General features: G+C 37.1%; 9 protein-coding genes across 12 annotated transcripts; 4 read left to right on the forward strand and 5 right to left on the reverse strand.

Annotated features, from left to right (window-relative positions):
• Positions 1–21,618: 21,618 nt before the first annotated feature.
• Positions 21,619–40,359, reverse strand: ttc39c (tetratricopeptide repeat domain 39C). Of its 2 annotated transcripts, XM_058401569.1 has the most exons (14): positions 39,095–40,359; positions 37,821–37,869; positions 34,883–35,011; positions 34,568–34,682; positions 31,964–32,309; positions 31,556–31,724; positions 30,409–30,502; positions 30,208–30,315; positions 29,706–29,815; positions 29,470–29,593; positions 27,970–28,067; positions 27,594–27,698; positions 27,104–27,142; positions 21,619–25,700 (listed from the first exon to the last, which is right to left on the reverse strand). In XM_058401569.1, the coding sequence occupies exons 1-14, from the start codon at positions 39,241–39,243 to the stop codon at positions 25,611–25,613; spliced, it is 1,725 nt and encodes a 574-aa protein (XP_058257552.1). In that variant the 5' UTR covers positions 39,244–40,359; the 3' UTR covers positions 21,619–25,610. The 2 variants fall into 2 exon arrangements, with proteins under 2 accessions (XP_058257552.1, XP_058257553.1); XM_058401570.1 differs by lacking the exons at positions 34,568–34,682; positions 34,883–35,011; positions 37,821–37,869; positions 39,095–40,359 and adding an exon at positions 32,519–33,359.
• A 151-nt stretch (positions 40,360–40,510) lies between these two features.
• lama3 (laminin, alpha 3) lies at positions 40,511–62,037 on the reverse strand. 2 transcript variants are annotated; one of them, XM_058401567.1, is made up of 38 exons: positions 61,743–62,037; positions 60,897–61,010; positions 60,370–60,488; positions 60,138–60,218; positions 59,154–59,251; positions 59,000–59,044; positions 58,084–58,235; positions 57,862–57,972; positions 57,159–57,270; positions 56,770–56,931; positions 55,923–56,119; positions 55,716–55,832; positions 55,441–55,595; positions 55,222–55,363; positions 55,026–55,125; positions 54,344–54,460; positions 54,068–54,241; positions 53,562–53,713; positions 53,000–53,185; positions 52,391–52,539; positions 52,104–52,266; positions 51,867–51,994; positions 51,651–51,786; positions 51,115–51,219; positions 50,088–50,230; positions 46,018–46,132; positions 45,243–45,383; positions 44,946–45,082; positions 44,698–44,832; positions 44,272–44,425; positions 43,730–43,827; positions 43,467–43,647; positions 43,093–43,248; positions 42,820–42,985; positions 42,334–42,464; positions 42,027–42,120; positions 41,458–41,577; positions 40,511–41,163 (listed from the first exon to the last, which is right to left on the reverse strand). In XM_058401567.1, exons 1-38 carry the CDS (start codon positions 61,950–61,952, stop codon positions 41,021–41,023), a joined length of 5,139 nt encoding a protein of 1,712 aa, XP_058257550.1. In that variant the 5' UTR covers positions 61,953–62,037; the 3' UTR covers positions 40,511–41,020. The 2 variants fall into 2 exon arrangements, with proteins under 2 accessions (XP_058257550.1, XP_058257551.1); XM_058401568.1 differs by lacking the exons at positions 40,511–41,163; positions 41,458–41,577; positions 42,027–42,120; positions 42,334–42,464; positions 42,820–42,985 and having other exon boundaries at positions 43,041–43,243.
• Positions 62,038–63,719: 1,682 nt separating this feature from the next.
• Positions 63,720–67,455, reverse strand: cts12 (cathepsin 12). Its single transcript, XM_058401181.1, has 7 exons — positions 67,300–67,455; positions 66,962–67,084; positions 66,596–66,760; positions 66,202–66,423; positions 65,478–65,646; positions 64,505–64,610; positions 63,720–63,837 (listed from the first exon to the last, which is right to left on the reverse strand). The coding sequence occupies exons 1-7, from the start codon at positions 67,453–67,455 to the stop codon at positions 63,738–63,740; spliced, it is 1,041 nt and encodes a 346-aa protein (XP_058257164.1). The 3' UTR covers positions 63,720–63,737.
• Positions 67,456–69,871: 2,416 nt separating this feature from the next.
• On the forward strand, positions 69,872–77,694 carry ankrd29 (ankyrin repeat domain 29). The gene is made up of 10 exons (XM_058400397.1): positions 69,872–70,025; positions 70,935–71,045; positions 71,176–71,274; positions 71,770–71,868; positions 73,277–73,375; positions 73,875–73,973; positions 74,590–74,688; positions 75,218–75,313; positions 75,505–75,603; positions 76,914–77,694. The coding sequence occupies exons 1-10, from the start codon at positions 70,014–70,016 to the stop codon at positions 76,995–76,997; spliced, it is 897 nt and encodes a 298-aa protein (XP_058256380.1). The 5' UTR covers positions 69,872–70,013; the 3' UTR covers positions 76,998–77,694.
• A 1,068-nt stretch (positions 77,695–78,762) lies between these two features.
• Positions 78,763–87,631, forward strand: LOC131360487 (vacuolar protein sorting-associated protein 4B-like). Its single transcript, XM_058401008.1, has 11 exons — positions 78,763–79,011; positions 80,063–80,174; positions 80,677–80,821; positions 80,907–80,965; positions 81,137–81,256; positions 81,368–81,524; positions 81,700–81,846; positions 81,958–82,041; positions 84,170–84,389; positions 85,028–85,168; positions 86,197–87,631. Exons 1-11 carry the CDS (start codon positions 78,991–78,993, stop codon positions 86,296–86,298), a joined length of 1,308 nt encoding a protein of 435 aa, XP_058256991.1. The 5' UTR covers positions 78,763–78,990; the 3' UTR covers positions 86,299–87,631.
• A 547-nt stretch (positions 87,632–88,178) lies between these two features.
• plekhb2 (pleckstrin homology domain containing, family B (evectins) member 2) lies at positions 88,179–93,018 on the reverse strand. 2 transcript variants are annotated; one of them, XM_058401010.1, is made up of 8 exons: positions 92,925–93,018; positions 92,589–92,645; positions 92,252–92,404; positions 92,060–92,162; positions 91,810–91,849; positions 91,465–91,551; positions 91,158–91,203; positions 88,179–90,242 (listed from the first exon to the last, which is right to left on the reverse strand). In XM_058401010.1, exons 2-8 carry the CDS (start codon positions 92,623–92,625, stop codon positions 90,106–90,108), a joined length of 603 nt encoding a protein of 200 aa, XP_058256993.1. In that variant the 5' UTR covers positions 92,626–92,645; positions 92,925–93,018; the 3' UTR covers positions 88,179–90,105. The 2 variants fall into 2 exon arrangements, with proteins under 2 accessions (XP_058256993.1, XP_058256992.1); XM_058401009.1 differs by having other exon boundaries at positions 88,181–90,242; positions 91,116–91,203; positions 92,925–93,017.
• Positions 93,019–96,214: 3,196 nt separating this feature from the next.
• Positions 96,215–119,733, forward strand: si:dkey-121a11.3 (uncharacterized protein KIAA1614). Its single transcript, XM_058401655.1, has 10 exons — positions 96,215–96,642; positions 99,263–100,180; positions 102,679–102,742; positions 104,001–104,141; positions 107,932–109,124; positions 110,793–110,919; positions 112,368–112,584; positions 112,942–113,066; positions 116,038–116,210; positions 117,020–119,733. Exons 2-10 carry the CDS (start codon positions 99,298–99,300, stop codon positions 117,211–117,213), a joined length of 3,117 nt encoding a protein of 1,038 aa, XP_058257638.1. The 5' UTR covers positions 96,215–96,642; positions 99,263–99,297; the 3' UTR covers positions 117,214–119,733.
• A 3,223-nt stretch (positions 119,734–122,956) lies between these two features.
• stx6 (syntaxin 6) lies at positions 122,957–132,033 on the reverse strand. Its single transcript, XM_058401063.1, has 8 exons — positions 131,829–132,033; positions 130,063–130,232; positions 129,867–129,961; positions 129,690–129,752; positions 129,415–129,543; positions 128,982–129,088; positions 128,459–128,553; positions 122,957–127,084 (listed from the first exon to the last, which is right to left on the reverse strand). Exons 1-8 carry the CDS (start codon positions 131,861–131,863, stop codon positions 127,008–127,010), a joined length of 771 nt encoding a protein of 256 aa, XP_058257046.1. The 5' UTR covers positions 131,864–132,033; the 3' UTR covers positions 122,957–127,007.
• A 3,700-nt stretch (positions 132,034–135,733) lies between these two features.
• On the forward strand, positions 135,734–137,558 carry ier5 (immediate early response 5). The gene has a single exon (XM_058401046.1). It carries the CDS (start codon positions 136,113–136,115, stop codon positions 136,875–136,877), a length of 765 nt encoding a protein of 254 aa, XP_058257029.1. The 5' UTR covers positions 135,734–136,112; the 3' UTR covers positions 136,878–137,558.
• The last annotated feature ends 6,621 nt before the right edge of the window (positions 137,559–144,179 follow it).

Raw genomic sequence — 144,179 nt, forward strand, 5'->3', positions numbered from 1 at the left:
CAGTCCAGTGAAGTCAGTGTCACACCACCTGAAAGTGTTCCTGATGTCGAGCTGCTACAGGAAACACCAGTGGTTGAAGGTAAATTACAAAATACACAGTATTGTGTACAAAAACTCAAAACATTGAGTGAGCGGCTGTTCAGTGGATGGAAACTCCTTGTTGATAAGAAAGATCAGAAGAAAATGGCCTGTTTATTTTTTAGCTGACAGGAAGAATTTAGTAACTTCTATAATAATTCCACAACTGTGGTGAACAGAAAAGCATCTCAGCATGCACACAACATTGAACACTGAGGTGTATGGACTACAATGGCAGAAGAACACTTTGAGTTTCTCTCCTGTCAGCCAAAAAACGGAATCTGAGCCTATCATTTTAGAAGCAGTTATTTGAGACAGTTTTTCACTCATGTCTCCATCACTGGACAGCTGATAACTTTAACCAAATAGATTTAATCTTAAAACTATCATGAAGTCAGACATGAATCTTCCAATCCTAATTTTTTTTTAAACTCATAAGTTCCTGTTTACACAATTGCACTTTTTGACTATATAGTATACAGTTATAGAAGGAACATCCTGTTGTATTAGCAAAGTTCTGCATGGTTAAGTTTTTATCCTCTCCTCTCACTGCAGTTAAACATAGCCCAATGCGGCGACAAAAACCTTTGAGAAGATTATCAGCCACTTTAAAAAGACTTGTTATACAGAAAAAATGTTCAAAGAGTGATGGTGAATCCACTGACCAAGAGAAACATTCTACTGGACTGCCAACGACATCGTCTCGTCAGGATAATGCTCTGATGCCCTGTGAAGTCATGTCTTGTCCCATCGAAACGAAACAGGAGGCTTCCCTAGATAAAGGTACATTTCACAGACAGACAACATTGACTTCCAATTCCAATTCTAAATTATTTTTAAACTCATAAGTTCCTGTTTACACAATTGCACTTTTTGACTATATAGTATACAGTTATAGAAGGAACATTGTGTTGTATTAGCAAACCTCTGCATGGTTAAGGTTATATCCTCTCCTCTCACTGCAGTTAAATCTCGACAAATTCCCCCACCCAAACCTAAGAGAAATCCAGCAGCAGCTTTAAAAACTTCTGCTTACCTAAGGGAATATTCTGAGATTCATGGTGAAACCACTGACCAAGAGAAACACTCTGGACTGGCAAAGACATCATCTCTTCAGGATAGTGCTCTGATGTCCTGTGAGGTGACTGATGAATCCGTCACAATGCCACAGGAGGATTCACTAGATAAAGGTACATTTCACAGACACCTTAATTGAACATATAAGTGGCTGTAAATAGACAATAATAACGGTCAAAATTCCATCAGTTACCAATACTAACAAGTCTGCAGATAACATGTGTTCAAAGGTAAATTGCAAATGAAAGACAATTGTGCAAACAAAACCCCTAAAAAAGTCTATGTATCATCAACTTGAGAAATAACCCCTTTGACAAACCATTTTCCACTAGTGTACCACAACAGTCAATATTTCTTGCTGAATGTAATTCCTTTTCTTTACGTTTTTAGGAATTTAAAAGAATTATCAAATGGTTGAGATTCAAACAGTGGCTTTATATTGAACTCCTGCAAGATAACCTGCTAACACATTTAGTGATAAAACACTATTTTAGAACACATGACTAAAGACTATAGCCAGATTATAAGTATTTATCCTCTCTGGTTAATTATAACAATTTCACAACATCATACATTGTCACATTCACTAGCATCCCATCACTGAAGTGCTAAGTTGTGCCTCATATCTTCTGCATCATCTTTCCCCAGATAAAAATTTGCCATTCAACAAATTTCTAACCGAGTGCTATTTACTTCTGAGGCCATTAAGACTGAAACAAAAACAATGGTGCCTTGGTCTTTGTAGGATAAGTGGTACAGAAAACAGATGGATTTCATGATTTCATGAGCTTTCCTCCTTTGGAATTTTTAGGTACTAAATCACAGGGACCAAGACCAAGACAGGCTATCAGAATCAGCACAGCATCTTCAGAGGAAGAAGAGAACAACCTAAATGACTGTTGGACTTTATACCATCTTCCACATGGGGTGGCAGTGGGAACAGTGTCTACCACAGTCCTCTTGTAACCACAGTATCAAAAAGGGGCAAAAATCCATGCCATCGGACCTGGCTATGTTTTATTCACAGCATGTTAGACTAGGTAGCAAGGTATGGAATAAAATCACTGTCAAAAATAATCGTGCGTAATTCAGAAGATTTGTCTGTAATTCTGTGTTTTGTCCGAGTTGGATTCCAAATTCTACGGCCACGGCAGTTTGCAGATACGAGATTTTGTGTGTTTCTTACAGTACAATCTAAAATGTATGACTATGACTGTTTACAGACACAATGCTCGTTTTCACAACACCTTTGTTACACGGACGACATGCGAAATTAGACCCACAAATGTAGTGTGTTAAACCACTGTCAAAAATACATCATCAAGGCCACATGCACAGGAATTACTATCCGAGGGAAGATGAATTGATTCGGCGCATGCGCCCCGCCACCGTTTTAAACCACGGGCGCCAAAATGCCAGATCAGCAGCCAAGCGCTCACTCATCTATGGAAGCCCGTTCCCGCCACTGAATAAAAAATAAAAAAGGTCATTGTGACTTTTTATCTCACGATTCGGACTTTTTTTCTCAGAATTGTGAGTTGCACGGTTCACATCTAAGTTTGAAATAGGCATTTTGTGTTAGCCACCTTTTTGAAATGCCAGAATTTGATATAACCCCGTTCATGATATAACAATTTTCCTCTGCATGCCCCTTAACATGCAAATCAAGGGAGAGTTCTGTTGATGTACTGCCAAGCCCCAGTGAAGTACCGCTGTGGTCCAGTAAAAAATAATGATAAATCATTGTCTGATGATAGATATTACAGTATACCGTAAGTGAAAACGAGCGTTGTGTCTGTAAATGGTCATAGTCGTACATTTTAGAGTTGTACTGTAAGAAACACACAAAATCTCGTATCTGTAAACTGTCGTGGCCGTAAAATTTGGAATCCATCTCGGACAAAACACAGAATTACACACAAATCTTTTGAATTACGCACGATTATTTTTGACAGTGATTTTATTCCATAATTAAGATGGTGATCAGACCACCTCCTCGTCAACGTAAAAATGCTTAGCCCTGTGGCGTGGAAAAGTGTACCAAATGTGTTCTTTTTAATTAAATCAAATAAAAAATCTAAATTGCAATAAAAAGCCTTTTATGACTGTCTGTTACATACAAGTCGAATTTTGAAATGAACAATCTATAATTTAGAATATAATTATGAAACAAAACATAATTTTAGGTTGAAGCAGCCATAACATTAACAACCACTGACAGCTGAAGTGAATACCACTGATGATCTTGTTACAGTGGCACATGACAATGGGTTGGATATAATTAGGCAGCAACTAAATAGTCAGTTCTCAAAGTTGACGTGTTGGATCTTTGCGACTTTGACAAAGGTCAAATTGTGATTGATAGATCATTAGGTTAGAGCATCTCCAAAAATAGAAGGTCTTGTGGGCTGCTCCCATTAGTACCCACCAAAAAGGTTCAAGATAACCGGTGAACTGACAACAGAGTCATGTGTACCTATGGCTCTCTGATGCATGTTCGGAGGAGAGGCTAGCTCACAAATAAGAGTTACTGTAGCACAAACTGATGGAAAGGTTCAAGCTGGTTATAATAGAAAGGTGACTGATCGGTAAATATATATACCGATCAGTCACCAAGTAAAATTTCTTTTTCATAGTTTTTTTAATATAATTTATATATTTATTCTTATTAGAATAAGATTACTGCACAAATACTGTAATTGCCCATCACACACCAAAACATTAGTTAACTAAATACTGAAAAGTGTCAAGTTTTTGTTAAAGTGAATCTTTTTAAATTCTTGCTAGTCATTTGTTTAAAACTGATTCCCAGGACACAGGAATGTCCACCACACGAGTTACTCTGTATTTTTTTTTATTTATTTATTTATTTATTTATTTATTTATTTATTTATTTATTTATTTATTTATTTAACTTCCTTCAGTGCCTCCAGAACAAGAGGTTTTACATATTCACATTATCACAATAACATTAGCTGGCAAATAAGAAAAGGAAAATAGATTTTTTTTTTTTTCAGAGCACTACATGTTTTCAGACCTTTTTTGTTTTTGGTTTGTTCCCAAAGATTAACATAATTTAAAGTCATTTATAATATTTAATTAAAATTAAAAATCCTTCAGAAAAATACACTGTAAAAACAGATTTTTTCCTGACCTCAGAATTCACAGGTATAGGAAATATTAAGCTTAAATCTTTGCAAAACATGTTTAGCAGGATAAATTCTATGAGGTATTTTGTAAGACACTTCCTTAATTTTGTTATTAATTCAGAACATGTCTGGCAGCTCCCTTTCGAGGGAACTCGATGCTGCGTCATGGCTGAAGCTATGGGAACACTTCTATGTGGAAGTGGAAAATCTGTGTGAAATCACGCCAATTTATCGGCTCAGGTGAGTCATGTGACGAAGCGGAGCACACCACCAGGACCATAATAGGGCATCTACATCACATCACTCCAGCTTCTTTGTCTTCAGGAAGCGCTCTGTGCACTAGCGTAGCCAGGAATCACAATGTGGGTGGGCCAGGAAAAATTTGGGTGGGCCAACACAACTACACCTGCATGCAAACCACCATTTAATCAGAGCATAAGCCTGTATGTCATCGTAAGCAGTGTTAAGAACATAACAATAAGAACAGCATGAGCACGGTGGCCACACCATGAGTGCAGAGACGTTTCATTCTTCCTCGTAGCCGGAGGGCGCGCTCACACAGAAAGTACCAAAAAAACCTAATAGGGACAAAGGCAAGCAACTGGTTTGGTGGGCCAGACTGACAGGGCCCACCCAGGCCCCTCCCATAGCTACGCGAGTGGCTCTGTGTATGTTTGTGTTGATTGTTTGTCCTGTCTGTCTAGACTAGTGAAAAATAAGATACAGTATATACACTACTAGTCAAATGTTTGTCACACCTTCTAATTCCATGGTCTTTCCTGATGTTTATTTCTTTCTACATTGTAAAACAATGCTGAAGGCGGCCGAAATACACAATAATGTCCTTTGAACAGCTGATATTGAGATATATGTCTGCTACTGATGCTCTGTAAAGCCTTCATAACGGCTCTAATCTGAGGTGCTGTTAACTGGTGATTTCTGAGGCTGGTAACTCTAAATGAACTTCTCCTCTGCAGCAGAGGTAAATTTTGGTCTTGCTTTCCTGGGATGGTCTTCATGTGAGCCAGTTTCATCATGGTGCTTGATGGGTTTTGTAAATGCACTTGACAATACTGTTCTTGCAAGAACTATTCCAGAACACCTGACCTTCGTGTCTTAAAATAACAACTGACTGTAGTCATTACATATGGATTACTTAAGTCCATGTGTGTTATTTCATAGTTTTGAAATCTCCAGTATTGTTCTAGAATGTAGGAAATAAATCCCTAAACAAAAAACATTGAATTAAAAGGTGTGTCCAAACTTTTGACTGGTAGTGTATATATATATATATATATATATATATATATATATATATATATATATATATATATATATACAGTATATATATAAAAGATTAGGAAAGATGGCACGTTCAGGTAGTGTGTGCATCTGTGCACCACTACATTTCGGGAGTCGACTCACACTTTTTCTGCTTCGTTTGTTTGATAATGGAGCATGCAGCTGCGTGCTCTGGGAAACATTGCGTTTCTAGAATTTGAAAACATCAGGGGCTGAGCCCGAAACATCAGGGGGTAATTATGGAGAAAGGGTAAGCAAGAATAACACGTTTTGTAAGGGCATTTTATGTAATATTGTTTAATAATAAACACAAATTATCACAAACATTATGCAACTCTAGAAAATTTCTTTCAGTACAATCTTTTTTCTGACTCCTCCCATCATTTCAAAGTCTTGCTACTTTGCTATACCTTCTACCTTTGACAATAATATCCTCCCAAATATCGATAAATCCCTGATTAACCACAAATTAAATTTCCTTTTTGTTTTTTCAATAATTGGTTCAAAATTTAACTGACTCCTTTGTTTTTCATTTTTACAAATTACTACATCAGGATATGTTAATTTATGTTTAACTGGAATATTCTGTATTTCTGTGGAGGAGGAATCTTTAAAGGGAAACCATACATTTTTATCTAAATTCATTTTAAGGCCTGAAACACTAGTAAATTCCTCAATATATCAACAAACTGGATAAGTTTAAATTTAAGCTGTGATACCATTAAATTAATTTCTTTTTACATGCAATGCTAAAACCAGAGTGACTAATAGAAATAAAAAACGAGAGAGACGGCATCCTTGTTTAATGCCACAATGAATATCAAATCTCTGTGAGGTTCCATAAGCAAGTTTAATGGAACTATTACATCCACTATACAATATTTTGACTGTGTTTAAAAACATATCTCCAAAGCCAAACAATTTGTTACTTTGAAAATAAAACTATTGTTAAAACTGTTTATCATATCAAATGCTTTATAAAAATCAATAAATGAAATAAAACTACCATAATCAATATAGTGATTATAATCAATCATATCTAATACTAATCTTATATTATTCCTGACAGCTTGATTATTTTGTCTAAACCTCACTTTAGTCTTCTAGCAAAAATCATTGCAAACAATTTATTGTCATTATTGAGCAAACTAATAGGCCTCCAATTTTAAATAAATAGTTTGTCTTTATTAGGTTTGCGGATCAGTGTTATAACTCCTTGTTTTAATGAAACAGGCAATTCACAGTTTTGTATAGCTTCAACAAATACTAGTAATAAAAAAGAAGAAAATTCTTCAAAAAAAGTCTTATAAAATTCTCCTGTTAGCCGGTCATTGCCAGGAGATTTGCTATTTTTTAAGTTTTTAAGTTAATGCACTCTCTCAACTCCTCACTGTCTATTTCTTTATCACACATGTTCTGAAATTTTTGGTCTATTTTTTGGCATCATTCACTAACTTATTTAAAAAAGTATCAATGTTGGAAGCAGTTGATATGGAAGAGTACAAATGACTAAAAAACTGAGCTACATGTTTTGAAATAACTAAAGAATTATCTACAATTTTGTTGTTAATCATTAATTTCAAGATTGAGGCAGACACCGTAAAAATTCATTCATAAAAAATATTCATAAAAGACAGTTGCTCTTTTTTTAATAAATATTCCTTTATGATCTGTCATTATGCAAGGTTCTATCTGTACAGAGGCCACATTATTAGTTAGATCATTAGACACTAACCAATAGTCAATACTAGAATGAAGAGATGAGTCCTTATTACTCCACGTATATCCTTCTCTGTCTGGATTCTTACATTGCCACACATCAGTAAGGCCTAATCTTAAACATACATGTCCAGTTCACTAGAAAGGCCCAGTCTACTTTTAGGAGGCCATCTATCAATGGTTTCATTAAACACAGTACTGCAATCTCCTCCCCAGTTAACTTGGGCTGAAGGATAAAATAAAATGAAATGCTGAATCCTAGATAAAAAAGCATATCATTGTTAACTTTGTTGTGAGTGGCATAACAATTGATGAATACAAATTTTTCATTATCCTTCTCCATCATAAGTAATATCTATCTACCGCAATCATCTTTTTCATAATTTAGTGCTGGACCTGCAAATTTATCTTGTAAAATAGTGACCCCTGCTTAGCGATTGCTGCCAAATGACAACCAAATCTCTTTTCCCCCACTGATTTTTCCAAAACACAGAGTCTAAAGAGCATGCTTCTTGAACTAAACAAAAATCGACACATTTTGCAATACAAAAACAAAGCCTTTCCCTTTAGTATATCACGAAAACCTCTGGCATGGATAGAAAATAAAGACAGAGACAATGTTCGAATGATTACTGAACGAATCACAAGAGTAAGTAAATAGCCTAAGCTTTAACCCTGAACATAATGGAATTCACACAAATGATCACCAAGAATGTTTACAGTTGGAAACATTAAATAAAACTTAAAGTGCATCCAGTAATAGCCATTGGATTTAACTCAACTTTCATGATACCTCCTATTGCAAACTGCAACAGGACGACCATAAGTCTATGTAGTTCCATTGCCTTCTTCAGGACGAACCTCTTTTCTGTCAACGAAAGCCCTGCTCTGCTGAAGTATGCATTTTTTGCCTTCTTTCCTTGCTCTCTCCACAGTCGGCCAAAGACGATTCTGTGCTTCCTTAAGTCTTTCTTAGACCGCAGCCCCTTGGTGGTCAGATACTCGTTGTGGTTTGAGCTTTTCCAGATTAAATCTCTGGCAGTACGTGAAATGAATCTCATGATCACCAGTCTTGGTTTCACTCTTCAGCCGTCATCCAAGGTTTTGAGTCTGCCAAGACAGTGTGCCACATCCAAAGCGTCTGCTACTACCTGTTTGTCTGTGTCCAAAGCCACTGCTTTGCAAACTTCTATGACTCTCATTTTCATGTTTTCACTGGATTGCTCGGAGAGTCCATATAAACGCAGGCACCATCTGCGGGTGTAAAGGTCCTGATCATGAATTTTTTTGTTCAGTTCCTTGACCTTTTCTTCTAGGAGAGCATTCGCATTTTTTAGTATTTTTTTTTTCTTTCTGCAGAACCATTACATCATCATGCACTAAGGTAAGAGATTTGCCCAAAGCTTCAGTGTTGGAAGAATTCTCTTTAACCATTCTTTCAAGTTGGTCGGATCTCTCGTTAATCTTCTCAGAGAGAATTCGGATGATATTGTCCTACATGGCACTCAAAGAGAGTTCACTTTGTTTATCAGAGAAGACAAAGACTTTTTTGTCTTTTGGGAGGTTGTTTGCTTGGTGTGTTAGGCCAAGAATCACATGAGTGAGTATCGTTAAAGCTTCTCTTTTATAGTGTCAACCTCCATCACTGTACCAAGATCCTCAGCCATTTTTCTGAACTGTGCATTGGAACTGTTTATAATTTTTTACAATTTAATATTGTTTGTACTGCTCCAACATCTAATAAAATTCGGCAACATATCTATAGCCATCTTGGAGCCCCCATCATGAGTTACTGTTATTTTTTAATTTTGAAAAAATTTTTTTTTTTTATTTCAAGTCAAAACAGCTACAGACAAAACAGGCTTTAAGCAAAATATACAGTTACAAATACCATAGCCAAACACAATTATAAGTTTTATATATTGTATGGCAGTGGTTAAGTTTGAAATAGAAATAAAAATGAAATGTAAAAAATGCATGTACATAATTTTGTAAAAGGGTTTGCTTCTTATAAACAAGTTAGTACATTTTTTATCTAATAGAATAGAGGCTAAGTGTCGATGCAGGTCCAGCCCTGTCCAAAACCACAAAACACTAATTTGAGGAGGGAAACCACACAGATAATCAAAATAACACAAAGAATATTTAATACAATTCGATTAAAAAAATGAAATAAACACACAGCACATAAGACTTAAACACACAAGAATCAGTGGCTGGTCTGCCCCTTTAAGAAAACACATTAGTTACCAGTCACCTAAATATACAAATACACAAGGGCAACAAGACACAACATACTTTACCGAAAGTCCACTGCAGTTACCAAATGTCGGTGCTCAATCTCACGACCAAACTCAGAATACAGAGGGAATCAGATAAAATGTAGTGTACCAACTACTTAATTCTCATAACAAATCGACTTCAATAAAATAAGCATTTTCAATTTACCAGTTAGGGCAGCACAGTGGCTTAGTGGTTAGCACTGTTGCCTCACAGCAAGAAGGTCCTGGGTCTGAATCCCAGGTTTGAACAAGCGGGGACCTTTCTGTGTGGAGTTTGCATGTTCTTCCCTTGCTTGCATGGGGGTACACCGGTTTCCTCCCACAGTCCAAAAACAAGTACATTAGGTTGATTGGTAATTCTAAATTGCCCACAGGAGTGTGTGTCTATATGTGGCCCTGTGATGGACTGGTGACCTGTCCAGGGTGTACCTCTGTCTGTGTGCTGGGATAGACTCTAGCAGATCCCTGTCACCCTAATTAGGAATAAAGCCGGTATAGAAGATGAATAAATTTACTGGTCATTTACATATTCCATGTTAAAACAGTTTGAACTGATCTAATACCTTGTCCAATATACTCACAAATAAGTAATGAAATCTTGAAGAAACAGTATGTGTCCATATGATGGATAATACATGGTGGAATGAATAGACATAACGTATCAGGGCTTACCTGCCCTGGTTGAACAAGAGAAATTAGTCCAGACTTGTGTAAAGACATGGGATTGACTGATGTTCGAGAAACCGAAACCTAAAGAATGTACTGTCAGTAGTTCAAAGCTTGAGTAGCAATTGAATATATTAGAAATCTGCTAATAAATTACTAATAAATGTAAATACCAAAGCAAAATACTTTTTTTCTAACACCAAAGGAGAAAGAAACAAGTAAAACCAATAAAAGGGAATTTGAATAAATGTATGAAAAGTTCAGCTGCTTAAGATTTGGCAGTTGCCAACTAATAAATCTAGCCATGGGGGTCACAGTGCAGTGACATCTGTGTTGCGGTCCCAAGCCCAGATAAATAGAGAGGGTTACATCAGGAAGGGCATCCAGCGTAAAACATTGCCAAATTTAATTAAATTTAATCAATCGTCAGTACTCTGAATTTCATACCGGATCGGTCGAGGCCCGGGTTCCATCGGTGGTGTTGACCTACAGGGCGCCAGTGTAAATTGGGCTATTGTTGGTCAAAGGAGTAGAGGAGAGAGGAGAGAGAGAAGAGGAAAGGTAAGAGTGTAGGACTGAGATTAGTGACTGTAAAGTGGTAGATGGAGAGAGTGTAGCCAGACAGCATAGGATGGTGGTGTGTAGGATGACTTTGATGGTCTGTAAGAAGAAGAGGTCAAAGATAGAGATAGAGAAGAAAACCAAGTGGTGGAAGCTGAAAAAGGAGGAATGTTGTGAGGAATTTAGACACAAGTTGAGGCAGGCTCTGGGTGGTCAGGCAGTGCTGCCAGATGACTGGGAAACTACAGCAGAAGTGATCAGAGAGACAGGAAGAAAGGTGCTGGGTGTATCATCTGGAAGGAGGAAAGAAGATAAGGAGACTTGTTGGTGGAATGAGGAAGTTCAGGATAGTATTCAGAGGAAGAGGTTAGCCAAGAAGAAGTGGGACATGGACAGGACTGAAGAGGGAGGTTTCTAAGGCCAAGCAGAAGGCATATGACGAGTGGTACAATAGGTTAGACACTAGAGAAGTATAGAAGGACTTGTACAGTTTAGCTAGGCAGAGGGATCGAGATGGGAAGGATGTGCAGCAAGTTAGAGTTATTAAGGATAGAGATGGAAAGGTGCTCACAAGTAAGGAGAGTGTACAGAGGAGATGGAAGGAGTACTTTGAAGAGCTGATGAATGAGGAAAATGAGAGGGAAAAGAGTACAAGGGATGAACTCTGTGGAACAGAAAGTAGATACGATTAGAAACGATGAAGTCAGGAAGGCTTTGAAGAGGTTGAAAAGTGGAAAGGCAACTGGTCCTGATGACATCCCGGTGGAGGTCTGGAAGTGTCTAGGAGAGGCAGCAGTGGAATTTTTAACTAGTCTGTTTAACAGGGTTTTAGAGAGTGAGAAGATGCCTGAGGAATAGAGAAGAAGTGTATTAGTGCCGATCTTTAAGAATAAGGGTGACGTGCAGAGTTGCAGCAACTATAGGGGGATAAAGTTGATGATCCATACAATGAAGCTATGGGAAAGAGTAGTGGAGGCTAGGTTAAGGAAGGTAGTGGAAATTTGTGAGCATCAGTATGGCTTCATGCCCAGAAAGGGACTACACAGAGGTATTTCCTTGCCAGCACAGACAGTATTGGAAATTGCCCCTTGTGTTCCTTTTACCAGACTAAGGGGTCATCTTCGCTGTCGATGTTTCTTGTGAGCAGATATGAGCCTAGCTCCATGTCAACATCATTCTCTTGAGAGCATCAGATGGTGCTGCTGCTTAAGGTCTTTCTCCTCTTTTCTATGGGGGGCAGCAAAGGGTGGGCGCTGGGGGCAATTGTGGGGTAACTTTGCTGGAAAAAAAAAAGTCACATAAAAACCTTAATATTCTACACTCAGTAACAAAAGTAACATGTCAGCACTTAAAAACTAAGGTGGGTTAGCTAAATCAAATTTCAATTATTTGCAGCTGCGAACAATGTAGCCTAATGTAAATTTCTTACTCTGTGAGACAAAGTGTAATGTGAATCATGTAAAGATTTTACTTATACTTACCATAGCAATGCTAGTAATCTCATTCTTCAGTCTTTCCTTGACACTGACTTTGTTGTCCTCACTGATATAGTCCAGTTTAAACCGTGAATCCAATACTGTGGCTATGTCGAGCAGCTCCTGTGTGTGGATCACTATACTTTTATTTAAGGTAATGCAGGATTTTTTACTTAATTGATCATGTGTGATCTGTATCATCTTCCTGCACTGCCATCATTGTCTCAAAAAGATGGAGGACCAGCTTGACTGAGGAGATAGTAATATACTGTTCTCCTGAGAGAGCATCAGTGAAGTCTGCCAGTGGAGTGAACATCTTGTTGATCACTTCAAGGACTTCAGTACCCTGCCAGGTTGGTGTCAAATGACTAGCCTTCCGGTCAGAGGTGAGAACACGTCCAGTAACAGTTTACTGTTCAAGGCTAATCTGGACCATAGCTTTTAAGCTGGTGTTCAGGCAGGTTGAGCTCTTCCTGGGCAACAGCAAGCTCCCTCCTCTGCTTCCAACTATGGCTGAAGTAGGCCACAAGCTTTTTGCAAAGACCCATAGCACGGTCAATCTGTGAATCTTTCACTGCATTCTCTACAAATAAAAATATACAGTTATCAACTCTGCAGTAAATTAATTTAACATTCCATACAATAGATATTATTAATAATAATTTTTTTGTTTTACATTTTTTAATCTAAATTTTAAATAGTAAATAGATAAAAATGCACAGCTTAAAATGTAGAAACAATGTTCATTTAAACATCATAGTAAAATGGGCCCATTTATAACACTTTATAATAAGGTTCCATTATAGTTAATGTTAGTTAATGTATTTACTAACATGAACAAACAATGAAAAATACATTTATTATTATATATTCATATTAGTGAACATTAGTTAATGAATATACAGTTGTTCATTGTTAGTCCTTGTTAACCTACAGTGCATTAACTAACACAACTTTGGATTTTAATAATGCATTAATAATGTTGAAATTAACATGTTAGTAAATGCTGTACAAGTATTGTTCATTCTTTGTTCATCCACATTAACTGATTAACTAATGGAATCTTATTGTACACTGTGACCATTTTTTCTATATAGTAACATTGAAGCCTTGTTCAGGGAGGCTCCATATTTTTGCTCCACTGTCTGTAGTGATGCACACCATTTTTAAACTCCAGGAATTTAGACTCTCCTTTAGTCCCTGTGCCAGTTCCTCACCAGTGTGATCAGCAGGGAAGAACGCTGTCTGTAGACAGCAGCTTTTCAAGTTGAAGTCACTTGTTATGGAATGCACTGTCAAGCTTAAATACGGCTCCATAGTTCGGCTTGACCATAGGTCTGCTGTTGCCGTGAAGTTCTGTATATTTTGCAGTTCTTCCTCGACTGTCATTTGACCTGGCAGTGCAATGGATGAAAAATAGTTGCAAGAGGGCAAAGAGTAGTGTTTGTCAAAAGTCTTTATCATTGCCTTAAATCCTTCGTTTTCAACAGTGTTGATTGGAGCCATGTCTTTAGCTAAATGATAAGTGATGACGTTTGTTATCTCTTTGTGCCGTTGGGTATGGCGATGCTCCGTACAACGTCTGAGTTATAGAAGTTTGTGTGGTCTGGCGGCTGGTATTTTGAGGTGTAGCTCCCTTGTCTTTCATGGCTAACTCATACTGTATTTTGTGGTGATGTTTGAGGTGATTGTAGAGATTAGTGGTGTTACCTTGTGGTGCTGTGACGATGCCAATGCACTACTTACAAATTATGACACTTTGCACATCGTCTTCAGGTTTTAAACCTGAAACAATTCCACGGTGGAATGTACTCCTTTTTTCTGTACCAATACTGGTACATCCTCACTCTCACCGTCGCCACCAGGATTTTCCACACTGTGGTTCATTTTTATTTTCCTCTTTCCACTACAAATCCATCAAGTACTGACTGACTCCGATTGATTAGGTCTGCCTGCTTGTTACACATCACGTGAGTGACAGCGGAACGCAGCCAATGAGGGAGAGGAGAGAAGTGATCAAGATATATGATTGATTGGTGAAATAATAAAGAATAAAGCTTATTCTGAAAATTCTGCTAATAGTGTTTTTGTTATTGTGTGAGTGTGACCAGTAACATGTGAAAGCAGCATTATCTGAATGCAGGGAAATACACAGAAGTGAATCGCCGTCATTTAGAAATGAGATCACATATATGTATGGATCGAGATCGTGATTTTTTTACGATTAATTGTGCAGCCCTATTCTGTGTTATAGAAAAATATCAGTGAGAATCAAGGGGAAGGTGTACAAGACAGTGGTGAGACCAGCCATGCTTTATTGTTTAATAGGGGCCAATCACCAAGAGAATAATTTATAAAGTCAAAAATGTACACCATTAATGTTTTGTGTGTGAATACAATATAAATAATGTAAGACTCAAATTCCACTGTTAATTCAAACTTTTATTTTAAATTGCTGTACCTGAAAATGTAAAATAAATGCACAGGACGTTCTATCACCAGAGTTCTAACACTGACACCTTCTACCCATCACCAGAACACTATATAGCACCCTCACGCCACACAATCAATGGCTAGTATCAAGGTTGCTCTCTATGAGACTTCTCTTCCAGCCTGTTCCCCTGTTGGATTTATCTCCTGTGGGATCTCCTGTTTGCGTTTGGACTACAGTTCTTTAGTTCGTACGATTTTCAGTTTATCCTTTTTGTTCCTCCGTTTTTTCCCAGTTTCTGTGTACTTGAATAAACAACTTTGCACGTACCTGTTTCATCTCGGTCCTCGTCCTTGGTCAAGTATGACAACATCACGATTTTCGCAAAATTAATATGTAATATAATTTTATAATTTTTATAACAATTATATGAAAGTGTTAATTATTACTTTAATAATTGTCTCTCATGCATAAAAAAACACTTTTAGTTAATGAACAAATTAAAATATTTACATTCCTGGTGCTAATTTTTTGTGCATCACAAATACCTAAAATAGATCATTTTTATGCCTCCAACACTGTATTATAGCAGGGTAGGAAGTAACCATCTGTAATCCTTACTTCTGTAATCCAAAAGGATTGGAAAATTGATAACACAATAGATACACTGCTTATTTGGTACACAGGATGCAAGATTGGCACACAATCTCACACACATAAAATTTTTTTTTTAAAGAACATTGTCCTCCATCTATCCATTCAATCAAATCTATCCATTCATGGATACATTCCATGTATCCTAACTGTCCACCTCATCTGTCCTCTGATATGAAAACGACTGAGTTATGATCATATTTAGTCTAAAATTAAACTAGCATCCAGAGTCTGCTTGTCATACACTGCTGAGAGAAAATATGTGGTTTAAAGTCAACTCATTTTCATGGTACACAAAATGTTCATGAAAATATGATTATCCTGACCTGAGCTAATTTACTGAATCAACCAAGTCACATCTCCATTCTATCTTTTCATCCATGATGACATTAAAATCATCTGTTGATGCTTCATCGCTGACTGTCCCACAACTGCGATACCTGCTCATTACACCTTTCAGTGAGATGTACATGCGGTGTTCTTGGATGCGTGCATCGACACAGGCGGACTCTCTGTGTCCTGCTCAGTCCTGCTCCTCAGCGGTGATGACAGCGCGTGGTAAAAAAATCATAACAGACAAATGTAAAAAGTGGGGGGACACAAACGGGATTTTGAAAAGTGGGGGGGACATGTCCCCCTGTCCCCAGTGGAAATTACGCCCCTGAGACATACAGTAAGATACAGAATAAAAATATAATCTTCAAAATATTGACCATATTTAAATGATTCTGGGCATGACAAGAGATATCATTAAATCAGATTTTTCACATTGTCCTCAATATCTTGCCCAGATTATTGTTATATCACTCCAGTTGCATGAGATGAGTAATAAAGCATATGCATATACTGCCTAGACTGAAACACTATGAATAAATGAATATGGTTAAATATGTTCAGGTAGTTTTCCACTTTATTTACAAGTTTATTTCCACTAAAACATCAACCCCAACTATTAAAAGTTTTCTGAAGAATCATTCATGAGCTGCAAGAATTATGTATCTCTACGCTTTACACTGAAGGATAATCTCTCAGTACTGGTTGTGACCACTCATACAGCTACCTTGTTTTTTACTTTTATTTAAAGAATGGAATATATGCCTATATGCTATTACTTACTTTTTTCATTTTATGTCATATAAAATATTCTTTAAATATCCTTGACCTTTTTTTTGAGCAAGGTTTTCTTTTATTCACCATCATTTTCAGTTTGAATTATGGAGGATGAAATGTGATTTGCTCTTCTTCTTCTTCTTCTTCTTCTTCTTCTTCTTCTTCTTCTTCAAAACTGTCTATGATTGGCATTCCTGCCAGTTGTCCCTGAATTAAAATGTGTTCTTAATACCCTTACACATCATGGTCATCACATTTGTAATATCTACATGTATATTTGATTTCTTTCATAAACTAAGATCATATTAGCTACTGCATGTGGGCTTCCAAACCAAACCATCTTTCATTCCATAGGCTAAAGTTTTGAAAACAAGGTATTAAGCAGGTGCTTGATAAAACTATACAGAAAAAGTTTGACATTTCATGGCTATTATTAATTAATCAAATTTGCATTAAAGCCTTCTATCTGTTTTAAATTCCACATATAAATCCACCACATTCCCAGAGTTTTCTATATATTAAACATATTTTTGAAAGTACTTGAAAAATGTTTTTGGCCAATGTCAAAGATATCAAAAATCCAGCAATAGAAATTTTGGGCCATAGACGCAGTAGAGAAATCAGATTTTGGGGCTTTGCTTATTAAGTCCTCAGAGTTTCATGGGCTACTGATTCACATTAGAAAGAATTCAGCATTTTAACAGGAACTGGATATCTTGTCTGTGTTTTCTTCCTTAAACTGGACAAAATGTAAAACTCTAACAAATAAATTAAAAAAAACAAATGCATGTTATCCTGTTATTTTTTTCAACACCTGATTACTGTCATGAATTCAACCATTTAGCAACTAGGATGCAAGTGCAGTGCATGATTTATTACACACACACAGGGTGCAAAAACACACACAGGGTTGGTATGATCAGAAGGCAGGAATGCACAATAACATGAAATGCAAAAACATCCAACAAACAATCACAAAATAAGGAACAGTTATAAATAACATTATTTATTATTTAAATTTGAGATGACTTGTGCATTGTAACAAGGTACATCATTATCCTGGAGGTATTAAGTTATTCTAAAAATCGAAAGTTATATTTATTTAGTGCTTTTAACAATGAATATTGTCACATAGCAGCCTACAAAAAACTGGATATAGGTTTTGTGTGTAAAACAATAACAGTCAGTGCAATAATAACAGTATAATAATAATAATAATAATAATAATAATAATAATAATAATAATAATAATAATAATAATAAATATTAGTAGTAGACAGTTGTATGTATTTATTATTATTATTATTATTATTATTATTATTATCACCCTGTATCAGTTCAGTGAAGTCAGTGTCACACCACCTGAAAGTGTTCCTGATGTCGAGCTGCTACAGGAAACACCAGTGGTCGAAGGTAAATTACAAATTACACAGTATTGTGCACAAAAACTCAAAACATTAAATGAGCGGCTGTTCAGTGGATGGAAACTAATTGTTGATAAGAAAGGTCAGAGGATGATTTGTTTGAGCTGACAGGAAGAATTTAGTAACTCCTATAATAATTCCACAACTGTGGTGAACAGAAAAGCATCTCAGCATGCACACAACATTTAACATTGAGGTGTATGGTCTACATTGGCAGAAGACCACTTTGAGTTCCTCTCCTGTCAGCCAAAAAGGAATTTGAGACTATCGTTTAAGAGGCAGTTATTTGAGGCAGTTTTTCACTCAAGTCTTCTTCACTGGACAGCTGATAACTTTAACCAAATACACAATTGCTCTTTTTGACTATATAGTATACAGTTATAGAAGGAACATCCTGTTGTATTAGCAAACTTCTGCACAGTACAGCAAGGTAGCATTTACAGTTTAGAGTCAGACACTTTAATGCCATCTTGTTTATATCAGCCCTTAGCTATGAACAAGATGGCATTAAAGTGTCTGACTGCATTATTAAATTAAATACAATTAAATTGAGCCCCCAATAAATTTTTATAGATTATGGTAAACATGTACCTTTAAAATATCCATGAAAACCTCATCTGCAAAATGAATTATATACCCATGTGACACTGTCAGAGTGGTCAGGGATCAGCATGGGCTCCCATCCTCTGGCTCTCACAGAGGGAGAAAGCATGCACATTGCTGGGTTGAGGCCTAGGGATGTCTGCCTGCCACTTCCCTCTACTAAGATGAGCCAGTCATCTGGGTAATTGAAAGTACATGGATGCCCCATGGATGTACATGGATGCCAAAGCAGCCTCCATGCACTTTAAGTTGTCTTTATTTTGTCACATATACATTGCTGCACAGTGAAATTCTATATAAGGATATAATAAGGATAATATAATATATAATAAGGATTATTCCACAACCTCGACACCTCAGTGTGGAGCTCTGGGAAAAATGGAAGATGCCTGCATGGAGGTGGAAGGCAGCGTGAATATAGGCAGGGATTGTCAAGCTCAGTAACTCCTATAATAATTCCAATATAATAATACTGTGGTGAGCAGAAAAGCATCTCAGCATGTACAAAACATTGAATGCTGAGGTGCATGGGCTACAACAGCAGTAGACCACTTGGAGTTCCTCTCCCCTCAGCAAAATTAATCTGAGACTATCATTTTAGAGGCAGTTATTCACTCAGGTCTCCATCACTGGACAGTTGATAACTTTAACCAAATAGATTTAATGTAAATATATCATGAAGTCAAGAATGAATCTGTTTGACGCTGCATCATGCCTGACACTATTAGAACGCTTTTTTGTCAAAGTTGTGTCTGAAGCGCTGTGTGAAATCACTCCTATTTATCGGCTCAGGTAGGTCATGTGACAAGGCTGAGCACCCAAGCAGGACCATGAAAGGGCATCTACATAACATTGCTCCAGCTTCCTGTCTTCAGGAAGTGTATGTTTGTGTCAATTGTTTGTCCTGTCTGTCTGGACATGCGGGCACTGAAATATCTTATTTGGACAGGCATAAAGCGTGATATAGCACATTATTGCCAAACCTGTCACACGTCAGGTAGTAGGTCCCAATCAACCCCAATCAAGTCATCCCACCTGCACCCCTACAGCCCATTTTATTTCAGATTGAGCCCATTGAGCGTATAATGGATTGTGTTGGTCCCCTGCCCAAGACCCATTCTGGCAATTGTTATTTGCTGACCCTCATGAGTGCTGCTACTCGTTTCCCAGAGGCTATTCCAATGCATACTCTTAAATCTAAGACTGTCATCAAAATTCTCATAAAGTTTTGCACTAAGTTTGGTATGCATAAATGTTTACAAACAGATTGTGGCTCGAACTTCATGTCATGGCTGTTCTCTCAGGTAGTAAGAGAGTTGCAAATTAGCCATCAGGTCTCGAGTGCCTGAGTCACAAGGTGCCCTTGAACGTTTCCATCAGACATTTAAGAACATGCTGCGCTCATATTGTATTGAAACTGAAAAGGACTGGGATGAAGGTGTTCTCTTTCTGCTGTGTGGGAGTCTCTTGGATTTAGTCCTTCTGAGCTTGTGTTCAGTCATACCATACGAGGACCAGGAACAATGGTTGTCAACAGCATCAGGCCACCAAGAAAAGTCGAGGACCAGGAACAATGGTTGTCAACAGCATCAGGCCACCAAGAAAAGTCTATTTTGACACATGTTCATGCCCTTCATAAGCGTTTAAGGGTAGTGTGGTACCTTCTCGAAAGCCCTGATTACAAGATTCCTTGCTGATGTCCTATCTCACACAACATTAATTGAGCATGACATTGACGTAGGTGATCAGTCTCCTATTAGGCAGCACCCATATAGAGCAACCCCTGCTAATCGACCAATTATGAAGCAAGAAACAGAGTACTTACTTAAACATGGGCTAGCTATCCATTGTGTGAGCCCTTAGTGTTCACCTTGTAATTTAGTGTTGAAGGCTGATGCCTCATTTCGGTTTTGTACTGATTATTGAAAAGTGAATGCGTTCACTAAACCTGACTCTTTCCTTTTTCCTAGAATGAAGGATTGTGTAGATTGTGCTGGCATAGCCAAGTTTACTAGCAAGCTGGACCTGTTAAAAAGTTATTGCTAGGTACCCCTCACTCTATGGGCATCTGAGATTTCTGCGTTTGCTACCCCATACAACTTCCTCCAGTATACGGTCATGGCTTTTGGTCTCTGGAATGCCCCCTCCACATTTCAAAGACTCATAAATCGTGTATTGGGGGAGGTCCCAAATTGTGCTCCTTACCTTGATTATGTGGTGGTGTACTTTGATACGTGGGAACAGCACCTAAAACTACTGGAGCTTGTATCTTCACACCTCTCTGAGGTTTCCTTCATATTGAATTTGGAAAAGTGTGAGTTTGGTAAGGAGGTGATCTCTTATCTCTAGAAAATGGTTGGGCAGGGTATGGTGAAACCTTTGGATGCTACAGTCCAAGCCATTTGTGTATAGGTGATTATTATCACTGCTGCCTTTGTAAAAAATGTTATGCCTATGTTAAAAAATGTTAAAAATGTGTCTAATGTTATTTTAGCCTTTAATAAATTGTTATGCCAGAGTGTCTTATTTAAGTGGTCTCCAGAGTGCCAGTCTTTAAGGAAAAATGACTATATTTGTTTTCTCAGTTGTTGTTATGTGACAGAGACATAAGGGGATATTTATGTGTGTTTTTTTAAGTGTAAATACTAATGGAGAACATCATTAGGGAAATAACTTAGCCAAAGCCATAGATTGTTTCATGTTTAGCTCACATGTTTTTGACAATAGCTTTTGTTTCCTGTTTCGACAATATTAATTGTTAAAAGCACTAAATAAATATAACTTTTTTATAATTTTTATAATAACGTAATACTTCCAGCATAACGATGTACAAAGCACAAGTCATCTCAAACATGAATAACATAAAATGTTATTTTTTAACTATTCCTTATTTTGTGATTGTTTGTTGGATGTTTTTACATTCCATGTTATTGTGCATTCCTGCCTTTTGATCATACCAACCCTGTGTGTGTTTTTGCACCCTGTGTGTGTGTAATAAATCATGCACTGCACTTGCATCCTAGTTGCTAAATGGTTGAATTCATGACAGTAATCAGGTGTTGAAAAAAAATAACAGGATAACATGCATTTGTTCTTATTAATTTATTTGTAATAGTTTTACATTTTGTCCAGTTTAAGGAAGAAAACACAGACAAGATATCCAGTTCCTGTTAAAATGCTGAATTCCTTCTGATATGAATCATTAGCCCATGAAACTCTGAGGACTTTATGGCAAAGCCCCAAAATCTGATTCCTGTACTGTGTCTATGGCCCAAAATTTCTATTGCTGAATTTTTGATATCTCTGACATAGTCCCAAAATAGACAATTACAAGAACTTTCAGAAATATTTGAAATATATACAAAACTCTGGGAATATGGTGGAGTTTTATGTGGAATGTAAAAGACAAAAGGCCTTAACACGAATTTGATTAATTAATAATAGTTGTGGAATTTCAAACTTCTACTGTATAGTTTTATCAAGCACCTGCTTAATACCTTGTTTTTAAAATTTTAGCCTATGGAATGAAAGATGGCTTGGTTTGGAAGCCCACATGCAGTAGCTAATATGTTCTCAGTTTATGAAAGAAATCAGTACATGTATAGATATTACAAATGTGATGACCATGATGTGTAAGGGTATTAAGAACACATTTTAATCCAGGGACAACTGGCTGGAATGCCAGTCATACACACTTTACGGTCTCAGTGACATTACAGTACAGAATATTAGTTATGGTTATGCATATAGGATTAACATAGCAACACATTACCTGGGCACTTAACAGTAAAACACACAAATGATCAGTGCAAATGTGAGATTCTGACTTATTTTGCACATGATCAAAATATTTAAAATGTACAATTGCCGTAATGCCATATTTCAATGGCATTCAACAAAGTAATGTTGAAGAAGAAGAAAGAACAAATCACATTTCATCCTCCATACTTCAAACTGAAAATGATCGGGAATGAAATAACAACAAAATAAAGGTCAAGGATTATTAAAGAATATTTTATATGACATATGAAATGAAAAAAGTAAGTAATAGCATAGAGGCATATATTCCATCCTTTAAATAAAAGTAAAAAACAAGGTAGCTGTGTGAGTGGTCAAAACCAGTACTGAGAGATTATCCTTCAGTGTAAAGCATAGAGATAATTCTTGTAGCTCATGAATGATTCTTCAGAAAACTTGTAGTTGGGGTTGATATGTTTTAGTGGAAATAAACTTGTAAATAAAGTGGAAAACTACCTGAACATATTTAACCATATTAATATATTCATAGTGTTTCAGTCTAGGCAGAATATGCTTATGCTTTATTACTCATCTCATGCAACTGGAGTGATATAACAGGCTGATTATCTAATGCATCAAGAGTATGTCATCTAACATGAACATGACACATGAAACCGTGTCATCTATATGTACTGTACTAACAACTACTAAATGATTTTTAAAGGATCAGAAATATTAAAAAATAAAACTGTATAGATCTCTATGGTTCTCACATCTTTTGCAGCCAGGGAGTCTTTGCAGTTTAAAAAATAATATCATTGCAGAAATGAGGTATTGTATGAGTGAAGTCCTATTATTTCAATATTAGGGACATCAATCAATCAATTAATCAATTATAAAACCATTATTAATAGTTTTTTTTCTAGCTTGACTACCATAGTATTTATATTTGAGTTGAAATTATGTTTGTATGCCCTAGTTTAAAAATAGTGGGCTATAACTGAATAAAATCTTTGATAATAGTCTATGGATTTCTCCCACTTTACCCTCATGAAAAAATAGAAATAAAGTAACTGTACCCTTGGCTGTATGTCAAGAACCCCACTTTGAGAACTATATAGCAGGAAATTTGAGTAAGTGAAAATAATGTCTTATTGTTACCAATAGTAATGATATAACAATGAAAGCAAGCTAATACAAAAACTTTCACCAGGTGCTATGAACAAGCTTAAACATATAGAATCAACAGCAACGAAAACAGAAGGTAATCAGTATCATATTAGTTGTAATCTGGACAAGATATTGAGGACAATGTGAAAAGATGGCAGTCTGATTTAATGATATTTCTTGTCATGCACAGAATCATTTAAATATGGTCAATATTTTGAAGGTTATATTTTTATTATGTATCTTACTGTATGTCTCATGATTAAGACCAAGACAATTAATGTGATTGGTTAAATAACACTATCCATGTGGGATTCTTTCCCTGAATAATCACTTTTTTTCTCACAGTTGATTTTGGGATCATGGTCTTCTGCACTAACAGTGGCAAGCTGACTCAGTTCACACATTTCCAGTGTGTTAATGAGAACAATGATTTAGCAATGATTTAGTGGATAGGAATTCAGATTTTTGATCACCTCAAACTTGTCTTAGTGATGGGAGATTAGTAGGATTACAAATTTTAGACTACTGAACTGTGCATATCTCTGCAATGCAGACAACACATGCATCAAGTATCACTCAGCACATTTGATTACTGTAAAAAACACTGATTAGAGAAGTGTTGCCGAGTTAATCTTTAAAAGGTTTATGTATGTAAACTTAGCAGAAACGCTCTAAATGCATCAAATGCTGAACAGAGTAAAGTATTTCAACGGACTAAATGAAAGTTCAGTGATTCCAGTTTCATTTATGCACTCTGGGCTGATTAATGAAGTGACTATATGACTTGATGTGGAAAACAGAATTTTTAAAGATGATTAAGCAGAGAAGTATTATTCTTCATTTCAAGTTTGAAATCTGATCTGTTCAGTCTGTAGCACTAGCTAAAATGCTAACATGAAGTGCCATGTAAAAACATTGACTTGAAATTGTCTTATGTATATTCATAAACGAATCATTAAGAGTTAAGCATTAAAAAGTAACTGTTGCCTTTTAGCCATGTCAATCACTTATCTATACATGAGCAATCATAAGTCATTTTTGTAGCTGTAACTTTTCAATTTTTTCTTGTATACCCCTTAATATCCCTGAATGCAAAAATGTGATTTTAACTGTTTAACTGCTCATGGATGGCCAATTAATTTTGATACTATAAATTGGTCTTTGTTTCAAATTTGTTAACAAATGCTGAATCTACATTTTCCCATTTAGAACTTCTTATAAATTAATAAAACGTATTTGGGAAGTGTAAGGGCTGCTGGATTTAAATCTTTCACATCTGACATGAAGATTTTCAGAGGAAACAGGACCTGCTCAGCTACCCAGCTAAAAACTGTTGAGAAAATGCATATGGGTCTGTGATAGTGAGATCCCTCTTGACAAGTGTGAGCTTGTTTACTAGCAGTAAACTAGCTTCTAAGACCTTCATTCATATTCAAAATTCCCAGTAAAGATGAAGTGACGTTCATGAGCAATTCTAGTAGTTATCTGGGAATTAAAACAACACATTATCACACAGTGCTTATTTCTAATTACATTTTCAGATCATACACAGATAATTCTTGTAAAATGCAAAATGGGGGTAAATGCTATTTCTTTCAGGGGGATTATGTTTATTAGAGAAAAAAGTTCAACATGATAAAGGCCTTATTTAGAAAACTGCCTTCCTCTGACATTAAGGTGTGTGTAAATATAATAATAGTGTTAGGTAGTGTTAGGTAGGTAGTGTTAAACTTGTATTATTCTAATGACACACATTCTAAAATTAAAATCAAATCTAAACCCAGCCAAATTCAGAACATTTTTCTTATCCTTTCCAAGATATTCTGTCTAAAATTTAACATATATTCAAAGACAAAAAAAAGGACAAAACATTCAGAAATAGAAACAATCATCAGTGTAATGGGTCAGCTACCTTTAACTGAACTCTGAAATGTAGCAACATAATCTACTTAAAGCATAATCTATTACTTAAAAACAGGAACTCCACCTACATAAAAAATAAAAATAGAAATACTACTGGTGATCAACCTATGCAAATAAAAATAATTTAGCATCATTTTGGTTTTCAACAAACAAACAAACAAAAAAGAGAACAATTTTAATGGCTTGCATTTTAAAAGGTGCCAAACAGGACTGGTCCCTGTAAAATGCGCTTCCTGGGTTGGCTGGGGTCACAGAGGGACCACTTCCTTTACAGAGGCGAGGGCTGTGTGGATTCGCACATGCAGTCTGTTCTCAAAGTCATATCCTGTACAATTCTCCTGCAAAAATACACAAACTCACTACTTCAACTCTCTTTACAATGAACTGACAAACATCTATAGACACTCACAATCCACTTTATTAGGACAACTATGCTGTACACCTGTACAACCACATGCTCATGTAGTAGCTCATCTCAGTGAATCTTGTGGAAGCAGCAAAAATGCAAAAAATCATATAGATAGGTCAAGAGCTTCACTTACTGTTTACATCAAACATCAAAATCAGAAACTGCTGACAGAAACTGCTAACATCCTCAGAGGATGTTTTTTGTATTTTGCACCATTATGTATAAACTCTAGCGCCTGTTGTGTTTGTAATTCCCAGGAGATCTACAGTTTCTGAAATATTCAAACCAGTCTGTCTGGCACCAACCACCTTGCCACAGTTAAGGTTATACTGAGCTCATATTTTTGATGTTTTATCTGAAGCTCTTGACCTAGATCTGTATGACTTTTTCTATCAGACAATGATCGGATAACTGCATAAATGAGAAGGTGTACAGGTGTTCCTATTAAAGTGGATGGTGAGTGTACAAAAATAAGAAACAGTGCTTACATTAGCTGGCATGGCTTTTCAGGATATAACTGAAACTCATTTTACTATACCTTAAGTAGTGATATGTTAAAGTATCCTGTAATAACTAATAATAGTGTTTGGGACTTGCTGCCCCCCATGTATATTTTAAGCAGTAGTCATTCAGACAGTATAGATATTATATATATTATTTACTATTTAATTTTGTGAAATCCATGTGTCCAAGTCATTAAATCAAGTTTTTCTTCATTTTCTTGCTGTTGTCTTTTATTTTCTGTTGTGAGCTTTGTCAGCCAGATTGGATTTTGAGAACTGATTTGCCTGGGCGTTGGGACTTTAACACCATCCATGGGCTTTGACTATAATTTGATCTCATCTCCATCTTCAACCATGATCTCTCCACTGTGTCACTCTAGTGACAGTCGCAGACAGTGCATCTCATCTGCTCACAGTTCACTAAGGTTCTATTACAGAATTCTTTATTTAGTTTTTGCCTTGATTCATGTTTACTTCCTGCTTTTTAGGCTGCCTTGACCTTCGCTGTGTCCGAAAACACTCCCTCACTACATACTATAGACTGTTCTACATAGAGCAGTACATAGGACCACAAACTGAATTAAGGAAACAGTGACTAATGAAACACATCAGTGTGGTCTGTCATTGCATAAATAGTTAATACAATAAAAATTACAAACTGAAAACACAAAAATACAGACCTATGACCAGGGATGCTAATCCCTTGGAGTATGAAAATGTATTTACCAAAAACATCCTCATACTGAATCCCCTCTGGTTCCCCTATATCAAATATTGTTAGTGCATGCTAAAAAATAGTATGCTAAGCTCAAGGATACATTTTACTTACCTTTGCCTGAAGCAACAATGACCTTCCTTTACTCAAAGTCTATAAGCAAAAAGAAAAAAATAAATTATTTACTATAATTTACACATTGATACCAGCACATTTGTTATTTCATATTTGCGGCAGGGTTTAATGGAATATATAATTTTAACATTATATGGCATGAAATGTAATAATAGATTATCTATACAGATGCATAGTAGCAATGTTTTATAAATGTATCAAATAATAGACACTTTATTCAAATGAAATTATGAAAAGGATGAGAAATTAATTATATATACAAGGACTTTACAATAATCGCCAATGTAACTTACACCATGATGAATCGCTTGGCTTACTTTTCTCTTTATGGTTTCACTTTTATATACTTTTTATATTTTATACTATTTTATAATATATGTGCCCAGGATATAATGCTACATGCTTATTGAAACAAACATAAAGGGAAAGAATCATTTTTATGCTGGTTTTCTCATGTTTTTAGCCTTACCTCAGGCTTAGCCAGTAACACACATCCTAGCTCGTAGTAGGCATACGGCTGCACATAAGAGTTGCTCAGTCGGCCCAGCTCATCCCTGGCTGCCATCTGATATGACTGTACGGTTGACCAACAATATAAACACAAGTACTTTACTCAGACTATAAACAGCAGCCACACTTATACTGTTATACTGTTATCAACATATGTTCTGCATGATACTAAAGCTGTTCTAGTTCCAATCTTACACACATGATCAAACTAATCAAGCTTCTCTAAAGTACTATCTCAATACTGTTCCAAATTGTGTTAGATTAGGAGTTGTACATGAATGGCAATCTTACAATCATATGGCTTTAAAATGTACTTTAATAGGAGTGAAACAAACCTGAATAGCATCTTTTATGTTTCCGAGACATTTCTGTATAGCACCAAGAAGCAGGTGTTTTAAACCAAGGCAGGATGGGTCGTCCAGACCCTGCAGCACTGAGAGAACAAGGAAGATCAGAGGTTAGTACAAGACAAAAAAGCAGTGGCGGGCCATGCATTTCAGACCTAGGCCTTCACTGGTGTCCTTTCTGAATTAATTCACCTCTATACCATCATTATGACGCCACCATCGGCGTCGCTAGGCCATTTTCTACTCGGCCATCCTAAAATTCTGAGATTCTTCATAAACTGTACACAAATTTGTGATCGCCTCAGTCGCCTTTAAATTTCATATGAAAACGGCAGCAGACTTCGGCTCTTCCCCGTCTTTCAGCGTGTTCTTCAATCCACAGACCGTGGCGTCGCAGAGCGAGGATCAGAGGACAAGTGTGTGTGTGTGATCAGGAAGACTTGTATTTGGCTTGTTCAGTACTTAAATGTTATACACATCTATGCAATACAGTGGAATGCTGCAATACGTTTACCATCCTACCCTGTTAGTCAAACCTTTATTTTATTTATTTATTTATTTATTTTTTACTATTATACCCTCATTGGGGGCTGATCCCCCCTTAAATGAAAATTCTAGAATCGCCCCTGGACACCACAGCAATAGATACTAATCAACCGTTAAGTAAAGTAAAAAAGAAATTAGGCTAAAGTATTTCATACCTCACAAGAAATAGTCAATTTTATTATGGTTACTTTTCTCAAAAAAATACATTCTTGATGCCGTATGCAGCAAACTGCAATCTCCGGAGGACACAGCATCCAAAATGAGACACAGAGAATATGCAAACAATGTATATGGGTGGGTCGCTGCCTCTGACTACTCCAATTATCCAATCAAAGGACGGGAAATTGCTGATGTAATCGTATGCCTGCTAGATGGCCCCAGTGATGCCAACTCGAAATCTGATTGGTTAAGGTAACAATTTCATTGCCACTTATTTTAAGCTACGGGCGCCTGCACTATTGATTCTGAAGGCCTTACGGCCGGGCAACACATGATGTCAGCCCCTAGCTGAAATATGATTTGATAAATACTCTTATCATAAATATACACTATTGGAAGCAGCGCAACCAAGAGAAAAGCTATGAAATGTAGAGAATAGACTATTGGGAATAATTTAATACACATTCATGGAAAAATATATTAAATATATTAAAATGCAAGTCAGTGATTCAGATCACTCCTGTTTAGAGAAGGCCTTGCTGGCCCTGACAGTCCACCACTGCAAAAAAGCAAAGCCAGGCAGATCCAAAGCAACATGAGACACCTGCTGAATCCATCCTTCCTTAGTTATATCTACAGTATTTGTAGGCCTTGAAGTAGGTCTGTAAGTGCTGGACTACGCTTCAGTACTGTTTTTTGTCAAAAAGTACCCTCACCATTATGGTTCTTTTAGGGGCTCATTTAAGAGTTAAGGGACCAAAAAAGAAAAACACTTTATCTCACCTTGGCTCATGAGCTGCAGTTTGGAAGATGAGCAATTTGCAAGGGCCTTCCACAGGTAGAGCACCTCTACAACTCCCAGAATGCACAGCTCCTGTGTGGCACCCAGTTTCCTCAATCGCTCTGCCTGTAAAAATAAGAGAACAAGAGCTGTGAAGAGAGGTGTCAAGAGCATGAGGTCCACTTTCAGCATATGATAACTGTTTGCTAATGATGTTTATTAGCAGTAACAAGCTCACCCTCCTGAATGCAAACTGCTCGATCTGATTGTTCTTGCGCTTGAAGAGCTTAGGTACATCTCGGAAAACAGTGTTTGCCCCCTCCAAATCACCTGATGCACCCTGGCATACTTAGTGTGGGATAATAGTAAACACAAATGACCAAATTTTATTTATTTATTTATTTATAACTTCAAAAGAAAAGACTGTTACATATATATATTTATTCATAACTAAATTGGACAAGAATGGATTTGTTTTAAGAATGTTCCCCAACATAACATAATGATTTGTAATGTAATATATTAAAACAATACAAAACATATAAAAAACAATAATATGTATGATGCATCATTCTCTAATAAAAAACAAATAAATAAAACAAATCAATTTGAGAAGGTTGTAGAAAGTCTACTGCATTACACAACCCTGTCATTGATTATCTTCCTATAAGAACCTTCCCTTTTTAAGTCCCCCCTTATTCCTTACAAAAGCCGCCAGGGAAACAAATGATGAAACATACCTCCAGTAAGGTAAGCGTAGTAGCACTGTGACCACCTGGACTCATTTTTTAGTCTTTCAAAAGCCTTATAAGCATCTTCAAAGTTCATCTCAATCATACTGCACCACCCTGAGACATACACACAGTACACAATATATTTATAACACATTTTGACCAATCCTCAAAGTATGTATATATTGTATGGATATAGAAGAAACATACCGATCTCATAGAGACACACATGCTGGATCTCTCTTTGGTCTGAAGCAAACTCCAGGGCATCATGGAAAGATGCCAGTGCACCGTTTATTTGGCACTGAGAGAGAAAAAAGTCTACAACTTAATATTAAATCCAGCATCGATAAATTGTAACCAAATGACTAATATTAAAGCAAAAGGCTAAGTGGACATTCTTGCAATTTTGCTATACGCAAAAAAAAATATTTTTAGCTCAAACAGATTGTAGAATTTCGATGAGAATTGAGACATCTTCTTCATGTCTCAGACTTGCTTCAGTTAGTAAGTAACTGGGCACTGAATGTGGATTTGCAACAAAAGTATAATTAATACCAGATCTTTATATTATTGAGCCACTTTGAGGTGTTTTGGAGGAATAAGTCAAGAAACGTTTTCCTCCACCAGCATCTCAGCCCTTTTGTGCTTATATATATTTTTATAAACTTTTTATCTATTCTGTTGAGCTAGCCAAGTTATTACCTTGCTACAACTACAATCTGAATCTGTTAAATAAATTCAGTGAAATTCATATGAAAATCAGTGAAGCTGAATTTCCATTATTTTTGTTTATTGCTATTTTTTTGCTGAATCTGCTGAAATACAAAGCTACACAGGAAACTTTTATGTCTGGAATCTGAGCAAATATTATACATCAAACCTCCACAAGAACTTTGAAAGGTAACGTGTAACATTCACTCAGCCTTTTTAACATTCCACCCAAGCAAAGCATGCATTTACAAAACTGAAGAAAATCCATCAAATGTGATGTCTGTAGCAGTCTATCCTGCTGAAGTTGTCACTTGCAAATTGTTATATCTTATTACATTTAACAGAACATAGATTTGTTTTGTCATCCCCTGATTTTTTTATTCTTTATTAAAGGTAAGTGCTTGTGTTTAAAGGTGTGTCTGCTGGGGTGGTGTGCTTGGCTCAACAGTAAAAGGATTCTGAAGCACACAGGCTGGAGCTGGTTGAAAAAAATGTTGTCTTACTTAAGGAATTAATGTTCACACTGTTTTGGTGAAAATATTAGAAAACAAGTATCACTCCAACTATTCAAAATATGTGCAACATTAATCATGCTTCATCACTTTGGAAGCTCAGAAAGCCTTTCTGGGCTGCATGTACCCACCTCTAACCTCTGTACTCGTCCTCTAAAGAAGATGAAGAGAGAGGAGTTGGGGTAAATTACTGCTTTCTTCTGGAGAATGGTTTTGGCCTCAAGCAGCCCAGCCCGGGAATCAGAGCCATCCAGAGCAAAGAAGGGTTGCACCACTGTGTGGTACCACAAGAGAGCCAGACTGGAGAAGAACAAAGTGTGAATAAGAGAGGCACAAATACTACAGAAGATAACACAATGACATGGGCATCCATTAATAGCTTTTCTCCTGATTATAGCCCATATCTGCTTTCCATCTTGCTGTCAGTATTAGCACAGAATCAACAATTCAACAGTGCTATAGTATGAAATAACTAGAATTTATAACTGTATAACATAATCAGAAAATTAAGGATGAATGTTTCAATAACCAAAGCTTACGTGGCCAATGGTGCTTTCATGTCTTTGCTCTCACTTGCGTAGATGAGTGACGCCAGACCCTGGTGTCGATCTCCTGGAAATCCCAGCAGGTTGACTATCTTCAGTAGATGGGGAGGAACCATAGATATGCAGAGATGGAAAAGGCCATAGCCAAAACTGACCGAGCCTTTCAGGCGCCCCAGTGCCTCCTCCGTCAGCCCGCCATTGCTCTCGGCAACAGGTGTGTTGTGATTTGCCTGATCAGAGGAACGCCTTCGACATGCTTCCTGTAGCTGGCTAATGTCACTGTAGCATTTGTTGTACATCTTCCAAGCCTTGCGGAGGATCCAGCCTCCTTTAATGTATGCTACAATATATGGAAATGGAGCAGGAGGTAATGTTATGGCATTTTTTCACGTCACACTAGATTGCTACTATACAGTAACTTTTTGAAAGAGCAGATTATAAAAAGCAAGCAATAATAAAATAAAGTGAATAAAAAAAAACATAAATATAAACAATGTAAACTTTACATATTTTTGTACATACACTATATTGCCAAAAGTATTCGCTCACCCATCCAAATAATCAGAATCAGGTGTTCCAATCACTTCCATGGCACAGGTGTATAAAATCAAGCACCTAGGCATGCAGACTGTTTTTACAAACATTTGTGAAAGAATGGGTCGCTCTCAGGAGCTCAGTGAATTCCAGCGTGGAACTGTGATAGGATGCCACCTGTGCAACAAATCCAGTCGTGAAATTTCCTCGCTCCTAAATATTCCACAGTCAACTGTCAGCTGTATTATAAGAACGTGGAAGTGTTTGGGAACGACAGCAACTCAGCCACGAAGTGGTAGGCCACGTAAACTGACGGAGCGGGGTCAGCGGATGCTGAGGCGCATAGTGCGAAGAGGTCGCCAACTTTCTGCAGAGTCAATCGCTACAGACCTCCAAACTTCATGTGGCCTTCAGATTAGCTCAAGAACAGTGCGCAGAGAGCTTCATGGAATGGGTTTCCATGGCCGAGCAGCTGCATCCAAGCCATACATCACCAAGTGCAATGCAAAGCGTCGGATGCAGTGGTGTAAAGCACGCCGCCACTGGACTCTAGAGCAGTGGAGACGCGTTCTCTGGAGTGAAGAATCGCGCTTCTCCATCTGGCAATCTGATGGACGAGTCTGGGTTTGGCGGTTGCCAGGAGAACGGTACTTGTCTGACTGCATTGTGCCAAGTGTAAAGTTTGGTGGAGGGGGGATTATGGTGTGGGGTTGTTTTTCAGGAGCTGGGCTTGACCCCTTAGTTCCAGTGAAAGGAACTCTGAATGCTTCAGCATACCAAGACATTTTGGACAATTCCATGCTCCCAACTTTGTGGGAACAGTTTGGAGCTGGCCCCTTCCTCTTCCAACATGACTGTGCACCAGTGACCAAAGAAGGAGAACTCCCAGAAGAGTTGAAGCTGTTATAGCTGCAAAGGGTGGACCGACGTCATATTGAACCCTATGGATTAGGAATGGGATGTCACTTAAGTTCATATGCGAGTCAAGGCAGGTGAGCGAATACTTTTGGCAATATAGTGTATTTTGTACTTGAAATTCTTCGTACACCCTCCACAGGTCTCATGCTCAGATTACTCAGAACATAATGTTTATTACTGCAAATTTGCTGGTTATTCTAAACTAGAATGAGTATTTCAAACTAATAATGAAAATGAATTAATTATTCATGTGCTATAACCTTGCTATGTACCAATTTACTCAGTCTATTATATTTGATTTTGTAAAGTATGCTACAAACACAAAAGTTATATACTGCATATAACCCAGGAGAATTGTATATGTATTTAGCTAAATAACGGACCATCATTTTGGCACCAGGAATCTTTCTTTGTCTTTTTCTTTTTGTTTACTGGTCACTGATTCAGTACCAAATGTACCATGGAACAAACAATAGGTGAATAAAATATAAAAGGAGAAGATAATCTAGTTTGTTTGCTGTTTGTGACACAAGCTACAATGTGCTGTTTTATTTAACTCCTTTTTTGTAGCAGCACATAACAAGCTAGCTGATATATATTTAGTTTATTGGCAGTTAACATCCTTAAATTAATATCCTTAATTTTCTGTAACAATCTTCTTGGTGAATCTTTCTTGAAGTGAAGAATGTACAAGTTTATTGTTGAGAAATTCTTTTCCATTCATTATAAGTATTACCCATGATTCAGTGTATTCAGAACAGAGAATTATTGGTGGCACCTTGTTGGTTCAGCAATTAGGAGTAGCTTTTATGTACTGTTACCATTATGACTGTTTCACTACATTTGTAAATGGAAAATGAATAAGAACCCATGTTCTGTTGGCTTATATTTGGGCTGGCTTTTGTTTTTAAACATGCAGTAGAAAATGGCTGACTTTATAGCATTTTTAAATCTCTATTTTGGAATAAGCCTACAAATGACTGCTGTGATTGTTTCATCCTCAAAAGCCCCTGCATATGCTTTACCACTGGTGAATTTTAGCCCAAATTGGGTGTGCTTTTATACAAATATTAACATACAGTTTAAGAACTTATTGTATCATAAACATCTCCAAACCTAATCAATGGAAAAATTACAGGATCATACCCGATAGTTCCTGCTTGATGAACGAGAGCACAGCGAGGTATACCTGGCAGTCAGCCACTATGATCTGCCGTTGGAGTCGATCCACTATTGCTGACCCTGACGTCTGAGAGTCCATCTGGATAGAGAGATGAACAAAAATGGATCTGGCAACCCCAAAGAGCAGATGGCTTTTACATTATGTATGATAGAATAATGTAGGGTGCCCCATTCTTTTGTTCTTTCTCACTCTTTCTCTCACTGAAACAAACATATATCATCACTGAGGTGATATTTAAATGACCATTATAGTTTGCATTCACACATATACACACTTACACTTTTCTTGATTTTATTGCGGATGGTCTCGATGACACCAGCATTGTCACTCTCACATAGCTTCTCTGTGGTACGCAGGTCATCACAGGCCATCTGCATCTTCTCCTCCTCAAACGTCATCATGGCATTCTTTAAACACAGAAAATGATGTTTTTATCGCATCCTTCACTGAACACATATTATTTATTCTGTCTTTGAGATGTTTCCTTCTATGCTTCCTCTTTGGATCACTGAACCAGTGTGTCTATGTGTACAAACCCACAATAAATTTACTTTAAATTAAATTTCCTTTTTTTTCACTTCTTTAAGTACTCTTCCTGTCCCGAACATAATGTAATTGTACAGTAAACAAATGAACCCTTCCTGTTGATTTGTATTGATTATATTTAATGGGCTCCTCTCCTCAGCCTTCTAATGCTATTCCTTCTTGCGCTTCCGCTTGTGAGGGCAGGTACTATAATGACATTGACGTTTGCATTACAGAGCAGCAGATCTGCCATATGGGGTCATGATGTGAAAAATCTCTCTTTCTCCTTCTCTGCTCCTAGCTCTTTTTCTTCATAATGCACTCCATCCTTCCTGTTCTAATCAGATCAGTGAATGTGATTTATCCATGTCATTTGATCATAACTTTGAATTAAAGAATTCCTCACAAAGCACTGCTATATGTGTGACAATCCGGGAACATTTTCTACTATGTACAATGTATAGTTCTGAAATCTACAGATTTTTCTGAGCTATGTTTCTCTTTTGCATTTCTTTTGATTTCCATCACTTTAAAATATTACTATTAAAGTATTTTAAAATCTGCTTAAAATGATAAGGGAGAAAAACACATTTAAAGATTTCATTCCAATTCCACTGAAAGCTATCTCGCCTACCACTACAATTATAAACTAATCTACTGCTGGAAAAATAACATTAATACTAATTTGTAAAGAATTAGCAGTTTGCAAAGGGAAATCACTCTCAATCTGATTATCAACATCATCCACCTTAGGATCTATGAGGGAAGAATAAAGTCCCTCAAGACACTTAAACACATTTGAATATTTAAATATAGTTGTTTCTTTACTTGACTGATTTTCAGTCAGTTCTGTTCTGTTGAAAATGTTGTTCACTGTGGTCTGTACTCAGAGTGTAAGTGCACTTTTCTGTTTTAACAATGGTGTGATGAAGCATGAGTATCACAGACATTTTGACAGCAGATACTGACTGCAAAGGTTAGAAAGTAGCTAAATAAAAAAAAAAAACATTACCACCCCAACAACACTGGGGTAAAATAGCCTAATGCTTTCTTTATGTGAAGATGAAGAAAATTATGCTAAAACCTGATTCAGTGGACATGATTTATAAATTATAGGTAGCAGTATAGTTAATGTGGGTCTTGGAATGGAAGTCTTCAATTAGAAAGAATTAACTTTCTTTATTCATATAGTCTACATAGACACATTAATTGCACATAATGAAATGGACCTAAAAGCAATTTTGACATTATTTTGGACATTACAAATGAATTAAATGTGTGAAAGTCATATTAGTGAATGTTTTGATTATCACTATTAATGCCATTTATATCTATCTACTATTAATGTTATTATCTAGCTAACTTTAGGTAACCATTCGAGAATCTGAAAGCACCTGTCAGTGCAATCATAAAAATATATTATAAGACATCTAAATGCCTCACCCAAAGACATGTCCATCAGTGTTCAACATGTACACAGAACACACTCTTCAGCCAGGAACATCTGATGGGTTTTCCCAGACTACCTGTGCACTTTTTTCTTTTTTTTGATCTACTGTAACATGCATTCAGGTAACATAGTTAACCAGAATGTTGCACTCGTTTCTCACTCAATCTCAACCCATAGCAAAACAGCAAGTTTCCATGTCATTTTGCTCAGATGCTCAAATTAATCAGACTCAAGTTTAAAAGAAGACATACAATTCAATTATGTTAGTAAGAAGTACTATACACTTGCCTAACACACCACAGTGAATATTCTGTTCAGCATCACTATATAATTATGCAATACAAATCCACAGGCTATTCTCTACAGCACACTGCATCTAATTTGAGTATTGAAAGCACATTATGGAAGGTTTCAGCTGAAGAATGGGAATAAGTGAAGACAAAAGTAAACAGGATATTTCACTTTTTCCACCTTCGTTATCACTGGATTCCACATAAGATTGTTTTCACTGTAGAGGTAGAGGTTTATGATCATCATCTGCAAAACCAGATGGACCCCCTTGATTCATTGCATGCTGGACATCTGGGCATATTAGCAACAGATTGTCAGGGATATTCTTATTCATGTCACAATGCGTGATGTTGAATTATGTAGGATGAACAGACAAAACATTTACTGTAGCAGTGATGTACAATACTGTTTTTATAATCTGTAGATGCTGAATTATTTAGAATATTCTGTTATAGGCAGATAAATAAAGTGTTGTCCAAGTGTTACTGCAGAACAATATTGCTTATAATATAACACAAAATATATAATACAATACCAAACATACTAGAGAACAAAACATTTTGCTACATTAATATAGTATGTTTATACAAAATGTGATATACAATATTGTTTTTAGTCATTGGACTTAAAAACAGTGGTGTTTTTACCTTCATCACTTTAAATGATTTTATAGTAGTATTTAGTTTAGACCAATCAACATAACATATTAGTTGTTTAAATCTATAACACTGACCATCAGCATGATCTTAGATGGCTAGATTTTTTAAATCAAAACACAGACTTTTATAGAGACATCCATGTTTTCCCTACTTTAAAGCTTAAACTCACTGAGCTCTAAAATCACACAAGTCCAAATATACAAAACACTACATTTAGCTTAAACTGTTCCCAGATATGTATTTAAATGCCAGCACCAGTGATAATAAAGTAGGTTCATAAGAAGCACTGACCAGGAAGGACACAAAACTGGCCCCGAAGCTCATCAGTGGACTTTGGGTCCTGTAGAGAGGAAATAATACAAACAAGAAATCAGCTAATTTGTTCTTTCTACATTTTTGCTGTTTCACAAATTGTGTTCCTGTTTTTCTTGGTTACTGACAGACAATAAAGAATATTTGGTTTGTAATGATCAAAAACCACATAGTGCACAAAAATGACCTGAATCAGAATCTGAATCAAATTGATTTGCCAAAGACATTTATATGATTTTGGAATTTGTCAGTGTTTCTGAGGTTTTTATATGCTAAATGAGCTGCTATTTCTCTAGTGAAATGGGAAAAAACATAACACTGAATGATTTTTAGCATCACATAGTGTTTGCATGTCAACATGAATTCCTTTTAAATGAAATTCTATTATGGCAGTTGGATACATTCTGCATATGTATGGCGCACTCCAATTTCAGGCATTCCAAGAATAAGCCTTTATACTGGGGAATCCTAGAGGATTCATGCTGGACTAATTAAATTAAAAGGAAATCACCAAATTGGGATGGACTTCCCCATCTTGGACTAAAGGTGGGCACCCTTGTCTACATCCTGTTTTTTGATGCAGGACTGGGTCAAAATCTTATTCAACTATGGCTGAAATCACAAACCTTACAATACAAACACACTGATTACCAACAAATACATATTTCTGGAAATAATGTTATTAGTTCATATTTGTCCAATGGCTGATGTGTTGTGATAATGCATTGAAAGGCATAATCAAGGGCATAGCCAGAAATTTTACAACGGGATGATGTGTCCAGGTTGGGGGGGGCGGGGTTTGTTAGGGTGGGTCTAAATACTAATCTGCATGACATAACGTTCCTCCCCCATCTGTATATGGCCTTAGTAGGATCCCTATCTGGCTCACACCTAAACAATTTTTTTTTGTTTACCAAGCTACAAAAAGGCAATGGTAACACTACATTCGGCTGCATCATAATAATTATGTTAGCATTAAGAATTGAATTTCATTAGCTAACAGGAGCTAATAATAATTTTACATCATATTGGGGATGTTACCATACTGACAACACAATCACAACAGCAACAAACAGGAACAATGATACACATCATAATATTTTTAAGGGCTGGCCACCCTTGAGTATACTCCCCTGTTCTGCACGTTGTATGGTGATTTCTCTGCTCAGGCACACGTGACAGACCTGGTCATTCACTGAAAGGTGAGTCAGGTATGTTGCAGGAAATCAGTGCCCTAGCTGCAGTAGGCCTACCTGTATCTCCTGAAGAGCTCGTCGCTTTCCTTGAAGCCATTGTTGAGGAGCATACTTATGCCCTGCAGTGCCAGCTCTGCATCATCCAGCTCTGCCTTCATCTCCACCTGCGGATGGTGTTGATGCTGATGCTGTTCGCGGCCTGCCATTGCGCATGCGCTCACACAAAAGGGCGATTAACAACGAGTACCAAGCGTAGATAAACCATCAAAATGACAGGCCAATCTTAAAACAGTCCTAAACGTAGCATAAAACAGTCCTAAACGTAGCCGGGAATTCACGTTTCTCCAGTTGCCTGTCAAAACCTTAGCGACGAGTGTTTCATCCAAGATTTAACTCGCATATTTTGTGAGAAAAACACCGATGATCAGGCCAAACGTCCTCTGTATAGTACAACTCCTGTCACATTCATCTTCGCTAAATATATTATATTGTTAAAAATAGAACATGTAATCATTTTCATTGTTTACCAGCTTGATTATTTACGACGTTTGATAATAACCTCAGCAGCATGAAGTCGAAATGCAATGCGAAATATTCGCTCCTCATTCATTTCTGCCGGATTTTCCCGAAGCGGCGGACCAAAACGCAGAGAGAGAGAGAGGCAGGGTTGCCAGATTTTACTTGCCATTTCCAAATACTGTGTAAACACTTCACAACTCACTGAACATTAATTCATATATGAACACAGGACAGGTTTCTGGAAAATATTAAAAGCAAAGGTTCAGTAATAGCGTCATAAAGCAATAATTTTTTTTTTATTTTTTTTTAGATAAATCGGCTGAATAGTGTTAATTGATAGTAAAGTTTTCTACTCAATCTGGCAACTTATGTCAGCAAGTCACAGCCTATCACTGAACTGGACCAATATCTAACTGTACTGTACTTTCAACCAGGGTTGCCAGAGTGCACCAAATTATATGTGCTAGGAGCTTGGAAGCTAACAAAAGAACTTGAATGTGGTTTTTATACATAAAAAAGTTAATAACAAAACAGATTGTTGTCCGATTTATATATTATTATATAATTTATATATTTTTGTGAAGTGCTTTGTGTCGACGGAATGTGAAGTGTACATCGTTAAAATGTAGAAAATTCACATTCATAAAATAATTTTCAGCTTCCAAGCTTCATAGTAAATCAATTATCAACAGCATATTTATTATTATTATTATTATTATTATTATTATTATTATTATTATTATTGTTGTTGTTGTTGTTGTTGTTGTTGTTATATATTTATAGATAAACGTTCCTTATCAATTTGGCAACCCTGCTTCCAAATGACCTGCAATATTCTGCAACAAAATCATTACTATTTGTCCTGCTATGGCAATGTTACATGATATTTAAAGTTACTTAGGTGAAGATGAATGAGATGAACACATATATACATTACTGTACACACTGCATTAATAAATTAGAGATCACATCAGAGTTTATAAATTCAGAGAGAATAATTTTTCTCACAAAACACCAAAATACATTATATAGTCATGTAAAAAAATGTTTCATCAAGAGCACAGACAGGAACTAGTGAAAACAAAAAAAAAGCTGACCATTGTTAATTACTAAGTCATTTTCATCATTATACTGGTGTAAACATTGATGAAAAACCCAAATACCTTTAACATATAGATTCAAAGTACCACTGAAATCATACCAGTTGGTTCCACATGGGTAGCTTAAAGATTAACAAAAAGAATTTATGTCCATATTTCACCTTTGCTTCTATGAATAATCTTACCTGGATACTGTAGATTTGTACCTAAGAGCTACTGCTGCTGTATTTATAAAGTCCATCCTGTGTTCACGCCAGGATTCTTGTACACATTCACACTTTCACATACTTTCAGTACAATGGCTATTACATTTTGAGTCTGGTTCCTCCTGAAAAATTGATTACTAATATTAACAGGCTTTATACTACTCTGCTGGACACTCACTGACGTTGACAGAACCAAACACACTCCTAACAGATTTAAATGATAGAGCAGCCTGGTTTATTTGCACATTTCTCAAACATCCCACGTAGGAGCTCCACACAGGCACTCTCTTCCTCTTGGTCTCTGCATTGACAGTATAAATAAAATCCATTAACAAAATACTAGTGTACAGATGTCATTATCCCCAAAGGTTTTTTAAATATATTACATTATTTATGTTTAATCTTTCTCCACATGTAGTACTTTCCCTAACCAACTATGTTGTCCTAAACAACAGTGCATGCACATCTCTCACACTGTCCTCTAAATGTTATCTTGCTAAATAAATGTGGTATTAAAAATACATATTGTGATATTGTTTATATTTAAGACTCTTCAAAGCTTGAACAAAAAACCCATGTACTTGTGTGAGCTTACCTGGTATGCCTCCAATGTAAAGTGTGTGACGAGTCTTAAAAGTGGAGTACACTTTAGGCCCAACAGCACTGTTGGAATTGTGTTCCATCTTCAGCTTGATAACATTTCCTTTTTTTGTCACTGATTAAAAAAGGGTGTTAAAAGAAGACTCTTGTCCTTCCATTCCTACACTCCCTCCACCAATTCCTAGCCCTTTGCCTCTTAGTACTACTGCTTAGTAAACTGCTATTTTCCACTGACAAAGTGTTGATCCAACACAAAATAGTCCTCAGTTCTTAGGATGTTACTTAGGATGTTAGTAATAGATTGCAAAATCAGACTGATTAAAGTGCTACATTCAGCTCATCTGAAACTCTGTAGGTTAAAACTGTATTCTCTAAATAAGTCAAATGTGTCTAATGTTGTGCTAAACTGACAGTGTGTATCAATATACACCATTAAAAACCATAAAGTAATATTTTGGGCCTATTACATTTCAGTTATATACTAACTTGGCTGAGATCAATTTTGGCAATGGATGACAGAACATTTAGAAATCATTCTTTTGGGATCAGGAGTAAAAATGTCACCTGTCACATGATGGAAGGATTCTGCACAGAGCAGCAGTGGAGGAGTTACAGATGTGCTGTAGTCTCCTGCACCATCATTCATCTGGACCACCATCTATAATCACACATGCAGGTAAGCACAGTAAATAAAAGCTCTAATTACTATTCAAAGATAGCAATTCCGAATTCATAAAACCAAATTATACAAAGAAGGACACATTTTGAGGAGAAGGCTCAGGTTTGTCGATTTCAACTGGAAAAGTTCCAGAAATATCCTGTCATAATTATTTCCCATAATACCCACAGCAAACTTTAACCAGAGACTCACTTTGCCTTTCTTCAGGAAAACACTGAGGCTGTAACCTTGGTGACTTTTACAGTGAAAAAGTAAACCTGTAATGCTTCTGGGACGAATTTCAAAAGTTAAATCGAACTCAGCACCCAACATAAAGTGTTTCTCTGGAAAAAAGAAAAAAGTTGTTCCATTAAACATTTTGTAAAAATGTCATTGAGGCATAGACATAAAGTGTGACATAGGTAAGTTCACTGAATAAGATATGTCTAATTAATTAACTATTAGAATGCACTAAATGTTTATATAAAAAAATTCACTTTAAATTTAGGGTATAAGAGCATTTTGTCCTTGCCCTCTATGTTTCCTGTAATTTATCTTTATTTTCCATAGAAGAATAATTTCATTCTTGTATTTCAAGGTTTAAGCAAAAATTAAAAATTGTGATAGACATCCTGATACTGCTTCATGTCTGCTCTGAATTTAAATGAAACCAAATATAATTTTGTAAATGAAGCTAACCTAAAATCATATAAGAGCCACCTCCAGCAAAGTACACCCCTTCCTCAGCTACCCCATCAAAACAGGGAGCTCCTCCATGACTGACAGTAGGCTCTCCAGTATGAAATTCATTAAACCTGATGTTGCGGATGCATCCTATCGCACTTTTCCGAGGGAAACGTTTGCCCTGAAACAGAATGACAGGCACATTTATGATTGCAATATGTGAATAAAACAATTAATTATACTGTTCAATGTACTGTATATTTATTATAACAAAGTCATTTAAAATGCCTGAGTGCCAGTGTGCAATTTAATCTTTCCGGCTCCAAAATAAATAGGAGGCCGAAGCTCCATCGAGATCCCTTCATCTTTCTGCAGCTGTCCATCCGGCACCCGAAAACCATCCACCACCAGGTGTGTGGCGTGCTGTTCAACACTAAACCTGATCTGTCAAAAAATGACAAAACACCCTCAGGCGCCAACTACAAGCTTCAAAACTTAATTCTTAGAAATGCACATCACAACATTTTATGTTTTATTCTTTTCAATCAAGGGACCTTGTGTTTGAGAGTGAAACCTAGAAATCTAGATCATGTATATGCACTACAATGTTACAATCCTATAATGTCATTCTGCACTCAAAAATGATGGAATCAGTGACGTACATTGTGCCAGGCGCCATTATTAATCTTCTTTTGATAGTAGATCAGTGTTCCATTACCGACAAAAAGTTTGACTCGGCCGCTGCTAATGAATAGGATGACACGAGCAAAACCTTGCTTATCTGTGATGTGGAGCAGCAGGCCATCGGCTGACCTCGTCCGCATGTCCAGGAAAATATGAGGTCTTGGAAACACGAGACAGTTTAAAACAGGTGTTAATATTAGTACTCGAGCAATACTGGTAAAAATTGCTCAGGGTGACTCACCTGTAATTAAGGTCTTCTGGAGATATCATGTACTGCAGTTGACTGTTCATGTTAAGATGATAGGCCTGGATGTGACCCACTGGCTCACTGCAGTCTTTCTGAAAATAAAAAGCAAAAAAACACTTGCAATTACAGGCATCCAACTCTTTTCAAGACCTCATTTTCAGGACATGTTTTATGGGTTATACACAGATGGTAGGACATCTTAAAATATCTGCTAACAATATGTACAACATAATTTAAATAAGTGATTAAAAATCTAGACATTTTTAGCCTTTTTCCTGGTTGTGTTTGCAAATGATAATAATTTAAAGGTAAATAAAATTTGTATTAAATTTTTAGATTTTAGATTAAAATCTGCATTACTAAAGTATTACTTTTTCATTCTTACTTAAACCCAACACATTCACTTGTGATTTATTGAACAATATTGTAAAATGTTACTGAAGTACAGAACTACAGTAAGGATAAAGAGTTTATTTTGAGTTGTGTGTGTGCATGTGGACATGATTCTTATATTATTTTGAATTCTCTGAGCATACCTTTCTGACGTTGGACTTATCATGCCCTCTTCGTCTTAAACCACTTCTTGCAATGATGGACAGAGGCTGCTGCTGAGTGTTACACAACCCAAAAGACACATCTCCTGTCTGAGTGAAATTGCTCAGATCAATCGGGATGTATCTATTTGCCATTCTAGATGCAGTGGAATCATTGGAACATGTTAGACTTTCTTATATTAATTTCAATACGGGTCTTGTTTTGATTTAAAAGATACAAACTAAACTCAAATCTAAACTAAATGTTTCCTGCAGATCACAGATCATAAAAATATATCACTGAGACACCTAAATGTCTCACCCAAAGACATGCCTAGCAGTGCTGTGTCAACATGAACACAGAACACACTCTTCATACATGAGCTCCACACACAAATATGACAATGCAAGCAAAAGAACAGTACTTACCCCCTTGTGTAAAAGTTTCTTAGACAGCCTCTGAATGTATCTTTTCCTAAAATTACATTACTGTCTTGGACTATAGCACCTGTGGACAGTATCTGTGCATCTCCTCTGTCTGTATTGTCAACATTTAGCTCCATTCTGGGAATAAACACATATTAAATGGTTTTAAATGATGATTGATTCTTGGTATGAATATACTTTAAATGCTTACTTAAATTATTCATTCTAAAAATGCTTAGTTCTTTCATTACCCTGTGCTGTTTCTAAAAGCTGTCACATAGTGCCACCTTCCCTCATCGTATCTGTTTTTGGACTTTAAATTGGTTGTACTGTCTTTCATCTCGACATGTCCATCGACCAGAGACAGTTCAAATCCACTGTTCAAATCCTGTTTGTCAGAAGCAAATACACTGAGTAACTGTATATGAGCTTGATCTTATCAATTCTATGCATTGACATGTTTTGTGTTACACATATTCACAGAAGCTCTAACCATATACAATGTTCATCCAAAGACGGAGAATGGTTAGAGATGGCTGTGCACTCACCATGTCCCCAGTATGCAGTAAGACACCATTGCTCTGCGTGGATCTGAAGCCAAGTGAAACAATTGTGCCTGAATTTGGCAATGTCATGTTAGCAGTAAGTGCAAGGGAGCTTCCTGTCTCCAGAGTAACTTCATGAACACCCTAACAAAAACAATTAGCATTAATTTCACTAGAAACTTCAATTTAATAATGCTAATAATAGAGATTCATCTATAAGCTTAGCCTAAAACCTTTAACAAAAAGTTTCTATTGTAGGGCAGAAGACACAAGACATAAACAAAGCCTTGATTTAAAATTTATGAATAAGATGTAAAAAAAAAAAAAGAAAGAAAGAAAGAAAGAAAGAAAGAAAGAAAGAAAGAAAGAAAGAAAGAAAGAAAGAAAGAAATATTTAATTGATCACTCTGTACTCTGTACACTCCAGGCCCACTGTGGTAACATGATAGATATTTCTTTAATAAGGTGTGGCCACAAATTAATGTATTGAAGCCAAAAGGCAATATTTTGAGGCCACAAACTGAGTAAACTTGAGAAAAAGACAGAGGAACATATGAAGTTTATTTATCTCATTCTTGGTGATTTCTTTCTGCACACAAATAGGCAGATGTCAAACTGTAACAAATAACGTTTTAAAATAATACTTTTTTAAAGACATCATATAAATTTGAATGAATTATAATAATTACTACATTTGTTTTATATAAATTCATCTGTAGATTTGGATATGAGTTTATGCATAAATGGATTAATGCAGGGGGTTTGTTCTAAGCCTTACCAGTAAAGCCAGTGGACAACCAGGATGAATTCCAATTGCCTCTGAAAATTTTATGGCAACATCCACCTCAAGCCCTTTAAGACATCCTCTAAGTGCTGGATAGTTAATATTTAGTCTGCAATAAAAAGAGGATGTTCCAGTTTAATGAAAGTTTTGCATTGTCATGTTAGTTGTAAGCGATTTCCCCCCAGTTCAGTCCCATTTTCTATTTTGTGGGGCAGCAGGGCATCTCAGAGGGTTGCATTTAAAATCTACCTGCACGAAATTTCTGTGGAGTCATTTCTGTCAATTTTACATTTCAACAGCAGGTGGCAGTAATTGACAATTAAAACTCTGGTTTATTTGGCTAGAAAGGCAGGTCAAAACACAAAAACCTGGTGTATTATTGATATCCTTTATAATTGGTGAAAAATGACATCATTCTAAACAATAAATAAATAAGTAAAATAAAAGTGGCTGGATCAGAATGAACATCAAATCAGAACCTCTCCCTGCCTTCATAAAAGCAGTATGCTGACTGCAGTCCCATTTTCGCCATGGCAGCGTTTGTAAAGCAGGAAAGACTGCAGTGCTTATAACCAAATATTTGGCACATAAGAAAGGATTCCCAAGTCTGTTGATGTGAGACCAGCTTGGCGAGAGGTGGCTACAATCATAAATGCAACCTCTTCCAGTGAGAACCGGTACCCAGTGTGGGAAACGCTTTAACAAGGTCAGACGATGAGCCAAACAATTTGTAGCGTCCCAGAACTACATGGATGCTGCTGGAGGCGGACTTCAGTTGGCAAGACTCTCTATGCAACTGAGCACATGGCTGCCTTCACAGTCTCTGAAGCCAGGATAATAAGATTTGAGGCTTTTGAGATCGGCCTATCAGATATATACAGCTCTGGAAAAAAATAAGAGACCACTGCCAAATCTCCAGATTTGAACGCTATGGAAAACCTCTGGAATGTCATCAAGAGGAAGATGGATGGTCACAAACCGTGAAGCAAAACTGAGCTGTTTGCTTTTTTGCAAAAAGAGTGGTATAAAGTTTCCAAATAGCAATGTGAAAAAACTGGTGGAGAGCATGGAGCCAAACGGATGCAAATCGGGGTTATTCCACCAAATACTGATTTCTTAATGTTATTTAGCCAAAGCATTAACACAATTTGTGTTGTCATTTCCTTTAAATATACACTCTAAATAACAATAGTTATATTTTGAATTTAGGAGAAATATTGTCAGCAGTTCACAAAAAATGAAACAAAACTGTTCATCTCACCAATACATGCACCTGTAAGGAAAAAACCTATATATATATATATATATACACTATATTGCCAAAAGTATTCGCTCACCCATCCAAATAATCAGAATCAGGTGTTCCAATCACTTCCATGGCCACAGGTGTATAAAATCAAGCACCCAGGCATGCAGACTGTTTTTACAAACATTTGTGAAAGAATGGGTCGCTCTCAGGAGCTCAGTGAATTCCAGCGTGGAACTGTGATAGGATGCCACCTGTGCAACAAATCCAGTCGTGAAATTTCCTCGCTCCTAAATATTCCACAGTCAACTGTCAGCTGTATTATAAGAACGTGGAAGTGTTTGGGAACGACAGTGGTACTGTCACGAAGTGGTAGGCCACGTAGTGGTAGGCCACGTAAACTGACGGAGCGGGGTCAGCGGATGCTGAGGCGCATAGTGCGAAGAGGTCGCCAACTTTCTGCAGAGTCAATCGCTACAGACCTCCAAACTTCATGTGGCCTTCAGATTAGCTCAAGAACAGTGCGCAGAGAGCTTCATGGAATGGGTTTCCATGGCCGAGCAGCTGCATCCAAGCCATACATCACCAAGTGCAATGCAAAGCGTCGGATGCAGTGGTGTAAAGCACGCCGCCACTGGACTCTAGAGCAGTGGAGACACGTTCTCTGGAGTGACGAATCGCGCTTCTCCATCTGGCAATCTGATGGACGAGTCTGGGTTTGGCGGTTGCCAGGAGAACGGTACTTGTCTGACTGCATTGTGCCAAGTGTAAAGTTTGGTGGAGGGGGGATTATGGTGTGGGGTTGTTTTTCAGGAGCTGGGCTTGGCCCCTTAGTTCCAGTGAAAGGAACTCTGAATGCTTCAGCATACCAAGACATTTTGGACAATTCCATGCTCCCAACTTTGTGGGAACAGTTTGGAGCTGGCCCCTTCCTCTTCCAACATGACTGTGCACCAGTGACCAAATCAAGGTCCATAAAGACATGGATGACAGAGTCTGGTGTGGAGGAACTTGACTGGCTTGCACAGAGTCCTGACCTCAACCCGATAGAACACCTTTGGGATGAATTAGAGCGGAGACTGAGAGCCAGGCCTTCTCGTCCCACATCAGTGTGTGACCTCACAAATGCGCTTCTGGAAGAATGGTCAAAAATTCCCATAAACACACTCCTAAACCTTGTGGACAGCCTTCCCAGAAGAGTTGAAGCTGTTATAGCTGCAAAGGGTGGACCGACGTCATATTGAACCCTATGGATTAGGAATGGGATGTCACTTAAGTTCATATGCGAATACTTTTGGCAATATAGTGTATATATTCATCAATATTTATCACATTTTTCCAAATTACACAACCTACAGTGCTGTAATAAATGTAACAATAATTTTCCTTCCACATACTGTAAGTATGTGGAAGGAAAATTATTTTAAGTATTTTTTAAATCAAAATGTTTAAATAATAATATGTAAAAGTGTATATCATTGTAATTATATAATTATTTAGAAAATTTACTTAATATTACTGTGCATCTCACTGCTTTCGTCATTTCAGACTTCAGCTCTGGGCACTGGAAGTGTTTCAATGAATACTGCTATACTAAATTAACCATTTAAAACCATTCATGCCCTATTAAATACTAGACAAAGCCTTATGGTTATAATAAACACTTTAGTGATCATGAAACACACTTCAGCTTCAGCTCCTCATGCTGAAAATGCACAGGGTCCTAAATCATTAGCAGTGGAAGAGGAGATGGCAGAATTAGACAAGCCTGTGCAAAAGAGAGGAAGACGACAGAATAGCCAGCAGCAAGTGAGCAACCTGACATTTTTTGATTTCCAGCAATTTGGGTTTAACATGCTGAAGAGGGAACTGGGGGCTCTTAGACGATCTGTGAATACACATCTCTGCGGGATGGAGAACAGAGTATACCCACTGCTGGTATCGATTGAATTCAATTTAAGGAGAGTAGCTGATGCTGCTGAGTGCTGCTCTCTGCTTTTGGCAGCACAGAGTCCTCATCTATGCAGACATCCATTCAAAAATGCTCATTTTATTTGCCCAAAAGAAGTAGGAATTTGTTGGTAATTTTTGTATTACTTGTTAATTATTGAACATGTTTTAATGGTTCTAGTGTGATGATGAAGATGCCTCAATTATTTGTTATGGTTTGTACTTAGGAAGAAAATATGCAGCTGGTGTAATACCATCCAGCTTCCATATATTACAGTAATTAGGTCTATATGGTGAAGTAATTTAAATGGTGCACAATCAGCACCACTAATGAGTGGTTTGTTCTTTTTTTTAATAAATTATTTAGTTAAGCCAGTCGTGCAAATTGTTTAAAAGTCTTCACTTTGGGTAGTCAGAAAATGCACTACTATAAACTTATGTCTCTGTCAGTTTACTGCCTCCTGAGGCATACAAAGTTCAGTTTTGCTCCTCAATGGATGCAAAAATAGCACTGCACTAGTAATTTCTCAAATGTCACCCCCCTCTCCTGCAGCACTCCCACGTGAGCACAGACATGTTTATTTTTGGCCATAAAAGTAGAACCTGAGCCAAGACAGTTAGAAAAAACCTAGTTTACATCCAACTGCATTACCAGTGCATTGGAATTATACCAGTAGGGAAGAATTTCCTCTGCACAAAAATACAGCCTTTAGGGATTTCATGTTCTTATTCATGTTAATGCAAAATGTTAAAACAAATATATTTATTGCTTTTCACAATAAGACAATGGAGTTAAGGGCAGACGGATTCTATAAAAGGAATCTTGATTTTGAATTATTTGTAAGATTTTTACTTGAACAGCCATTACCTCTCTGCAATTGCTGCAGGGATTCCTCCTATAAATGCTTGTGTATACACCCTGTAGTTGATCAGAATGTTGACCCAAAACCTAGAAACATTCATCTCAGTTTGTTTAGCCGACTGGAGGATTTTAATGTTCTGGAAATAGGCCTGCAAAAAAATAAATAAGTAAAATGTCATTTTTATTTATAAAGCACATTTAACACAAGAATGTTGACCAAAATGTAGTATATAGAATAGTATATTAATAAATAAATAGAATGTTAACAGCATGTAAGAAAAAGCCGTTTAGTCTTGTAACAGATGAAGTACATCTGATGTCCAGTAGGAGGCTGTTCCACAACAGAGCAAAGACATAGTCACACTTAGCATTCAGGTGCAATGGTAGAACAGTGGATATTGACTGAAAGCAGAGTATTGGCATAGTAGGTCATAGATGTAGGGTGGAGCTTCACTGTCAAGAGCAGTTAACAAACAGTTAACAAACAGTTAAACTTGGACAGGGAGCCAGTGCCATGACACCAGCGCTGGGACGATGTGTTCTGATGATGATTGTGCTACTGAAATACAGTCAATTACATTAATCACTGTAACAATAATGATTTTCAGATTAGACTTGAGGTCACCATCAAAAAACGAAACAGATCTTCACTTCAACATCTTCAAAGCACAACATCTTGTGCCAGTACTCTAAAATCATTTTACAAAATTGATGTGTTTTTGAACAGGCTGAAGGAAATGGCTGTCATGCATACCACTGAAAAGAGATATAGTAGGAGAGTGTACAATAAAAAGAGGGCAGGTCTTAATACAGGTCCTTGTAATACTGGTTCAACACATTATCCTGGAAGCCAGAAATAGTATCAAAATGTAATGATATAATGTAATAATATTATCATAATATAAACTGGTAAAAATTAATAATGAGGAATGTTTATTTTAAAAGGGCTTTTATTTCTATACACTAAGTACAGTAATAATGTGGAATGTTTGACTTCAGTCATAAAGCAACTATTTAACATCTAGGAGCTTACCACAGGAAAAACTTTTCCTTTACTTTTTAAAATTTGTGTTTGGTTATTCTCTGTGTGCCGCAAAACAACATATCCTCTTTCAACAGTTAGAGTGAAGTGAGAGTCCTGTAAAAAAACAAAAAAAACAGACATTCTTTCATTTGCTAGTTCATTGAAATTAATATATGTATTCACACTCACATTCACTTTATTAGGAACACCTGTACACCTGAGCATCCATAGAATTATCCAGACAGCCAATCATGTGGCAGGAGTGCAATGCATAAAATCATACAGATACAGGTCAAAAGCTTTAGATAATTTAGAAAATTTACTATAGATAATTTTCACATCAAACATCAGAATGGGGAAAATATAATCTCTGTGACCATGCCATGCTGCCAGGTGGGCTGGTTTCACATACTACTAGTCTCCTGGGATTTTTAAAAACAAAAGTCTATAGTGTTTACACAGAATGGTGCAAAGAAATAATCTTTAGATAATTAGAATCGTCATAAAAATGCTCCAAATGAACATTCTAACATTTAACATCTCACCTCATTCCCCATAAATAGCAGCAAGACATCCTCTTGTCGACTTAGAACAAAGAACCTGACAGATCTACTGCTGACCACATCAATCTTGCCATAGCCCGTACCATCAAAGTATTTTGCCACCTCTCGGGTTTCACCTCTAAAAGAAAAGACAGCATTATTGCACATTTAATTGAAACCATAAAATCAAAGTGACATGGCAAGAATATTTCCAGTTACCTTAAACATCGGTCTGTATTTTTAATGTTGACAGCACTCTGGAAGTTGTATAGGCTAACAATGTATTGATTTAATGTGTTAAACTCGATGCATCCCTTAAATTTTGGATACTGGAGTTCCTTCGGTGGCTGAACAGAAACAAGTAAAAAAAAAAATCAGGAAAGGATGAAACTAAAAATATATTTGTGCTGCCTAACCATGAGTTTTTAAATCAAATATCAGGTGAAATGGACTTACAGTAAAGTCATCTGGATAACCGCCCACATAGAAAACAACCTCACCACTGTCCAGATCCAGCAGGTTTACTGTTGTATTAGGTTGATTTATGATTGTTGGCAACTTCTTGGGTTCAGTTGAGGTATAATGCTTGGTATAGATGACTTCAGCATCCTGGTAAATTCTAATTAGGGCACAGGACCAAAAAAGAACGCAAGGTACTTGTGAACAAATTCACTGTAAACTGTAACTGGAATGGACGGACGTTATCCAAATATTCCCTGATTATGCAGGTAAATTGATTTTACCTACGGAAGTCCACTCTGTCCATAAAGGCGCTGTCAATGCTGGATCGGGTAATTTCATAAGTCTTTATTTTGTAGGTTATTCCCCGCAGTTTGTAAACACAATACAGGACACCATTTGTGACCACTATTCCAATAAAGTCTTGTTTCGTCTGGATGGAAAAAGATTACAAACAACAGCAGATGTAATTCGTGCCAATAAATAGTCAGCAAAATTAATTCTTATGAACAGCCAACAACAAAATGCAACAAGCTGAGATATTATATGGGATATGCTGACACTGGAGACAATGACTTATGTGGAACACTTGCCATATATGTCAGGTTGTTACTATAGAAAAAATAACATATCAGAATGAGGGAATGAATATTCAGTAAATGTGTGATTAGTCTTGCAGCTAGAACTACTGTCAGAGTCGCTGTTACAGAATCAGAACTTTTTGACCAGTCAGTATTGAGAATTCAGTGCCATGGTATGAAAACTGATAACATACGCATTGTCTTACAAGTCCGTAACTAGATACACAGATGTATTAAGCCAAGTTTTGTTTTGATTGAGTACAATTATATCCTATTAATCTTCCGTTTCTAAATGAATAGAGAACCATTTACATTCTTGTTTCCAAAGTAAAGGACAAACAGATTTTCATCCTCTCCGCTCTGGCGTTTACTGCGCCTGCCTTTTTTGGGCCGATGGAGCATCAGGTCCATGGCAGTGAATGCCTGTAGATCATCCAGGTTTTTGGGAGGACGCAGCTCTATGTGGCTTTCACCGGAAAATAAGATGGGTCCCCTAATCTGAAAACACAAAAAAGATGTTGAGTCAGGACATTATGAGTTTAAATCCCAACAACGCCTCAGTCATTTTGGAAGAAGCATAGTTACATGGATGTGTCAGAGTCATGGGATAAAAAAAATATCAAAACAAATGCTAAGCAAATCTAGGGTTTTTGTCAGTTTGTGTAACCACCTGTTTGTCTGAATGTACATTCTGGGATGGAAAAAGATCAGCCCTAGTCTCATTTCATTATTCTGTATATTTCCCTTCAACCATTCATGGTGATGTCATGATTGGTTTCACAAAAGTCCAAATTAATCTGCCATTTGCCAAAAATTAAATAAATAAACTAAATATACTGTACAGAATTGTACAGTATATAATGTTAGTACTTACTATGTTGGCTAGTTCTCTGGTTCTCTCAATCATGTCTTTGATTCTCATAATGCTATCAGACATGTTGGCTCTGTTGGGTAGCCGGCTGCTCTGATTCTCCACTGTAGCCAAAGTATCAGTCAGGTTGGGGAAGGATTTGTTCAGTTCATCCACTGAGATGAAACACAGCGTTTAGCAAAAAAACAGACCTCTTAGCAGTGTTTTCACAGTCTGACCACATGAGCAAGCGTGGCACAGAGTAACAACTGCAGTGACACCCAGCTGAATATATCAGAACGATCTTTTACATCTGAGTAATTTATGTAGACTATCTAGCACATGATGAGCTAAATCACCACTGTAGTATTGTTCATTTATCACTTGATAATTTTAATAATACTATATAATAATATGCAACTTTATCCTAGACAGTATAATTAGATACATGGCCCTTAGTCATTTTAGTATAAAATTACAGTTAGATATTTTTGTATATATTTCATATTCCTTGATTTTTGGAATCTCACATGTTTTGTTGATGCTATTAAGTATGTTGTCCACATTTGAATCACCACTGCTGGGTATTTTGATCCTGTCCAACTCCCGATTAATGGTCCTTAAACGTGCTATATCATTGTTGACTGTTTTGTTGGCAGCCTGGACAGCATCTTTAGCTTGTTTCAGAATGGCAGCAATATGATCTGGATGAAAAAGTGAATTCAATATATTGTTAAACCATCAGCATTTATTTTGTAGTAGGTAAAAATTAAACTGAAATTAACTTTTACAGCCAGACATCTCACCTCGGTTGATTATGTTTAGCTCATCCTTGATAGACTGGATATCTTTTTGCATGTTCATTTTTTTGCCCTGTGCTTTGTCCAACTTCTCTTTAATAGTATCATACTTTTCTGCAGCCTCTGAAGACCAAAATGGAACACATTAGATAAGTATGTTTATGGTTAGATTTGTTGGCAGAGAAGAGAACTGAACTGAGGTTTGAACATTGCAGTTAATAAGTAAGGAAAAAAACATGATGGGATGTGTTGTGCAATCAATGCCAGTGCGTTTCACAATTTAAATTTTTTATTATCAAAGTAAATCATTTGTATTATAGGTTATATTGTATTTTTATATTGTATTTTTATTCGTTTATAGTTGCATTTAATACAGTAGTTTTCGCTAAATAAAATATATAGCATAGTTTGCATATTTTACTTGATAAATCCTATGTAGACACATGTTTATGCAGAACATCCCCACTAAAAGTTTTTATTTAAGCTGTTACCATAGAAAAGATAAAGTATAAAGTAGAATGAGTGTGTTTAATGTAAACCGGTATTTCGATTAGAAAATACAATGAACAATTTGAGAAAACATTATAGCAGTATAACAAATATTATATTCATCATTAGAATTACACAACATCCAACAATCATCATCAATGGTCAACAATAGCAAATTTAAATAAATAAAAAAAAAGACCTTTTAGATTTTTTTCTGCTTTCTTAGCTTTGTCATCTTGGCTGTTTGAAAACTCTTTTAGTTCTTCTGCCTTTTTGGTCAGGTCTTGTGCTTCCACATCCTAGGCAATGAATGAAGACAATCAAATTTACCATATTAAAAATAATCTGACAAATTAATTATACCGATTGAAACTGTTTTGCACAGCGGCACTTACCACTAAGGCGTAGGCTGCAGCTTTGTTGGCTCTATTAGCTACTGCCTCAGCTTCTTTAATAGCATTAACAATGTCTCCAAAAGCAATGATCATATCTATTGCTTTATGAACAGCTGAAGTGTTGGTGAAATTTAGAAGAGACCTATAACAAAATATCTGGTTAACAGAGTTTCTGTACAAGACAATTAAAACACACATAACTCACTTAAGTAAGCTTACATTTGAAAATGCATTGCGAGATCCATGAGCTCCTGTGCATGCTCCTCTGCGTTTCTGACAATAATGTCCATGGCTGTGGCATTAGAAAGCTCAAAAAGTCTCTGGTTCAGCTGCACCTTTGCTCCATCTAGTTCAGCTGCAAGATGTGCATAGTCCTAATAAAGTAAAAATGAATAAAAAAGGTATGTAATAACTCATGCTAAATGAATACCACTAATGAACATGTACTATAAAAACTGACAAACGTATGATGCAATACAATACCAGACTCTTACATTTTTGAGGCTGTTCATCATATTCCGAAGTTCAGCTGTGTCTCTCAGTTTTCCTCTAATTATTGCCAGATAGGACAAGATGTCATCCTGCTTGTTCTCAAACTTCATACGTTGATTCTGAGGACAAGATACAGTGAACTGCAGCTTACTGAATAAATGTATGTAACCATCATTATTCAAAACCTTATGAAGAACAAATAGAAATACCATAATATCAGACAGAAGCTCTTCATTACCAACATTCATGAGAATGGTTTTGTTTACAGCTTTCTCTGCCTGTTTCAATGCTTCCTTTAGCTCTTTAAGCCCACTGTTCCAGGACATCAGGTCTAGAGCAATTTGTTCTGCAGTAACCCTGGTACTGTCCAGAGGATTGGTGAGATTGTTCATGATGTAGTTTAGAACTGTAGAAAAGACATTCAGAAGACACCAGATGAATGAGACTCTTTTCACTCTTTTCAAGTCTTTAAATTTGAAAAAGTGATTAAAGAGCACTATGTTGTCATAAATGGGAAGGCTAACGGAGGTTCGGTGGACAGGACAAATAATGAGCTGCCAAATTAGTACAAACAAGCAAACAAACAAACAAACTAATAATAATAATAATAATAATAATAAAAATAATAATAATCCCTAGCTTTATCTTATTTTAAAGGATATAATCAAAAATCTATAATCAAAAATTAAATCTGATATTTAATCTTTTAATCATAATCTAAAATGATATTATCTCCCATTTACCATTAGGAAAAAGGTTATCTTTTTATTTTCAGGTATTACAAAAACAAATGTTACAACTGTATTTCTATAAATTCTAAAAGGATGACATGGTCCAACTGGACATAAAAATGATAAAATTAAAATTAATAATAATAAAAAAAGATGAAAATATGATGATGAAATGATTCTGAGTTTAGGGTGAACAATTCTAATAGGCAGCAAGAGAGTAAATTTGGTGAGGAACAGAATCCTAAATCAAGGACAAAATCTTTTAATTTCAAAATGCACCTGAACAACTTCAAGATGAACCTAAACCAAACTGAATTAAACTCACGTTTCTGTGCTTCCCAGAGTTCATTCTCAGCCAGCTTCCTCTGCATCTTACAATTTTGCTTCTGCATCTTGTCCACCATCCATTGTGCTTCCTCCAGCATGCCAACCAGCATCTTGCCAGACAGACTGGAGTCAATACTGATCCTCAGTGGTTGCAGGGATTCTAAACAAGCACCAGGTCAGTCATAATACTTTAAAATCAACACTTCAGTACATACTGTCATACTGATTTGCTAATGCAAAATATGAGTACGAGAAACAGATTTTTGTATTGGATTTGATCAAGAATCATTAAGAGTAACTTTCTGTGTTCTTAAAAATGATACCGCTGTATGGTATACCCAGTATGCCACTTCTAAATATGTGTGAATATATAAATGCAAAACTTACCTTTTATTCTATTCAAAAGTTCTTTAGTATCAGTGAGCAGGTTCTTCCCCCTTTTGTGTGTTTTTCTCAGATCCTTTAATAAATCCTTACTGGTTAAGGAAGTTAGATCCGCCTAATGAACAAAATTGTAATTCACTTAAAACCATTAAATGCAAATCTCTATTGACCTATAAAACTTTATTTAAATCCATAAATCCACATAAAGTATGAGGCAAGATATCTGTTTAAAGTAGTATTTTAATACACATTTAGAGAAACAGTTCTGATTTTGTCTGGTTTTAAGCTTTATTTTACTGTTGTTTTAACTTTAAGAGGGAGAATAAACAGGTTGTAAACACCTTGAACCAGAAGCTTATAGTGGTTTTAGTTAGATTTGTTTGGTGGATCCCTTTAAGGTTCTATTTTAAACAAGGGAAGGTTTCCCATTTAGAAAGGACCTCTTTAGGAAGATTAGAACCTCTAAGAGACATTTATATTTGATTATATAATACTGTAGGCTGTTGTGTTTCCCACTTTCTTGCTCTAGTACCTATTCATTAATTTTGTTCTTTTGCAGTTTTGACTAGTTTGTGTAATTAAACAGAAAAATTTGATGATGTCTGCTGATTATCTAACCCTTTTTACATATTTTAGGTGTAACTTCAGGAGATTCAGGCTTATGACTTCCAGTGTCCAAAGGTTCAGACATAACAGTTTCATATACCTTCAGCTTAAGATTCATCATGTCTTTTCTGACACCATCCATGTCTGCCTCAAGTTCATTCACCTTTTGCTTTAGCTCTTGAGCAGATATTCTGTTATTCTTTACTAGTTCCTGAAATCATGAAACATAAACTTTCTGAATGTGAGATTTGAAATAAGACCATTTCTATATTGGTGAATAATAAAAATCAATGCATTGTATAATGGTAAAATTTTTAGCTACCTTTGTAGCAGTAATGTCATCTTCTAGTATTCTCAGAGCAGTAAGAATTACGGAGATGTTTTTCTGTAACTTGAGCTGGTCCTTGAGAATGGAGAGCTCATCATCCATCGCCTCTAAATCATCCATTAATGTCTGAAAGCAACTATCACACTCTGTAAGCAAACATTGAAAACATTGAAAGAGGATAGTGTAGCGGGCCATGATTACAATCTATGATGGTCTGATGTGTTTCATTATAAAGACGTGTGAAAATGCATTGATTCTACATGCACATCTGCTAAAGGGATTTTTTTAATGGTTAACAGCAAGGAGGTGGTCACTTACAGCAGAAGAGTTATATGATGACTTTGCACTACACATTATTTTCTATTTTCCTGATTCAGAAAGATCGCCTGCCATTTGTCATTAATTTGTAAAGAATTGTGACTTTTAGTTATAGTTACAGCATTCAGTGCATTACATATAAATATAACTTCATACCTAATGAAAACTTTTTTTTCAATAAAACTAAGGCCAACACTAAACTAAATCAAAATATATAATAGCCAGGACATGAAATCTGCTAATTTGCTTTGCTTCTATTTATCTGCATTAACAGATTAAGTTGTCAGATTTTATTGTTTGGAAAAGGAGGTATGCAATCACAACACCTTTTCAGTAATTTCTGCTTTTATAGTGTCCAGTATCGTCGACTGGGTCATTCATCTAACTAGTCAAAGAGGGAATGGCACTTAAAATGATAGCAGGGAAACAAGCTGGGTAAACGACAAGAGTGCATTAATCAAAGTTTTTTGCTCCTTTAAACATGGAAAACACTGTGTTTGTGTTAGTTAAGTCTGGATTGTGACCCTTGGTTACTCAAGTTCTTGTGTGAATTCCACAATGTCTGTTTGTGTGACATGAATTGAACACATACCTTGGCAGTCACCATCAGTACTCGGATCATTTGGAGATTTACATTCTACAGAAACACATTGGATTTACAGTCACAATGCAGTAATACAGCCAATTTTAAAAACATTCATTTAGATTATAATATCATACACATTCAGGAGCTCAGTGTTGCTTACCGCCTGTAATGGGGTCACAGATGTATCCATGATTGCAGTTGCAGAGCTGACAACTCCCTCCATCTGCAAGAGGGTCACCGTAATAACCAGTAGCACACCTATGACAGAAGGGATGATGGAAGCAGGGATGATTCAGTAAGTATGAAGATATTAAAAAGATGTCTAGTGGGAGATGTCTAGAGTTTTCATCTAATTTACATGGACTTGTATAGCACACATGCCACACCCCCACACCCACCCACACATACATATTGCATATATATATATATATATATATATATATATATATATATATATATATATATATATGGCAGAAAGTGGGGAGGCACCCTGGAGATGCACCATATACCTACACTACCAGTCAAAAGTTTGGACACACCTTCTAATTCCATGGTCTTTCCTGAATTTTATTTCTTTCTACATTGTAAAACAATGCTGAAGGCGGCCGAAATACACAATAATGTCCTTTGAACAGTTGATATTGAGATATGTCTGCTACTGATGCCCTGTAAAGCCTTCATAATGGCTCTAATCTGAGGTGCTGTTAATTGGTGATTTCTAAGGCTGGTAACTCTAAATGAACTTCCCCTCTGCAGCAGAGGTAAATTTTGGTCTTCATGTGAGCCAGTTTCATCATGGTGCTTGATGGGTTTTGTAAATGCACTTGACAATACTGTTCTTGCAAGAACTATTCTAGAACACCTGACCTTTGTGTCTTAAAATGACTGTTTTTTGTTGTCATTACATATCGATTAATTAAGTCCATGTGTGTTATTTCATAGTTTTGAAATCTCCAATATTGTTCTAGAATGTAGAAAATAAATCCCTAAACAAAAAACATTGAATTAAAAGGTGTGTCCAAATTTTTGACTTGTAGTGTATATCAAGGCACACAAACACACACATACTCACACACACACACACACACAAACACACACACACACACACACACACAGACTATAGTCATTTTAGACACACACACACCTTTCACAGCGGGTTCCAGAATAACCAGCCTTGCACAGGCATTCAACAAGATCCCCAATATGCAGACAACCAATGGCAAAACTGTAGAAACAAGACAAAAATGTTTCAAACAAACAGTCTGTTTTCCGTTTCCCATCTATGTGATTGTGATGTTAATCGTTTAGTTCGCTATGCTGTGTGTATATTAGGAATGTGTGTGTGTGTTTGTTTGTTTGTTGCAGTGTGACCCTACCGGTGAGATGGATGTGAGAAGGGACACGGACACAGTCGGCATGTCCTGAGAGCAGCGCTGCCATAGTGTCCCTCAGCACAGCGCTCACAGTGATCCCCCGCTGTGTTCAACTGGCAGTTCTGCACAATTAAAAGGGAAAAAAACACAGCTGAACAATATATAGTTGCAAATCATTATCAGAAATGTATCAGTCTTCACAAATCTGCATTATGAAAAAGTCACTAGACCAGTAATGTGTTATGGACATCTGATTACAGATCATTCAGATTCCTATTTGCAAAACATATCACAATTGCAATATTTATAAAAATGGATTCACATTTCAGTATCTGTGTTATTAAAACTCTTATTTAAAAAGAAAAACCTAACCCTGTAAAAGGCAAATAATAGTGCATTTGCTTTGCACAAAAACAGTTCCACATATTTAATTCAAATTGAAGACTTATGAAAAGATTACCTGCATTCTTACCTGTATCATGTATACAATATAGCAGAATATTAGAAGTAAAAGCAGGAACAGCACTTACCAGGCATTTTCCTGTGCTTTTGTCACACTCACTGGAGAGGCCATTGCAATTACATGGGACACACTGTCCTCTGTATGGTCCCCATCTCACTCGGTACTGTCCAGGCCCACAGTCCTATAGAGATACAGTAAATGTTGTAAAATTAGCTTTCTATTAACATTTTGTATTGCTTAAATCCTTTAAAAATACAGTTAGTGTAGCTTATGCATTGTCAGTGAAGATTATAAACATTTATGGCTAACTTTTGTCAGGTCCCAACTAGGAGAATTTGTGCAAATACTTTTATGTGTATAAAAGAATGTCCATGATTTTCTTCTCCCTACTCAAACACCTTTATTTATATGTTAAAAAATCAGTGATCTGGAACAATGATCTGCACATCTTGAACATCTTATTTAGAAAGGTGAGTTTCTGAGTTGAGACTATTATAGTTTAAATCTCAAATCCTGCATGCAGTAAAAAGGTTTCATAGCATGGGATGCTGGAGTAAACCTCAAGAAATCAAATAACATGATCATCCTCTATCAAAATCTTAAAATCCCAGGACTTATCAGTAGGTCCAGATTTACATTTCTTCCTCCTGTCATTCAACTCAATAATTAGTAGCAACTGCTGAATAACATGGTCTAGGATGAATAATATGTAAGGAAATTGAATGATTCAAGGTAGGCTGAGTTTGGAAATGGTTGTTGGAGTTGTGCTAAATAACGGTAACATTAACAAAGGTGTATACGGAGCATTAGCCCCCCAAATGAACCTAATTTCATATGTTTCATATGTTATCCTGACATTTTTGCATCACTTCCTGCCTACATTTAATTAATAGCTGTTTATGCAGTTCCTTACCTGTATATCTCCTCCAGTGTGATTGTTGTATGTAGGATCACAATATTTTCTAGAATGAAGCCTTGAAAGTTCTTGGTTGTTCTCCAGTTGTACCTGACTGTGTTGTGATCCATGGTTTGTGAGACAGAGTCCTGACCCAGCCAAACTGCAGAGCAGAAGGAACCACAGATAGCTCATCCCACCTGCAATCTCCCACCTGAGTTCTGACATAAACTTTCAGAATAAAGAAATCAAAAATATATTACATAAGTGCAATTTATTCAAACTGAACACAAGTAATAGTCTCCTTCTTGCATGCAGATACTGAGATATTGAGCTTGGCTTGGGCTGGGCTATTTCCTAGGTTCAAAGATCACATTTTATCTTCTTGCATATTCATTCAGTGCTGATAGCAATGCATGAAGTATAAAGGCATGGCCGAGATTGAGTTTCTGAAATTTTTTTTTTTACAGGAGTCAGGTGAAGGAAAGGTCTTTATTGTGTTTAATTTATTAATCTTACAGAACTTTTTTATGAGGAAGAGTTTACTTTATTCCACTTAATGTGTTTCAACATACAATTAATATAACATCAAAGAACTAAAAAAACAACATTGAAAATAGTGTATTGTATATTCCAATCAGTTCAACCAAAATAAAATTCCAACAGTAAAATAAAATGTAGTGTCTGGTGCCTGTGGCAGACACAAAGCTTATCTGAGGTTGCTGCAGCACTGTGGGAAAGAAAGCAATGTTTTGGTGGTAAATGTTCCCAATTTCCCCAAACATACCAAAACTAGACACAACACTGGCATGCTGTTTAATGTCAGGTGACAAATCTTTCTAGGTTGCAGCAAGGAAGAAAGGGAAGGTGTTTGCTGTAAAGTGTTTGTACAGTGGGGTGTGGTGGGAGTTAGAGAATGTAAGATAAGCACAGTAGAATGTTTGCTTGTTTTATACTGATCCAAGATCAGCAGCCATTATCCCAAAGCAAAACATAACCACTGTGAATAAAGAGGGGAAACATAAAATGTCTCAGATCTGCTGCACTCCACCTAGCACTGTATAGCACACATAAAAGCTCAGTACCTCCTCCTGTGGGTCAGCTGATGTATGTTTGTCACATAACACCTGAGCTAGAGGTTTTTACTTTCATATGTTCAGCTTTTGTGGTTAGATATGAAACAACAGCAAAGGCTTTTAAAGGAAATTAACAACCTAAAATCTGGAACAGCAGTGACATATAACTAAAGTATTGCCACAACCAGCATCAATAGCTATTGTCATGTACTGTATGGCCAATATTTAACAAATATATTTTTTTTTTCAGAGAAAAGAGATATTTCTTAATTTTATAATGCTGTACATAGCAGAATAAATAAATAAACGAATAAACGAATGAATAAATAAATAAATAAATAAATAAATAAATAAATAAATAAATAAAACTCTATTACACCCATAAGAAATTTAGTTATCACAAAATGTTTGGTAAGCAGTAGCTTGCAATCTTCTAGTACCTGTAAAGTTTGGATAAATGTATACCTCACTATATGTAGTTTTTTTTTATGTGTAATTATGCTGATATATCCAGAGATATCCTGTGCAAAGAAATCCTGATATAGATTTAGATTCCTAACAAGCAAGAAAACTGGCAAGAAAAAAGATTACATGAAACTTGACAGGAGTAATGCAAACTGTCAACTGTGTAACTGTGTTGAAAGTTTGTTGGAGTTGTGGTGAGCACAGGTCTTTATGATTATAGCAGCAAGTGTCATCTTTTTTCCATTTGCAGTTTCTCCAAAACTGCATCTGCCCATTGTTTGGAATGATAGTTATGGATACCAAATAAATAAAGCAGTCCTTAACTGAGTCTAAAAGTCCAGTCCAGTTATTATGGTGTATATTTTCAATCAGAGTGAAATGTCATTTATTGATGTCAAGCACAGATGATCAATCTTAGACACTGAGTTAGTAAGTCAAACCCCATTTTTTAATTGAGAGATACAAAAAGATTTTATGCAATGGGATAGAGAGCGTAGCTAGCAATGCCGCAGGTGTTGCTGCCTTTTCGGATCATGCGCATGTATCCTCCTTCTCCCCAACCGGTGCCCCAGCTGATAACAGAAAAGATTAGACGTTACACCACAGTTCACTCTTCTACCACACCTCCAGTCTTTCAATCTTGTAGGACACTTTCACTGGCAAATTTTAGTGTTTTTTTCCCTCCATGCTATACTAACACACATGATTCAGCTAAAATAGAAAGGGTGTGTTAGAGTAAGGAAAATACTAGAACACAGAATTTTAGCTATAGAGTCTAGCGTTCTCTTGCACTGCATATTTATGTGCCTATTTAGTGGTCTCTCTTGCTAGACACATGAAATGAATTTATTGAATTGAATTTACTGACAAGCATTTTCTTTCTCCTCTACCCAATTAAACTACCGTTAATACTTAACCAATCTAATGTAACATGCTGCATATAAATTATGATAGTTAAAATAGGTTTTCAGGTTGTTAATGTTTCCCTAATTTAAATAACTCATGCTATATATGTAATTATAGTGTACACTTTAATGCACATACTGTTCACCTAACCTTAATTTGTTGCAGTATACTGTATGTAGTAGTGTATGTCAATGTGAGAGACAACCAAGGCAAAGTATTTTAATTATTTTATTTTAAATTGATTCTAAAATCAGTTATCATAAAGATCATTAGACTGAGTGTTTTCTAGCAGATCAACATATTGTGAATAAATTTAGAAGACCATGTTCTGACCTGTTTTTAAGGATCCAGTAGTTTCTGCCACCCTCTGAGCCATAGCCAACCAGAAGCATTGCATGGCTCAGGTTGCTTGGATTACACATGGGCTCATCATAGATCCCTGACACAACATATAAAATGACTTGTGAAAGAAAGATCCACTTTTATTTATGGAGCATTGCATTTTTTAAAATTGCACACAAAATGCTGCTTAGTTAGTACAACTTTCATCTGCTGAGTTATTCGACTTGTTGGGTAAATAAAATAAAATTGATTTTTTTAAAAAGTAAAAAAAAAAAAAAGAAAAAAAAGTTAATTACCCCAAAACTAATTGCTATATTCTAAAAGCAGCATTTATGCCAGCATAAAACATCAATCAATTATTAAAAATAACAAGTTTCTCTCTGTTTATTCTTACATGTAATATTGTGGAATGTCCACTAAACAATTTAGTGCATGTTACCTTAAAATAGCTAAGGTTAAAACCAAACATTTGGCTGTTTGTCATATTACAGAGAAACATCTAAGCCCTGGATTTGAAGACTTTCCTGGGTCATAAAAATTAAAGTTCTGTAAGAAAAATATTAGTATTTACAGCAGTTTTGGCTCTGGTAACAGTCAGTAAGCTTTTTTCACTGAAGTCTTCAGTACAGAGGAGTTTGTGTTGTAGCTTTTCAGTAAAGTGACCTACTACATTTTGTTATTTGTTCAAGTTTAACAGATAGCTGCTATAACATGATTGATAACAGAAACTAGTTTCTTAAGGTCATTCTTCAACATTAAATATTATAAATAATTAATAATTAATATTAATATTTAAAATAATATAGCCACAAATGGTTACCAAGCATGAAATAGCTTTCATTAACATATCAATTACATTAATTTTCATTAATAATATCTGCAAATTGCTATAAGCAGTATATAAGTGTTATAAGATCATTTTAATCTATAAAAATGTCCTGTCAAGTTGTTTTTTTTTTCTCACCTGAGCTATAAAACATAAAGCTAGGGTGGTCAGCATCAACCGCTACAGAGATTGGACCAACAGTTGTCAAAGCATCAGCCAAAGCCTGTTCATCTCCTGAGGGAATGAACCTGTAGTCGCTGATTTGTGCCACAACTTTGTTGCTGTCATAGAAGCAGGGCTGTGTGTCCTGAGAAATAAGTCAAAAAGGATAATAAATTTCATACGTGGTTTAAAGAAAGCAAGCCTTATGTTCTGTTTAATACTTAGACTATATAGTACTTTTCCTACTACTACTAAATTGTACTATCTAGTTATTATTTATATTGGAATATTACAATAATGTTGACTAATATAAAAAGTACCTACAGTAATATAAAGTACCTTATATCCCCAATCACGTATTAGGAATATAAAAGTTTTTTGGTAATATTTATAAAAAGAAGAAACATACAAAATGTACCCCATAGTTGGAAAAATGCTATTAAAAAATGGAGGGAATAGGAAAACTGCAAAACCACCAGTTCTAATTTACAAATATCAAAATATTTATCACTTATTACCGTCAGGTCAAGCCTATAATATTAATATGATTTTTAATGTGATGGAAAAAAGTTTTCATTGGGAAAAGTGCATAATGCTTTATGTTTGACAAATATTTTTAGGTTGTGATTTTAAATAGATCATTTAACAGCACAGAATGTCACCTTGCAGAATGAGATATAATTCTCTGAATCCCACTCACCACTGAGGTATAAGGGTATGTTTCAGAGGCTTGAAGCCCATTGTTAAGGACATAATCAAAAGCCCTGGACATCCAACCTCCATTACAGCCGTATGTGCCATAGGACCATGAGCAGTCCAACAAATTCTGCTCACTTAGAGACACCAGCTGACCTGTCTTCTTGAACATTTGTCCCTCTATGGCACCTGTAGAGCTGAAAGCCCAACATGATCCACAGTAGCCCTGAGTGAGAAAACAACACTGTTATGCAAATATATATAAACAGACATACATTCAGAGGATGAAGGTTAAGGATGGTGAAGTTCTCATGAAATTCTTCAGTGTTCTCCATGTTTACTAAGAAGAGAAACAAAGAGAAACAAGGCTAACAACCCTTTATAGCTTTTAATCTTACCTGGTCTTTAACCTCTGTGACATATCCCATCTGTCTGTAATCTACAGTAGTCTGCCGTAGTTTCTTAGCATGGTAGCGTAGTTTTTCTGCTTTATCAGTCTTTTCCTTTTTGCGTCCATTTGGATCTACCTTGGCTCCCAGTAAATGTTGATACTCCAAGCGAGTCTAAGAAAATAAAGACAGATTTAACAAAGAATATTTTATGTTTGGCTTGTTTTGTTCCTCAGTATTGGAGTTTATATTTGGTTTGATAGCATCGTTATTAAAAAAAAGTATAGAAATCCTTATAGCATGTTATTGTATTAATATTACAAACAGACGTTTCTTGTGTGTGTGTGTGTGTAAATAAAGAAGATAATGACTCACCAGGTCTCCGAATTTGTTCATTGCCATAGTAAACCCTGATGTGCCCGTTTGATATTTTCTATTGTTATCCTCAATTAGGTTTTTGTTTTTCTCCCAAATGTCTCTTCTTGCATGATCATCGTTCTTTAGAAGAATATAGCAGAGATAATAAGATATAAGAATTATTTTTCAGTTTGTCCTGCTTTAAAAGTGGAAACTAACCCTAGAATTTAGGTATACAGTATAGTTTGCAGAATGTAAGTGCACTATCATTGGTCATGCATGGGGTACTGTATAAATAACAGCACAATCTATCTGAAAATTAGAATGTTATTTATCTGTTTTAAAATAAGTGAGACCTCTTCTTCATAGTCCACTCCATTAGCTCTCTTCCACAGCTTCCAATCTGATGGTGCTTCCTCATCTGACTCCACTTCCATTGAGAGAGGTACTCCCACGAAGAGGCTAAGTATGAGCATCCTGCTAACCAGATCCATCCAAGGGACTCGAGCCATATCTGCCCAGACAGAGGAATATTTATCTGTACCTTGAAGATACAAAGTTATATCTTTATCTGACTGTTACAAAATGCTGACACTGGATAAACTCTAAACATCACCTTAAAGAAAACTTCACAATATGAATGGTTATATGTTATTCCACCTTAAACAACAATTTAATATTAATACTTTTTTTAATAAAAGGTCATATATTATGTGGAGCATCTGCCATATACAACTTTGTAAAATAGCTGTTACTATAGAAATGTTTATATGTTAGAACAATTGCATTAATATAAACCTAAATCAGCCAGATCAGATTAAACAATTCAAAAGCAATCTGGTATTTTATGGGATAGGTTTATTCGGAACATATCCCTTGTAGCTACACTGGCCATTTCATCAAGTAAACCTACCACATTCATCACAATGTTAGATACTGTTACTAACAGTAGTCCATCTGTACATATACCCAGTGTGTCAGCAGTGTATATGTTGTAGTTCCATGTCTCGTAGAATATGTGTTCTTTGCCCCATGTACACATTAGATAGGATATCAAAAACCTATGGATAATAACAGTTAGAACCAGATTTAATACTCACCTGGTATGTGTTTTTTTTTTTTTTTTGCAAGCACTGTTCAGAGGATGACTGTCTGATGAGAACTACAGGAGGGTCCCATACAAAGGTCACTACACTAGGCTACACTGGATGTTTATATATTATGTAGAAGGTGTGTCTTTGCTGTTCTCTTAGTCATATCACTCTAAGCCCTGCCTAGGCCCACAAAGCCCTTAAATAATAAGCTATGTGTGTCAATAACACCCTACTTGAGTGAATGCTGCATCATTTACCATTTTTTTTAAACATGCTTGCACGTCAAATGCTATTCTCCGATTATATGACCCTCTCAGCTGTGTTTATCTGGCCCTACATTATCTAGCTACAAATGTTATTACACCCAATCCTTCAGTGTGTTGTACATCTCCATCAAAACCAGATGGAAAGGTTGTGTATAAGGTCCATTCACAAATAAATCCATGCTTATAAAAGTCCAAATAATACAGACTGGTCTTCTTTTAAATTTGCAGTACAGCAGGGATGTTAATACAGACATAATGCAGACGTCAGCACATGATGTCATAGACAGTGGAAACATCAGCAAAGTATCTGTTATTAAACTTGAGCCCGTACTATGATGAACATTCATCTTTGATGAACATTGTGCCTTGTTTGATCTGGTTTCAGGTGCTGTAGTTTGCATTTTGTGAGATATTAAGTGTTGATTCTGAAGTTATAAGGGTCTGTGTTATTTGTTGTTATATAATGATACAATGGTTATACAGTACATAGACTGCTAAAATGGCACACATGTGGGCCATGTTTCTATATTTTGGTAGGGACCAAATGCACAGATTTACCTTGTGGGGACATTTGGTATTTTTTAACACAGAGTAGGCTTTTTTACATTGCTTTGTTTGTAGTAACATTTCCCTTTTGTACAGTAATACCTCCAAGAAGATTTCTAAAGAAATCTAAAGAAGATTTTAGAAATTCTTCAAGAAGCTTCCTCAAGAAGATTTTAGATTTTACCTCAATCGGGTATATATTGTATAGCTAGCTTACTTGTTTAACAGAAATAAACAGGGCCTAAATTGTTGTATTGAAATGAAATTAGATAGAGCATTAGCAATTCATTTTATTTTCTGTAACTTCTTTATTTATTTATTTTTTTTCATTTAAAACCTGAAATCAAAAGAAATAATTGTGGGCCATGTTAACAAAGGGACATATTATAAATATATGTCGGCACCCTCTGTGCTGACCTCGTGATGTCTTGTTTATGACCTTATATTATGACAGTGATTTTCTTTGTTTATGTTGTAGATATTTTTTCTGTTCTGATAGATATGTGCCGAGCACAGACACTCTGTGGCAGTTAACAGCGTCCTCTTCAGTTATCTAGATATCGCTTCCCTAATAAATTCATCAACTTGAAATAAACAAGATAACTTGCCACATCGCTGACGCTTTTGTATCTACAGATGTTGTCGCTAGATAACAGAATATAACACCTTCAACTTTGCAGAGCTTTTTGCTATACGCTATACACTCATTGTGGTTCTTCTTGCTCTGTTAAATGCATTCAGTTCAGAGTTAGCTATACTATGGTAAACCAAAATTCTACCTATATTTTCAATAACAAGATTTTCTGAAAGATTATGCACTAAATCAGTAATGCTCTAGTAGTCTCAGACTTTTGGAATAACCAACATATAAAACTATTTTATTTTAATTAATCTATTTTTACATTACCATTAATGTGTTATAAAAAAGTAAATGTATTAGTGGATGTATTGAAGTAAGAAAGGTGTGTGTGTGTGTGTGTGTGTGTGTGAGAGAGAGAGAGAGAGAGGGAGAGAGAGAGAGAGTGTTGACTGCTGTGAAGCACACCTCGTGCAGTTATTCTGCAGTCTGTGCCCAAGCAAGTCCCTATAAATCCCTGATTCCTCTGAGCACCTAAAGGGAAAGTGGAATTACACACGACGGAATGAGACTCCAGTGATCTTAGCATGTCTTTCAAGGTAAATCACTTCGTCTCGAGCATTTATAACAAGGTTTAGACCGCAGGGAAATGTGCTCGTGTAGCATGTATTTTTTTTTCATCACGGATAGAAACCTGATCTCTGATTCGCCCTTTGCAGTGATCAGGCTGCAGGACATGGAGAAACGCCTTCATGCCGCCTCTCAGTGTGTACTTCTAGGGCGCTTATTAAACCATTGGGTTATTTTGAGACGTTGTAGGATTTTGTGGTGTTTAAATACCTGTGTTTGGGTCTGTGCAATGTTTCGTACATTTAACAATAACATCCGGAAAATCAAACTTCGATCCGTCTCTAAGCGTCCTAAACCGCATACTACTACACTAATTTGTCAAAAATTCTAAGCCTTTTTGCATATATGTATGTCACGCAGTAACCTATGAGCTATGTCACTGTCTCATACGCCTGTGTATGATGTAATGACGTCACGGAGGCACGTGATGGCGTGCTTTTATGAACGGTCATGTATTGTTTAGACCTTGTGGCCATAATGTACGATGACGTGTGTAGGTGTGTGTGTGAATGTTTTTATATTTTCTCTTCACAAAGATAAGAATATAGCATGTTTTGACATGTGAAGAAAAAGAAGCTCAGGTTTCCAAAGCTAAAAGAGCTAAAATGTTAGTGTGGTTAAGGTTCAGGTGAGATTTAGGTGTTAATTAATTAGCTGCATGTTTGAATTAATAATAATTGAATATCCTTGAGACAAGTTAGTTCCTGTTAGTGCCAGTTAGTGCTCAAGTAACAGCTATAAACAGTCTTTATGCAATTATTGTAACATCCTTCTGTTTATATTGAATGCTATGTTTATTAATGTTTAGTTACAGTAGTATAGTATATTATGTAGTAATATAAATGTTGTTTATATTATCACACATATGTGTCTTGCAGAAGGAAACTCCCCTAGCCAACGCTGCATTTTGGGCAGCCAGAAAGGGGAACCTGGCCCTCCTGCAGCTGTTGCTGAACAGCGGCCGAGTGGACGTTGACTGCAAAGACAACGTATGACAGCTTCATCTCCATCCATTATTACAACCATTTAGTCTGCACACCCTGCATTAAAGATAAACTAAACACATATTCAATACAAACTGTAGCTCCAGTCATTCTTTATGATGATTTTTTTGACCAGTATGGAACCTCGGCTCTGATGGTGGCCTCCTACAGTGGCCATTATGACTGTGTGAGGGAACTCATCATGCAAGGCGCAGACATCAACCTGCAGAGAGAGGTTAGACAGCTGTGATATTAAAAAATCTTAAAGTTCTAAAAGAAGGGTTTCCTGATCTTTCCGAAGATTTTTCTTATGAGGACTGGAATAAAAACTTTGAGAGCCCAAAAGAATCAATAGAACCTGCATTATTAATGTACAAAATGTTCATTTGTCATAAAAGTTAATGTGAAATATTGTTCCTATGTTAGAGAGGCTCAGGTTCAGCGACTTTTATGTGTTTGGATTAGATTATTGCCTTAGCAGAATATGACGCAGTGTTTCTTATTAAGGCATTTACATATTCATTCCTTAGCATCATTTGTAGTTGATTTACTTTGAAACAGTGCTGCACAGTATGTTTTTTTGTACACACTGGTAGTTCATTTTAAGGATATAAGATGCATAATGATAATGTTTGATGGGGAAGCTTTTGCTGACTAGCACAGTCTCTAATGGCTGTGTGTGCTTGTATAGGCTTGTGTTACAGTATTGTGTGTGTGTGTGTGTTTTCAGACAGGTTCTACAGCCCTGTTCTTCGCAGCACAGCAGGGACATGATGACATCATCAAGCTCCTGTTTGAGTTTGGAGCTTCCACAGAATTCCAGACCACGGTATTCAAATGCACTGTGTTTAAAGTTATGTTCAATTACAAACACATAGCTGTGTATGGGCCACGGTTTGCATCTTTATAGGGATTAGCATCCTGCATCACTCTGTGAGTTAGTGCAGATGAGATCCTGTGTCTAGGGATGCAAATGCTTTGACAATGAATAGTAAATAGCAAATTGAAATATATTGTATGTTAGAGTGAGACTTGAGTGAAAAAAGTGATTCAGTGAGTCAATCACTAGCAATTAGAAGGCAGAAAATCTGCTGAGAAGTATTACCAGTGAGTTAATAGTTGGTTTGGCTGCACAGTTCTAGACAGCAAGGATCTGCATAATTATAGTGATTAGATATAGCCGTAGATAAAGCTGGGAATTTTGTCAAAGATATTTTTCATGTTCATAATAAAGGACTTATATATTGCATGTAGATTTTACAGAATATTAGTAGTGTTCTTACTAACTGATACAACCGCAAATTATACTTTAATATAATCTACTTTCTATATCTTAAATCAATAATGTCCAGAATTGACCAGGTTTTACTGGCAGCAACAATGTCCTATTATTATCCTTATGTATACTTTTTATTATTTTTAATGACTTATGTGTACTTGAATAAAAACAATTGTCATGGTTAGAACTGATTTTGTTTTCAGCCAAATTCTTCTTGGCATGGGTTTCTCTACCTCAGTTTTGCAAAATTTCATTGTTATTTCTTTGCAGTTTTACCCACATTAAACCTATACATCTCCTAAGCACTGATCTGCTTACACTACATGAGTTTAATCACTTGTTTTTTAGTGGTTTTGGCAGACACAGGAGTGCTTGCAGATGAGCAGACTCATGCACAACAGAATAAATGTGAGAGCTGTTTATCATGCGACTTTGTACTATACCACTCTTTTGTTTGGAAACAAAAATTTGTGGAGGATGGGTCATAGAAATTCAGGTACTAAGGATTGTCTGTTCTGTAAAGAGAACTGGAGGTATACTGTAGTGCAAAAACTGTAGCTATTTCTATAATGTGCACTGTCAGGAATCATGTCATGCTTGTTTTCATTTTTGTTGTTTCTAACAGCTATCTGGACATAAAATCCAAAGTAATTTCTTATAGAACCTTCGTTATTGTGTTTACATTTTTCTTTTGCTCTTCTGAACAATTAGCTGGATAAAAGAGCTGGATATGGGGATCTGCTACACATGACAGCAGATGAATTTGACTTCCTCTCCTACTCTGACTGGCTGTTTCTTTGCACTGTCATGCTGCTGGTTGCAAAGATCTGATTCACTACAGAGAAAATCAAACATTATTTAAATATTGCAGCACTGTAATGAGAAAATCTTTTTAATATTGACCATACAGACCATATTCACAAAAGTAGTGGGTTTTATTTTCCTCTGTTTCCTGCAGGAAGGAGGCACGGCCCTGTGTGCTGCCTGCCAGAGCGGTCACTCCAAAGTAGTGGAAACGCTGCTCAAGAACGGAGCCAACATCCATGACCAGCTTAGTGTTAGTGCACTGTCTTCAATTTGAACATGCCTAGTCTGTTTCTTATTCCTAACTGCCTGTAGGGCTTGAGTTTCTCAGTGATTCTTAGGTTGCTGCTGTATTGCTATGAGGAATTTTGGACCAAAGCCAAACAAGCAAAATTAGCTCTTTAGGGGTAAACAGATGCCTTTAGAGGTGCAAGGTGAAAGGAGTTAAAACTAAAACTAAACTAAGCCTTTAATTTTAATGCATGTTAGAAGCCAAGCTTTTTATAATCAGATATTATTTTATTAAAGCTATAATAAAGCTACTTTTACCTTAAAAGTGTGCACTATTTTTACATTTGTTTTGGCTTGTGCATCATGCCAAACATACTGTATATATAGTGTAATGTTTGTATTATTAATATATACTGTATGTCAGTGTAGTTCATAGAGTCCTTCTATCTCTGTGATTTAAATATAGAAGCATATCTTTTAACCCCTTGCCTATTTAGTCACACTCTCCTATCACATTTCAGGATGGTGCAACTCCTCTGTTCTTAGCCTCTCAGGAAGGTCATGTGACCATCGTCCGTCAGCTGTTGTCATCTGGAGCCAAAGTAAACCAGCCTCGTGAGGTGAGGGGATCCAGTCTTAACCCTCTCCTTAATACAATATGTATATAAAAATAAATACTAAATAAGTATGTACTTACTTGCAGAACATTATGACCACTGACAGGTAAAGTGAATAATACTGATTATCTCCTCATCATGGCACCTGTTAGTGGTTGGGATATATTAGGCAGCAAGTGAACATTTTTCAAGGGCTAATTGTGATGGCTAGATGACTGGATCAGAGCATCTCCAAAACTGCAGCTCTTTTGGGGTGTTCCTGGTCTGCAGTGGTCAGTATCTATCAAAAGTGCCCCAAGGTAGGAACAGTGGTGAACTGGTGTCAGGGTCATGGGTGGCCAAGGCTCACTGATTCACGTGAGGAGCAAAGGCTGGCCCGTGTGGTCGGATTAACAGACGAGCTACGGTTGCTCAAATTGCTGAAGAAGTTAATGCTGGTTCTAACAGAAAGGTGTCAGAATACACAGTGCATGATGGGTAAGGGCTGTTTTTGCAGCAAAAGGGGGACCAACACAATATTGGACATAATATGGCAGGTGGTTATGCCTGGTCAGTGTATGTATAAAGTGTTTGATTTGTTCCATGGGTATGATATGCTTGCGTGTGCCTGTACACCCAGGATGGTACCACACCCCTATGGATAGCAGCACAGATGGGACACAGTGAAGTTGTGAAAGTTCTGCTACTGCGTGGTGCAGACCGAGATGCTGAGAGAAACGTATGGCACTGATTTTACTAATGAAGCAAAAAATATTCTAAATGTAATTTATATAATTCCTTTACTAATGTAATTATGTAGATAAGATATACTTTGTATATATTTTCTTGGGGAAAAACACAGCTTGTCATGTTACAAAGAAATATGAGAGAAAAGTTCTGCCTTAAAGACTTTCTGGTAACTGAAAATCTAAAAATCATTAGAAGGTGCTGACACTATAGACTCCTTCCACAGGTGCTAAATAAACACATAAATAAACTCAGACCACTAAAACATATCAGCAGTTATATACCTGTGTAAGTTGTTACTATAGAATCTATAATGGAACTGTTGTCTGAGTTATAGAAAATTCATCACAAACTTCTCACCAGTCAAATTTGCAAATTCAATAGCATTGTGCTATAAAATAGGAATAATACACTTCTGCAATGAAATTAAATTTATCTGCATGAAAGTTGCCTTAAACATAGTAATTATTTCACTACCTGTTTCAATTAATGGCTGGCGTTTTCTCATTGCCTACTAAAAGGACGGCTCCACTGCGCTTTTTAAAGCGGCACATAATGGACACTGTAATGTCATGGAGGAACTTCTGAAGTTCAGCCCATCTCTTGGCCTTCTGAAGGTAGGATATGACATGTCGAAACTGAATCTGTATTTAAAATTATCTACAGCTACTACATAGTGCAATGACCTGGCTTATTCTTATAATACCTAATAAGCTGACAAGGTATATAATATCTATTAGTGTTCTTGCAGATCTGAATTCTGGAGGCATTATTTCTCTTTGTTTTAAATAACGGCTTCTCTATTTAGAATGGGTCCACAGCTCTTCATGCTGCAGTCATGAGTGGAGATCCAAAAACTGTGATGGTTCTGTTGAAAGCGAATGCCGATCCTACTTTACGTAATAAGGTTTGTGATAAAGGTCTATAGGTTTAACACAGCACAATGATTCAGAACAGTGTGTGTGGAGCGGAAGTTGACATAGCATCAATATGGAATTATCAGTGCATCTATAAAAGGCTGGTCGTTGTATTACTTTTGACTATTTTTAGACATTATTAAATTGCATTCCTTTAGTGCTGTGCATTGTCCTCCCTTCATCAGTGTTTCCTAGACACTTTTTCACAACTCCACACATTTCATGTGTTAAATCAGTTTGTGTATCTAATAATACCTAAGAGAGATAGATTTATTTCACCTTTCATTTATTATATCAGATTTTCAGTTGGTTAAATGTCTACATACAATATGTAAGAATTTGGTGGCAGTAGAGCCCTGGTGTGTGTATGTGTGTGTGTGTGTGGCTCTACCAGCTATGCCACTCTCTCTTCCTTGGTAATGCAGTGACTGCAAACAGAAAGAAACACACATAAGTATACTGGCTGTAATCAGGCTGATGTTTTGAGGGTTTACCTCAGCATTTCTAAATAATACCATCTATTTTCTGCAGTGCACCAGTCCCTTTTTTAATAAAACATCCTGACAACATGATGCACCATGTTCCAAAACTGGGATGGTGTTTAAAACATCAGATTAAAAACATCAGCTTTTCCCCCCATACATTGCACTGATTTTTATTGGAAAACTGAAAAGGACTGGTGATTGTCAGCAAACTTCAGTATGAGTTCTTATGCTGATCTTATTATAAGAACTTCTTCATTGCTTGACAGATTTTCAGGGCTATGGCAATGTAGGACTCTCTTAATGGTGGATGTAAGTACTTGGTACCTGATGCCTTCAACATCAGTTCCTTTGTTGTTGTCTTGGGGTTCAGTTGGTCTCTCTGCCTGACTGTCTCAGTGAAGGAGGCATGGCTTGGCCCAGACATAGTGAGAGAGGCCTGGCTTCTACTTGTCAGTTTTCAGTTCTTGTGAAAGATGTGTGGCATCTGTAATTATTATTATTATTATTATTATTATTATTATTATTATTATTATTATTATTATTATTATTATTATTATGACAAGTCAGAAGTGCAACTAAACAAATTTATGAACAAATACTTTAGCTGAATCAAATCACATGACTCAAAGCACTAAAATGCTTCAAAACGTTTCTAAGAACGTTTTATTTAGATTGCAGTTTGGAGCAGATTGGTAGGTCTACAGCTGTTTAACAGTGACATCTAGTGGACAATTTGCAGTATTTCACACCTTAGCTGTTGTATTTTTAGTATGTTTTATCATTATTTCTAATAATAAGCTACTGTCTTTCAACAGAATAATGAGCTACCAGGGGACTTCACAAAGAACGATCGCATCCTGAGGATTCTTCGGCCGCAGATCTTAAATGGAGGAAGTTGATGACTGTTCCTCTTGGCCCTTAGGTTTATGTTCTTTGTTTTTTGTGGCTGAAGAAAATGCACTAAGCCAAAATAGAAACTGCACACACAGCATTTTAATGGTGCTTGCTTTTATTTGCAAGAAATTTATAATTGAGAAAAAAAACAACAACAGAATTTATTCTTTGTGCTGAGGGAAAATGTTAAGCTGTAAATCATTCTAATTTAGCTTTTCACCATTTATATCACATGACTGTAGCAAGAATCAAATACAAATGCATTGAAGTTCCATGGTATGTCTTACAAAGATGGTGCAAACAGATTTTTTATTTACTCCATGTTTCTTTTGGGTTTGTCTATCTTGATTAAGTTGGAACTGTTTCTCCCATTGCAGCTTCTAATGGGGTTCTCTGTATTAAATTGAGTTCTTCTTATTTAATGTTAGGATAAAAAGCGTAATCCTGTTTATCACAAAACTGCCATTGTTTAATGAATTTTGCTAACTGTGTTCCTTATGATAAAAAAAAAAGTCTAGCCATAATAACTCAGCCTGGAGGAATCTTATATCTGTGTAAGCTTGAAGATTTTTTTTTTTTTAATTTTCTTCTTAAATACATTTCAGATGCTGCATTTGGTATTCTAAATTCTTTAATTACCAGTGCTGTAAAATTGTAAAGTATTTTGCAAAATGTGTCCGTGAAAGCGTATCAGACTGTATATTTGTGAAATAAATACTGAAATTAAATATAATTGGAAATGTGTTTATAAAGAAGGTTTGTGCTTACTCCCTGTATAGCCACAAGTCTTATAAAACTCTTCTAAGAGTTAGGGACCACTTACACTATATTGCCAAAGGTTTTGGGACACCACTCCAAATCATCGAATTCAGGTGTCTTCAGCATACCAAGACATTTTAGACAATTTCATGCTCCCAACTTTGTGGGAACAGTTTGGGGATGACCCCTTCCTGTTCCACCAGTGCCCAAAGCAAGGTCCATAAAGATGTGGATGAGCGAGTTTGGTGTGGAGGAACTTGACTGGCCTGACCTGATAGAACACCTTTGGGATGAATTACAGCAGAGACTGTGAGCCATTCCAAAACTGCCTTTATATGCACATTAATGTAATATGGAGTTTGCCCACCCTTTGCAGCTATAACAGCTTCAAATCTTCTGGAGAGGCTTTCCACAAGGATTAGGAGTGTGTTTATGGGAAATTTTGACCATTCCTCTAGAAGCGCATTTGTGAGGTCAGGCACTGATGCTGGACAAGAAGGTCTGGCTTGCAGTCTCCGCTCTAATTCATCCCAAAGGTGCTCTATCAGGTTGAGGGCAGGACTCTGTGAAGTTCCTCCACACCAAACTCGCTCATCCATGACTTTATGGACCTTGCTTTGTGCACTGGTGTGCAGTCATGTTGGAACAGGAAGTTGGGTCATCCCCAAACTGTTCCCACAAAGTTGGGAGCATGAAATTGTCCAAAACGTCTTGGTATGCTGAAGCATTGAGTTCCTTTCACTGGAACTAAGGGGCCAAGACCAACCCCTGAAAAACAACACATGAATTCAATGATTTGGAGGGGCGTCCCAAAACTTTTGGCAATATAGTGTATTTGTTAGAGTCGCAATCGTGAATTTACTGAAAATTTTAATTTTAAAAAGATTTTTTTTAACAGTTAACCGAGTCCCTAGCTACAAACTTTGGGAAAATGATGTTGCTTAAAGAAACCATTTCTGGTTAAGAGGTCAGATTCGATGCTTAACTCCTATTGGCTCGGCGTGTGTGGCGTCATAAAGAAACATTTAAAGCGGAAGTACAGAACCAGTACAGATTGGGGAAATAAGTTGGCTAAAAGAAGACGCTAAAGATTTTAAAGCGTTTTAATTACATTTTTTTTCGCTAGTATATTTACTGTGTTTGAAAGAATGTAGTAGCAAGTAGGGAAACCTTCATATCTCCAAACCGTGTTTTCAGGATTTACAGAGACGAAAGTTCAGCTGTAACATAACGACTGCGATGGCTAATAGTAATTTACAGGTAAGTCTCTGGTCAGGATAACTTTAGGTCAGTTGTCTACCATTAATACAATCAACATGGAAGCCATTTCGCTTTATTAAACTTATAATGACCTACTTATGGTTTCGTTGGAATTGCATTTCAATTGGAATTAGCAGGAAGTTAGTTTGTGGTGTTTTTTTTTATGTTTTTCATTATTAAAGTTTATTGATTTCGTTGAAGTGTTTATATTTTATTGTAACAGCTACAGCACATTTCATGAGATCGATCAGCTCTAAACATTTCACATGAACGCACTCTAAGTTGTGTTTTTATGTCTTCTGGTATGCGACAGTGTGTCCAAACCAGTCAAACCAGTCCTAGACTTATTTTGATCATTTCACAACCAGAAAAAAAGCCATATTCTACCGACAACTTGTGTTTTAACACAATAACAACATGGCACTGCAGTCCCACTTTAAGTCTGCTGTAGACAAAACTGCAGGTTTTGACAAGATACACTACAATTCCTGTTATTAAGGCAACAACTGTTTGAAGAATCTGCAGGGATTTGAGTTGATTGTATATTAAATTATGATCCACAATAATGAATTTCTAATCAGAAGTAATCGATTTATTTTTGTTGCCTAAATGAATACCATTTGTATTTTACATTTATACATCAATGAATTGTTATACCTCTAACAGTCTGTGGGTCTGATTTTGAGGACAGGAGATCCAGTGTGACTGACAACTAGCCTCTCCACATTAAATCTAGGATGAAACCACCCTAAAATAATTAGTACAGATATAACCTGATTCCTTTTTTTTTGTTGTTTGCAATGGTACAATGCCAAACAAACAACAACAAAAAAACACATTGTCTAGTCAGATCCCTTAGCAAAGTTATAAGGAATTGGAACGTTTCACACAAGTGTTTTCTGACATTTATACAATTGTGAAATGTTCCTGTACATGGTGGTGGCATTACACTTGATTTTGTTTTTCCTTTATATTTTTATTCACTGTCTATAGTTAAATCAATCATAAAACGTCCTAAAAAAACTGAAGGTCTTTCTTTTTTGTGCAATAGAAAGCCATTGACTTGGCAACCAAGGCTTCGGAGGAAGACAAGGCCAAAAACTACAAGGAAGCTTTGCGCCTTTATGAGCATTCTATTCAATACTTTCTACATGTGGTAAAGTGTAAGTGAAACACTGTGTACATTAATATTTTTTAAGACAATCCTGACAGTATTTATATAAAGGTGTTGATGTCTAAACCTGTCACTTTAATTTCTTAATACAATTTGCCAGATAAGCATCATATGGGGGAACATGGACTTGTGTATATTTCACTTTTCTACAAGTCTAAATGCACCTGTCTCTCTGATGTCTCTTAATACATTATATCATAACTGACATGAGTTATGACTGTGATTTTTTTTGGGGGGGGAAACATAAAGCTGGTTGTCAAGTGTTATAGGATCATTTGCACAGTCTGTGCAACAGAAAGATTTCTACAAATGTAAATACATGTGTTTTTAAAATCTTCTCAGTATGTTACCCAGATACTAGCAGGAAGCAGCCAGGAATATATCAGCTCTTACATTACAAACTGATTATTCACTTGAATGGAGTCCTTTATCTTTCATCTGTGGAATGCTACATTTGAGATTGCAGCAATAGACTGTGCTCTGTCCTGCAGATGATGCTCAAGGTGAAAAGGCCAAGCAAAGCATCAGGGCGAAGTGTACAGACTATCTGGACAGAGCCGAGCAGCTGAAGGAATATCTAAAAAAGGCGGAAAAGCAGCCGCCTACCAAGCCGGTCAAAGTGTCTAATGACAAAGGGTCAGTCTTGCAGAAAAAACCACCTGATGAATTCACTACCAGGAGGATCAGTAGGCTTTTTATTAATCAGAATATCTTTTAACAGGAATGACAGTGATGATGGTGATAATTCAGAGAAGAAGAAACTACAGAATCAACTTCAAGGTGTGTAAAACTGTTTTTAGGTGCTTTTTTATGATTATCATCCAGAGGCTCTAAACGATCCCAAATTCCTGATTTTGTTATGTTCCTGAATTTTATTACAAAATGTCGCATTGTTACATTAATCAGGAAGGTGCTGTGTCTATAGATATTAGGCATTTTTACATTTTGCAGGTGCCATTGTCATGGAGAAGCCAAATATTAAGTGGGATGATGTTGCTGGCTTAGAAGGAGCCAAAGAGGCGCTAAAGGAGGCAGTCATTCTCCCCATTAAATTTCCTCACCTTTTCACAGGTACAAAACAAACACATAGTAAAAGTGTGTAAGATTCTGCTTCACTCCCTTTTTTTATTAAGAAAATATAAGTGAAAATGACATTAAAATTATGCAATATCTCACTCTCAGGAAAGAGAACTCCATGGAGAGGGATCTTGCTTTTTGGCCCTCCAGGTACAGGGAAATCATACCTGGCTAAAGCAGTGGCTACTGAGGCTAACAACTCAACCTTCTTTTCCGTCTCCTCCTCTGATCTAGTGTCCAAATGGCTGGGAGAGAGTGAGAAGTAAGTTCTGGTGCTGCACATGGTGAATGTGGTGTGTTTATGTAGCATGCTCATGGCACAAACACTGCAACCTGAATATTATGTAAAGTGTTTTCCAGTAAGTCTGGGCCTGAAATCCAGTTGTATTGGTACATAAAACACAGTTCCTAATCATTTCTGCTTCCTCCTCCACCAGATTGGTGAAGAACCTGTTTAGCTTGGCTCGAGAAAACAAACCATCCATCATCTTCATTGATGAAATTGACTCTCTCTGTGGCTCCAGGAGTGATAACGAGAGCGAAGCAGCTCGCCGAATAAAGACAGAATTCCTGGTTCAGATGCAAGGGGAGTTGAGGGGTGGAGACAGGGCTGGTGTTTAGTGATTGAGAATATTACATGGCTAATCTTGTTTTGTTTTGATTTGGTTTGTTTCTTTGTTTTTTGCTGTAACTATAGGTGTTGGAAATGATAATGAGGGAATTCTGGTTCTCGGCGCAACCAATATACCTTGGACTTTAGATTCTGCCATCAGAAGAAGGCAAGGAACATATTTATTTATAGCTTTCCATTTCCTTTTCATATTCCAGTTTAATCAGTTCAGTAATTTTATAATTGTTATAATGATATATTCTGATATATATTGCATTTCATGAACAACTAATTGACCAGAAAACTAACTATTTTGTATAGCACTTGAAACTATAAATAACTTATCAGATAACGGTACATTTAGATTCCTAATGAGCAAACCAGAGGTGACAGTGGCAAAAAAGAAACTCTCACAGACCTTACCATCTTCTGGGAGATGCAATACTAAGTGTGTTGTAAGGTGTGTTATAAGGTGTTTATAATGGACAGTCACAGTTCTTATGTACATTTGTGCTCATAAGTTTACATACCCTGGCAGAATTTATGATTTCTTGGCTATTTTTCAGAGAATATGAATGATAACACAAAAACTTTTCTTTCACTCATAGTTAGTGGTTGGCTGAAGCCATTTATTGTCAAACAGCTGTGTTTACTCTTTTTAAATCATAATGACAACAGAAACTACCCAAATGACCCTGATCAAAAGTTTACATACCCTGGTGATTTTGGCCTGATAACATGCACACAAGTTGACACAAACGGGTTTGAATGGCTGTTAAAGGTAACCATCCTCACCTGTGATCTGTTTGCTTGTAATTAGTGTGTGAGTATAAAAGGTCAATGAGTTTCTGGACTCCTTGCATCTTTCATCCAGTGCTGCACTGACGTTTCTGGATTCTGAGTCATGGGGAAAGCAAAAGAATTGTCAAAGGATCTGTGGGAAAAGGTAGTTGAACTGTATAAAACAGGAAAGGGATATAAAAAGATATCCAATGAATTGAGAGTGCCAATCAGCAGTGTTCAAACTCAAATAAAGAAGTGGAAAATGAGGGGTTCTGTTGAAACCAAACCACGGTCAGGTAGACCAACTAAAATTTCAGCCACAACTGCCAGGAAAATTGGAGACACTTGGAAACACAGGAAAAGGAGGCACTTGAAGAAAGATGGGCTGCATGGTCGAGTTGCCAGAAGAAAGCCATTACTACGCAAATGCCACAAAGTATCCCGCTTACAATACGCCAAACAGCACAGAGACAAGCCTCAAACCTTCTGGCACAAAGTCATTTGGAGTGATGAGACCAAAATTGAACTTTTTGGCCACAACCATAAACGCTACATTTGGAGAGAAGTCAACAAGGCCTATGATGAAAGGTACACCATTCCTACTGTGCAACACGGAGGTGGATCGCTGATGTTTTGGGGATGTGTGAGCTACAAAGGCACAGGAAATTTGGTCAAAATTGATGGCAAGATGAATGCAGTATGTTATCAAAAAATACTGGAGGAAAATTTGCACTCATCAGCCCGGAAGCTGCGCATGGGACGTACTTAGACATTCCAACATGACAATGATCCAAAACACAAGGCCAAGTCGACCTGTCATTGGCTACAGCAGAATAAAGTGAAGGTTCTGGAGTGGCCATCTCAGTCTCCTGACCTCAATATCATTGAGCCACTCTGGGGAGATCTCAAACGTGCAGTTCATGCAAGACAGCCCAAGAATTTACAGGAACTGAAGACTTTTTGCCAAGAAGAATGGGCAGCTTTACCATCTGATAAGATAAAGAGCCTCATCCACAACTACCACAAAAGACTTCAAGCTGTCATTGATGTTAAAGGGGGCAATACACGGTATCAAGAACTGGGGTATGTAAACTTTTGATCAGGGTCATTTGGGTAGTTTCTGTTGTCATTATGATTTAAAAAGAGTAAACACAGTTGATTGATAATAAACAGCTTCAGCCAAACACTAACCATGAGTGAAAGAAAAGTTTTTGTGTTATCATTTATATTCTCTGAAAAATGGCCAAAAAATCATAAATTCTGCCAGGGTATGTAAACTTATGAGCACAACTGTATATAACTTCAGTACCCTGGAGAGAGATCGACTGAAGCAAGGAGGAGACTTGTATATAACCTGTTACTGGGTGTCAGAAATAGAGCATCTTTACTGTTTATAAACTGTACTAGGTAATGAAAGATCACTGCATTTGGATGTATTGTACCAGGAATCCTGCATTTCTATACTGATGCTACACTCAGACTTTGTGCATCTCTACTGTGTTTGTATGGCTCAGGTTTGAGAAACGTATTTACATCCCACTTCCTGAGGAGCATGCACGATCACTCATGTTCAAGCTCAACCTCGGTACAACCCCCAACAGCCTTACTGAAAAAGACTTCATCACGCTGGGACAGAAGTCCGAGCACTATTCAGGTGCCGACGTCAGCATCATCGTCAGGGACGCTCTCATGCAGCCCATCCGCAAAGTGCAATCAGCCACTCACTTCAAAAAGGTGGGAGAGGACGTGCCTGCTGAGATTCAGAGAAGCCTAATTCTTTGCTTTGTTTTCCTCCTAAGGAAACTTATGATGAAGTTTGATTGATGATTTACTATGAACCAAAGTAGAGACCACTAGCAAGGTGCTGGTAATCTCACAGTGCACTGCTGGGTAGGCTAGTGTCTATCTCTGTTAGATGAAACCATCACTCCTGGTAGCTTTTGATGTGCATTTCTATTGCCCAATCTGTGTTTTCCATGTGATCTAGTTCGTATATTTTGTCAAACAGAGAAAATATGGATAGTTGTTTTAGCAGAAATGCAGAGCAATAGAGGCTGAGAAGACACTTGGTAAAGAGAAACACATATACCTCAGTCACTAGCTCATTAACATGGATTCTCCAGCTAAACAACATAACAGCTCTCTAATGAAATAAACTCTACAGTGAGCAGAAATTGACACACTATCATCATTCTCTCCCTGATTCAGTGCCTGTCACTGTGTAGTTCTTTTGTGCCTGAATTTTGGGGCATGATCTGAGTTTGCTTCAGTTTCAGGTGATCTGAGCTGACATATGACATGACGTGTGCACATTTCTGAATTATGTTCATCTACTTGTAGATTTCCCTAATACATTCTTTTTTTATATACAGGTCCGTGGAAAACCTTGGAACAACCAGGATGTATTAGAGAATGATCTACTGACCCCTTGCTCTCCAAGTGACCCAAACGCAATAAAGATGACGTGGGTAGATGTGGAGGCTGATAAACTGCTGGAGCCCATCGTCAGCATGGTGAGAATGAATACAAAGCATTATGATATAAAAAATATTATGTTAAATATGAAAAAATAGTGCAACTCAGTGCAATCATGAGCATCAGCACATGAGCTTATAGTATCTTATAAGCATCAGTGCTAAGATATATTCCATAACTGGTATGTGAGTTTGTAGCACTGTAATACAACTTGCTGGCCTGAAAAAGAAACTGATTTTTAGCATAGTGTTTAATTTTTTGCAAATAAAAAGCAATATGAAGACAACCACTATGACCAATGACAGCCCACATGTAGTGAAAGATAGTTGGACTTGTACTTAATTTTTATACCATTACTACTAAGTGATGGAGACGTTATGTTTCAGATTGTCCGCCTGTGCATTTGTCCTAGATTCTTGGTAGCACAATATTTAAGAATGAGTGGTTAACTGTAGAATTTAGATAGAACTATACATTATATGAAATTAGTCCAAGATACTGATGTATGGAACAGGATTAGTTGTAAACCAGCCCTGTTTAACCCCACATAATGCTGTGATGTTGGCTCCTAGTTTGGGAACTCCTGTATTAAATTATTTGTTTAAGATAAAAGCTCAATTCTTTTAAATTCAGTTATTGAAAGGATAATACTAAGCTTTTATATTCTGACAACAAAATAGTAGTACAATTTACTCTTGTTTTTTTGTATTGTTACCAAAGTATGTTCTTAAAAAGCAGTTTACCATGTTTTTAGATCTTAAATTGCAATAGACGCACAACATCTGGAAATACTACTTATTGCCCCAAATAAAGCAATACAATTAATGGCATATGATTTTTCTTTTTTTTTTAAAGAGTTCCTTGAAATAGTATAACACAGTGATGTATCATTATGCACTTGTCAACACATTCAACTGTAATGATAGAAGAACTTGTAATGATAGACGACACAGCATCAATGTTGTTAAGCTACTATTTTAGCTATTAAATTTGTGTAAAAATGTAAGCAATGCTCATTCATGCAGTTATATATGTATTGTATTTTGTATGTGTTTCTGGTCTCCAGGAGGACATGCTCAGGTCACTGGAAAAAACCAAGCCCACTGTGAATGAAGAAGACCTGAAGAAGCTGTTGAAGTTTACAGAGGACTTTGGCCAAGAAGGCTAAATACATAGCAACCATAAAATACAAAAAAAAAACAACCTTTGTTTTACACTTTTATATTCCATTTTATTTTTCTACTCAGATTTCCTATATAAATACTTTTGCAATAACGGCCACTTTTTGTGGAATATAAGCTGCATAATGTAGTTTGTTGAACTGCCTACCTAATGTGGTGTGAACGTGGAACTGAGATCACTTATTTATTGTATGAGGAAGTTATTTTAAGCTGTGTGTGGGCATGTGCTAAAATGTATTTTTTTCTACATCTAGTGTACATGTACGGGACATGCACTTGATCACTAGTTTAGGTATTTTGTTTTAATACGCACTGGACATTTTATTATCTCCCCTACCAGTCACTTTGTCATAGAGGTGTACATGGGTACTGAGGTCATGTGGATCAAACAAAAACTTCAGTTAGGACGTTTTGACTCTGTCAAGTGAAACGATAGAATAAGTATGGTAAGTATGTTTGCCAGGAGATGGTAATTAACTAAAAATTTAACTTTAAATTTTTTTTATATATATATAAAATATACACACAAGGTAGGAATCGTTTTTGTTAGGTTGAAATTGTAATTGATATAAATGTAAAAGTTTAAACATTTGGGTTAAGTGACTTCCAATTAATAATGATTTAAGACAAGTTCCAGCTGTCTGTCTATATGCATGTATCTATATCTAGGTTTCACTTCCTCACTCCTGTTTCACTATTGACTATAGATAGTACTGTGTAGAGCACTGTACAGAGCAGCACTGAGGGAGACCAATCTTAAATCTAATAGATAAATATGTGAACATTGGCTATAAAAATAGTTATTTACAGCATTTGTCACACACCCTTATCAGAAGCAACTTAGACTTATACAACTGAGCAGTTGTATTGTCAAGTTGAGTCTTGATCCTGGGATTTGAACTCACAACAGTAGTCCAACACGTTAACCACTGAGCTACCACTTCACATGAGTATTATTAGCAACTTACACACACTACCATGTAAATAACTTTAACAGTTTGATAATGGTCCATTCCAGTGATGAACAGGGTAGTGGAAGCTGGCAAATTGCAGGTATATATATTGACTGGCTGTAGCCCCTCTATTATTGTGCACAGTCACCTGCATCTCGTATGTTTTCATATAAATGGTCAATGGATATAAAAAATATTTAGGTGTTCCTAATAATTTGACAAACAAGTGTATGTGTTTATATGTTTGTCCGGTTTTCTTACATTAATGACTAGCTTTCTTAATGCTTAAGAAATTGTAACGTAATACCTATTACTAATATCTGTATGTTTAATTATGTGTGCAATATCAAAACAATTGTGTACAGGCTTGAAGAGTCTCGTGTTTTGTTTTTGTATGTGCGTCTTTACAGTCTGTCCAAACAAGCATTTCACACACAACATTTCAGCACAACTTTCCACTCATGCATGACCCAGGCTCACACTCCTGTATCTGACTGATGGGTAAATCAGACTTCAGAACAATTTTTCTCCCCAGCCTGTTCAGACCCCCTCCCATCTCTCCCCATTAACTCAACTAAAGCATAACTGCATTTAATTAGCTGCCAGCACACACCAACAACCTCCATTTCACAATTACACCACCTCCATTACACAAACATTTCATAGCAATATCATTATACAGTGGTTTCAGGCAATTTGTAAAAGTTTGTGAAAGCACAACGCCTGTTTCCCAGCTAGGTACAGATTTGACTTTTTTCAGCTGGTGCTGTAAAACCCACTAAAACTGGCTAGAGACGGTTTTTCCACTGTATTGGCCCTTAAATCTGCAATAGAGACCCAGTGTCTCTTAAAAAATAAATGATACTGCCAGAAGAACATTGGTTCATTGAGAACAAGTACACTGTACTTTTTTGTCACTTGCTTTAATTAAATTCACAATAGTTTAACATAGAAAAGCAAATTGGTTTAGCAACAAATAGAGTATGTGCAAGTATATTGGACCAAGAGTAAGAGAGTAAAAGTTACATACAAATAAAAACAAAGTATCTTCAAAAAAATAGTTTATAGATCAACATGTTTTGGGCACTGGTTCAATATCTGTAACAATCAAAATGTGATCAAATTTTGAAGGGCATTTTCTTCAACATAATGACCTAAGTTTAAACCCAATTAAACATACAGATGCTCATGTAAACAAAAAGTATAATGTTCAAGTAAAGACATAAAATGTAGTCAATTACTAATATGGTCTAACATAGACCATTATTGATGCTACAGTTTACTGTATCTAATGGAAAACTGACCAGAAGAAAATGTGAAATTCCAATGCCCTATGTACACTGCGAGGTTCTCCTACCATTATTTTGGAGGCCAATTTCATTGGATGTTAATTAAAGGGCATGCTTTTCACTCATTTTGTGTTAAGTGGGTTAATACATGCTGCTTCATTCATATTTCTTCACAAAACAATAAGAAAAGCATATAATGTAGAAACAAAAATTACAACAAGGCATTAAAGACATTTTTCACAAATTCAAACCAAATAAATAACACTCAAACTGGAAAGAAGCTGTTTAAAAAATTATTTTCCAAAAAAAGGACAAACAATAAATTCTAGTATTATTATTAATGGCTGTTCAAGTTCTTCAGAATGAACACTACAGAAGTGTAGAGTACAGTGAACGTCACACTGGAGAGTAAAGCTAGAGCCAGAAGAAGAAAACGCTCTCACACCAGCGCAAAACCTGGAGTGCTTCTCTGATATTCTAATATACATTAAGCATCACTGCTGCTCAAACAGAGCAGATATTCATGTCCATATCTGATTTATGGTGTGGGTCATCAATGGGTGTACTTCTGACTGTGGTGGCAGTGTTTATAAGTTCATAAGGAAAGGAAAATAAAATGCATCTTAAATGTTATCATTTAAATGTTATCATCATGTGTAATGCATCTTATTGATCACTTGATTTGGAGGCAAGTGATTATCTGATAAACAGGAAATTAATGAGTTAAATGTTTGCAGTAACAGATAACTGAGTATATAGACTGCATTTCCCCCAACCTAGTTCAACACAATATACTCAACATGTCATGTCCAGTCTATGAATTTTTAATTCACTATTACAACTGGTTAACTTGTTAAAAATTCAAAAAATCATGTCTACTTGTTACGATTTCTAGGTCTCCTTGTAAGGCCACAATGGAAGTATCTGCATGTCTTAAAGCATCCCAAATAAGGCCATCACTGACCTGTGCCGAAATCAAGATCCAAATATATTGCACCATTCATATTACAGGTTTCCACATACTAACCAATTCTTAAGTTCACAAATCATCAAATGATTATGCATGGTAAACCTACTGTTACTCTTCAATTATGTACCAAGGTTTAAAAAATATCCATCGGACTTAGGGAGAGAAAAATTAATACAATGGCAATCATTTTAACACACCATAATAAAAAGGAATCACCAGTCATACTTCATTTCGCTGTGTTTAGTCTACAAAGCAATCTAAGCAGATGACCCCAGTTTTCATTGCAACCACCCTAACGCCTATTCAATACTATCTCAGTTCACAACCACTTCATTTTATTTCACAATGTACAGGTGAAACAGACTCTCCAACACCAAGCTATAAATGCTACCATGAGGCTTTGGTTCATACAGTCTAATATGTTGGGGAAGCTGTGTTGGGGACACGCTTGTGATCTGTTAGACAGTTCATGTCCATTAGATCTAAGTATTACATATAGCATGGGGTTGCAGCAAAGATAAAAGTAGTAGCAAAAGACTAGTCCATCCCCTGTTGGGATTCAGAGGGACATAACAAGGCATATTAAAATACAGAAAATAGGGAACCGATAGCCAATCCAGTTGCAGCACCGGTGAGCATGCCTAAAGCGATACCTCCTGCATCATCACGCTGGCGCTCCTCAATGATCACATGGTTAACTTCATGTGCGGGGGACACTCCTGTGGGACACAAGTACAAAAAAAAAAACAGCTGTTTACATTCAGTGGCCATTTTATATAGGTGACCTATGCACAACTCAATTAATATCCTTTTGCCAAACATGGGTGCTGACAAATTGCAAATAGTAGCAAACTAGCTACATTCAGTAACTGAATATACTGTGACCTATATGGTACAGATTCCTGATATAATTTGCAAAAATAAGACAAGATGGTTGTACCTAATAAACCGATCAGCCATAACATTAAGATAATCAACATTATTGAGTTTATCTTCCAGTGGTTTTCAAGTTTCTGCTGCTAATGTTTTGGGGTCAGATACCACAGCACACCTTAAGAGGTATTATGGAGTTTGATGGGAAAGAGCTGTTTGGTGGCACAAATGGGACCTACACAATACTAGATGGTTTTAATGTTATGGCTCAGTAGTGTATATAGTCTGACACTATGTCCCCGTTGCTGGTTCACCTTCTCTGGTTGCCCTCCCTTGGACTACTTTTGGTAGGTACTAAACACTGCATGCATGGAACACTCCATAAGACCTGCTGTTCTGGAGATGCTCTGACCCAGTCACCTGCTAATCACAATTTGGCCCTTGTCAAAGTCGCTCAGATCCTTACACTTGCCCGTTTTTCTTGCTTTCAACAAATATTATTTACTTCACCTGTCAGTGATTTTAATGTTATGGCCAATCTTGCAGCTGTAAAAACTGTTAGACGGTGTAAAAAATTCAAATTCATATGCTTAGTATAATTCTGAAGTTAAGTCAGCAATACAATGTCTACTCAGCTGATAAACTATATGACAAGTTAAAGAATAAATGATGGTTTATAAAAGTTTATATATGACATTCAGTGACAGCAGCAGCTCTACCTTGGTTATAATTGGGGGAGACAAATGCGTACTGGTTCCCACCTGCAGAGTACACAGCATTAGGGCCATACTGGTCCGGGTAGTATATCTGGCAAAAGAGTCAAAGAAAACAATCACTCACATTCTGTATTTGGTCAGGGTAATGCTGAATAAAATACAAGCACACAGCTAAGGTTTCAGAGGATATAAGATTCCAGTTACCGGAAGTATCCCAGTTACCACCTTAATCTTAGAGTCCCTACTACATAGCAAACAGTCCCAATTTTTTTTAATTACACCTGGAATTGCAGTTCTTTGCTACTAAGATAAAACTCAAATAATTAGATGGGGATGTAAACTTCGCTCCTACCTGAGGAGTCGGGTTTAATTCTGCATAAGAAGGAGGAGCCGAGGCAATAATATCCTGGGTAAAACCAAACTGAGGGGGTGCAACCACCTGCAAAAGAAATAACAAAATAAATAAATAAATGAATAGATTGTCACACCACAGTACCAGAGGTTTTCACAAGCTAACAAAAAGTAGAATAGAAGATATGTTAAATATGGCACATTTACGGAAGAAAGTAACAAAAGGTTGCCATTTCTATTTTATATCTACTACATAACAGAGCCGTCTTTTTTGAACCGAGCACAGAAGATTACACATTTAACTACTCCACCCTAAACGAGCTTCTTTAGGTAAGCAATGACTCACTGTGTTGATTCTGGCATCCTGAAGGGCCACAGTCCAGGCCCTGAAAGAGAAAGAGAGAGAGAGAGAGAGCAAACATTATCATTATTCATACTGCACACACTTCGGGTCATAGTACATGTTTTAAAACACAAAGTAAGTAACAAATATACAAATGAGAGATAAAAATGATATTTTTCTTATTACTTTCCCAAGCAGTGTTTAAAGTATGGTTTAGTCTTACAGCTAGAAGAATGCAGATCAATTAACTCACACGGCATCATCTGCACTGTCTGCACAGAGGCTAATAACGCGTCCATCACGACACACAATCTGAAGAAGGGCTTCCCTGCCTTTTCCCTCAGGAGGCGTCAGATCTGAGGGAAGACACACAGTATGAAATAGTAAAAACGCTAACAGGAAATAATCTATACGACTAAATCAATTAGCTGTATTAAAGGCTGACCTCGACAGGCATTGGCATTGCGAATGTTAATGCAGTCGACCCTCATATGGATCTCATCCTCCATGTCACGCCGTTGCTGGTCATCATAGAAAATTAGACGGCCATCTGACCAAAGGTCAAACCAGTTTTTCTTCCAGCGACGCAAGATGGTGCCTACATGAAAATGACAAAATGACTAATATTTTAGCCAAGACTCTAGGCTCAATCCCAAATGTGTCTCCACTACACTATTTACTGGGTTCAGAAAGGATAATTCCGTGTCCTGTGTAGTGTCCCTAAATAGGGGTTATAAACAAAAATCGGATTGAGTAAAAAAATACGAACAAAATATACTTACTCTGGCGATGAAGCCACCCGCTTTTAACAAATGCCATTCTTTGAAGAAATTGATAATCTATAAAACAAACAAACAAACAAACAAACAAACAAGGAATTAACAAATAATCCCTTATTTCATAAGGCGGGTAAAGGGGTGTGAGGTAAACAATCCTCATATCCGATTCTCGGGGTTTCTATGCGAGTATGTTTTGCTAGCTAAAGCTAACGGATTGTTTGTTCAGACGAGAAGCAACTACAAGCAACAGACTTCGCTTTACAGCTTCGCTTCAGTTGTTAATTTCCTCACACAAGATATAATTAAGACCAACACGAAGAACAAAAAACATGACTTTACCGTTAGGTCTCAGACTGTCGAGCTAGTAATGGACTCCTGGCGTTTACACGAGTGACGTCATCACCATCAGCTGTCCCATCAGCTGATAACGGGGGCGCGAGAGGTTTCAGGAATTCACTTCCGCCTGTAATGCTGCCTTTCTACAGTTAATAATAACATTTTAAAGGAAACCTTTAACCTGAAACACGCTAAATGTGTTACTTTTGAAATATTGTTGATGTTTTTTAGCTATTCTGGTGCTGTTATACAAAGTTGTAACTTTCAATATTCCCCATCAACTTGCAATTTCAGCTCGTCAGCCTGAGGCTGCTTACTGAAGTATCAGTTTCTGCCCTGTTTACGGAGTGATGCCAAATGAACACAAGCTCTTTATCTATTTTTAATTTAAGCTGTGTTCATGGTGCGGTAATTTGCATGTTGTAATAACATCATTCCCACCTCGACACGTTCCATAATTTGAGGTGACACGCTAAAAGACATGTTCAGCATGTATAATGTAGATAATGAATATATACTGAACCTGAAATAGATACAGAACCATATAAAGTACATGAATAAAACTGCAACGACAACCGGGCCATGAGTGCTTCAATCCTTTCACCACTGGGTGGAGCTGTTTTATTTCTGAAGTATTTATAAGGCTGGCCTGCTCCAGATTACTGGCTCAGCAAAATAAAATCAACAAAACGACGTGTTTTATAATGTTACATTTTAAATAAAAACAATTAAACTAAAATGTTGGATGAATTTGGACTAGGGTGCCTCTGTCATACGCAAGGACTTTGAGAGATTAGCAAAAATATTTTTGCTATTCTACAATAGTTTCTTATGTTTTGTGCTATGGTGTAATGAAAACAAGTAATGAAAGTCTAACTTATCCAAAAACGTTTTGTTTGTTTGATTGATTTGTAAATTTCTGCCTCAAACTGGATCCGGTTTTTCAGTTAGGACTTGCATGTAAACATACACTAATCAGGCGTAACATTATGAGCAGTGAGAGGTGAAGTGAATAACACTGATGATCTCCTCATCATGGCACCTGTTAGTGGGTGGGATATATTAGGGAGCAAGTGAACATTTTGTCCTCAAAGTTGATGTGTTAGAAGCAGGAAAAATGGGCACTGGATGGATCAGAGCATCTCCAAAACTGCAGCTCTTGTGGGGTGTTCCCGGTCTGCAGTGGTCAGTATCTATTAAAATGCTCCAAGGAAGGAACAGTGGTGAACTGGCGACAGGGTCATGGGTGACCAAGGCTCATAGGTGCATGTGGGGAGTGAAGGCTGGCCAGTGTGATCTGATCCAACAGACTATCTACTGTCGCTCAAATTTGAAGAAGTTAATGCAGGTCCTAATAGAAAGGTGTCAGAATGCACAGTGCATGATGTGTCAGGGCTGTGACCCAAAAAAAAACTAAAAAAGCAAACATGAGGAACTAAAAGGTTTTTGTTTTTACACACATTTAAGGCAATGCTGATGATTTTTGCATATGAAGTATACAAACAGTATAGCTCAGCAGCTGAGAGTGAGGGGTCTTTTACATTTGTTCCTACACCATGTGTGTATGTGTTAATGTGAAAGTACAATTTTATTAATGTTCTTTACTTCATTATTTGGATTAAAAAGGTGAATAAGGCTAGGATTTAGACAGCATATAGACATGATTATGAGTAGTTAGAATACTTCAGACATATAATTTAGGAACCATCAAAACCCTGCAAATTAGTCATAGGATAAAACAGCATTTGTAAAAATTTGCAAATACAACTGGGAGCAAATGTTTGCACTTCCCATATGGGTCGGGTTAGGGTTAGGAGGGATTTTCACAGTTTATCTTGAAAAATGTATATAGCGTAATAATAATATAATATCAAGCCTTAAATGTGCACTGCAGCCAGACCTAAAAAAAATAAATGAATTTCCAACCCTTAAGGGGTGTTCAACTGCCCTTCTTGGGAAACTAATGTTTAGATATATAAAACCCTAAAACTGAATGTTTGCCCATCAGAAAAACTTGAAATGAAGAACCATTAATCATTCATAGAACCTTTCAGGAACTTTTTAATTGTGTACCCTCTAGGAACATAAATCCCAGCAGGACAACCAAAGAACCCTTCAGGTTGTTGTCTGGAACTGTTGCTCCTAAGAGACTAGTTTTTACTTACTGAATTAAGATCACTCTCATGTTCTCAGTGGAATTTATGGTAGTGCTGACAGAAGAGTGAAGTGGATTATGGACCTAAGTCTATCCAATGGTTGATGGACTGAATTTCATCTTAATCCTCTTGATTTTCTGAGCAGATGATTCAGAACAGTTGCTGGTGAGCAGAGGGATTGTGTGACTGAGAATTGGTATACGAAAGCATGCAGTGGGTCAGATATAGTAGAGTCAGCAGCAAGCAGGAATTATGGAAAACTCTTTTGGAAGGCATATGGAAAACCGCTAACTGAAAAGGTGATGCGAACTTGCTGATTTTCATACAGAAAATATTTTTTTTTTATGTAATAAATGTTTTATATATATAGTGTCCTGTTTAACAGGTAATTATATTGTGTATGTGAACATATAAAGAAAAAAAAGTCCATTCTGTGGTAGTTGGAGTGTTTATATGGCTGTTTCACAGAAGAATGAACACGGCTGGTTCTTGTTACAAGTAGGCAGTTGACACATTAAGTGGAGCAAAGTTGATGGAATGTTGAGTCTGTTTCAAAATGAAGCGGAGAGAACAAACGCGATTTTGCGTGAGGCCTCTTGGTAAAGCCTCAGGTTTCAGGCGAGGGTGTCTCAGATTTTGCATCCTTGGCAGCAGTGGCACATAAAGTTCAGGACCCAGCCCAGTGATTTCTGTTACAATTGGTTTTGCTTCACTCCAGGCTTCAGCTCATGGAATCGGTTATCCTTGCTACTCTACTCATCCAGAATTTTTAATGATTTTATCAATTTGAAAGATTTAACCAAGTGGTTGAACATGATATTTTTTTAGCAAATCTGATTAATATTTTACAGAAGATCCACTGAAGTATGGCTATAGATCACAATGCAGATTGAGAGCAGTGATTCAAGTGCTCAAGTCTGAAATCATAATCAACAAAGGACATTCTTTGGCAGATGAAATATGTGCCTGGAGATTCCTGCACTTCCTTTTCACTCGCTGTTTAAGATTCCGTCCTCTTTTTTATTCTCCTTTGGAAGGGTAGGATTACGCTCCTCCTACAAGGGGCTGACCTGAGTGGCAACTTCACCAATAGCCTTTCAGTTTTCTTCCCATTAAACCTGTTGTCCAGCCTATCCCTTTCCAGTGCTGGTCATGCCTGTCTCCTGAGCAACACAGGAATCCTAACACATGTGGATCTTTAAGAGACAGACTCAGTCCCACGCACACCCTAGCTCACGGAGGAGGAAAGTAGACAGGGCTAGCAAGGGAGAACAGTCAGGAGGCTAAAGTCATGTTCTTAAGAAGTGGGAGTGTTCAGAGAAAACTCAGAGAACACGTTCTTCTCACTTGAGCCATCTCCAGAACAGCTGGAACTGGGCTGAACAAGAAAACCAGAGAAACAGAAACAGAAAGAACAAAAAGGGGAAAGCTACTTAAGACGCAGACTTAAAACAGAAATTGGATTGACATTACTGTTTAGATGTGAATATGTGGCATGTTTGTTAACTGACTTTCAGATGGTTGTCAGCATAAAATGGGCTTCATACGTCAACAGGGAGAATGAGGTAAGATGCTGAAGTCCGTCATCCTTTTTTTTCCACTAACTACGTCTTTCAGAGTAGCTATTTGCAAATCATGTTTAATTGTTTTTAAATAAATATAGTAGAAATAAAGTGATACTGTTTGCACTATCCATCACATTATGTTAAACACAGCTCCCAATTACTGACTACTGTATTAAATTTTTTTAATTGTAGCAGTTTTTTTTCCTGCTTTAATTATACATTAACGCTAACTACCTGAGAGCATTTTGTCACTTTTAATTCTGGTCAACAAGAATGAATCAGAGGTAACAGATTGGTACGTTGGCATTAATCTCAGGTTTTCACAAAAACCTAAAGTGAAATTGTGACTTTTGTCATATGAAGAATGTCTTGACCTGAGGGTAAGAAAGAGACATGGTCAGGTTGGGCTTGCGGAAGGAGTAAAAAAGAAACAAATTCCTTTGAAATAGCCTCATTAGTTCCAGAGATTTGGATTCCAAGATACTGAGAGTTTTGTATATATATATGTATTCGAGCAGACAACATGAGCAGTCCATGCCCCCCCCCACCCCCACCCCCCCACACAAATTTCATGCTTTTTTCTTTTTCCCAGATCTAATCACCACTAATAATTATAAGTCTGTCCACTAAATGATTCGGCCTTGAAAGATGTATAGGGTTTAGGGTTTTTGTTGAGTCTATTTACACAGAATAATTCATCTCAAACATGGTAGACTGAATTTAGTCTGACCTGGCACCCATGGGTATGGTGCATATACCTCAGCATGGGATGCTGGATGGCCCCGGAAGAGATAAGCAAGAGCTGGGAGCTCTAATTAGGAGGGGAATAATTAAATTAAATTAGACTTGAAAAGAACACAGCCATGCATGAACTTCTTTCCTCAGAGTATATTTGCATGTGTGTTTCCCTTTTTTCTAAACTTCTTTAATGCTCGAAGTCAGTTAGGGCAAAAAGTGTTTTTCTATTTTTACATTTTAAATTACTGCATTAGCATGGCACAAAGTTTTCGCAATTTAACTAATAATAAATAAAATAATTTAAACAACAAGGTTTCTTTGCTGGCAATTACTACATCTTGCACAAAATGTACAACATAGTTTTTTTTTTTTTGGAGTTAAAAAATTCATAAAATTTAGCTAACCACAGCGGCGGGCCGTGCATTTCACACCTAGGCCTTCACTGGTGTCCTTCCTGAATTAATCCACCTCTATACCATCATTATGACGCCACGGCAATAGATACTAATCAACCATTAAACAGCAAAGTAAAAAAGAAATTAGGCTACAGTATTTCACATCTCACAAGGAATAGTTAATTTTATTACAATCCGCCTTGAAAATGCATTTGTAAGGATGTCTGTGACCAAATCGTTTTCCTCTCCTCTGTCAGCCATAGTGAGTTAAAATATATATTATATTTAGTTTGTGCGATTCACTGCCTCTGAGTACTCCAATTATCCAATCAAAGGGCGGGAAATTGTTGACGTAATCGTATGCCTGCTAGATGGCCCCAGTGACGCCAACTCGAAATCTGATTGGTTAATGTAACAATTTCATTGCCACTTATTTTAAGCTACAGACGCCTGCACTATTGATTCTGAAGGCCTTAAGGCAGATTTCTTTTACCCTGGCAACACATGATGTCAGCCACTGGCTGAAATATGATTGGATAAATATTCTTATCATAAATATACACTACTGGAAGCAGCGCAACCAAGAGAAAAGCTATGAAATGTAGAGAATAGACTAGTGATTCAGATCACTGCTGTTTAGGCCAGCAGAGAAGGCCTTGCTGGCCCCGACGGCCCACCACTGGCTAACCACCATACATGCTTATAGCATGAGGACAATAGGGACCTATTTACCGTTTAATGTTTAATGGATTCATACTTAAGTGCATTAATAAAGTATTTTATTTATTATATTTCAATGTGGAGTTGTTTATTACATTAGTCATCAAACCAGAATCATACTGCCTTTAGTCATTGTGTGTAGACATCGTCCAAATTCATTCTGTATTTGTGGTGTGTTGATTTTCTTGAGATTCTTTTCTTGAAATTCTTGAGATTTTCTTGAGCTTTAGATATAGTCAGCACAAGAAATTTATTCTTAGTCATGGCAGTAGAGTGACATTTCAAGTTATGTTTACATTTGTTTCAGAAAATAATAAAGTGTAGGAATGGAGGAATGAGGAATTTCAGAAATTTTCACTTTGAGAAATGTCATACTCAGGTCTAAATTTTGGTTTGAGTGGATCCACATGAAAAAGGATAAGAATAAACTTTTACACACACCAAACTATATGAATAAGTATGTATGTATGTATGTATGTAAATATACAGCCAGTCATGACCTTACTGTTTCAGTCACTACCCATAGCTTGTTAGTATAGATGAGGATAGAGATGTAGACTGGCCAGTCTTTTCCCTCTCCAAATTTGTATTTGTTTTTGTTCTATCAATTTTGACAATAAAGTCAGAATAATAAAATCATTTTGGCAGAAATTCTGCTTAAAGCCTTTACAGGAGTAAAATTCCTGATCTTACTCTTATACAACTGTAACTGTTTATTTGGAAACTGGAAACCACCAAGTGACTCTTGTTTCCTATTGTTTCCATAGGTTCTATAACGCTCACCTGACTCTCTGAATGGGCCATGGAGTATGTGATTGTGCCTGAGGAGAGCAATGCTATGGTTGGTAACTCCCACCCGATGGTCAGATCAGACCAGGAATGTGAATCCCAACCTCCACTGAGGCCCACCAATGTGCTCAGATCTGTCATTTCCTCTACTCTGAGCTCCCACACCCAGCTACACCAACATGCTTCTGCAGATTCAGTCCCGCAGTCCAAAGTGAAGGCTCGCTCAGAACGCAAAGCAATCTGGAAACAGCCTTTTAAAAAGAAAGAAGACAAGAGACTGGTACCTGGTTTCCACATGTCAGCATTCTCTCACACAGGTATCTGGGGATTCAGCAGCAGTGATGAGGACATGGAAGCTCGTAGTGAGGATTTAGCCATCCACATAGGTGAAGATAAAAGTACTGTCACATCTATAGGACATAGAGAAGCAGTATTTCTGGAGAGCCTCACAGATGACATATCCAGTGCCAAACAAGATAAACCATGGACTCCACCTGAGGATTTTTGGAGAATTGCCAAGCAAGAACCATTGATATCTAATTGTGGTGATGTTCCTGGAAGAGAGGAATCTAAAAGTGGGGTCATACCCAGGCACACGGTGATGAGGACAGATCCCAGCATTCAGGGAGAGATTAAACATTCAGACAGTGCAGAGAGTCATCCTCAGGGCTGCAGGCCAGGTGACTTAGGCCTGGCAGGGGCAACAGGAAGTGAACTGTGGCGTACTGAAAGTCTAGAGAGCATCTGTAGCAGTGGTATTTCTCTCTCACTAGCAGAGAGAGTGGAGATAAACCGAACAATCCTCAGACAGAGGCTTCAGAAAACCCAAAAGAAGAGCAGCGAGGGGCAACAGGCTACAATAAATGATCAGAGGATGGAGAATACACATAGCAGAGGTACAGCCTATCTGTCTTCACTGAAAAGATATTAAGATTCACATGGATTTTGTATTATCTCAAAAGAATGGTTCTGCAGTGAGGCAAGGTTTGGTATCTGATTACTGTGTCTTTTATTTTACACTGGACCAATGGCATCAAATTAAAAATCAAGTCATCAAATGACTTGAATTAGTCAGAATGGAGATGAGGTAAAGCCTGGTGCTTCTGGATAATGAAAGGGGGAAAGGGAGAGCAATAACAAGGTGGGATTTTTTATATTTAGGCAGTTACATGTGAACACAAACAAAATCATGCTCTTATTACAGCTTCAACAAAAAAACTGTAGAATTGTACATTTTGTGCAGTACAGAGTTATCAAAGTGACCTTATGAGCAACATATTCAGCTAATTAATATAACAATGAAAAGTCTTGGGTGGTCATATCACTACAAGAAGCAAAGCATACTGTACTGAAAAGCTAGTTCAATTTGTCTCACTAGGGGAAATTGTATGATTTTCAGAATTTTATTTTATTACATTCCACCAAATTAGACTTGTTTGCCAGTTGGATGAAAGCATAGTTGCCAATGCATCAGGACTCATTGGATTTTCTGAATTCTGCCTTAATTCAAATAAATGTAGATGGCAGATGATGAACCCCATTAACCTCCAGTGCAGAGTATTATTCCAGAAGAGCAGAGTATTACTGAGTGTCTAATAGCTAAGCACAGGGGTTTCAGCTTACATGACATATACATTTTTTTATTGTAAATGCTGTAAATTCTCTAAACTTATTCTGAATTAATAACACACTCAAGGTCTTTAGATGAGTACAATTTCTGAGCTTATTCATCCATTTCCTCTTTAATAATGTGCTCATTTCGTTTGTTAAATAACAATAGTTTACACAAACTGATATGCAGAAATGGCAAAAATTGCGAGTCCTAGGAAGAAATGGTTTTTGAAAATTTTCAATTGTGAATAAAGATCTAACATATAGCAGGATTATGTTTATCTTATAGCAGCTTTGTAATTAGTTACATTTCTTTTAAGCATAGCTGTGCCTTTTTGTATTTCTGTTTTTTGTTTCATTTAGTAAACTACCAACACTGGTTGCTTGCAATGCTGTAATGAATTCTATAAATTCAGGACATCCAAAGCACATGATGATTTTAGTGTTAATCATTTGAAATAGTCTGTACAATGTTCCAGTAAATGTCAGTCGTGAGAAGAATGGTGGCTTGTGAGCTGAACTCATATGTGTCCAACCCTAGAATGCTAGAGATTTAGAAATGTGGAAACAGGAACAATGTGTACTGGAGAGTACAGTTTGAAGTCATTAGATTATGTAAGTGTCTGTATGTTAATCTGTCTTCAGATTATGTCTACCTGGCTACCTATCATCTGCTTGCTGTCTGTTATGTAGCTACAGCTGGCATATGGAAGACCATCCTATGCTATGAATATTACAGCTTTAAGAAACTTTAGTTAAAAAATGTATAATCTAGCATGTCTTCTGGATGTAATAATAAGATAGCTGCTAGATTTATAACTATAAGAACATTAACACTTCTGTTTTATGATGTTAGATTTTGTCTAAAAGAAAACACTGTTTGAGAAACAACACATATCATCATTGTAAAATTTAGGTAACAGCCCTCGAATTCACATCTGGCATTAGTTTGTTCCTGTTAGACCACAACAATTTGCAAACATTTAATTACAGTGGGAGCATGGTGACTTGGAGGTTAGCACGTTTGCCTCACACCTTCAGGGTTGGGGCTTCCATTCCCAACTGCACCGTGTGTGTAGCGTTTGCATGTTCTCCCTATGCCTAGAGACTCTGGTTTCCTCCCCCCAGTCCAAAGACATACACTGTATGCTGTTTGGCATCTTTAAATTGTGGTACCCCATGACCCAGTAGGATAAGCGGTGTAGAGAATGGATGGATTAATTACAGTACAACATATTGTACTTGTAACCCATCTGGTTAAACTTAAAATTGTGGAACACGCACAAAAAAGTCACTCTTGAATATGGTTCCTTTATACATTGTGTCATATTATACGTTGATGTTCTGTTCTTTGCTTTTCCCAGCTTGTTAGAAAGTTATGGTCAGAGCACAGGGTCAGCCATGACACACCCTATACCTAGAGCAGAGTGGGTTAAGGGCCTTAATCAAGGGACAAACAGTGGCATCTTGGCAATGCTGGGATAAACAGTAACCAAGAACCTTGTCTGTTGTTACCAAGAAGTCCTCTGTCTTAAAAGCTTTCCTGTGAAGGAACACTTACTGACTGTTACAAACTGAATGTTACTATTGCTTACACAAAACCTCACCAATGATGGGACATTTTTTATTTTCTGGAAAACGACATAACTTAATTTAGAAACAATAATGTATAAGAACAAGAGCATTAATATCAATAAGGATACAGCAATAACATAACTGATTGTATTTACACTTTTATGATGAAATTCACATATAAAATTATAAATTGTGGGTGTGTGTACAGGTGGGTTGAATGACAGTGACTGGGATTCTGGAATTTCTCTACAAGACAGCGAACAAAGTCAGAGGTGACCTGAAAATACACAATATTATTGTTTTTATTTTAAGAGCTTAACAGAATGAACTATTATTGGGTGATGTTTTCCATTTGTTTTAGCATCTATAACAGCATCTACTGTACATCTACGTTAAAATCATTATCAGTATTATCATCTCCACCCAATAATAACCACTAACAGCAATTAGACAGAAAAAAATGTTTTAAAAATTCAAAGGAGACTAAATTACATATGGGTCTGTTGTTAATCCACTAAATGAAAAATATTACAAATATAAATATAAATATTAAATTGCCATAAATTGCAATCACATATTCATATTAGGCATTTTGATTTTATATAAAAACACTCCACAATAATCACAAAGTAAGGAATAAAACAGCACATCATGCTCTTAGATTATAATAATAGATTTTTGTAGCACTGATTATATGTCCTATAACTGCCTTAGTCATTTTATACAGCAATTTGCCAACAGTTCATTTGTTTAATTTATTAAAGAATGACACATCATACTTTTTATTCATTTATTATTACGTTTGAAGTTACAAAGTTAGCACTAATGATACAGCAGCTTTAAGCATCATTGTTTCTCTCTCTTAAAGAAAAATAGTTCAGCTTATGTTATTAAAGAATAACTGTTACTGTTAAATAACTGTAACCTCTCACACTGGAGATTGCTTTCATAAAAATTTTTTTATACATTTTTAAACATTATACATATTATATATTGTTCTTTGTTAAATAACATTACTTTTTAAAAACATCTTTATGACGGGGCTTACATTACTAAATTACTCACAAGTCATTCTGTTATAGATCTGATAATTCCTTATGACCAGTAAGAACTGAGAATTCAGCAGCACTGAAAAGTGTTTAATCAGTCACACTCTGGATCAGAGAGTAAGATGTAGTTTATGTTATAATTTATCTTCAGTGCCTGTTCTGTTTTGTTGAAACAAAAACATGATGTCATGATTATGCAATCCAAAGCATAATCATAATCATTAATCCAATCTATACATATTAGCAGATACGTTCTCTCACCTATAATCACACTCATTCACACATGCACTCTCTCTCTCACACACACACACACACACACACACACTCACACACACACTCATGCACATTCAATCCCATCAGGCTAATTAGTGTTGACGGACTGCTCCACTTAATCCTGCACTGTATGAGTGTGCCTGTTTCAGTAGCTGACGTCTGCCTGTGTGTTTTTGTGTGTGTGTGTGTGTGTTTGACTGGGCTACAGGCCCTTTGTCTCGGGCGCCGAGTTGCCGCTCAGTCCTCGCCATAAACAGGCCAAACAATTGCTGGAGCGTGCTCGCATGAAAGCCCGCTCGAACCCGCTGAAAGCTGACCACACCATCCTACCCGTCCAGAGGGACAAGCCGTGAGTGTGCTCTCTTTTTTTCTCTCTGTATAGGTCTTATTCTCTCTCCTTTGTAGAATACTAGGATCTGAAGTGGTGGGGGATGTCAACCAGAGTAGCTTAAGTGCTGATAGGCAGGGAGTCCACCGTTAAAATGGTGAAGAACACTGCCATAATTGGTATTGTAACTTTTCTGTGGTTTAATTATGAGAGGTTGTAAAATTGTATGTGTGTGTGTTTTATTTGCTGTGGAGTGTGTTGTAGATGTATGAGGGATGTAGTTCGGATGATGCTATCTAGTCCTTTTCAGCAGCAACAGGTCCATCTCTCTCTCTCTCTCTCTCTCTCTCTCTCATAATTCAGTTGAATTTTATTTTTATTTTTACAGCACTTTTAATATCTTACTGTCATGAAGAAGATTCACATCTATAAATATATATTGTTTGTTTGCACAAATATATTAATGCAGTTGTCAGTGAATTTCTTAGTATTATATCTGTTCTATTTAATATCTGTGTTAAATAGTTTCTTCTTATTTAATATATCTAACATACGTAGCTTGACAGGGAACTGCACTGCATCTCATCGTACAATGACAATAAAGGTATTTGTATTCAAATAGACCCCCTACTGAGCAAGCCCCAGGCACGAATGAAAAGGAAAAACCTCTTGACACAGCATAGCGTGGAGAAAGGCTCTGCATCTGGTCAGTGCCAGATAGTGTAATTTTGATGTTAGACTGATACATTGCTAAATTGCAGGTAGTTTATACAACATATTGTGATAATCAACATAAACAATATTGTTATGTGGTCACTTCAACATATTCTTTTTCTTTTGTTAGGAGATTGTGAGGTGGTGACATTGTCTCCCACACAAAACTGATCTTAATAGTAACAACAAGTAATTGCACTTTTCAGTGAGTGAGAGCAGCAGAATTTTTAATAAAATACACTGCAAGAAAAATCGCATTGCTTGGATATAAAAAAAAATTCTAGTCAGCTCGCTATAAGCAAGAATGTAAATATTTGAATTAACTTGCATTTAACTTGCGATAAGTTGCATCCTTTGCATTTTGATTCAAATGTGAAAAAACATAAATTAACCAAGCAGAAAGAACATCATGTTTGGTCCAGCAGCCAAATGTTTCTAGTGTTTTTTAACATGGTGGTTGACTAGATCTGTGACCAATCAATGGCCTGCACTTTTTTCTAGCTCCTCCCACATCTTCTGTTAGTGATTTCTGTACCCTGGCAATTAAAGTAAGCAACTTCAGTAAACAACACGTCACACAGAAATGACAAAATGCTGGATCATGGTTCTGTTATCACATTGTGCTATACAGCACTGTCTGGTGGAAATTGTTTCTTATTTTGTCCAAATATCATGAAGCATTGTGTGTATTATTCGCAGACAAAGTAATCCCATAATTGTGTTCACATGTTGTTTGTGTTTTGTGATATTGTTGCTGTGCTAAGGTGTAATCAAACATCAGGCAATGACTGCGATTTAGAAGCATGAGGTGCACATGCTGTGTTTATGTATTGGTTATACATCTGTGTATAATAAACCCATTATGTAGTTTATATGTTTTCACAAAATGGGCATTCCTTTCTTAGTCTTACAGTATATTGTTGTGTATAGAAGACAATATACTAGATATCAGATCACATAATCAGCAGCCCTTTAGTGATAAGCATAAATTAAATCATGCTACTAAACAGAGTAGACAATGCCTCAGCCTTTTCAAAGACACATACTCACTTCTGTTCATGATAGCGGAGTTGAATAAAGCATGTTGAATTATACAACATTTACACAAGGCCAGCGTCTCTGATCTTCATCTATTATCATACAGGGCCATATTCGGTACCCCCCTAGATCCCTTGCCACCACCCACCCATTCAAACACAGACACACAGACACAGACACACAGACACAGACACACACACACACACACACACCTTGAATAAGTGAGTCATTCTAATAGCCACTCCTTGTTTGTTAAGAAACTACCTCTTTTTTGAGGCTACATTCAAAACAGATTGCTATTGTTTTCTGAATGATTTTGATGAGTTTTTGCAATAAGCATACTCTCATTAAGCATTATAGTACATTATAATGTTCAAACTGCTATTAGAGTTATAAATGCGGGGTTCTGCATATTGCCTATATTCAGTTAATTGCTAATTTAACAGGTAAACCTAGTTTCAGCTGTGGATTAAGTTTAAACAGGGTATCTGTCATAAGTTCAAATCCCAGCCTTACCACAACTATCCATGACTGGGAGCCAAGGGAGCAAATAATTTGCCATATTCTTTAGTTATAAGGCATGGCATCATTCTTTCCCCTGTTAGTCATACTGACACTAGCCAGTCATTGGTGTGTATGAGCTCATGCTTGTGGAGGAGAGTTGAGTTCAAAAATGTGGTTGGCTGGCATCATGTGTCATGGAGGAAGCTAATCTTCTCGGTTTGTAGCCGTTGTATGATTGAAGAGAGCTGGATTGTGACAGTGATTTGACAGATGAACAAATCTGGGGGGGGAATTATTATTATTATTATTATTATTATATATTTATTATTATTATTATTATTATTATTATTATTATTATTATTATTATTATTTTGTATTGCTGAAGATACCTCCTGAGATGGCACCTGTTAAATGATTTTCTCTCACTTTTTGCTTAGTTTACAATAATACTCCAGAGTTAAAGTTGCCTTGGAATCATGTTTGCAAATGCTAGTGAACAGATATTGTAGAAATAGTGGCTCAGTATGTTATTATACAGCAGGAGTGCATTATTATGAAGTATTAATATGAAGTATGCAGGGAATGCTGTGGTGTTTTAGTCAAAACAGAGGGAGGAATTCCAGAGGAATTTAGCCTCGAATCAGTGTCTCATTGTTGGAAATCTCCAGCCACTTTGGCATGTGGCCTGGGTTTTTCTGCATATGTCTCTGTGTTCTAGAGTTCAACAGCTTATTTACAGTTTGCTGTGTAATTATACAAACTCATAACTGCATGTTGTTTTATCACAATTATCATAAAATGTTAAACCAAAGCACTGTTGAACTCTTGATTTTGACAGGTCAGAAGATGTTGATTAACTTACACAGTGACTAATGAGGTAGACATTCTACATAAACAGATTTTTAATAATTGTAGCTTTGTGTGAGTAGACAGTTTATTTAGCATTTATAGGAGTTTCCCTCATGGGAAAGTCTTCAGGATAATGGGCTGAGTTTGTCTTATTAATTTTAGGAGAGATAATAAAGAGAGGCTGGTGAGGGAACAACTGTGTATAACTGCAAGCGACAACACACACCTGTTTCAAATGCTTAACACATTAAATGTAGCTGTAAATGGATAAGCAGTCATTCTTTTAACAAATTGGGCAGAAGTAGCTCAGTGGTTAAGATGTTTGACTGCTGCTTGGTAGGTCTTGAGTTCAAATCCCAGGCCCTGGTGCAAGGCACTTAACCCTCAAATGCTCAGTTGTATAAATAAGATAAATGTAAGTTGCTCTAGATAAGCATCTGCTAAATGCTGGAAATGTAAATGAATAAATAATTGCTCTGGTATAAGACAAACAAACCAACTTTAGACTGTTTCATGTCAGGAAACAACCTGTCACCACCCTCTTGGTGTCTATTTTCCCATGAGCAGTCCTCATGCTGGCCAAAAATACTGGTTACACAGACCCATTACAGGATTACATTATCCTTGCTAAATATTAAAATGATATAACCAATGTTTGTATTCAGCAGATTAGTGATGTTTTGTGTGTGTGTGTGTGTTTTTGCAGGGAGCTGCGTTCCTGGGTCGGAGCACCTGTGCAGCAGGCTCCTCTTGCGGGTACGGAACGGGTGGCGGTTGGCTCGGGAAACCTCAGTGACTCCTCCAGCAGTGACTCAACTGGAGGCTCTCGTCGCCATCGTACGCATGGGCAGTCTCCGACACGTGTGCGTTTTCAAGATGAGTCAGAAAAAGATGCTGAAGTGCGGTACTTGGAGCGGCAGCGCAGACGAGCTGGAGAGAGGGCGCAGGGATTGCTGGTTGCCAAACCTAGTTTGGCGACATATATTAAAAGCCAAAGACCTGAGGACACATTCAAAAGCAGGAGGAGTCAGGAGAACTTACATGACGCTAATATTTACGGACCTGAGACTATAAGTCAACAGTGCAACTCTTGTGGAACAATATTGAATGGAGATTTTTCAGATTCCCGATTCTTTCAAAAGCAGTCGTTGCCTGCTAATGGAGAAACTGAGGGCAGGATGGTACCATGCTGGGTTGCACCAACGTTGCCTAACCGCCTGGTGCGAATAGAGCAGATTAAAGAGACTTACATAGGGGCCATGAGCCCTGCCATTGTGGAGAGCGATGGCACACACTGTAGAGCCTCAGGCAGTGTGGTTAATGGTAGAGGGACTCTACAGAAGCAGAAGAGAAAATGTCGTAAAAGGGATGGCAGTCCCGAGATGCTGAAGGCCACTGCTGCCAATGGACTCAGAACATCAGGATCACCAAGCATTTCCAATAATACACCTGAGTCTAATGGAAATGTAGGTCTACCCCCAAACCCATATGCCCTAGAGTCACTAGAGCTAAAGGTAGAAGGTAAAACTTGTATGAATCTTGCTAACTTTGAAGACTGCGTGCCTTCAGCAGCCTCCAGAGAAGTGCCTGGAGCTCAGTCAGTTCCCAGGCTCTCTCAGCCTGTTGCACCACCTCTCCAGTCCAAAAAATCTGCACTGAATTTGGAGAGTCCCAGGGGCCAGCGAATCATGCCTTCTCAACACCATCATCTCACGCACATAGCCACTGTACAGGAGGGTGGGGACCAGTCAGATTTGGAGGGTATTCCACAAGGAAATTCTGATCCTCCAAAAACCACAGTAATATCTAAAAACTCCATGCTGGAGGAACTAGCAGGTAGCAACAGTGAACAGGGCCAGAGAACCATACCAGCAGGCCAGCATGGTTCCCAACAAGCAGGTCAGTCCTATATAAACAAGTGTATAATTACACCCTTCTTTTATTGGAATTTAACAGTTCCTTTTATATATATAAATTGTGTTTCATGCAATCAAATAATGCAATAAATATGGATGTACTCTAATAATGGCTGTGACAATGACTGTAAAATGTGCTGCATGGACACTTTAAATATCGTTTGTAAATACATGCCTAAATATTACAAATATACTTGCTTCAAGAAACACAATTAAACCAATTAATCTAAATTCTAATTTAAAAATGTTAAACTGTCTGTTTGAAGTGTAGCTTTATCATGCAGAACAACACTGCCTGCAAAACGAGTTCTGGTTGTCCACAATGTCTACCACTTTACAGCTTTCAGTGATACAGTGAAGAATGTTCATATGTATAGATTACAGTAAGTCATGTTATGTACCAAATCTGACCGGAAAGTCTGCATTAAATTCCTTACTGGATTTGAATTAAGGCAGACTTTTATGGGAATTTTTTTGGGTAAGAAAAACTTTGTTATTGGTGAGTTTAATTAGAGCAAAACTAAATACATGAACATGGAACACTAGACATGTGGCATTTTTATCCCAGTTTATCCCTTAAAATCCTATTTCTGAAATGTGATCAATAAGCCATGTGTAAGTTACTGGACAAAATTATGTGAGGAATGAAAATGTACTACACACAGAGCAAACCGAACCTATTATTCACATAAACATACACTGTTGCTGACATCTTTTTATCATTTATTATGTAAGGAATGATACCCAACAGGTTGAGCTGTTATAATAAAATAATCGGTGACAAGGCAGAGTTACTGTTACCACCCCAAAGTTGATTATTTTCAATTTACCCATTTATATTGAATGCTGTTGATCTTCCAAAAAAATATAGTTCCAGTTATCACTGGTATTATATCTTTAAACTATCAGGTGACCTTCTCTTTTCACTTTCTTAAATTAATAAGACACAAAAATGCAGTTTAGTTACTTTACTGAGATATAAAATCTGTTCGTGTAAAGCATCCGTTATGCAAGTTCCTGAGTAAGCTGTTACATTAGAAAGATAATGTATTGCATTAACGAGTGCATTATTATAAACCTTGGAGTGTGAAATATTTTCAGAGGTGCTGTTATAGAAAACTTATCAACATTTCCCAACCAATCAGAATTGAGAATTTAACAGTGCTGTGGTATAATTTGATGTAAACTACTGGGGTAAATCTTGCCATGCTGAGCATACTGAATGTTGACTGCCGCTTCACAGAATGTATGTAGTCAGTATGGTGGATGTGTGTTTGTGTCAAGCTCCAGATAGAGCAGGGATTTTGTTGTCAGCAGATTGGTGGAGTCACAGCCCTCTAATCTCTCTGAGCTCTGAGCACAGTGGGACTCTCAGCATGGCATTCATTCAGCCCTGTTCACCCCTCTCTCTCTCTCTCTCTCTCCTGTCTGCTTTTTCTGAACCTGGGCCTCTCTGTCTGTCTGACTCTTATCTATGGCTCTTTCATGGTTTTCATGGTTGCACTTGTACATTCAAACTAAGCTTAATCACTTCACACACACACACACACACACACACACACACACTGAGGTTCAACTCCATTTCATATAATAATATGCAGATTTCATCCAATCAGTACCTCTGTGATCTAATTAGTAAACTTTTCCCCAGGTTTGGCACAGGACCGAATCAGAGTGGAGGTAGCAGCTAGCACTGCCAAAACATCTGTGAACAATGGACATGTTGAAGGACCTATCAGGGCAGAGGAGCAAAGGGAGGACAGACCAAGACCTTCACTGTGAGTCATTAAAAAAGAGAGACAGACAGAAATTCATACAGAAGATAACAGAAAGATCTTTCAGGCAGGTCAGGATTGGTCTAAAGATCCTGGCAGTACTTTGCAATCCTAGAAAAATGTACTTATAAAAAAGTAATTTTGGTGTAGGCTGTAGGTTATTCAGCTCCTTTTTTCATTTCTGGGCCACAAATCTACAAAGAGCTGGACCAGACTGGACAGAAAAGTAGGTCAGAAGAAAGGTCAGAATGAGCCAAGTGCTTAGTTTAATTCTGATCATGACATCACTGCTCCCTGCTGGTGAAAACAGGATTACACAAACCCAATATTGAAAAATTCAGAGCAGAGTGTAGAACTAGAATCATTCATTATCTACATGTTATACTCCACAGTACCCCGATCATAGGATCAAACCATAGATCATGGATCATGAAGCTGTTAGCTGGAAATATTTCCGTCTTCCCAAACTGATATCAGATAAATTCAAAGTATCTGATATCTGAACATAAATATTCCATTATTACATTACATTATTATTAAAACACTGGGCTTAAAAACGGTCCAGTTTTTCAATGAGTCTGATAGCCTCAGATTCCTGTTCTTAGCTGACAGGAGTGAACCCTGATGAGTTCTTCTGCTGTTATAGCTCATCCTCCTCAAGGACTGTAGAGACTTTTGTATATGAAAATCCCAGGAGATCAGCAGTTTATGAAATACACAAACAAGCCTGTCTGGCACCAACAACCATGCCACGGTTAGAATTGCAGAGATCAATTTTTTTCCCCCATTCTGATGTTTGATGTGAACACTTATTGAAGCTCTTGACCTACATCTGTGTGATTTTATGAATTGTGCTGCCACCATGCAATTGGCTGAATAGACAACTGCACTGATGAGCAGGTATACAGATGTTCCTAATAAAGTGGACAGCAAGTGTGTATGTGTCTTGTAATGTATACTAGGACAGTCTTGTATCTACAGGCTTACTTGCTTAACAAGTGGTCAGTTTATTTAATATATTGATTTAAATAACACTATGTAACAAATTTTTTACTTTTTTCTTGTTCCTGGGAAATAAGTGTTACTTCCCCAGTCTTTGTAACCCAAATAAAGAGAAAAAACCCATCTTGGCCATGAAAGTTTGGGTTAGTTTTGGGCAGTTTTCTTTAGTAAAATGGGCTAATTTTGAGGTTTTTGTTCTCTTAAAAGCCCAAACCCAAACTTCAAGGGGCTTAATGGTTCTTTTTTTATCATTTTCCATCAAGAGTAAAATCACTACCCAGGAACAAAGATTGTGTTACATAGTGTAATTGGTGAATACTTAAAAAAAATTAACTGTGTTTAAAAACAGCTTTATTTGTAATATAAATGTCAAATACTTTTATACACATGATCTAATCCTGTTTCAATAAGACCTCTGCCTGGCTGATTGTTTCTCTGTATTGTCACAGAAACTTGACCCCAGATGCTGAACAAAGGGAGGGTAAAGCTCAGCAGGCCCTGCGTCGCTTCTTTTCAGCCATGGGTCTTAGTGCAAGAGGGCGGCTTGGTAAGGGTCACTCCAACAGCATGGAACAGCTCAGCCCGCCACTCAAACCCAGAACAAACTCCTCAGAGTCCTCTGGCCACCCATTAAAGAAAGCACCATCGCTCCAGAACCTGCGTCTGGTTTGTCCTTTTTATACAACTCTGGTCAACATATTACTGGGCCTGTGATTTATTGTTTAATCATTTTTGGTTTAGCTAATAGATAAAATAATAATAATAATAATAATAATAATAATAATAATAATAATAATATGAAGCAGATATTTATGTAATATAGTATAATAGTAATTTATGTTACAAATATGTAATATTAGTAGTAGTAGTAATAATGAGGATGATCATTAGTTTAATTATTAATAATAACTAATATTTATATTATATTATTACTGATATTATTATGGTATTATTTTATTTTGTAAAAAATTAATAATAATACTAATAATAATAATAATAATAATTGTTCCATTTGGCCACCAGGTGTCTCCCTTCTCTCAGCTGAAGAAATCCTCCTCAGTACAGAATCTCCAGTCTCCCAAGAGGAAGCCTGAGCGCTCTAATGTGTATACACCAGGGGAACAGCCCTGCAGCCCCGCCCTCTCCAGGTACAATACACAGACACGCGCACACACACATACACACATAGCGCACTTCTAGCACACGCCCATTACGTCATTCGTCTGGCTCGCGCCGCAGCTATGTTTAAAACATTCCACACTGGCTGTTAGTTCTTCCTTTAATTGTCCATTCTGCGACTGTGTGAAACCTTCTTCTGCTATCCTTATCGGTGAATAACACTATTAATAATGTGGCAATGTTGTGAATGAAGTGAGTGTGAAGCATGGCATGTTGGCAGCGTTTGTAATCCCGCTAAGCAGCTGGTGTGTTGTGCAACGGCCTACATACTTTCCTCTGACTGAGACACCAGAAGTGATTGCATCAGAGAGAGAGAAAGAGAGAGAGAGAGAGAGAGAGTTAAATATAGAAGTGTGTAAGCACGCCAGAGAAGGGAGGAGGCAGTGATATTTAACACACTGGCTTTGCCTCAGATCACATACTTTTATAGGCTACTACTCTAAACATTCAGACACAAACACAATGTCACAAACAAATCTTGTACTTTATAAATAGACTGGCAGTGCTGCCAGTTCAGGAGAAAATAGCTGATGTTTTCCCAAATAACTATTAGGAAGTCACAAGATGACCATTTCAAATATTCTTTGTATCAATATTAACATTTGTATAATTAAAACAATGGCAGCACGGTGGCTTAGTGGTTAGTACGTTCGCCTCACACCTCCAGCGTCCTAGGGTTAGGGTTAGGGTTAGGGTTAGCGTGGAGTTTGCATGTTCTCCCTGTGCTTAGTGGGCACCCCTCCGGGTGCTCTGGTTTCCTCCCACAGAGACATGCTTCTAGGCTGATTGGAGTCTCCAAATTGCCCGTAATGTGTGATTGCGTGAGTGAATGAGTGTGTGTGTGTGCCCTGCAATGGGTTGGCACTTCATCCAGGGTGTATCCTGCCTTGATGCCCGATGATGCCTGAGATAGGTACAGTTGACCCGAGAATAGATTAGATAAGCGGTACAGACAATGAAATGAAATGAAAAAAAAAAACCTAAAACATATTAAATTAAGAAGAAATGAAAATATATGGAAGACATTTTGCATATAATTTGATCAAGCCCCAGCACCACTAAGCTGCCACCGTTGGGCCCTTGAGCAAGGCCCCCAACCCACCCTGCTCTAGGGGTGCTGCATCATAGCTGACCCTGCGCTCTGACCCCAGCCCCCAAGGATGGGCTACGTGAAGAATGAATTTCACTGTGCAGTAATGTAAATGTAACAAATAAAACCTGCTTTAAAAATAAGTCCTCTTAGTTCATGGCACTGCAAAATAAGTATTTACATATTTACAAAATACTACATAAATCATGCGGAATAGCAGGGAGCGAGAGCAATAGGACTGTACACACTGGTGGTGAGTCAAGCAAACCCGCTCTCATATATACTCATGCAAGTAGGAGGAACTTTCACTGCAGAACAATAGTTATGTAAATTAAGTTATGAAGTAAATCTTGATGATTCAAAGTACACAGAGTGGTTGTAAGTGGAGTAGATGAACATTACACTTAGACCAGATAGCCTAGTTAGCTCCTAGAAAATACTTATTAAGTAAAATAATAACCACACACATAAGCACCTCCTCAGTCACATCATGAGTTAGGGAGTCGTGTTGCTGCTTCTGTCTGCGTCTACAAACTGGAAGTGTAAATAAATTGTACATTTATGAATAAGAGTGAACACTGTTGGTAATAGGAATAAACCAGTGTTTGTCACCATGAGATGCTGCAAATTAGCAGCGTTACAAGTTGCTTTCTTCATCAGCAAACTGTTTTCCTTCTAACAAAATAAAGGCTGATTCAGACAGCAATAGCAAATTATTTGATTGGGGTTGTCTCTATAAATGTGATTATAATGATGAGGAGCTGTGACAGACGGATGAGGACAGAAGATGGAGGGAATGTGACCTGCCGAGGCAGGCAGAAGGTGCAACAGACGGAGGATAGTGGTGCAGATGTGGTCTTTGCCAGGTTACTCTGACCAAGCCAGAGTGTTTGTGTCAGTATATAGAATCTGCAAACAAACAAACATACATATAACATGTCTGCTGACCACATTGCATCAGTGCAAAATTATTCTAGTTGTTTAAGTGCAGATTTGAAAAGCAAAGCACTTTACCACTAATGGTATTGCTTGCTTTTGTATCTCACACAAATACACTGCTAACTCAAACACAAATTCTTCCCACTGAAAATAACATTCCAGCTCTGAAAGCATGAATAAATCAGCATTTGAAGTAAATATGACTAAAGATTCATGAAAGTGTTTTACAAAAATAAAGTCTGTACAAATATGATAGCTGCTCATAGATGTCCTTTATAAGTAAGTGAGTTTATAATATACAAATTTCCTGACATAATTTTACGTTCTAAGTATTATTCTAGACTGGAAGTAAGTACTTTTATGTAATGTGGTATTGACAGAGTCTGAAAACGTGCTTGTGTGTATGTGGCATTGCAGCTAAAGTGTATGTGTGTGTGTGTGTGTGTGTGTGTGCGCATGTTTTAATGGTCAATTAAGGAGGACAGAGCAGAAATTTGAGTAAGGAGTTACAGGAGCCAGACTGCAGGTTACATCACCTTCTCTGAGTCAGTCAGAGAGGCGGCCGCTATAAACAGCTCGGGCTTCAGGGGGAGACGGGTGGATGTGGGGGGAGGGTGAAGATAAATAGACAGAAATCTGAGGAGGTGTTGGTCATTCTGATACAGACTGAGGATCTGTGTTTAGTCTTCCAGTCCTACTTGATATGCTTCTGTCATGAGCTGTAAACAACATCTTCCTGCATGCATTCTATTATTAAAACCTGACACAAAGACCATATTCCTCACTGGTTAAATATGGCACAATGCATTTCTAGATGTGAAACTGTGATTTACAACACACCTTTGTATTTATGTAGGCCACATATTTCACATGCTGTACTACTGTGTATTATATTTTGTGTGTGTGTGTAGGGGTCTCCAGCGTGCACTGAGTGTAGAGGATGTGGGCAGCCCCAGTGCCATGCGATCAGTGGGTAGAGTTGCTCAGGCGTTTCCTGATGGGACGTTTCTTTTAGAGCTTAACCGGCCTCCAGACAGACCCTTCGGCTTCCTCATCTCCCGTGGGAAAGGCAGACCAGACTCAGGTAACACCTAGACTTCTTAAACACTGGATTTAGAAACATCATATGCTGGCTATTCTGAATAATTAGCCACTCCTAAATCTAACACAGCTCCAAGTAATGCATGTTCATTCTAAAATTTTACTTGAGCATCCTTTTTTTGTGTAAGTCTCAATAATGTACTAGACCAGGGGTGTCCAATATGGCTGCAAGTTTTCGTTCCAACCAAGCAGAAGCCACACCTCTATTGAAAGCCAAAATCAAATTATTAATGATTAAAGACATCACAATGCATAATTATTAAGAAACTACACACGAGAGGTTTTGGTAAATTGTAGCCAAAAAGTGTAAGCTTACTCTCAGAAGCTACCCCCTGACCTATTCCCTCTGCTCCTTGGCCATACCCCCTCAGTGCTCTGTCACTACTACTTTGGCCCCACCCTTTTCACCTCTCTAGCACGATCCCCTTAGCCTTAACACTAAGGTTTCTGGAGCTTGACCCCACCCCTTCACCTCATTTGAGGTATCTACCTGCCACACCCTGATAGCTCCTTGCAACTATCCCCTTGGCCCCGTACCCTCGGGTTTCTATAGCCATCCCTCTGGCCCTATTCTTTTAGTGCTATGTGCTTTTCCCTATCCCCAGTGCCACAGCTATCTGGAGCTAACCACCTGTGAGACCATCCTATCAGCTCTCTGGATCGACTCCTGGGGCTGCATTAGCATTAAGTTGTACCATGTGGCCTTTTGTATACTTTTCCACAGAAAATGAAATACCTTGTATTTTTAACTATGTAAAGTCTTGAGATATTTGACTGTGTGTGTTGCTATAGGTGTGTATGTGGAGGACATGGGAGACACCAGTACTAAGAAGCTGTATGCCGGACTGCTGGGAGTGGGTGATGAAATCCTGGAGGTGAATGGGGAAAAGGTAGCAGGGCTGAGTTTGGAATTGGTCACCCAACTGATGGTCCAGAATGATATGGTGTCCATCCGTGTGCTGCGGCAACGACCACCTCACCGCTAACACCACAGATTAAGTTACAGTAGCCAGGACATGGTGTGTGTACTGATCTGCTGGATTTGATCATGAACACCCGTGTTCTGACTCTGTTCTTTAATCGGTAGATTGAGCTTTACTGCTGACAACATGCTTGAATGAATTCTGTGGCTAGGCTGTGGCTTGTGTACTTACTAGAAACGACAAAGGAAGTTTTTTTTTAGCAGTAACAAAACAGATAATGCCATTTTCCTCTTTTTTGACTGCATTTTGAGGAAGTGCACAAACCTTTGCCTCCAATATTACTGCACGTCTCCAGGAACGGTAATTTTTTCTCTCAGTGGATTTCACTTCTTTCTACTTGTCTTTCCAGTTTTTTTTCCCAATCTTATCCTCAAAGACAAACCATTTCCCAATGCGTCTCAATATTTATAACTTAACTGCACCAAAACAAAGTAAGGTATTAAATAATGCTAGCTGATTACTGTTACACCAAGGGATTGTATTTGGGGTTGATAAATGTAAATAGCTACCTAGCAAGCTAGCTTGATACTTCCTATCACTCTACAAAATGAAGTATTAAATAAATGAAAGTATTATGTTAAACATAAAACATGTAGCACAGAAAACATTCTTGTGTCAAGGAAGTACCAGGTAAAAATAAAATCATACAAAAGTTAAGAGGCGGTCATTAGTGATCTGATCTCTTTGACTCAGTATTGGAAAAGTTCAATAACACAAATTTGGCTATTGTTATTGGATATTGTTACTATATCTTATGGGATTGTATCTGACAAACCTTTGACACATAACAGACTGAATGGTCACTTGGATAAGAAAGGGGCCTGCAGTAAAGCTAGGCTGATGTTAGCTACATCCTGTGAGGCTAGCATACACAGAGGCATAGAAAACAAAATTGATTGAGCTCTTGAGTAGCACAATTGAACAGTTTGGGAGTTTGCATGTCATCAATCCAACAGTCAATTTCAGTGGCAAGGCATTTAATTCAAGCACTCAACACATCCAAGTGTTCAGTTCCTCAGATGTGTTGGGTGCTGGAGTTGAAAATGTCAGTTCATTGTGTGTCCTTGGGGATTAAATTGGGAACCAAGAATTGTAAATTGACTATTTACACAAGAGAATTCTTATTTCAGCCATGCAACGAACATCTTATGGTATAAATCCTGAATCAGATTCCTCACTGTCTGTTATTCATTAAAACAGTAAAGCAAACAGGATCTCTCTTAAAGCTTCCAGGTTTATTCTAGATCCACATCGTTGCTCTGAAATTCACACCCACGTTAACAAGTGAAATCAAACCTCATGACTTTTGTGCAATGAGATACTACAGGTTATGGGTTGTTTTTCCTTACTTGAAAATATTTGCCAAAAAAATGTCGTTGTTTTTTTAATGCTTACAATCTCACACTCCGGGCTTAAGGAGCATGTTTTCAATTTCTCAAACTATATCCTTTCAGTCTACACAGGATTTCTCATGATAGTATCATGCTTCTTTTCCTCAGAACAAAAATTCAGGAATTGGTAAAGCAGTAAAGGCTGGAATGAACTCAACCATAAATTAGGGGTTTGCATTGTAGGTGTTTGAACCGTGGATAAAAACAGTGAGGCAGACTGTAATGAAAGTAGCTAAATGTAGTCTGAAGTAGATGAAACCAGTTCAGTCAACTGCAAAAAACTACTCTGGGAAGTTTTTGTAAATGTTCTTTTGCTTTAATGGGCCACTTCGATTTCAGTTTGCATGAAAAGGAGCGGTATGTGCTTGACTGTTTTTTTATCCCATTCGTGCCTGTGCCTAAATGAAATCCTCCAGCAGTTAGTTACTTTAAAGCTGAATAACTCTTGCACTCTGGCAGAGTGAATTCCTGTCACCAGTGCTGTGTGAAAGAGTGCTTTTAAAGCACATCACTATCCAATCCCACGTAGCATGTTTAGAGTCAGATCAGCAGCACATGCCAGTGCAAGGAGACTTATCCAGGCTCGCTTTTGAAGACCTGAGTTGAACATGGTAGAAAAGCCTTCCAGACACACTGTGGTAGATTTATTTACTTTTATCCTGGATAAGTTTTTGCTGTGGAAAAGTCTACTACTTTTTTAATTACTGGTTGATTTGTCAAAATTTGTCATCATGCAGCCCAGACCATAAATATACCTATGGTACTCAAGTCGAAAAATAAAGGCTCCCATTGTTCGCTTAGAACAATTCGAGTGCATAGTTGTTCGTTTCTCATTTTTCATTTGTTGCTGACATGCACAGTGCTCACAATGCCTGCACAATGCAAAACGAAATACCAAAAAAGTATTATATCACTTACTTTGACTTCAGAACCGGAGCACAAACACAAATGTTCTGAATGCAATATGAAAAGAGGAAGCTGAAACACGGCTGCAATACTAACTCCAGACTGCATAGTAAATTATTTAGATGCTTCTTTCAGTATTATGACACATGCACCATGAATTAATGGCTGAGTTTCATTGTGTTTTCTTTTGTGTATTTATATTTACTGTCTCATAAAATAAAATTAATTGCTGTACGTATGTGTTCTTGTGTACAGTAATTTGCCACCACAGTGTCTTGCAGGTGCAGCTCTCTTACAGGTTGATACAATAGGTTGCTTTGTGTATCGCTCACTCGCTGGCGGAAATGTTACATATTCATAATTTGGAGTGTAATCCACAGGAAATGGTAAGCTTCTTAAAATTACAAAATGGTGAATCTGGTGATGTGTCCCAGTCTGGACAGCAGGAATGGGGGAGGGATGAGAGATCAATATTCCCGCCTTTCCCGAGAGAATAGGTAATGATGGATCTCGTCGATACAGCTGCACACATAAGGAGCTGCACATAAATTCTGGATTTATTTATTATCCCATGATGCCTTGCTTCTACAGTCCAGGATACTTTTAAAAATCCCAATCAGGAGTGGATGGAAAGGTTTAGTAACAGAAAGCACTGCATCGGCTTTTCATATGTTTGTGTTCAGAGTGTAATAAGAACATCTTGTGATTTTGCTACACAGTGTGATCATGATATACATAAAGCAATGAAACTGTGATGTTGAGGTCAAAGAAATGCTTTAGCTTTTTTGTAACTGAATTTTTAACAGCATCTGTATCTTATACATCAATATAAGAATTTCACCACCTCCCTGTGCTAAGAAAAGAACATCCTGAAGACTTTCCCATCATTTTACAGCTTTATCTCTGCCTACTGTGAAATGCTGACACTGGAGACTTCTTCCAAAATGCTACAAACAGAAAAACGCATATCAATGCACATCAATCATAAATAGATGGGGATTTTTTTGTCAAATATCAACTGATTTTTAAATCCATTTATTAGCAAATTACAATAAATCTATTCTTTGCTTTGCGGTCAGAATTACTGTCCAAGCTGCCGTTATAGACAATGAATCAATATGTAAACAGAGCTGTGGAATATCTGTGATTTTCAGGTACGAAAGTTCTCTACATTGGAAAGGATTTGTGGTTATACTGCTTTACTAATGTAAAACCTAACGTTTAAGATATTTTAAAGAACCAGAAACACAATTTTACTGTATTGCTCCAGTGTCGCAAAGCTGAATAGCCGTTTGGAAAGAATTGTTAAGGTCTGCATCGATGAGTGCTTAACAATTGTAATCTTAAAATTGTCATGAATTTTAGACTCTTATAATGAGCCAGCTTGCATTTTTCTCTCAGCAGAGTGATGAATGATAGAGATTATGTTACAAACACTGTAATATTCCTATAATTTCAACCTCACCAAGAAGCCACAGCATGTCAATTTTAAAGACCAGCCTACATTGATTTGACCAAAATGAATCAGGGGTTATATTGCTGCCTCAAACCTCCAGAGTCCCTGGTTTGACCCTGTGCTCAGGTTACTGTCTACACAGAGTTTATCATGTTCTTCCAATAGAGATACAGGTTTCCTTTGAGTTTTCTGGTTTCCTCCCACTGCAATCTCGGATTCAGGTTGTCCACCTCACACATGGATACCAGGATCTGGATTTACAGCGAGTCTGACCAGCATAAAGCACTTATGATAATGAATAAATTATTGATTTATTTATTTTTTTGCTTGTGACAACACCACAACTTAAAGATACCACACCGGAAATACCTGAATGAAAACATTTATTTTCATTCAGGTTCGTGGATCAAAAATGATGTGTGTGATGTGCATCTGATGTATACCTATTCCTCTTTCATCTATATCTACATTATGAACACAAGCAGTTTGAGCGTGTCAGTGGTAGTGCTTTGTAGATGCACAAATTTCTCCAATAAAGTGTATCACATCCCCTGTGACTGTAAATCTCAGAAATCATTTTGAATGCAGCAGACGATATGTTCCTGGAAGTGCTGGACAAATTCAGTCTAGCACGATAGCACATAGTTAGCTGTATCTATTCTCAAAGGAATGGTTTAATGCTGTGTGTGCGTGCACGTGTGTGGGTGTGTTCCCAGAGTCTGTATTGCAATGCTAATGAGCCAAGCTGTCTGAGGACTGTCTCCCACACCCCATCCCCCACCTCCCCACGGGGCAGTTGGGGCTCAGCTGTCCCCTCCACTTACCCCCGGATAAAGGAGCTGAATGGAGGACCTGCATCCTGCACCTGCTGCCCCCAACACACACACACACACACACAATAATTAGCACCCCTCCAGCTACATATGATGACTTGTCCTCATCCGATTGCAAATGTCACAACAATTGTGCCAGATTATTCCTTCATGTACCACAGGGCTGCCAGAGAAACATTATGGTGAAGAATCAAAACAATTTGTTTAAAAAACAAATTGAAAGAAATGAAATGTTCAAAGTGAATCAAACTTTCAAAATAAAAATAATGGCATTTACAGTAGCTCTATTAGACTGGCAAACTATATAGAAATGTGTATACTGCGATGGACAAGGTGCATATAATGAGTTTTTTTCCCTCATATGGTTAGGCTTGATGTAAAGTATTCCACAGCAGAGGGCTCAGGTGTGAACGCTGAAGACGTTCTCAGCCAGGGCACAGAAATGGGGGAGGAGAGGACCACCTGTCTGAAGAGCAGGGTTGAAAGGCTGCATGCTTGAATCTCATGAGTTTAATCATTTCCAGGAAATTGAATCAATAGACATAAACCACATCAATCATCAAGTCTAAACAAAGTTTTTTTCAGGAAAGATAATTAGTGTCTAATGTCCTACTTTTATCAGGCTTATGCCTCTTGTCAAGGCTAATGTAGCTAACATATAAAGGATGCTAATGACTACCACTTTGACATGCATGTAAACACTCTCAGTAATGTTAGACTCATGCATGTGGTTTTTCATCACGCCAGCTATTTAGTCCCTGCGTCTCTGTGTGTAAGCTGTTACTATAGAAACAACAACATTAGAACGAATGCATTAATATAAACCTGTGATTGGATTATAGACAGAATGATCGTCAGACCCGTTACAGAAAATTAATCAACACCTTCTGACTAATCAACAGTGGGACTTCAGTGGTGTTGTGTGTAAATCAGTCTCTCTATAACCTATACGTTTTGGCTGATCTACATTTTAGATAAAGAGGAAATCGCATACATGTTATGTTTAGTGTGAATACTTTTAAACTGCTTGACTGGACGCTTTAACTTGATTCTGCTTTACATGTATAAAAGTAAATCAATAAATATAAACAAAAAACAAAAAAAAAAACAATCTGTAAACATTTTATCATTTCAGTTTTACAAACCAGTCAACACCAAAAGACATTGAGCAGCAATCTGCATTTAATAAGATTCATAGGGAACTCAATTGCACACAGGGATGATGGGGGAAAATTTCATAAAGGGAAGTTGATGGTCAAAGGGAAACAACAGGATATCATTTCATTCTCACACAGTAAACAAACATCAAACTAACAATCAAATTTAACAAACTATACGGATTAATAAAAGCCCATTCGCTACCATATTCTCTCCACCCCGTCACCAGCCCACAGTCACGTGATTGTGCAATTTCTTTTTTACTTTACAGTGGGTTTCTGTCTTTAGTGGTACTTTATACAACAGCGTGATGATCACTCTTCATGCTCACCAGCTCAGTGAACATTTCTGTATAGTTTGGGGGTACAGAAATAAGACTTTCTCTAAGTTTACCCAAAATTCCATCATGATATATACTTAAAATCGGAGTAACTGAAAACAAATAATAAACGGAACGTCAACATGAATAAGAACATGATAAAAGTATTTTATATCGCTGTTTACACAAAGGATAAAATATGAAAATTGATTGCGGAGATATTTTGTGACAATACTGAATCTAACATGCACGTATGCAGCAGCAGATAGGAAAGGAGGAAGTTCCCTCCTTCACTCTTAAACAGAAGTTTTTGTACAGTTATTCAGAGCCGTAAATGTTTTCTATGTGAAACTGACAGGAAAACACTCTGATGAAGGTTTTTAATAGAACCTTTAAGAGTTAGCCAATCTACTTAAAGGATTCTAGATTCAACCTTTTTTCTTTAAGGTCACATATGCAGTGTCTATATAGTCTATCTGAATGGAACCCTGCTGTGTTCTTCAGGCAGATGACAACACAGGAATCAAACAAATCAAAACAACCGGTCTTGATGGAGGTCCAAATGAGATCTAGCATGGTTCTGAGAAAGCAATTAGACTCTGAATCGAACTGACTGAATCAGCAAGCAAAAAGACAAGTTAGAGGAATAGTTATCTAATGCCTTAGTTAACACTAGCGTGGTGTTCTCCCTGCTCGGGTGATCTTTGTGATTTCTATGCACAATTTGCAAAGGTTCGGTAACATTTATTCTGGATTTCTGATAAATAATTAACTCTCAGATGTACACAACCTCCTCAGCTAAAGTTGTTTTTGATTCATTTAATTACGTACAGTGTAGAACTAAACCTAACCTAATGACACATGAACCAATTTCTCTGATTCAGATTCAGCAAATGAGAGTATAGAGAGGAATCCCACAAAGATTTCTTTCTAAAATGGTAGATAATTCTTATGGCAGAAAATAAAAACACATTTTTTCCCTCCCTTCTGTGTGTGATACTAAGGCACTAGCTATGTAGTGTTCTGAACTTCACAGCGGCGTTTGGTCAATACTTTGATATGGTACTGTGCAAGTTGAAATCTAGCAAATAAAACATGCCAAAAAATGTCACTATAATCTATTCAGGCTATAGAAAGACATGTATGTCTTCTTTAAGGAGTTTAAGAAGCTTTTCCTGGATGATGTGACCGTATTAACACAGTAACAGGATACAAAACGAGCCCTCACGTTTTGAGCAAGGACTGGAGAAATGAATTTGTAAAATACACAACAATGGGTGTTTTTCCACTGCATATTTAGGGAAATAAGCCTAAGCAGGAGCCAGTACAATGTAAGCTCTAATAGAGTCTACTGTCAATGCAAATGAGCACTACTGTTAAAAAACGGGCCTTTATTAGCCTTTCTATAGTGTACACCTACATCATGCATATAGCCATCTAGTGTAAAAAGATTAAGATTATTGACCTAATACATAAATGTCTTTACCTTTAATGTAACATTAAACTTTATAATTTTTTTAGTCATTGAGAGAATCTGAATGCAAATGGACTTGACAGATTGAGATCCGACTTTAAGTCTATTTAGATTTTGTTACAATTACTAGCTCAATAGATAAATCTTGTTTGAATTAAACTTTACAGTATTACCAAATCCTGCATCTCGGTTATGGACGAAATGTTTTCTCTTGATTTCAGAATGTGTCTCTGATTGTCTGGCGATGGTAAAATTCACCACCTTGTGTACCAATGGTTTGATCCATGATCATGTTATTGACAACTATTTATAAACCTAGCTTAAACATGTCTGTGGGCAAGCTGAATTCTATTCCACACAATGCTTTATGATTGACCTGGAGCTAAAAGAGAAATTATGTTCAGCAGGGTGCTGGTTCATTTTCACCAAATTAAAAAAAATAACTGGAATTTTCACAGTGAAGCTGGAAAAGAGAAAGACATTCCACGGTGTTTTTGCTGCCCACAGTTTGCTGTTGCTGTTTTTAACATGGCGAAAGATCCAATTAACTTAAACTGGCCAGGTTAGAAGACTCGCATTGTTTAAAGTGGCTACTGATTAATTTTATTAATGTTTTCTGGTGTAAATATTTTTGGTAGCTGCAGTGGAAAAAGGCACAATGTCAATGTATTTTAGTCTTTTTTGCATTAGGAATAGTTATTAATTCTCCTTAAACAGCAATGCCTATATAGTTTTGAGATGTTTGTGTCATCTATAAGCTTTTAGAGTATACTGTATAAAGTCTGAAAGACAGAACTGAAATGTGCACAACTATTGTTTTATTTAGCTGAACAGTATGACGGATAAAAATGAATTTCCATGCAGAATAAATTGAGCTGAATAAGGCTGATTTTAGATTTAACTGCAAACAATTTCTTCACATTTGACTTTGTCAGAGCAGCAGTGCTGCAATTACTAAAATGAGGTAAAGGGATGAAAATAAAGTAGTGTTTAAACCTATAAAGTTGTTATTCATGTGTAAAGATAGTTCATGAACTGTCTTAAACTGCCTCAGTGTTTTTGTTGTTTATTTTCATGAATTTCAGCATTCCTCCTGCTAGGAATAAGTGCCTTTGAGCCGAAGCACCTCCATGCAATATGAAAACGGTTCAGGGGAAAATGCCCGGCAGGAGTGTTTTTAAATCAAGCAGATGTAGTTATCGCTCTGCAGCATCACTTGAAGCAAATTGATCTTTATACAGCAGGACCATTAATTTTCTGCTAATTGTCAAGTTCTATATTAGTTACAACTGACCTCACAAGCAAACATGCTGAGAGTAAATAGGTTACAGTCAAGCTCATTCAGTCAATCTCATTCAGCCTGAAATAAATTCTCTACAAACTGAGACAGGACAAAAATAAAGTAGAAAGCATTTAGAAAGTGATGTAGAAAGTGGTTAACTTATTGTTAGTGCTGTTAATATAATACCTGCTTCGAAAATAAATCTGGCTCCGAAACGAGATACCCCAGTGTTCAGTACATCTTTAACTTCATTAGTTATCAATAGAGACATAGTCGCATCTGAGCTGTTAGGTCATCATTAGGTACATCTACCTACACTTACTGGCCATTTTATCAGATAGATCCAGCATACAGGTCACTCTGTATGCTGTAATCCGTCTGTTGACATGTACACTTTGTCAGCCGCCTTTTCTCTGTCCATCATGAGAAAAGGGTCAGTGCTGATATCCTGGTGATGGATAAATTCTCAGCACCTATGCTGCAGGTATACATGATAAACCAGCTATCAAGCAGGACAGAAAGCAAATGATGAAATTTTAGCGCTAGAATTTTCCTGGGAAAATAAGCCCAATATAACTTCAATAAAGCCCTCTGAAGCATTAATAACACAAAAAGGTAAAAGTAGCAAGACTGATGAGTTTTACCCCGACTCTGAACACTAATTTCTCATTTGACTTCTAACACACTTACAGAAAATGTAAGTGACGTACAACTGTAAGCCCACTGAGCTTAGGTTTTGCCAAAACACTTAAAAAAAAAAACAAAAAAAAAAAACATAAAATATATTTACAGCTAAACAGGCTGAAGTACCAGAAAGGTAGTATTTGGAGTGGCAGAAGAAAGCGCAACATTCAGCAGGTAAGAGTAGGACTGAATGAGTGGAGATGAAGGCCATTTCCTTTCCTTAAAGCACCTTTGTTTTAGTCAATTCTTCGTTTGGAATGAGGAAAGCTGTGGTGGTCAGGAACAGAGTGCTCTTCACAGAACAATGAGGAGGATGATCACAACGAACAGGATGGCCAACAAAATGCCAATAGCACACCACTGTCGCCGGTCTGTGAGAGTAAAGAGTCCAGAAATGAGGTGACAACACAGCCATAAACATCCAGACCATGTTACAATATATTTATATCATATGTAAGAGATGGTACGAGCTATATGTTATTATTAGGTACATTTAAGGATATCCTGGCTATTTATGCTATCTACCCCAAATATAATTAATCAGCAGGACATCTATCATACATTTATTAGCTAGCCCACTGGGTTAGTAAAAGCTCATGTGTGATGCTCTGTTCCATGTTTTGTTTACCTGGAAGACTAGGTTATATACTGGTGGCTCACATAATGTAATGTATGGTGAGATAAATACATTTACAGATTTACAGAAATACACAGATATAAAAAATAATTAAAAAAATAATGGAGTTTATGATTATTTTTCTTTTCTTTTCATATAGTACATCTTTCTGTGACCTAGACAAAAAAAGTCAGCATAATATGTAAAAGATATTCGAGTCAGGCCAACATCATCATCTTACATGCCACTGACTGTTTGAGAATGAAACTCTGAATGCAAATTAACAGGATGTACTGGATCTAACGCCGTTTTATAAGCTGTTGAATAATGAGGGTAGAAGTCACAGTTAAACCATATTTTCAGGAATTAATATAATCATTACATTTTAAGCAACATACTGGTGCATGAATAATGTGTGAGGTGGAGTCTGCACCTACAATATGCCATGTTAGTAAAGCTATAGTTACAGCACTGACGAGACCAGACTCACACCACCATGAAGAGGTCCAAGATTTTACCAGAGTTTCAAAACTTAATTAAAGAGTCATTAAAGAGTCTTTTTTTTCCTTTCTCCATCAGGCAACTATGATTAAAGAACCAATAATAATAATAATAATAATAATAATAATAATACTCACTTTAAATTAAAAATGTAACTCAAAATGTTTATCCCTATATATCTCTGTAAAACAAAATCAAATTAATTATAAAAAAACATTTTTCCCTTCAACAATAAACAGCTTCTTTAGTGTCATTTTCTGACATTATGAGACAGGACTCATGAATCGTGAAAAATTTCACCGTTTATTCTCAAGTTTCCTTTGAGAGTCCCCAAGGTCAGACTTCCTGTTCTCATCATGTAAAACCTTTTAAAGGGTGCTATCATAACCAAGCCTGCGATTTCCTTCCGCTAAAGTCTAAAGTAACCTTCTTGACCTCAGGAAGCACGGGGTGGTTCTGAACAGGAAGTGAATTCATGGCTGAATTCTCTCAGACGTTTTCTGTCAGTTCACCCATGCATCACAGTCAGCTTAGTAAATCAAAGTCCATGTAGTATTTAAGCTTAACGATTTTCTTTTCAGGAAGCATGCATGCTGTGAAGAGGTGTAAGAGCTTTGCTGTTACTCACCACTAGTCATGTGTGAAACTTTAGCCAGCTTCTTCATCACGTTATCCAACCTGGACTGAGTGTTGTCCATCTCATGAGAAAAATCATCCAACATTCTGCAAATCAGAGAGAGAGACAATGATCCCATAGTAATCACACTGTGCACAGAAAAAAACACACTCTATGGTGGTATTAACTACATATAAACTAAATATGAAAACGTTATTAGTTGTGTAATGTTTTTTTTTTTTTTTAAACACAAAGTTATCTTTCCAAATTGATACAATTAACAATACTTAAAATATATAAATCAGCAAAAAAAACAGCAACAAGCAAAAGACAGACAACTCATTTCCTGTGTAAATTTTAAAATCAATAATTTCAACAAGAGACACATCAACAGAGTAAGGAATGATTACAAATTTATGCGAATAATTATGCGGTGTAAAGAAACAAAAAAAATCAAAAAGGCTTGGACTAATCATATGGTATGGCTTATCCACAGTTACCAAAACTGTGAACAGAGGTTAGTCACATGGCTTACACTGCCTGTTCATCCAGCTCCTGTCCAATCCGTTCAGACATGTTCTTTAATACACCAATGGTCCCTGACACCAGCTCCAACTGCTCATCCTGCTGATCCGCTATGAGCTACACAAACGACATACACAAGTCACGATCATATGAAACACAGTGACAGTTACCTATGCAGTACTCAGTTGGTTTATAGCAGGGGTATGCAACTAAAACTTGTGAATGTCCAACCGCATGAAAATCCTTGCTCATAAAGATACAGATAAGTGGATATTTTGACTGCTTTGTTCACTTTTATTGACTAATCATTAACAATTGGCTTATAATTATAAATAAGATCATTTGAAGTGGTTGTTTTATGCCACAGTGGTGCTGAACATGCACATGTACAAATCATCACTTCACTTCACAAACATAAACTCCATACTTGTGGATTTGATTACCTGTTGCTGAGTTTGCTGCTCATCAATAAACTGAGAGTTGGCTGACTGCAGTTCTCGATCTAGACGTGTGTATTTATCTCCTCCTGGTTGCCAGATCGGTCCACGAGACCCACCTTCTCCCATCAGAGTCTAACACAGAAAGCAGACCTCACACTCGTTTGAGTTATACACAACACTAACACCTTGTAATAATGAGAAATAAACAAATTCTGTTCACTGTAATGCACAGAATCAAAGAACAAGTCGATTAGATTGGTACTAAAATCAGTACGAACCTGTCTGCTTTTCTTGTCTGACACAGACATGGCCATTGGACTTGCCATTTGATCTTTCATCTCCTGAAAAATAAATTCATCCATAACATTTACTAGGATGCAAATGGTTCAGACACCCAACATGACTGAGTAAAAACCCATTACATGATGCATAGATTTAAACCGTAAAAAACTGACCTTGACAGTCTGCCTTGTGCTGGTGATGAAAGCTTTCCGCTTGTTTAGCTCCATGGAATCAAGATTGAATTTCCGTGGATTTGCTTCCACAATACGTGAAAGTCATTGTTAAGGTTCTGCATTAACATAGCTTGCAAAACAAGCATGATTATTAACAATATGATAAACTTAACATGTAAAAGATTTGTAAGGATATTAATGGTCTCATCTAAGTCCTCTAGATCCCACTCGATAGACCTCAAGCTGTTCCTCAGCTCATTGGTGGTCCAGTCGATCTCCTCCTTAGTGGCACTGCCAGGGTCCTGCAGCAGCTCGGTCCATCTCTGATACAGACCCTGGGCAGTGTTCACAGCCTTCTGAACCTCCCTAAGGCATAGTGAACATTATTCAGTACAAGTGTTAAAATGGGGGCAATAATAAAAAAAAAACAGTCAAGAGTCAATATCTGAGGTTACATATTTTATGCTGTATAATATAGGAACATTCTTCCACATGAACATAGGACTATAGTTGTCAAAAAAGATCCACCGGGAACAGTTTTTTGATGACCCCTTCCTGTTCCAACATGACTGCACACCAGTGCACAAAGCAAGGTCCATAAAGACATGGATGAGTGAGTTTAGAGTGGAAGAACTTGACAGGCCTGCACAACCTGTCCTGACATCAACCTGAAAGAACACCTTTGGGATGAATTTGAGTGGAGACTGCGAGCCAGGTCTTCTCATCTAACAACACTGCCTGACTTCTGTGCTTCTAGAGGAATGGTCAAAAATTCCCATAAACACATTCCTAAACCTTCTGGAAAGCCTTCCCATAAGAATTGAAGCTGTTATAATTACAAAGGGTGGGCCAACTCCATATTAAATTCAAGTGCATGTAAAAGCAGCTGTCAGGACTCTGTGCAGGCCAGTCAAGTTCTTCTACACCAAATTCACTCATCCATGTCTTTATGGATCTTGCTTTGTGCACAGTCATGTTGGAACAGGAAGGGGTCATCCCCAAACTGTTCCCACAGAAACAAAAATTATTTATTTGGTGTTTAGTCATATTACACCAAGAGAGAAAGAAAAGAGAGGGAACAGCTGTTTATAGCTGCTATAATGTAAGTAAAGTAATAGGAACTTGTTTGGTGGACAGTCCACAACAGTGAATGTAACTAAACTTCTAGAAAGCATGATGTGTTGTTCTTTGCCAAACAGATCCTTGCCATCACCGGCAAATTGCTGTGGTATAAGAGGTAGAAACACTAGCAGACATGATGTTACAGGAAAATGAGAAAGGTGGTGACAGCACCCTGCTACTGCGCTGGGCCACACAACACCACAGAATTATTGATTATTTTCCTATAACAGCACGCCCTGTCATGTTTTACTCCTTAGATATCAGCATCAAATGTCAGCTAATAGTCAGGATCTAATACCAGTATTGAAACGGGAAAAGGTTGAATCAGTAAATGTTTATTTCATTTTGCCCAATCGCTAGGTTTAATAGTTACCTATTGGTTTTACTGTTAATGTGTAAATATGACCTTGTTTCTCATTTTCCTTCTGACAGAGTTCATCACCATCCTACATGCTGTTAGTCAATTTAATCATGTACTAAGCTTGTTTTGTTTGCTATCAGACATCACAACTAAATAAACCAGAAACAGTTTGTACTTTACATATACGCGCAGTTAATGGCACAAGAAACATGACATCATCTAGATAGCGCAATTATAATATAGCCGTGTGGCTAAACGGCTGAGTTCGGGTGTTTCTCCATTTATATTTATTTAATTATTAAATAAACGTAGAACTAGTAGGTAGATACATCTATACGACCAGTACAATAAGTTAATGTGAGTATTTCGGTAGCTATCTAGCCACACTGAGACATGCAGTATTATTAGCTGTTGCTACAGTCAGCTTGCTAACGCTATTGTTCTATGACACAGTTAGCTCGAACAGTGGAAATACTCACCCTTTCACAACAAAAAACGGGTCTTCCATAGACATGGCTCTGTTCACATAAAAGACCCTTTATGCGAAAAAAGACATGCCCTAAAATTCGGCTGTTCTTCTCCTGTGTCCTGTCAGTATCATGAACAAGCGGGTGGATGTTAGTGTTGTTTACATGAGAAATAGAAACCCACTCTACTGCAGCGCCATTACGTACACACATTCTATATCCGGGTCAGGGGTCAGAAAATATTCCTTTCTTTCTTGCTTGCTTTCTGGTAAAATTGTTAAAATTGTTGACATTCTGTAATCAAAACAGGACATCAATGTAATAAAAATACATATAAAATGAATAGATAAGAATACATGCATATCTTGGCCTTTCTCTCTATCTATTTATCTATCTAATCTCTCTTTCTATGTACTTGTCTGCCTGTTATCTGTCTCTTATAAGTCGTGACATGTCTTACTCACATTCTACATTTCAAGTCAGAGTATGTCTGTCAGTGTGTCTGTCTGTCTGTGTTAGTGTTTCTGTCTGTCTGTGTGTCTGTCTGTGTTAGTGTTTCTGTCTGTCTGTCTCCCTGTCTGTGTTAGTGTTTCTGTCTGTCTGTCTCCCTGTCTGTGTTAGTGTTTCTGTCTGTCTGTCTGTCTGTCTGTGTTAGTGTTTCTGTCTGTCTGTCTGTCTGTGTTAGTGTTTCTGTCTGTCTGTCTGTGTTAGTGTTTCTGTCTCCCTGTCTGTGTTAGTGTTTTTGTCTCCCTGTCTGTCTGTGTTAGTGTTTCTGTCTGTCTGTCTGTCTAGCTATCTATCTAGCTATTATGTTATAGTAAGATTCAGCCTATCCTTTGCATGAGTTTGAAAAATCTGTAAAAAAAAAAAAAAAAAAAAAGAAGAAATCTGGAATAAAACTGTTGTGGATATTCTGTTGACAATGCAATATAACAGTGTATGTTTCCTGCTTTTAGAATACAGTTAATTACTATTAAAGAAGTGAACATAGAAAGAAAAGGTATGTTGAAAATGTTTTAGAACAGGTTGTGTCATGCCTGGACATGCATAAAGCTCTTTTTGTCTGTTTTTCTGCATTTAAACTAAGTATGACGTGCAATAAAAGAGATGAATCACCATTTCAGCTCAATTCAATGCAACATTATATAAAACAAAGAGTCTGCGAGAAGGAGGCTATTGTTTTTCACCAGAAATCAATGTTTCATAAAGACATACATTTTTTTATTACTGTACATTAATATTCTTTCTCCACATATTGTTTTCAATGTTGCAATATCAATCTATATATTATAGCATTTATTGTATCTGTATTTACAATTTAAGTATTCTGGAAATCTGAAGCAGCATTAGTAATACCGAGAAATTTGTTTCCACACAGCTTAATCAGCCTCTTCAGAGAGATCTATTCAAACAAGTCATGAAATGCCACAACTCCATTACAGAACGTCCCTGTCATCACGTCTATCCTAGTGCATTATTAACTGCAGTGCTAAAAATAATTTAATTATTCATATTGCTCACTCATTAACTGCGATACCTACACCATGACCTGGCAGCAGTTACTGATTACTGCGTCTTGAATATCACCTATTCAATTAATTGAAAAGCCAAATAAAACCTCCATCAGACATAATTAATTTATCCTTAGGCAAAGTTTAAGTACATTTTTGTAGGTGTTTAACAGCCATATTATGTGTAGATCGATCATTTAATGCTGAAACCTTCTGATGCTGTATTTTATATACTCCTAGTGTTACACTTTGGCAGTTGACACAGTAATAAAAACAGAAAGTAAGTAGTACACAGAGTTTATGCCCAAAGGATCTTCTAGTCTGGATCATTTTCAAATGAATGATGCAACATCAAGCAATACTTACTTGGTATTTCAGTTAGAAAGATTTGGTATAAATACATGAACAAAGAAATTGTAGTCATATTCATACTACTCCAGATTGGCACCAGAATGACTGTTTATTATAAACACTGCTCATATGCTTATAATGCAGGTAGCAATGCTGCTAATCTACTTTTTTTTTTTACCTGTATATACCCACACGTGACAAATGAAAGAAAACAATTCCTCACAACATTACATGTGTTAATATGGTGTTGTGCTACTACAAGAGACAAGGACAGCTTCAATGCATTGATTAATTCTGTATCTCCCTGGAACTGTTTCGGAGCAGTGAACACCATTCCTCTAATAGATTTTCCTTCAGTTGGTGTTTTGAATATGATAGTAAGAACACTAACACATCACTCCAAAATCTAGGTGTCCAGCTGGGTTGAGATCTGATGATTGTGAAGGTCACAGCATATGATTTCTATCATTTTTTACCCTCATCAAACCATTCAGTGGTTTATCTTTTGTCGTCGCTCTGTATCTTAGCAATACACATCACTGATATATGTAATGTTGATGTAAATTAAAGCCATAAACCTGTGCTTTTTATTGTAGGATGTAGGATGTAGATATAGATGGTCAAGCAGAAGGTAGCATTGATGCCTGATGAGTCCAGGGTGTCTGGTATGATCCTGAGCTCAAATTACAGTCTGTGTGGTGTATCACATGTTCTCCCCATGTCCACATAGGTTTCCTCTGAGATTTTCAGTTTTCTCCCACCTCCAAAAAAATGCTGGTAGGTGTACTGGAGATTCTAATGGCTTTTAGGTGTGAATGAGTGTATGAAGTGGACTATTGACTGGTTTATTCTTGCCTAATGTTCTCAAGACCTTGGATCAACTGCCACCCTGACCAGGATAAAGAACTTACTGAATATGAATGAATGGATCTATTTATACGTGTGTGCTGAACCACTGCATTATTGGCGTTTACTTTAACACACAGAAAAGGGAAACTTTGTACGTCACGTAATAGGAGTATAAAGTTGTAGAGTCGGAATTCAATCCATGACGTGCGCAAACAAGCACTGCGCCTCCAAGCCTATTACGTCATTCCGTCTGTTTTTGTTTATGAACCTTATCTGCACCGAGCTAAAAAAAAAAAAAAAATGACCTCCACTCATAAGTAATATCTTTGGCGCATGCTTTGATTTGGATTTAGCTTGTATTCACGAATCCTGTTTCGCCTTTATAGTGAATGTGACATTGGGCTAACTGTCTCCTAAAAACAGCTCCCCATGTCTCCCCTCCCCCCCTTACACTACTAACGGCTTCATTCACATTTCCACCGTCGGGGTTTGCACAATAGTGGTCACGTGACTCTGCTGTAGCAGACACACAAACCATTACATCAGTCCAGGAAGTTAGAGGGGGGAAAAAATTTAAAGGAGAAGACAGACTTTTAATCTCGACCTACCTAAAAACAAGACACAACTGACCAAACATGATTTCTAACATATTCAGTTCTCATCATATCACACTTTATAACTGTTGGAAATCTGTAAATGTATTTAATTCAAAGACGTCCTTAAAAACGAAATAAACTCCGTGAGGATTATTGAATATCAATATAATGAAATAATACATTAGAGATGTATTATCATTGTTGTCCTGAAATCATCTTTAAACATTGAAACATAATGGATAATATTATAAACTTGGCTAATCTCTATATAACTCGTCTTAAATCACTGCCTTGAGTTCATCAGATGAGTTATAACGTAGTAATAATCCATATGTAACGGTTTTTTCATTCCCTCATTTCAGTTTATTAGTTATAGGTTTTTTTTTTATTTAATACTATAATATTTTCATTTCCTGGTCCTAAAAACATACCTGTCTTTTTAAACAATTTTCCACGCTCGTATTTAAATATATTTGATTTGCATATCGTGTTCCTATTGGTCCGTGTCGATTTGGCGGGGCGGAAATCTGAACGTTGGTATCGTTCATCTCGTGATGCGATTGGCTCGCGTCCGTGGTTACGTCCGGGTATAAATAGGTGCTAAAAATAGAAACGGTCTCATTCCTCTCTAGGCTGTTGTTGGGTGCGTAAGAGAATATAGGAGCTAATGTAATATCTTATTATCACCCAAAATAACAACATTAAGGTTTTAGCGATGCGATCATTCTGTTGTCAAATATTTATCGTCGCTACGTTGTGAGAACCGAATCAGCCTAAGCAGAGGAGCAAAATACTCCTGAAACAGCTGATTTTGTTGTAACTGTCTACCAGGAGTTTTTTTTTTTTGGCGCTTTAAACGTTTTAGCTACTATTTTGAAGTGGATAATGTTTAGATAAGAATCGAAGTCGATCGGAAATTAAGTCTTGAGCTGACTTGAAGTTTGAAACGTTTCGATTTTTGGAGCCTTTTTTTCTGAATCAGTCCCGTCATGGAGTACAAAGTGGAGGCGCACCGGATCATGAGCATCTCTCTGGGGAAAATTTACAATTCCCGAGTCCAGCGCGGAGGCATCAAGCTGCACAAAAACCTGCTCGTGTCTCTTGTCCTCCGAAGCGCCCGCCAGGTTTACCTGAGTGACTACTACAGCGGAGTTTGTCTCAATTCCCAGCACGGAGAGACCAAAGAGTGGGAGATCACGGAGGCCGTACAGGCGAAGGAATCCCTCCAGACCCCCGCGGAGTGTGAGCGGCTCGAGCAGCCCGAGAGCGGCGGAAGTGCTGAGAGCAAGTCACAAGAATGTCCTCTGGACTCTGACGTTAATGTTGACGTTTCGCCGTCTTCGACAGAGTCTCCTGTAACGAGTGACCCTCAGTGTGAATCTAAAACAACCCAAGTGGACTCTTTGGACCGTGAAACGGATGGCGTTTCGGGAACGGAAGGGAATTCAGAGAAGCCTCCGAAACCCAGCGCCTGTTCCAACAGGAAACGGAGTGCTGAGAAGTCACCATCCAGCACCGACTCTCCTCTGAAACGGACTAAAAAAACCTCCTCGGATCAGGAGGAAGGCGAGGAGATGGACACAAGCAACGTGTCAAACCTCATCACCATTTTCGGGTCTAGTTTTTCCGGACTTTTGAGCAAAGACAGCGCGAAAGAGGACACTCAGGAGGACGCCGGTGACTCGGGCCAAATCTGCTGCGACCAAATGCTAAAGAATCTCAACCCGTGGAGCACAGCCATCGTTGCATTTTAAGGTAGAAAAGTGTTTGAGACTTTAGAGAAGTGTTCACACGTGGTGGTTTGTGCCGTATTTCTGCTCTGGGTTACTCTAAAACACGTGGTTACGGGACTTCCCCCACCACACGCGCGGTGCTATCGAGTAGAAGCCCGGCATGCGGAGTTTTCACCGTGGCCCAGTCTCACATCAGCCTCGGTGTGGTGCACTATATGCTCATTATGCCATACACTATGTGGTGTACTCATAAGGGGACTGAGGAGCCGTTTGGAACACGGCCCATGTTGTAAAACCGAGGAATGTTAACGTGTTGGTGCTACTACAGAGAGATATAGCGTCAAAGGAAATGACGTCATTGAACGGAACTAAACTTTTTTCAGCATTTGTGAGCTCAGTTGAGTTTAACCAGCAATCAGAGGATCACGATGGACGGTGATTATTAGTGTGAAGTGTTATGTTCATGACCTTTGTACAAATGAAAATGTTACACTGATGTAAGAACTGCCTACAAACCAAGAGTCTGCAAGACTGAGGCCACTGGTTTCCCCCCTCCAGATGTCTTTGTTTTATAAAGACTTGTACATTTGTAACATTGTTCCTGTACATATTGTTTTCAATGTTGCATTATGAATCTATGTATTTTGGTATTTACTATTCTGACTATTACGTGATGGTCACGTATTAAAAAATGTGAAATGATCTGCTTTCTCTTTCTCTCTCGTTATTTCAAACCACACATTTGAGAAGTTTTAAATGTAAAAGTTTGATATGTATTTTTGAAGAAATTGGCTGGCAGTGACTTCTTAATATCGGAAAGATTGGGAGATTAGATATTCATATATAATTTCCTCATTTTGACTAATAAGAATGACTCATTGAACAAACATTTCCCCTCCTGTTTATAGTGTCATCAGGAAGATCAGTTATTCCACATCTAAGGTACTAAACCGAAACTTTCAGCCATTAAATACAACCTTACATGCACTTGGACTCCCACGCTTCCTTTAAAATAAGCAGAACTACCCATAAGAGGAAGACAGCGGTTTGATATAAACCAGACTGTTTTAAGTGCTTAGTCCCTGTCTTACTGAAACTGAAACACATTCTGTCTTCCGTCCGTTTTTACTGCTTGTAAAGTGAGCCATTGTGCCCTGAAGAATGCTTGGTATGCAGGATTTAGTATCAATCGAGGCTCCAAGGCACATCTTAAGTCTGCTTGTTTAGTGTGATAAAACACTGGGCCATTCCTCAGAAGTCAAAGTGTGTATGTCTGCTTTTAGGAATTTATATACAGCAGTAGTTGTATTTGTGAACTATTACTGTAGTAACATAATAATTACACATGAATTCATGTTAAGGATTAAGAAATGTCCTGGATTATTATAGCTCAGTTCAAACAGATATAAAATCTTATCTCGCTGTCAACACACTATTCTTGTTATCCAGTAAGTAAATACAAACACTATTTTTTAAACATGGCCTCATGTCCTGTATAACCACATACTTTCGCATAGACATGGGCGTCTCCCTGGAGGGAACACCCAGAAGCACGATTATGTTGCTTTTGTTTTGGCTCTGTGCAAAATATGGGTCAGTCAAATCCCAAGTCAGCTGACCACAATCCGTCAGTGCTGCACTTTCAGAGACTGAGCTCATGTAGGAACAACTGTGTCATGCTTCTTTGGGAACTTGTAAACTAATCAGAGACTAGTTATTTATTTATTTTTTTGTGTTGCCTTGTAGCACTTTAAGCCCAGAACAGCTAGCTTCCAGCAGGCATGATGTCAGTCAGGTTGGACAAGTTGGCCTTCACATGTCATTCACTGTAGGATGTATAATCTATTACTATTCGTGATGTAGTTGCTGCGGTTTGCTTGATGCACACACTGAAACACTGGAAAGAAGGTGCATGTGAGTACATGCCTAAGCCAGGCTAAACACATGCAGCTGTCCCTCTCCTTCACCAGACTCTTCCCCTCCTCCTCTTTTTACTCCTGCGTTCCTCATTCCTGGAAGGAAGAGAAGGAAAAAAAAGTGTGATTGCGAAAGTGTTTCCTGGCGATATCCACAGCAGGAGCACATGTGTGTCTGGAATGTTGGGTGGAAGTGGAGAAATATTGGAGTGAGTTTCACATGATTTAAACCACACTTGTACAGCTTCTTTTTTTTTTTTTTTGAAAACAGCCCAAATATGTAGCAAATGAGTCACTCAGTTTTGGGTTAAAATATGTATTAAGATGAAACCACTTTAAACACATCAAGCTATTTTAGGTGCTATGAATTATTAATTACACACTAGGAGCTTCTGTGTGTGTCTGGTTTAATGTGGTCACTGGTTGCGCCCAACTTCCACAAGAGGAACTGGGAGAAGTCCAAAGCAAACACCCGCCTGTAAACATGTAGAGACAAGATCTGCTCTAACAGATCTTTTGTTCTGCGAAAAAAGAGAAGTAAAGAAACAACTCCACTCCACTCTACTTATTCAACAAGATGGATATCTTTAGGCAGGTCTCTGAACTGAGCAAATTAATCATTTCGCTCATCAATCGGTGAATCATCTGAAACCAAATGAAGTTTTCCAAGAAGCAGAGAATAATTGTGATTTTTCCAAAATGTCACACAAATAATTTTTATTTATTAGAAAGAAGACCAGAAGTCTACAGATAGATGTTTGGTTTCAATAAACAGCCTGGATATTAAAGTAAAGACATGTGATACCATCAAATAAAGCATTAAGTGTTTTTATGGACAGTTCAAACCCCTTTCCTTATATATACTATATATCTTATATATACCATATAGTATATCCAGTGAATATACTATATATTTAAAAGTATTGTAATTATATTTATACACAAATAATGTTTAAAACTATTTTAATTAATGTTTGTTTTTTTAATATATATATTTTTTTTATTTTCTCCACCCACTAGCCATTCCTCCCCTACCACACAACATGTTTAAACCCAGGGAGACTGAAGACATAGCACATGATTAATCGCAGACATGTGAATCCAGCCTCTGCATATTTGAGACTGCTGCTCATGCTGCGTCAGAGTACAGCGTAACATTCAGAAGAAATGGCTGTCTACCCCCTTCCGAATACATTAACTCACAGATACCAGTGATTGGTTAGTGTTGTTCTTGTTGTCATGGTAGAGAGGATGCCCTTCCACCTAGACAGCTTCTGACCACTTATAGCTGCTGCATAAATTAAGATTCAAGTCCGAATCCCACCACCTGCTTGACTACACACATCAGTCGATGTGTAATCTAGTTTGTAATATAATGTTTATTACTAGGTATAAACATTAACAGAATGAAGTACCTTGAAAATAACTCTGCTGGCCCAACATGTGGTCAATTAAACATATCAAGAGAAATTAAAGAAACTATCTAGAGTCAAATAAATTCTCTTACATGCGACACAGGTAAAACACCACAGCATTTGTTATTGTCAGTATATTAAAGTGTATATCAGTTTAGCTGCCACATTTTAGACTTTTCAGTTAGGCTTTAAGGTAACCATAATCCCAAATAATTTAAGGTTTAAATAGATTAACAGGCTGAAATGGTACAACTTCACTTTGAAACCTACAGGTAGTCACTGGAGCTATAAACCTAACCACCCCTATTCACACACACACACACACACACACAGAACAACAAAGACAACAGTGCAGTGATTCTTTAAAGAAAAAGAGTAAGACTGGGAGAAAGAGAAGGAGAGTGAGCCCTTGCTTTGGCCCCTCCATTCATTTCATGTGACCTCCGCTGGAGCGCAGACAAACTGAACTCTTTGTTTGTCTTGGGAACTGGCAGAGGACAGGAGGAAGAGATGGGTGGGGGAGGGCAGAGGGACAGAGGAAGGTGGAGGGAGCCAGAGCAGAAAAGGGGATGGGTGTCAGGGTGGAGGGGTATCCTGGGAAAAATGCCAGCGTGGGATCAGTAGCAGGCTTCCTGAAACAGGAGTACGTGTAGGGGGAAGGGGGTGGAGGGGAAACGGGCCACACGACAGCGGTTTGCTCGAAGAACAGATATGAAGACCTATGCCAAACACCCACATGTGTTCACACATAGTCTAAACTGTGTGATGAGTAAAAGAAAAAAAAATCCCCTTCAGGCTAAAAGGTGGGAGCAGATACCATGACTCAGATATTCACACTATTAGATCCTGCCATTAGCAATCACAATGGTTTCATAGCTGATGAGTGAGTGTATTTGCGTGTACACTCTTACAAGCCCAGACATGCTTAGTGAGAGTATGGCACAGAGCCAATGGACGAGACAGATGGTCCTTAAGGAACAAATAGCCGCTGCACTTTTCTCATATTCTGTTAAGACAGGAATAAACGGCACTCCACAAGGAACTAGCTACACGCTGAGCTGCTGAGAGGAGTAGCATTACATTCCAGAGGAGGGGTCAGCCGGTTTGCTCTCTCGCTGTCTTTCTCTTTCACTCAGACAAACACACACACACACACACAAGCCACTAATGCCATCCAGGTGGTCACAATATTCAACAAAAAGCCTAGTTTTTTATGGTTGTAGTAAGTTCTAGTTTAATTCTTAATCAGCAAACTGACAAGTGCAAATAAAGACAAAGCCTCTTAATGGCCATTTAGGAAATGGTCCTGTTGCCTCAAGCCCTAAATATCTAGATTACGTGTGAAATCAGCTTATAGAGTAGCTTAGAAAACCCCAAACTCTAATTAACTGGAAAATAAGGAAGTGCTGGTGATTACACCAGACAAAAGACCCTAATGCTTTACCTCAGATCTGTTACTTCTCCAAACTGGTTCAAAGTCCATTTTAAAGTCTGAAAGTTCTACTGCAATAGGAATGTTTCAGCCAGCGGCTTTACTCGCTGTTATTATGTGTGCACTCATGCTGTCTCACGCAAGCAAAAAATCTCGAGCACGAGCTGCCGTCACTGTTTATCAAAGAGACTGAATTTCCAGCCACCAAGCTATTGGAATTACTGTGGATTTATGTAAGAAGGTATATTTAAGGAAACAGGACAGTCTAAAATGCCTATTCACTTTAATATGTAATTCTTGTTTAGACGTTTTAAGTGACTAAAGGAGTTTCATATGGTCGGAATTGCTGGTTTGACATAGGAGAGCCGAGTGTTTTCATGCTGCCATGTTACTAGGAGACAAAACATGCCTTGCGCTGTGCTTCATAAATGGCCTAGTAACGTACGGCAGCTGCCACAACAATAAACACGACAGCACTCAGCACACCACTACGCGTCATGTAACCGGAGCCAACACGTTTCCATTCATACTTCCATGAAAAGGAATTATGCCCTTCATAAAATCACATAATTAAAAAAAATGATTTGATATTAAAGTGGCCTGGTTTATAAAAGATGTGATGTAATGACAAGTCTTTTATACTTGGCACATACGCTATCCCATAACACAAAGGCGACCTTGTATCACCACAGCAACATTTTAAAGCAAGTTTGCATCAGCTTGATTATATTGTACTACAGGGCCGCATGCCAGGTTGTAGTTACAGAGATGAAAGTGTTTGGATTTATTGCTTAATGACTGAAGGTAGTTTTCTAAATTGATCAGCGATTGTGTATGATGAAACATGGGAAATTCAGAACTTCAGAAGATCCAGAATCCTGAAATGTAAATATGTTTAGTTTGTGTTCTGATTCCCTTTTAAATTGCTTTGGCTAAAAGCGTCCGCAAAATGAATGGGCCCTTTTCACTTCCAGGTTTTTGATGACAAAAGTATCCTTCTCAGGTTAACTTTACTTTAGCTACGAAAACAACAATATCTGAGTTGAAGAGTAGCTTTTGCAGTGACTAATTATGTCACAATGCCAAACAAAAACAACTCCACCTTCTTTCCGTTAAACATGTTTGATTACTAAGTCAATAAAGCACTCACCATGAGTGTGATTAGTCATTAATCATCCTCACTACAAACATTAACGCTCACTTAACTAGAGCTAGTTAATGTTAGCAAAGTGATGCTATCAGTGAACCAATGTTTTCACTTACTTTTCCACATTTCTACAGTTTCACCATTTTATAAAGGAATTAATGTACATGCAGTATATACAAACCAATAAACACACAGTATCAAGTAAGTTCATATTTAGCTTCTCGTCATCAGTGCTAACATCAGTTACCCAGATAGCTGATCACTTCATGTTACCACAGAGAATTTATATGCTCTTTTCAGCATGGAATCCTTAGTAATTATATTTCTGAGATGATATTTTGAGAGGTTGAGGTGAAAACTGTTAATGAAAATAATGAAAATGATAATGAAAAAAATGATAATGAAAAGTGTTTCTTTGCTAAACAGTTGGCTGTAATGCTTGTAATAAGGAAACAACTTTTCCCCTATGTACTTCTGTTTTTCATGTAAAAAGATAAATACATGATATCACCTTCTCATGAAGATGTCTTTGTTGGTATGTCCTTCTCTTTTTTTAGAAGAAACATGTGTCCTAATCTCATACCACAGCTTTTCATACTGTTTACCAGACTAAATCAAGAACTGCACCACCCTGTTAACTGTCTTGGCCAAACTGTCAGTGGGCAACACACAGATACAGTCAGTTGATGTTTATATGTCTGTTGGTGCTCAACTGTACTTTCTGAAGGTACTGTATAAACCCAATGCTAATGCTAAGAGGCCTTCACTTAACCCACATGTTTGGGTTTCCCCACAGAGTTTCCTAATGTGTCAAGAGAAGAGTCATTAAATTACAGTATGTCTGCCCAACTTCTCATGGCAACACCACCCATTTGGCCCAGACACCAGTTGTCAAAAGATGACTTTTTTCTTTAGCTTGTTAACCAGTTGTCTCCTGGGTCAGTCATATTTTATTCCCACCTGCTAGCTGAATGTATATTTCAGTAAGAGAAATGTCAACACATGTATCCTCCTGTACATGTAGAGCTAGCCAAAACATTTTTAATAAACATAATAGATGGATTAACAGAGACGAATTACCCACATCTGTACACTGTATAAGTAAAGAGATGCCCACAATTGGCTACCAATTAACCCAAGAGTGAACACCAAGTCAAGAGATGCTTAATGAGACTTAAGGATTTCATTATGAAGTATTGGATTCAGGAGTAAAGGGATTCATTTCTAGTAGCAGTTAATTTTTAATCCACCTCCCATCAATGTAATTTAGATTAACTTTAACCCTGTAAATTAACCATTCTTGGTCACAGCTATTTAGAAATTTCAACTACTTATCACTACCATTCATTCATTACCATTCTACCATATGTCTTTTATCATTAACTTTGAACAATAGGTGAAGCTGGAGAAAGT

Source organism: Hemibagrus wyckioides, linkage group LG10, assembly GCF_019097595.1.
Source record: "Hemibagrus wyckioides isolate EC202008001 linkage group LG10, SWU_Hwy_1.0, whole genome shotgun sequence".
NCBI lineage: Eukaryota > Metazoa > Chordata > Actinopteri > Siluriformes > Bagridae > Hemibagrus > Hemibagrus wyckioides.

What these genes read in the sequence shown, in the direction of transcription:
- ttc39c (XM_058401569.1), bottom strand. Translation starts at nt 39,243, where the DNA reads ATGGCAGGCCGCGAACAGCATCAGCATCAACACCATCCGCAGGTGGAG. An exon ending in CATCAAGCAGGAACTATCGG is followed by an intron (nt 32,310 to 34,567) that starts GTATGATCCTGT and finishes CATATATTGTAG; the next exon opens with CATACATTAAAGGAGGCTGG. An exon ending in TGTTACTGGCTAAGCCTGAG is followed by an intron (nt 27,143 to 27,593) that starts GTAAGGCTAAAA and finishes TTTTGCTTATAG; the next exon opens with ACTTTGAGTAAAGGAAGGTC.
- lama3 (XM_058401567.1), bottom strand. Translation starts at nt 61,952, where the DNA reads ATGTCAGAACTCAGGTGGGAGATTGCAGGTGGGATGAGCTATCTGTGG. An exon ending in AGCAGAAAAAAATCTAAAAG is followed by an intron (nt 54,461 to 55,025) that starts GTCTTTTTTTTT and finishes TTTGGTCTTCAG; the next exon opens with AGGCTGCAGAAAAGTATGAT. An exon ending in TTACATTGGAGGCATACCAG is followed by an intron (nt 41,164 to 41,457) that starts GTAAGCTCACAC and finishes CTGTCAATGCAG; the next exon opens with AGACCAAGAGGAAGAGAGTG.
- cts12 (XM_058401181.1), bottom strand. Translation starts at nt 67,455, where the DNA reads ATGGCTCGAGTCCCTTGGATGGATCTGGTTAGCAGGATGCTCATACTT. An exon ending in GAGTGGACTATGAAGAAGAG is followed by an intron (nt 67,085 to 67,299) that starts GTCTCACTTATT and finishes ATTCTTCTAAAG; the next exon opens with AACGATGATCATGCAAGAAG. An exon ending in CTTTATGTTTTATAGCTCAG is followed by an intron (nt 64,611 to 65,477) that starts GTGAGAAAAAAA and finishes ATGTTGTGTCAG; the next exon opens with GGATCTATGATGAGCCCATG.
- ankrd29 (XM_058400397.1), top strand. An exon ending in ACATCCATGACCAGCTTAGT is followed by an intron (nt 73,376 to 73,874) that starts GTTAGTGCACTG and finishes ATCACATTTCAG; the next exon opens with GATGGTGCAACTCCTCTGTT. An exon ending in AAGTAAACCAGCCTCGTGAG is followed by an intron (nt 73,974 to 74,589) that starts GTGAGGGGATCC and finishes CTGTACACCCAG; the next exon opens with GATGGTACCACACCCCTATG.
- LOC131360487 (XM_058401008.1), top strand. Translation starts at nt 78,991, where the DNA reads ATGGCTAATAGTAATTTACAG. An exon ending in GATTCTGCCATCAGAAGAAG is followed by an intron (nt 82,042 to 84,169) that starts GCAAGGAACATA and finishes TGTATGGCTCAG; the next exon opens with GTTTGAGAAACGTATTTACA. An exon ending in TGGAGCCCATCGTCAGCATG is followed by an intron (nt 85,169 to 86,196) that starts GTGAGAATGAAT and finishes TCTGGTCTCCAG; the next exon opens with GAGGACATGCTCAGGTCACT.
- plekhb2 (XM_058401009.1), bottom strand. Translation starts at nt 92,625, where the DNA reads ATGGCATTTGTTAAAAGCGGGTGGCTTCATCGCCAGA. An exon ending in AGGATGCCAGAATCAACACA is followed by an intron (nt 91,552 to 91,809) that starts GTGAGTCATTGC and finishes TTTCTTTTGCAG; the next exon opens with GTGGTTGCACCCCCTCAGTT. An exon ending in CTCCCCCAATTATAACCAAG is followed by an intron (nt 90,243 to 91,115) that starts GTAGAGCTGCTG and finishes TGTGTCCCACAG; the next exon opens with GAGTGTCCCCCGCACATGAA.
- si:dkey-121a11.3 (XM_058401655.1), top strand. Translation starts at nt 99,298, where the DNA reads ATGGAGTATGTGATTGTGCCTGAGGAGAGCAATGCTATGGTTGGTAAC. An exon ending in GACAGCGAACAAAGTCAGAG is followed by an intron (nt 102,743 to 104,000) that starts GTGACCTGAAAA and finishes ACTGGGCTACAG; the next exon opens with GCCCTTTGTCTCGGGCGCCG. An exon ending in CGCTCCAGAACCTGCGTCTG is followed by an intron (nt 112,585 to 112,941) that starts GTTTGTCCTTTT and finishes TTTGGCCACCAG; the next exon opens with GTGTCTCCCTTCTCTCAGCT.
- stx6 (XM_058401063.1), bottom strand. Translation starts at nt 131,863, where the DNA reads ATGTCTATGGAAGACCCGTTTTTTGTTGTGAAAGG. An exon ending in CAGACAAGAAAAGCAGACAG is followed by an intron (nt 129,544 to 129,689) that starts GTTCGTACTGAT and finishes TTTCTGTGTTAG; the next exon opens with ACTCTGATGGGAGAAGGTGG. An exon ending in AGTTTCACACATGACTAGTG is followed by an intron (nt 127,085 to 128,458) that starts GTGAGTAACAGC and finishes TTACTCTCACAG; the next exon opens with ACCGGCGACAGTGGTGTGCT.
- ier5 (XM_058401046.1), top strand. Translation starts at nt 136,113, where the DNA reads ATGGAGTACAAAGTGGAGGCGCACCGGATCATGAGCATCTCTCTGGGG.